This window comes from Lipophrys pholis (genome assembly GCF_963383615.2).
Source record: "Lipophrys pholis genome assembly, chromosome: 6".
In the NCBI taxonomy this organism is placed as follows: Eukaryota; Metazoa; Chordata; class Actinopteri; order Blenniiformes; family Blenniidae; genus Lipophrys; species Lipophrys pholis.
The window spans coordinates 26,204,400-26,323,809 of NC_137629.1; the positions used below are offsets into that span (position 1 = coordinate 26,204,400).

The 119,410-nt window shown below is 40.9% G+C and overlaps 3 protein-coding genes across 6 annotated transcripts; 2 read left to right on the forward strand and 1 right to left on the reverse strand.

Moving 5' to 3' along the window:
• Nucleotides 1-1,154: 1,154 nt before the first annotated feature.
• Nucleotides 1,155-102,165, reverse strand: dock2 (dedicator of cytokinesis 2). The gene is made up of 51 exons (XM_080465242.1): nt 101,961-102,165; nt 100,000-100,083; nt 99,664-99,704; nt 99,357-99,412; nt 99,171-99,267; nt 98,933-99,081; nt 98,654-98,789; nt 97,205-97,362; nt 95,740-95,821; nt 95,454-95,589; nt 94,181-94,256; nt 93,912-93,988; nt 92,403-92,653; nt 91,786-91,884; nt 91,558-91,630; nt 91,205-91,308; nt 89,810-90,014; nt 87,912-88,009; nt 87,739-87,828; nt 87,409-87,509; nt 84,745-84,879; nt 78,907-79,015; nt 78,477-78,547; nt 76,313-76,419; nt 60,800-60,942; nt 55,733-55,828; nt 21,326-21,424; nt 20,674-20,768; nt 19,797-19,875; nt 19,566-19,666; nt 19,190-19,248; nt 18,620-18,768; nt 18,237-18,322; nt 17,044-17,200; nt 15,069-15,109; nt 12,527-12,617; nt 11,037-11,147; nt 10,433-10,522; nt 9,349-9,453; nt 8,598-8,739; nt 7,671-7,752; nt 7,383-7,467; nt 6,912-6,998; nt 6,222-6,398; nt 5,081-5,164; nt 4,843-4,980; nt 4,275-4,402; nt 3,926-4,133; nt 3,709-3,814; nt 2,908-3,056; nt 1,155-2,256 (listed from the first exon to the last, which is right to left on the reverse strand). The coding sequence occupies exons 1-51, from the start codon at nt 102,001-102,003 to the stop codon at nt 2,194-2,196; spliced, it is 5,529 nt and encodes a 1,842-aa protein (XP_080321368.1). The 5' UTR covers nt 102,004-102,165; the 3' UTR covers nt 1,155-2,193.
• On the forward strand, nt 26,327-55,569 carry insyn2b (inhibitory synaptic factor family member 2B). 3 transcript variants are annotated; one of them, XM_080465244.1, is made up of 5 exons: nt 31,581-31,727; nt 37,553-37,630; nt 42,552-44,492; nt 47,016-47,090; nt 53,555-55,569. In XM_080465244.1, exons 3-5 carry the CDS (start codon nt 42,901-42,903, stop codon nt 53,751-53,753), a joined length of 1,866 nt encoding a protein of 621 aa, XP_080321370.1. In that variant the 5' UTR covers nt 31,581-31,727; nt 37,553-37,630; nt 42,552-42,900; the 3' UTR covers nt 53,754-55,569. The 3 variants fall into 3 exon arrangements, with proteins under 3 accessions (XP_080321371.1, XP_080321369.1, XP_080321370.1); XM_080465245.1 differs by lacking the exons at nt 31,581-31,727; nt 37,553-37,630 and adding an exon at nt 26,327-26,364; XM_080465243.1 differs by lacking the exon at nt 37,553-37,630 and having other exon boundaries at nt 31,550-31,727.
• A 2,552-nt stretch (nt 102,166-104,717) lies between the features above and the next one.
• Nucleotides 104,718-116,453, forward strand: hrh2a (histamine receptor H2a; the record flags this gene model as incomplete). Of its 2 annotated transcripts, XM_080466402.1 has the most annotated exons (5): nt 104,718-104,766; nt 111,690-113,228; nt 113,378-113,549; nt 114,557-114,717; nt 115,856-116,453. In XM_080466402.1, the coding sequence occupies 3 exons, from the start codon at nt 112,223-112,225 to the stop codon at nt 114,567-114,569; spliced, it is 1,191 nt and encodes a 396-aa protein (XP_080322528.1). In that variant the 3' UTR covers nt 114,570-114,717; nt 115,856-116,453. The 2 variants fall into 2 exon arrangements, with proteins under 2 accessions (XP_080322528.1, XP_080322529.1); XM_080466403.1 differs by lacking the exon at nt 104,718-104,766 and having other exon boundaries at nt 112,223-113,228; nt 113,382-113,549.
• Between the last annotated feature and the right edge of the window lie 2,957 nt (nt 116,454-119,410).

Sequence of the window (119,410 nt, forward strand, 5' to 3'; positions counted from 1 at the left end):
CCCATCACAATTCCTCAGGGCTGGGATGTTGTACAGACACCATCCTTGCAAACACGGTTTATCCTCGGCTGTTCTTTCATTATTTACGCTCCCCCTCACTCGGAGAACAAATTATTTTGGAGCAACTGTATCCAGCAACTGCGACGCGGAATACAAATGACACAGTGGTCTCCAATGTCGAAAATCACCTTACAGCAGGAGTTGCAATTTCTATAGTTGCAATTTCTACACTCTGGCATCACGCCACCTCTCAGGCAGCCTGTAAAGAGCTATTCTTCCCCCGTGGCTTTGTGGGATGGCCTCATGGAGCTGAAGCCGGGAGCCTATTAACTTAATTTAGCAGACAGACTCGAGGCGGAGGAGAAGCGGCCACCCTGCCTCTATCAACCATAGCTATTTTATGAGTTGCACTATATGTATGCAAAAGTGATGGACTGATGTTTTTTTGGGGGTTTTTTTATATGACATTTTATAGTACAGCCAGAGGCACAAGAACATTCGGATTGTGAATCCATTCAATTTGTTGTGCGAGCATCCTGACTTCATCAGGGAGCACTTCAGACCAACCATACCATGCCGTTTAATTGGTCAAACTAACACAATGAATTCAAGCTTTAGGTAAAACCAATATTAATCAAGCTCTACACATACTTCGACGCCGACACATTATCTTTGTTTTCCTTGACAAGGACATTGAATTGGTTTACATGCTTTGCTTGCAGACTTGTGGTCAGCTCAAATCGTGACTTTACTTTCATTGAGCAGGTCTGCAACCTTCAGAACCAAAAAAAGCTGCTTTTGCCAAACTTCCTGAAAAGCCACAAAACACATGGAGCTCTCAATCGGATGATAAAAGTCCATAAACTCATATAGTTTTGCGATATTTACCAAAACAGTAGCTTTTGCTGTATTTATAAAACGTGCAAACTTCTATGGAGAATCCTACCCACCTGAGGCATTTATTAGTTCGTTCATTTATTAGTCTTTTAACTGTTTTAGGTTTTAGTCATTTTTAACAGTTTTAAGCCATTTTAGCAGCTATTCTAGACATTTTAAGCATTTTTGCATATTTATCTATTCCAGCTGGTGCAGCCAATTTAACCTTTTCAGGCAGCTTTACCTTCTCAAGCAATCAGAATTATTATTTTTTTTTTCCATTTCTTGTTTTCAGGTTTTAAACCATTTTAGCTGGTTTACTCATTTCAAAAAGCTTTTAACCTTTTTTTTTTTTTTAGATAATTCAACTTACTGTTTCACCTCACCTTAAACTAATTTAAGTCACATTTTTCTCCATGAGCTGCAAAATAATGGTGGTTTTTGTTTTATTTTGGGTGCAACCATAATAAAGATAAATATGTTTATTTAAAGAATACCTCATGAAAGCTGCAGAGAGCCAGTGCAGAGAGGCTGGAGAATCACATGTTGCAAAGCATTGCAGGTGAAGGTCAAGAATAAAATAACAAAAAAACACACGTTTTCTTTTTTTAAACTAACCTCAAAAAACATGAATGAGGAGTGCTTTATGTTTGCTTTACCAGGGTGCTCACAGTTTTCAGGCACGACAAGGAGTGAAATACAAGAATGCACATGCACACACTTCAATGGGGAAAAAAAAAAAAAAAAAAAACCTCAAAACCCAGCGGGATGAAGTCTGTTTACACGCAGCTCTGATGCTGCATTTGTACAAACGGCTCCGCTGCTTGTCGACTCTTTGAATTTATTAGTATTTCTTGTTTGTTGTATCAAAGCCAAAGCTTTTTGGCAGTGGGTCTGAGTTTAAAGTCTTTTGGGAGGACACTGTAACCTTTGTGCTTAATCAAATTATTATTTTCCCATTAAATTCTCACAACAATGCTGAAAAGCGCACGATAATAAGCTTTTTAATCAAGCGGACCACTACAATGGTTTGTATTTGCTCGCTCTTGTAGAAGCAGAATTGATTGGAAAGCTGTAGGATGACATTTAGCTTCACTGGGAATCATTTGAATCACCGGGAAAAAAAGGTCACTCAACCAAAATAGCCTTTATTGATAGGTAAAATCAATTTGATCAAAGCAACAAGAGTACTGAGACTGTCAGGCCAACTCAGCGAGTGAGTCGGCGCATAATTTTGGTTTCAGGCAGCAGGTTTAGATCTTTCAGTAAAAACAAATGTAAAGCGCATTGAAAGGATGAGAAATCAAATGAAGGATCTCAGAAGTGGTTATGGCTGTCTTTGGCTGAATCTCCCGGTTTCGCGTCCTCAGATCTGGAGCTCTGTTAAAATAAAACATTAAATGATTGTTACTTGGAGTAAATCAAATTATAAAGGACATAGAAACCTAATATGGTACTTAATTCGTCCCACATGGGGGGAATCAATCAGCACAGCAGCTTTGGATTGCACAAAAGATAGGAAAACAAGAGAATTAAATAAAACAATATGAATTCGCCTGAACAAAAAAATAAACAAACTGCTGACTCTTTATCAGAATGCACATGTTCATATGTTCACTGTGCTCAGAGTGATCTAAATAATGGTAATCGGTATATATATGCAGTGATATCTCTGTTTATAAAAGCTTTGAAGTCTTTGCAAAGACTTTTTCGCATTCTCAGTAACTAGTGAAACATGCTGATACCTCTTAAATCTGTGAATACATTGATACTTTAGCTGAGTATAAAGTACATGCACCATGAAGATTACAGTATTAAGTGGTAATTAGAGAATCTCAGAGGTGCTTTCAGACGCCTTTATCTTTTGCTTTGGGACTAATCACATCCTGACTGTAGCTTCACACAGACATTATGAGTAAAACACGAGTATTAATGTCATCTTACTCGTTCGAAAATAAAACGGTGTGTTTTCCAAAGTGATAAAGTGCCTATTCAGGAGTGCGCGTGCATGGAACATGACTCTTTCTCTACCTTGGACTTGAATAGCAGGTTGATGACGCCTTTGGAGCGTCTGTCTGCCGTTCGGTCAGAGGTCAAACAGACAGACGCGCTCTTACTGTCTCTTCTGGCTCTGGATTGGTCCACTTCCTCTGCCCCTCCGACTACTGCGAAGGACAAACCTGCAGACGAGAACAAGTGAGGATTGAGTGTGGGTGTCACGCTGATTACAATAAACAGCATCGTCCTCCTCCTGCAGCCAGGCAAGTTTTGGTGACTAATTGCACCTTTGCAGCTGTTTTGCTGATGAGCTCTGGAAACACTGGCAGCGATGTGTGTACGCTCAGGAAGTGCAGCTTGTATTCAGCCGTGCTAATCAGACGTAGTGTATTAACGCCACAGCGAGTGCTGGCTCAGCTGGCCCAGTCGGGGCAGGGCGCCAGTGAAGCGTCGGTGAAATGTGGCCGGATGAACAACTTTGAACTTGAGGGTCACGTAGCCAAAAGTATGAAATATAAACTGGATGAAAATGCTGCTCGATTCAGGGGAAAATTACAACATTAGAACACTACTGATTCAATAATTAGGAGTTAAGGTTGAGTTATTATTGGAACAGCTGCTGCTGCTGCTTGCCAGACACGCACGCACGCACGCACACACACACACACACCAATACAAAAACATGACCGTACGTTTTTGTTGTTAGCTTTTTGGAATAGGGAAGAAAAAAACAAGCATCTTGTTCTTTTTCTGAGGTCATAATCTTTCATTTTGACTTTGTCAGCCCGTGCTTTGTCACTGAGATTAAAATGTGCATTTCGGTGTGTTTGTCACCTGTGATTGCAGGCAGAGATCTGGAGTTAGCATTAGTCAGTGGCACATTTCCTTCATTTGGCTCACACAAGTTGGTGTCACTGCGGAACTCCTGCTTCTTTGACAGCTAGAGGGAGGCAAAGATCACATAAAATTCTTCGTCCCTTAACCGACCCTTTGTGCATATTAACATCCAGCCTGCTTTCCTTTCCTCCTCTTATAATTGTGCAACATTCACCCGTTTGCAGTCCAGAGTGTTTGTCCGGTCTCTTTCTTCTGTGATGAAGATCATGCTGCTCCGCTTCTTCTTCTTTTTACTCTTCCTCAGTTTGACCTCTGCATCTCCCACTGTAACCACGCCCTCCTCCACTGCACTGACGCTGACACTGCCGCTGGAGCGCTGCAGAGTGGCGGTCCAGGAGTTTGGGGATTCTGGAAGTAGGTCCCTGGGAGGAAGCAGGAACAGTGAAACGCAACTTTTTGCATGTACCTTGAAGATATTTTCATTACAGTTTGCTGCGGAAGAAAAAAAGAAAACAGGCACATTGACACTTTCAGGTCAGCAGTTAAGGTCACGTGATTGATACCTGTCAGCATGGAGCTTTGTAGGAGTCCCGCATTCAGATCCCTGAAGGGAGGAGGTTGAGATGATGGACTGACGAAAGGAGCGCAGCATGGAACGAGGACGAGTGGACTTTCTTTCATCTATGTCTGGCTGGAGAGATAAACAGACATCCGAACAATATGTTGATGATAACGATTCATCACACTTCTTCACTTTAACTCGGTCACTTCTGTGTCTTGCTGCCTTGAGCGGCTGTAAAACTGTGAACGTTTCCTCGGTGGGACTAATGCAGAATATATTTCTCATGTGAAAAAATAGAGAAAACGACAATGGCACAGTGATGATGACAGTAAAAGAAAGTAAAAGTAAATAAGTTGAGGAATAAAAACGACTAAAGTCAGAAAGTCTTATTTCTTTGCACATGTTCACAAACAAATATAAATGAATGAATGAATGAGTAAATAAATAAATAAATAAATAAAGTGAAAATTTGTGAAAATTAATCACCATACATCTGTGCAGCAATGCAGAAAAAAAAGAAAAAAATAAGAATTACCACATCTACCCTTTCACCCTCTGCCATTTCTTACCAGCTCTCTCACTCCGTACTCTTTTTCCACTTTCTTCTTCAGCTGTTTGAAACACTCTTCCATGCGCTCATGGAAAGGACGCAGGTCATCCGTCACTCTCTTGCCATGGAGGAGAATCCCTCCACCTAGTAATGGGATCTATAAATACAAATGTTACGGTGTCAAAAGAACAGTTCACATAAAAGCAACACGACCGTATGAAGTGTGTACGCGTTAAATGAGAATGTGTGTCTGGTACCTGCCAAGCGATGAGGTCTTTGAGCCGCAGCAGTTTGTCTCTGTCCTCTGGGTGCTGTTGAGCGTACTCTTCAGTGAAGAAAGCCTGGAAACACAGACAAAACGCTCAACGCTCTTAAAGCAAAGAGCTACAGAGTTCAAGGGCGCAGGCACTTTGTAAATTATTAAGTGGTTTTTCCACACACATCTATATGCTATAACATACTGATATTACATTTCAAAACTGAGCATTGTTTGATAGGGAACATTAAATATATTTTAAAACAATGAATAGACCACACTCAAAATAAGTATAATTAATTTCAGGTCATCCGGAATACTGAAGCTCACTTTGTTCATTTTCATACCCACAGGAGATGATTTTAGATAAAAAAAAAGGATTAAAGTCAATTCATCACAAAGATGAGTCTTGCGGTGAGGCCATCGCTTACGCTCTGATAAGATTTTAAAGTTTGGCTCAAGGACAAAAATACCTATATTCTTTAGTTAACATGGAAGCCAGGAATGAAGAAATGAGCCTTAGCTGTGATGTTTATTTCGTGATAGGACTGAATGCTCATTATTCAAAGTTTAGTTTTGCCCTTAAAACAGAGATGCAGCTTTATTTTTCTCAACAAATAAAATTTCTTTTAATTAAGAATCCTCACAGTTAGAAGTTTTTTGTAATCTCCAAAAAATACTGAGAACTGTAGATACATACATGCTACATGCTTCACAATTATGAATACAATCATGCAAAGACTCATTAATGTTAGACTGAAAGTGAATTTCCCAAATCTACTACTGTTTCAACATTTGGAATTTGTTTTAGGAGGCGTAACACTTTTTTCCAGGGTCAGGGTCATGATGAGATGAAGCAGTGGATTGATTGATATGAGGAGTTATGTTGATGTAAAGCTGAGAATTAACATCGTCCCCTACTGAGATCATTTTACACCTTGTACTTTCCCTCATTTCCAAAAGAAACAGCAGAGATTGATTATTTGTGAATGAGGCTGAATTGACTATGTCCCTCTCCGGCCACCATACTACCAATCTGCAGACATCTGGCCCTGTTGTCGCTAATGTGTCGGACAATAAAGACAACTTAATGTGCGATCATTCAGATATTCAAAGGTTTATTTCTGCTTCTCAGAATTTACCTTTTCATACTTGGCAAAGCCTCCCATCACAGCTGGGTCCACGATGCCATTGAGCAGCATGGACAGGGGGTTGATGGGAAGACTCCAGTCGGCCTGGTATTGGTTGATCATGGTCAGGATCTTCTCATTGGTTGATTCCATTGTCTCTATGGCATTCTCCAAGGGGGACAAGGTGGTCTGGAGAGGTGGGGAGATTATTAGAAAGAGCAGGAGAGGCGGAGATAAATGAGAAATTATAGCAATCGTCAAAAAGCATTTGTAGACCTCAACGTTTTCTATGACAGCAGTAACAAATAGTGACTTTGAAACTTTGTCCTCATGCTATTCAAAACACTATTGACTAATGAGGAACCAAAATGACTGAGCTCAAATTTAAAGAGTTAAGGAGTAAACTTTAGACTGTATTAAATATGTTGATGATAATTTAAAGTACAATTGTTTGTTTTTATAGTTATTAAGCATCATCATGTCAGAGATAGAGAAAATGGAGTATGATAACAGTGGTAAACTTTTCCTCTCCGATTCTGTTACTGTTGTTTGAACTCCACAGTATGTAACAAAAAGAAAAAGAAAGGTGAGAATAGCGATGTAATCAGAGTTATTTGACACTGCCTCAAGCTCCAGCAGAGACAGTATCTTCCAGAAAACATGAAAGGTGAACATGCAGTAAAACAGGCCCAATGGACTTACATGTTTCATGTCAGTAGCCTCAAACCAGCGGAGGATCCCGGGCAGCTTGTACACAGTGGTGAAGGTTGTGCGCTCAATCCACATTGACTGAATCAAATGAGAGGTGGTACAGCTCTTGGATGAATCTCAGCCACTTGGGAATACCCAAACCCCCAAATCCCTTCTTGGATTAAAGTCTGAACTCTTACCCAACACTTGCCGCAAATGTGATTTAATCTAACCGAATCATTGGTCACTGCATCTACCTGCATCTGATGCTGAATTGCAAGTGCTCATTTCAAACTCTGAAAACATTTTATCATATATTTTTACTGGAGGTAGGACATGTAGAAATTTTATTGTTATTTTTTTTTAATCTGGCAGAGAAAGTGCATTTTTCAAACTCGTAACAATGAAAGTATCAAATAGCTTCTGCAAGGCTCTCATAGTCCCTGTGGTCATAAATCTTTCCATTTCAAAAAAGTAACTCACAACAAACTCATTGTTGGGGTCCACGGGTCCTTTTCTCACAGGTCTCGAGTAGTGGAATCGCTGCACATAGTTGGACTTGTAGAAACTTCATTGTGATGCGAGGTGGGCGCAGAGATGAAGCCGGAGAAAGAGAGGTGAAATAGAGAGAAGAGGAAGCCATTAACAGGGAGGATAAATGTTGACCATGTACATAGTCAGAAGTGCCAAAAGTTGTTCGCTGTTCATTTTGCAGACAAGCTCATTTTAGTTGATGAAGAAATTCTAACGTTGAAAAAAAAAAACACTTACTTGATGATCTGGTCGGGGACTGGCTTGCTCTTCAAGCGAGGCGGGATCTCGAGGACAGGCTGCACCGTGAAACACTGGATATCTGGTTTGAATCGCTCAGAAAACAACTGTCAGCACATGACGGACGGAGTTGTAATATCTTTGTGTCAGAGCGCACTGAGTGATCTGTGATGGATGTGTCTGACCTTCTCGGCTGAGATTTAATAAACAGGTGAAACAAACGAAAACCAATGTCCAACTTAGGTTTGGATGGAAGCGCACAGAATGAAACAGTGTGATGAGTTGAGTTTTATTGTGTTTCTTGAACTTAAAAAAAGAAAACAGTGGACTTTGTGTCTTTTACTTTCAGCGGCCTGAATACTTAACTGCCCTCCTATTACTATAAGGTATCGTATTACAGAAATCCTATGGGCCATTGTAATGTCAAATAAATCAATTAATCTAATGTCAGAACGTCGACATTCTGACACGGAAGAAAAAGGAGCAATTCCTTCATTTGCTAAATGTACTCATTAGTACAAAGGATTTATTGCCGACCTGTTGGTGGTCAACACTGTGTTTTCCCAGAGCAAGCTTAGATCAGCCGCATTGCCCTGCAACCTTGAGTTGTATAAAAGAGTTATAGTGGGTCAATGGATGGTCTCGAGGGCCCACAGTAGTTTGATAGGGCTGGGGGAAAGTGATGGTCTACGCTTTGCCTGCTGAAATCTACCGCTGGTCCAAACCAGAAACCTTCTGGTCGCAAGGTTGCTTGACTTTTTTGATACCTCGACGATTGGTACAGGTGCTGCGGTCATGAGAAGTCTGCAGCAACAGGATAGAAAAATCTTGATTAAATTAGATTAATAATACATTAATGTTCAGCTATGGTTGTGTATGTGTGTGTGTATGTGTGTGTATACGTGTATGTGTGTGTGATAAGGATACACTGAAGAGGGGAGTTTTTGATGTCATCTCCTGGCATGGTGGTTGTGTTGAGGCGCACAGAGCTGGGGAACTGGCTCATCAGCTGGTTCTGGAAGTCCTCTCTGCGCTCGTACTCTTTTCCCCGGTGGATAAACACCTTGTTCTGTAGTCAGGGGAAATTAACTGGCGTTAATAAAGCTAATGAAAAGTTTCAGAGCCAACGTTCGATCGTCCTAGGAATATTCTCTGGGTTTGCGCGGCCTCCCTTCAAGTCAGAGAGTCCATCCAGGAGCTGGAAGTGTATTACGATTTTCTTTTCTCAAAGGCAAATACATGCAGCTCTAGCCTGTCTGTTTTTACAGTTTCACCGGTTTTGTCATTCTCCTTACCACAGCAGAATAGTACATCTAATGATTACAGGAGGAATAAACATCGGAATATTTTATTTCTGCAGTTTGCTGAAGTCCACAGATCCACAGTGTTCCCGGAGGGCCTTTTATGCTCATTCTGTTAACTATCTTGTGGGTCCGTTTGAAAACGTGTCCACTGTTGCAACTTAGAAGAACAAAGTTTCAGAGGTAATCATGGGAAGGAAATGTTTTTTGACCAGAAAATGTGTGAGGTTCACTGTGCGTACCTCATGAAAAAGTGATATCAGCTTTGATAATGTTTAAAAAGAACAAAAAAAAAAAACCCCTTCATTTGTATGAAATCAGAAACATTTCATTACTGGCTATTTGCGCCATCAATGAAGAGTGACACTGATACTAACCCTGAGGAATGGCGGGTAGCCCTGTCCATAGTAGCCCACTGCAAAGTAGTCTGGCTTGGGCCTCAGGATCTTCATAATATTCTCGTAGAACTTGGCTTGTTTTTCCTGCAGAGAGATGCGGAGAGAGAAACGGGGCATGAGTGCAGGGCAGTTTTAGATGTGCAGCTGGGGCAGTTTTATCAGCGCACGCCAATGACAAAGCCACCCTCAGCAAAATACAGCCCCTGTTAGGGTGATAGATGTAGAAAAAAAAGAAAAGTGCAGAGCATCCAAGGGCATTGTCTGTCATTTATATAACCACATAAATTCAGTATTAGCTCGGAGAGCCATCGCTGCAGTCATATGAAAAAAGTGGGAGACATAGTGTGAGAGGGATTTTTCCATTGTTGGAAAAGAGTAACTCTCTTTGGGAAGGAGGAAAAATGAAGCCTTTAGTGAAGGGAGAAGCGAGGAGCTGATGGTGTTAAAACATGAGTTAGGGGATGGCTACGGGGGGCATTTACTTCTGCTGCTGAAGGGTTCGCCGGGGTTTGAAATGGTTGTAGACAGACAATAAGACGTCCCCCTTTTTGGGTCAAATAGTGATAATTACAAAAGCCAACAGCAAATTTCTGCAGAAAAATGATTTGAGCGTTTTGAAACTGTCAACTTGGAAGTAAACATATATGGAGGGATGTCCCATGACTCCATCAGAGGCAAGAAAGCTACCTATAGATAATGGTATTAGACTGAGAGGCAGTCCAATTTCATGAGATTTATTTACTTTGTTATAATACATTTATATAAGATTGATTAAAAAAACATTCTTTCTCTGAACTCAGGAGAAAATAAAAGTATTTATTGGTCGTTTTACAACTATTCAGAAAGAAAAACGGTGCTTACAGGTAACTGCATCACCTCTGGTATCAAAAACATGTCTAAATGGCTTTAACTCTCTTCTTGAAACATCCCCTTGAATCCAGGAGATATCTAAAACATCTCTGAGGGGAATTGAGCAGCGGAGGCTGAGAGAAGGAGAAAGAGCAACGTGTGATTGTGGTTGTTGTGCAGAATACAGGAAGATTGAAGAGTTGTTATATCTTACCAATCTTTTGCTGAGCAACTCGTAGTCAAAGATCTCATTTTCATATTGTTCAGCGAGTTCCTTACACAGCGTGATGGCCTCCTCCCACATCTAAACACACATACACACACACACAAAAAAGTAAAAAAAACAAAAAAAACAAAACAAGTGTCCTTCATTACACCATCTGCTAATAAACAAGAAGCATCTGTTGTGGTGGGATTTCATTTCATGAAGTCTACGGTCTCAGGTCTCAGTAGAGTAGAGAAAAGTCTCTGTATCCCTGCTTCAAAGAACACGAGGTACTCGTGGAGAATACAAAATGAATGTGACGCCAACGTGCTCCAGAGAGACTATGACTGCATGATTGCAACATGGCTTCATCTGTAAAAGATGCTGAAGGTATGACACCGGAAAGCGACTTTTCTTTTTTTTTTTTTTTTTTTTTAGAACATAAAAGTACTGCAGTTTCTTCAACTGCTGAAAAATAAAGTTCATATGGTTAGGAATACTAAACTGTGTCATAGTCTTGCAAGAGATCACACTTCGGGCTGAAAAGTCACAGTTAAGAGGTCAAGAGTTATTCATTTCTAAGTGACTCCTGAGAGCCTGAAACAATACAGACCTTGCCCTTGTCAAAGTAGTCAATGATGGTGTCGTAGAGGGTTTCCTTGAGCTGCCGCTGAGTTTGTGAGCCGTAGAGCTCAAACTGAGGGCTACACATCTCATCCGACCACTGAGACAAACGTCGGGAATGAACGGGGAGAAAAGGAGATATTTATGAAGGTATGTACAAAAGTATGCTCCTGAAATAAACTTTGCAGACAGCTCTGATTTCCGCTGTCCTATGCATCACCACTGTGGGGGGGAAAAAGAGGAGAGAACACATTTTAAGTTTAGAGTGGTTATGATAAATATTAGTCAAAGGGAGAGGATGTGAGAAAAACCGCAGCAATTTATTTTAAACACAAGCAGTGGTTCATCTTTCAGTGTACACTTCACACCGATACTAATTTAGAAATCCACCAATCTGCGTCAAAAACAATGTAATCCATTTAAAATACTCATCAAGAAGATTATGACATGTTGTGCAATACGGCGTATTCCTCACAATAATGTGAAACAGGAAAGGCAATACAGAGACCCGACAGACACATTGAAGGTAAAAAAACCCCCCAAAAAACATGCTGTCGAGTTCAACAGCTTATTGCAATGATACCAGACAGATAGAGGAGAAGATAAAGTGACAGAAAGGGAAACCTCTCCCCCATTCCCCAACCTTTGTATGCGTCTAAGTGTCCAATAAAATAAATGAAAAGATGAAAGAGGGTCACAAACCGTTCTCATGCATGTATGCGTGCCACTCAGTCACACACACACACACACACACACACACACACACACACACACACACACACACACACACACACACACACACACACACACACACACACACACACACACACACACACACACACACACACACACACACACACACACAGTGCAAGTGCCCAAAATCAATCACCATAGTGATCCAGCTGCGGTGGCCGACGACAAGCCATAAACTAACCTTGGGACTCCATCATTTGGAGGCCACAGACGTAGCAACCATTTATCAGCTAATAAAAAAACGATCTCATTGGTGGCGGGCAGACAAGTGATTAGGAAGAGCAAGACAGTGAGGCCAAGCATAAAACGGCAAAATATGTCTTTATATCTGAGTGCGTGCATGTCTATGTGTGTATGTGTGTGTGTGCGGTTTGTTTTGAGACGACAGTTAGTTTAGGCGAAAAGGTAAAGATCTCGAACTGATAAGAAGTCGCTGCAGTCTGCAGAAAATGAGTGGCGGTAATTTTAAGGGCGTTATCAGGTGAAAAGATTAAAGACACGCCAGTTTTGGGTCACGGTTAGGGTCATGTCAGTAATAGTTATAGCTGAAAAGTCTACAAAAAATTGTGTGAGTAAATGCATCATCCCGTCATCGGGGAGTGTGTGTGTGTGTGTGTGTGTGTGTGTGTGTGTGTGTGTGTGTGTGTGTGTGTGTGTGTGTGTGTGTGTGTGTGTGTGTGTGTGTGTGTGTGTGTGTGTGTGTGTGTGTGTGTGTGTGTGCTCTACCTTGAGCAGTCGGGAGTGGAGCAGCAGTGTGTATGCAGCCTCTGTGTAGTTTTCGCCCTCGAGGTGAAGGTCCCTCAGTTTGTACAGGTACCTGAACACACGCGGATGCAAACAGATCTGTCACAGTCCAACAAATCAAGTCGGCTTCAACAAGCAGCTGACACATTATTCCACTAGGTGCCACTGTTGGGCAGCCTGGATGAGGAATTAATCACAGTGATAGAGCGAGACAATGTGCATCACTCTGCCTCGCTCACACATGCATTGAAATATACAAAACGCAAGGTCATAGAGACATGCAGGCACACACACACACACACACACACACACACACACACACACACACACACACACACACACACACACACACACACACACACACACACACACACACACACACACACACACACGCACACAAACACTGTTCAGCATATGTCTGAATGGTCTGACAGATGTTTCTTGCACAGTAATGTAAGTTTTATTTTTATTCTTTTCAAAACCTGATGAGGAAAATGAGAACACTCACAACCAAATCCCTCCTTTACTGCCACTGCCTTCAGTGTTCATCTTTTCGTTGTATCCATCTCCTTCTGTCTAGAGAAAACATTTTGCCACATGGCCAGAGGCCTGACTTTGTTGCTGAGGCACTGATGACAAAGCAGGGGAGCAATGGCTTCTGGATGTTTTTAAATGAACAATCCTCTGTCTGCCTGTACGGTATAAACGCACTCCTGGGTCAACTGTTCCTTCTTCCTGTCAAAATGTTCACTGACTTTGTTATCGCTCGTCTGTTTGTTTGTTTGTTTGTTTTTTCTTTTTCTGTTAACTTGAATGAGCTTGTGGTTGAACACCGTTTGCCTGCTGGTTATGGCCAGTTGTTGTTTGTGGAAAAACACTCAGACTCTGTCTTATTGGATCAACAAACAGATTATATATATATATATATATATATATACTTATTTGACTTGTTTGTGTGACCGACCCCTCACAGTTGTTTATTCCTCTCATTCGTTCTGCTCGCTCTCCTTCCCACGTTCCTTTCCTCTCTCTTTTTCCACGGACTGGTAATGGCATAGCTTCTAGCACACAAACGTATAGCAAGATACTTTTCATTCTTTGGGTGCGTCAGAAACCTATTGTACATTTTCTTAAGGCCTGTGGATTTTTTCCCCCATGTTAAATCAATCCACTGTTGCCTTTGATGTGTTTGGCTGGTATGAGGTTCTTGACTGGCGAAAACTGCCAGTCCGTAACTTTTCTTTTTAAACGGACATGACATGTAGAATGACCCAGTTCCATAGTGAAATAAGCTTGTCCACACAAGACAGTGTGGACAAGGTGGTCAACAGCCACTTCACATCCTAAACCTGCTTTCAAAAGGTCTATTTGTGTGACGTCCCTGTTCAAGATTAACAAATAGAAAAGATAAGCAGAATTCATATGCTTCATTATTATCTTGCAAATATACATTTGAAGAAGAAAATCATAATGACTTTTAGAAAGGAATACAAATAAATCAATAATTTAAATGGCATTGCACCATCAAGTTGTATTAACTGCATAAAAAAAAAAAAGCATAATAACTATTTCACTGTATTTAATAGGATGGAAAAATTACACAGTCGCAGTTTTTCTTTGCTGTGCTGCCAACTTTCTGTATTTGAAAGAACAGAGCCAACAATGTATACCAAGAGATTTTAAACACTTCAATATAGACATTTCTCATATTCCACTTTTACTGGACTAATGATGCAGAATTCTGCATGACTAATCATCAACAACTGATTTTCTTCACGTAGCTAATACTTTTGTTCATATTGGAAACAGAGGCGCAAAGGGAATTTTAAATATATGTGCGACGATAGTATTTTATCAGTCATTATCAGGTTGCAAGATGAGACAACATTCTGTTGTAAAGTGAGCACTAACGGTTAATTATCAATTTTATTATTAGAATATGTGTTCAATCTGCAAATGAAATATCTAATAAATCACACACTGGGCTGTAACATAATTAGTTTTTGCACTTATTATCCACTGTTGGGGACTTATGTAACACGAGAATAAAGACATATAGAACCATCTTGGCTAAGGCTGGACGCATGCGAACCACTGTGGTCTCCAGAGGAGACAGAGGCAGCTGATCAACCCCTGACTTGTGCTTATATTCGTCCATATGGGCCACTAAGAAGTCTAAAAGCCATACATCCAACTCGGATCTGTATTCCCGGCTTTCCCCTGCTCTCTCTCTCTCTCACTAATGGCCTGTGGTTCTCTGTCTCTCCACCTCTCCCTCCCTTGTGCTCATCATCTGTCTCTCTCTCCTCTCTGTACAGCCTCCAGTCAGACCAAAGGCTGATCCCATGGATTTTGACATTAATTCAGTAGAACTCATATAATCCCTTGTCAGATTATGAAACCACACACACACACACACACACGCACACACTCACACATACACATACCCACACATACAGGCTTGCGCATGCGCACACACAGACACCATCTCAGCATATTTTAGTGCAACTCAATATTCAACTACCTGATGTACATCCCTTCGCGGTTGATGTCTTTGTAAAAGTTCTGGAAAACAAAAGCAGAAGTTGAGTTATCGTCGTTCTGAAGTGCTGCAAGTGACTGCAAGTTAGTGATTCTGCGTTTGTGGCTTAACGTTTGCATCTATATGCTGCATACTTTCAATTGCTCGTGCAAGTTAGTGTGTGGGGGTGGATGCATGTGCGTTTGTTAGTTGAACTGCACAATCTCCCAGTGTAATGAAGTTTAATGACATCTACAGAAAGTAGAGGAGTGAGGCAAACCTATGCAACCCCAAAACACACCTCACCAGTACAAGCAACACAATACAACAGGTTCAAATAAGGCGACACATTCGCAGACCTTCATGAGGTGTGAGATGTGACTGCTGCTACAACAAGAAGGATAATAAAACTTTAATTTAAAACAGACTGCTGGAACGCTTTACAGTGTGTCTGGACTAGGTGCATACTTAAATCCACGAGCTTGACATTACAAGGGTAACATTTGTCATTGATTGCGCGGATAATTTCAAGTTAATGAGCCAACGTCCCTGGTGTAGCATGTCCCTCATGTCGAGGTTCAGTCACTGTTACTCACAGCAGCCAACAAAACACACGCTAAATAATCTAACATACAAAGAGGCATCTGTAAAATAAAAAAAGAAATTGATAGAAATAATCTCCTAATATATAAATGTTAACATGTACATTAAATTGATTATTGGGTCACAAAGTTATACAGAAAAGTAGAGGTTACTGCTGGCTGAGTGTGTATTTCTCAATGTGTAAAGATATATTTGTGTCCCTTTCAAAGTGCATCTGCATGAAGGAGCATGACAAATATGTGTGTGATTGTGTGTGTAATTCCTCAGTGAACTTCGCCCAGAGCGGCATGGATAGGAGGGTGCAGTGGTGCCTGTTAGCCTGCAGAAAGGATTTTTCAGCTGGCCAAACAAATGAAATAGAATAGCTAATGGGCAGTTGCCAGAGGCTACAGGCTAAACACCTCTGCCACGTGCCAGTGGCTTTTACCTTCAGGAGAAAAAATAACACGTTAGAAGATTCAAGCACAAACCTCTAAATGTTTGTTTCTCTGAAGTACATTAAAAATGAAAATTAGAGAGAGAAAGAGAAAGAGACCGAGACATTTTGGAGGAAGAAATATTTCATCTGCTTAAAAGGTGAGCATATGGCACGTAGATGGGATCTATTACTAAACCTGAGAAAACCATGGGGGGGGGGAATCTGATAAGGAGAACATATGCAAGAAAGGCAAAGGAACAGACAGGAGCTGACGCAAGGTGCTGCAAACAGGCAGAGACCAGACCCAGAGATGAGTGCTCTTTAGTAGATCAATCAGCCCGAAAATGTTTTGTGGAAAAGGAATTGAATTATTTTCAATTGAAAGACAAAACCTGAAATCTGTGCCTCCCCGCAAAACAATTTAAATAAAAAGTTCAGCTAGGTTCGTTGGCATTGATGAGATTACTTACGGAAATTTGTGGGGAACAAACTCTCCACTGACAATAGTCTTTCAATTAATAATGGGTTTATTGATGTGAGAGTGAGTGTGTCTGGAAAAAGCCAAAGATGTGCTGATGTGAGGTCCAATGAGGCAGCTACAAAGTGCAGCACAAGAATCACAAGGTTAATGTCAATAAGTGCAAATCTGTGATGATGCATGGCAGACTCAAAGCGTGCAGGGAATCCTCTAAGATTTAGCAAGCGTCCAAAAAACACAAAGAAAACATCAACAAAAATAAAGGAATGGATAAAAGGCTCGTGCCACCATGGTAAAAAAAAACCAGAGGCTCAGCTTTCAAAAGGATCCTGAACCGTATTGCTCACCCTTCTTTCGGAGAGCTGGTTAACGCTGTTCTCACAGGAGATGACATGATACTCGAAAAAGCCTTTTTAAAAAAGCAGGGCAAAAGCCAGCCCAGCCAACTGATTCCCGATGTCAACGACGGTCAGACTTACCAAAAGGTTGACGGTGCAGCTCATGCGGTTGTTGCGGCTGTCATCGGTCATCACAGCGCGGTAGTCAAGGAGACGGATGAGGAGTCCCTTCACCAAGGAGACAAAGTGCTGCACCTGCGGCCTCAGCGTGGGTTTCTCCGCGGCGCAGTCAAGCAAGCTGGCAGACGAGCATAAATAAGTTAATCATCGGAGGCGTCTGAATGTGGCTCTGCTGATGATTTAACATATTACTGGGAGGCCTGTGACAGGTGTCAAAGGTTACAATCTGTGGTTATCTGGACCGACACCTCTAAATCTTTTCAATGAAATAGCAGAGTCATGGACACGTGATATTGTTTTCATTTACCTTGTTGTGTTATGTTGTAGTTTTGACTTGTGTGTGTTGGGTGAGAGACCCTTTGAAAGATCTGCTGTGTAACAAACTTCAATAGAAATAACAGTTTATTTGCATGGAATTACCAATTACCATATTTGTATATTTGAGTACAAAGCTCATAACTGGAAAAAGCTTTGCATTTACATGAAGAACATTTTTTTTCTCAACTTAAAATATCTTAAATGAACTTAAATAGTTGTTAGATAATACTGAGAATGCAAAGGACTTCATCCACATGTGCACTGCAGCGAGGAATGAGGAAACAACCTGTCAGATGTTTCCTTGTTACCTAAGTTTTATATAAAAGTCTACAGTCTTTGCTCTTTTTCTCAGGCCTGTGTGCTTTGTCATGCAGAACTCAACAATAATAGGACAACAACATTTATCAGACCTATTTCTACGGTGAAAAAAAAGCCTGCCTTGGCTCGAGACCAATACAATAAATTAAAGCTCAATGGAACCACTGCAGATAGGCTTGGAGCTGCATGTTGCACACCTTTGATTTAGGGTAATAGTTCTGGGATGCAGAGACTGTGGTCAAACCTACTTTAGGTGTTCAGGGCTAAAGTTGAGGAAAATTCAGTAACCAGTATTGTCTCATGTTCATTTGTCAACATCCAGGAGTTTTTGCAAACTGTAAGCTTGTTTGCACGGTTTTATATTACATCATGTTTGTTACTACTGGCTTGTATATGGTGCAGTGTGTGTGTTGTCATATTAATGTAACACCAGGAAAGCCATGCAGTCTTCTCTGTTGGTTGCATTTACAAGGCATACTGTGAGGTGTGTAAATCTACTTAAATCTGCTTAGGCCTACATGGTCTCCAGTAGCTGCATGTATCTTTCGTCTCCGCCTCCGCCTTCCACCTCGTGGTCCAACTTCAGAATAATCTCATTCTCAAACTGTGAAAGACACAAAAAGAAGGAGGGGGTGGAAGGAGACAAAAGAGAAAGGATGAAGCAAAGGGAGAGAGCGATAGTGGAAGAAATCAATTATGCAAGCATAATTAAGGTGTCTCTTTTACTTTTATGTGCAGTGTCACAGAAAACCAATAAAGGAAGGCAACAAGACTATGCCAGCATTTCTGTTTTAAGCTTGTGATGTTTTGCCTTGTGAACAAATATGAAGGTTGTCTCGTTATGTGTTTCTGTCTGTGCACTCTGGTGGCTTGTTCCCGTTTGTCTCCTTCATGTGTGTACCTTGTGGAAGTTGCCATAGTGTGCATGCTCGCAGGTGATCATGTCAAAGAAAATGGGAATTGTGGCCCTTCTCAACTCCTCTTCGGGAATTAACGTCATCTCCAAGATTGGTCCGACCATGCCAGGAATGAAAGCGATCTTATGGCTGCCTGAAAGACAGACACACGCATGTATTCAAAAAAGATATAGGCAAAATCTTATCTGCACCGGTACCCATTTCTCACCCGGCATCCTCTGACCCTCAGGCAGCTCTATGGGTCTCTATCTACTAAATTCAAGAAGCTGTTTCTCTCTGTGATAAGGACTTTGAACTTTGGTTCCTATCCGCAGAATATACCCTCACATTTCTGTACATGCAGCTTTCCTCAACCTACCAGGGAACTGTGAGAATTCTAATGAAACACTGACATGTTATATTGATGTCCATCCATGTGAAATAGTCCTGGCATAGTCGATCAATGCTACCCTCTCTGGAAACAACATTCGCAGACACTACAGTTTTGCCGGGGAGACCGACTCAAGAGTAGCAAGTCAATCACACTACAGGCACTTCAATCTACACCTTCTTACCTAGTTTGTACCAGATGTCACGTATGGCGAAGCCGATAAGCCTTCTCATATCTCCATACCTGCAATAAGGTGTGAGTGAGAAAGTAAGAAAGTGAAAGAAACAGAATGAGAAATTAGCCAATTAGTTTGGAACAACGTCTTAATCAATATTGCTATTTTCACCTGCAGAAATGGAACAACCCAGTGGGAGAGATAATGCTGCACTCCTCTACCCTAACATGAACCAAATTGAATATCCATTCACAGGTAATACAAGGGTTTAATGGGCAGTGGGAGTGTACATGCAGGCTCCAAAATAGATCGCAAATCACTGTGTTTCATTAGAGCAGGGAGAGTAGGTGAGGTAAATAAGGAAATTAAATGGCTTCTCTCTCACTTGGCCAGAATCTTGTTCCTCTTGGTTGGCGAGAAATGCTGAAGCTGCAAAGACTCCTGGGTAATAAACGCCACCGCCAAGTGGAAGTAGTTATTCCACAACTAGACAGGAAGGAAGATTAAGAGATGAGATGTAGCGGAAGACAGCGCAGAGCTTTGTTAAAGGGGGAACAATTACAAAGGCGGTTTTGCAGTCGAAATGAAACGATGCAGGAGAATATCACACGCTTACCTGCACCTCAAAGTCATCGTTAGTGAGGAACTTTTGGTTCATAGTGTCGGCGTAGGTATTGATGGCTCTCAGGAACACTCTAATTGATAGATGCACACACATACATATGTTAACTTTGGAGACTTTGGATTTTTATAGTTGATCATGAATTCAACTCATCCGTTTAAATAATTTCAAAACTCAGCATTGACAGCTGCCAAGGCAGAAAGCTTCAAACTGCTATCCTGTCTTGCAAATATTGCTTAAATTTCAAGCCTTCTGTCACAGTGATAGATCATGATAGCGACTTAACAGTGTGCAGGTGTTTCACTGAGATATGACTTTATGCATTCCTGAAGTTAAGTAGCAAAAGCAGCTCCTAGTTTCTGTTCATGCACCAACACTTTCGATCTATCATCATTATCCAGAGCCAAACACAGTTCTCCATCTCTCCACTGATTTGTTTTTCACAATTCAGTGAGACTGACTCTCTACATCTGCACATCTCCTGCCCCAGACTCCCTTATTACCCTGTCTTGTCCTCCACCTCACTTTCACTTTTATTTGCTTTTTGCTCTGACACAGCTTTAGCCTTCACTCTAGCTTACATGACAAAAATACACTGATAGCTTTGACTCCATCAGCTCACACTCATAGAATCATTTGACACATCAGCTGTTTTCATCACTGCAGCCTTGATCCAGCTTTACTGCCTCTACCTTATCCCACTGTGGGTTTGTGAGGATGAAAAAAGCCACTGTGGATGTTGAAAATCTTTCAAAATACACAACCAAGCTGCATGAGCCCAATAGCAGACTTGGGTAGTTCATCTAACAAGGAAAAAAAAAAGTGAAAGATATAAAATCATGTTAAGTAAACTGTTAAAATGTTAGTTTACCTGTTTTGAACCATGATCATCGCCATCCAGTCAGATGGGTACACGTGCTTCCAAATCAGGTCCCTGAAGAGTAGGAACGATTCCATCAGGAAGTCCTGCAACAAACAGACGAATGAATGCACTACTATAAAGCTAGTTTGTGCTGACAAAGCAGAATAGAGCAACCTGAGAGGTTTACAGTCCACATTCCTGGTCTCATCAATGCTAAGAGTGCTCACAACACTTAATGCATGTAAGTAAACTAAAACATTTTTTTTGTTTCTTTGTTTTTTTTCTTCCTGGGATGTGAGCCATACTCCTCCTGACTCAAGCACCTATACCTCCGGCATCTTGTTATGATGGCTTCTAGTCTAGACCTTCCACTGACTGGAGGCTCACTGTTCATGGCCAAGTTGGATGGATGGATGGATGGATGGATGGATGGATGGATGGATGGATGGATGGATGGATGGATGGATGGATGGATGGATGGATGGATGGATGGATGGATGGATGGATGGATGGAAACATGAAGCAAGATGGATGGATACTGCTTGGATGAATTGTAGCAGATGTCTTCAGTCAAAGTAATGCAGTTTGAGGGATTTAAGTGTTTTGGTATCTCACCTTCGCTGTGCAGTTAGCAGATATCCCCTGGCATGTGTGCACTTACCACGAGATCAGAGGCTCCAGCGAAGGTTTCTATGTATGTAGCATAGTGATGATCATCCATCTGACTGAGGATAGCTGTCATGCAGGCAACAACTCTTGACTACAAAAAGAAAGTGTGTATGTAGGAGGGAGAAGAGGAGGACAAAGAGAAAAAACATCATTACTTTTCTGCTCCATACAGGCGCTCTCAATCCTTTTACTTTCAACAAAAGTAAAATAAGGAAAAACATTATACATTTTATAAAAACTATGACCAAATCTTTCACTTGGTCATTTGTGCCATTACTGGAACAGCATCAACATCATCACGAACTGCCCACAGGGCCGGGAACAAAAGGGCAGCGCTCTGAGCAACAGAAACACTTTCTAAATGTTATTTTTTAAAATGCCATATGTGAGAAGAAGTCATTAGCACAATGCAATTCACAAATTAGCATAATTACTATTAGAAAAAAAAAGCACAGCTATTGCCAGGAAGAGCAGCAAGCTCTCCAGTTTCTAAATTGTGTTCCAGCATTTACATTATGTTGTTCTGCCAGAGGTTAAGATTTACAAAATATATTTTCAATCGTTCTACAGCTGCAATTACAAAAGCAATGAAACAAAAAATAATGGCAATTTGATTTATCTTTTCTAAAGAAAAAATGGAACAAAACAATACAGAACAGAAACAAGAAAAGGAACACGGGCAAAAGCAATTTTGCAATAACAACAGGATCCTTTGCAATTGTGTAATGACACAGAAAGCATGACGTGGTTAAATAATCTTAAACTGCTATTACTGTCTCAGGGATGTCCGACTGGATTTCACATCAGTGCACGTCAACACTCAAATAAAACATAGGTAGTGAAAAGTGATATTTATATACATTCTGGTCTTGGTATTTAGATTTTGTGCTTTGGTTTCATGTTCTCTCTCTACCCTCATCTCTCGTGACTCATTGCTCCACCCGTATCTCCTCATCTGCACCCCACCCCCACCCCCCGATTACCCTTGATTGTTGTCAGATGTCTTGTTGTCTCCCTATTCCCAGAGTATATGTGAAGCCCTTAGTCTTGTCAATTGTCAGTTCGTCTGCTGATCCTTGCTCGTGTTTCTCGTTGTCACTCACTACACTCACCAAAAAAAGTTGAATTATTGCACGAGTGAAACTGGATTGTAAAATAAAAATAAATAAAAAAAACACACCAAGATCGAGTAAATAAAAATCTAACTCTCACTGAGCAGTTGGACTGGAGCAGGATGAAATGTTCTGCATATTTGCAAGAGCTCTACATTGAATCCCGACCCGAAAGTCAAACAGAATGTACAATGGGAAACAGGAGCTCAAACACAACAAGCTGGCCGACTGCTAACTTTAAATAAACTGATGGAGTTTATTTTTGGCCTGATGCAGTGACATGGTTGCTCACTTGCCAGATGCCATAGGGCAGCTGAAAATGTCTTAGAACTGAAAAACTGCATATCACCAACCACCATTGTGAAGGTGACATGATTTCAGCAATAAACTGATTACTTTTGAACAAATCTTCTGTTTTACATATCATTGTTAAATATAATTCCTGATCCCACGTCTTAAACTTGTATCCCTCTCCTCAACTCCCCACTTTTAGAAAGCGTAGGCTTTCTTCAGAGAATACATTCGCATAAACTACATAAATATGAGGTCACAGCGACCTTGACATTCAACGACAAAAGCCTAATGAGTTTATTCTTCACAGAGAGTGAAGAAGTGTGACAAACTATTAAAATATGTCCTCAAGACAGTTTCACATACCACGCTGACAAGAAGGGAACAGATGGAAAGAGAACATGTAAACCTAATGTCCTCAACCAACGGCTCATCTTGGGCTTGAAGGCAGAGCAAATCATACAATAAAAATCATGACAGCCCACAAGATAAAATGCTCCCAATTCAAATGAAAATTTAAGTAGCAACTTTATTATTACCACCATGATGGCAAATTTACAGCCACCAGGTTTTTTTTTGTTGCCGTTTAGTTTTTAATGAGGTATTCACTCCTCATTACGCACACTTAACAATGAATATGGCCCAAGGTGGGAACACAAAAGCACATAGAGACACTAGTAATGAGGAGAAGATGAACAGAATAGAGGGTCAAGAGACCGAGCAGGCAAAAGTATTAGCGAGCGTCACTGTAAAAGCAATGTCCGGCATTTGTTTTGTTTTTGTTCGTTTTTATTCTTATTATTTGTAATGTGAAATCATTGTGCTGTGGAAAGACTGTCTGAGCTGGATTGAACAGAATTCATGTAAGATTTAGTGCAAATATTTCCACAACTGAAAGCCGAAAGAGGCAGCGGTCTAATAAGAAGAATAGAAAGCGAAGCGGGGAGAATCTGAGCTGCACCAATTTAACACGACATAAATAATCAATGTTTAAAAGAAAGAAAGAAAATAGTTTGCACTCGTCGCAAACCCATAGTCCATACAGAGTGTTGAATTATTATTTTTTTTTTCTTATAAGTGGGACCTATACTGATGTTGCAGTCTTAATCATTTTGCTTGGTGAACCCCACAGGCCTTTGTTTATCCGGTCGGAGACATAAGATCACCTACTGAAAACCTAAAATGAAAGATAGGTCAGTTTAAAGTGAAGTGTTCATTGGAAATGAAAAACTCTATTGATAATATTAATAATAAAAAAGAAACTGAAAAGCAAACAGGCTGAATAAAAAAAACAAAAAAAAAACAGCCCTGTTTTCTTTCCCTTTTCCATTTCCTCCTCTCTATCTGCCAGATAAAGTTTTATGTGTTGGCTCGACCGAGGCATGATCATCAAAGCAGTGAGCCTAAAAGGCTCGGGGGTCATCCTGTATGTCTCCAACAGACTGTGTGATCATAAACGTGCCCGTTAGACTGCACAACATGGAGCTCATAAACTTGGGAGTCAGACAAGTATTCAGTGAATCAAGGGGGACGGCCTTCACCAAGTGTGCCTGTACGCAAGAATGACGTCATCTCATACGCCGACAATGTACGTCGTCTCGTACGTCATCAGTGTTGCTGAGGAGGTAACGGAGAATGTGATCGCCGTCTTCCAGGGTAAACTGCAAAACCAGGTGTAGCACGAGTTTCTATCTGTATCTGCTGCGTTACTATTGGTTCGTGAGAAGCTGTAACCCTAAGCCTAATGCTACTACCACTATATGACATGAAACCATCATAATGAAAGATGTGACCATGTTTGGCCTTTAATCTTGGACAGCTTAGAGTCATACAGTTTGAATCAGCCTTTTACACGTCAAGATTAATCCAAGTACAGAACACAAGGTTAATGTAACTGAACGCCTGAAGTGATTTCACTTTCGTCTCATAGGGCTTTTCATTGACAAGCCAAGTCATATTCACCACTCAAACACATTCACACATCATTAATGACGGCTACAAGGTGGGAGTGATTTGTGAGTGAGTGTCTTGCCCGAGGACACTCCACCACAGGAAAAGGCAAAATGGAGGATCGGACTGCCAACATTTGGATGAGGAGAAAACCCAATCTACCAAACGAGCAACAGTCACCCCAACAATGCCCCCTGCCATGTCTCACATCTTGGCTTTAACTTATGCTTACTTCGTTCCTAATCTACAATAAGATTCTCTAATCCTCCCCTCTGCAGCACCTCATTGTTAAAGTCGACAGTAAGCAAAAAGATTAGTTCTGAATGTCGCAGCATGCGTCCAGGTATTCCTGCAGTTCCAATTTGGGTGAAGTTGCTCTCTGAGGTGGTGGCAGAAAAGTGAAAAATGAGACAAAGATGAAAGATGATGACTGACTAACGGGAGATGAAAGTTAAATGGCAGCTAATGCGGTGACAAGTTTTCATCTGATCACACTTTTGGAGTTTGTGTTTATGCATCTGCTGTGCTCAAATATAGAGATACACACTCTTTCTTTCATGTATGCAAATGAAAACATATTTTCCCTGACTACGATTTGAAGAAAATATAAAAGCGGACAGACACACATAAAAAGGGAAACAGAAAGGATGTCTGTGACATTCAAGATTAGTTGAATACATATTTGGATAGGGATGGGCACTGAATGTTTCGTTCTGTGGTGTAGTGACACCAGAGTCCTTGTCAACAATTTCTCTCACCACTTTAATCTCTGTCTTCACGCTCTCTCTCTTCTTTCGACCCACTCATGCTATCCCCTTAAAAGTAGGAGATAAGTTTAAAGTGACACTACAGTCAGTGCTGGAAAGATAATTGCTAACTGAAAAAAAAAAGAAAAAGGAAACAATGTTCAAAATGTTTTATTATTGACAGTTTTTCCCGATATGAAAGCAGCCATCTATGTATGTAAAACTGCTCCACGGCACAGGACAGGGCATTATAATTAACCCATTTCTTCCTCTCACCCTCCTCTGCCTCTTTAGAGAGCAATGCCTGATCAGTAATAGGATTAGGAACACACACACACACACACACACACACACACACACACACACACACACACACACACACACACACACACACACACACACACACACACACACACACACACACACACACACACACACACACACACACACACACACACACACACACACACACACACACGCCAAACTCACTGCTCCACAGCTCAGTAGTTTGATGATTGTGTGTGTTTGTGTTTTGAAGTGCTGGTCACGTGCCTTATTGCCCTACTTCACTGTAATTGGTGTTCTCTGAGGGCCTACACTCTCAATCTCTGCTAACACCATCTCAACGCAATGCAAATGCTCCGGGGGCCAAATATCCAATCATCAACCGCTTGTGTCGCCACGCACGGATGTGTTTCATCAACACGTCCCACGGCATTAAAAGACATATGGAGAGCCTGTTTGTCTTGAGTATAAAAATAAGACCACAGACAACCTTTAGTGACACACAGGGAGACAGACAGGGAGAGAGAGAGAGAGGGAGAGAGAGAGAGAGCGAGAGAGAGAGAGAGAGAGCCCAGGGCTCATTGAGGTAAAGGCCTTACACAACAGTGAAGAGATTACTGACAAAACGGGACACTGCTGTTGGCCAGGTATGGGACCTCTCTCTCTCTCTGTCATCCACCCTCTTCGCATTTATCCACCCACTCGCTCACTCTGGCCACTCTTGTTAATAATGCATTAACAGCTGTAATTTCTGACTTGCTTTAAAGCGACAGTTACCTGAAACAGCACCTGCATAATATGAAATAAATCTAATCCAAGCCTCCCAACAGCCGGAACCCACAGGAGCCACTCATTAAAGAGGTTAGTGCTCCCTTACTCATGTTTCCTGAGCCGTGAGCTGAGTCATACCTCTGTGCTGCAATGAAATACAAGAGCGCTGCTGTTAGTATTGTCACTGGCACAGAGATGAATAAAAATCAACATTACGTGGACTGAAAATAGTTCAACATCTGCGAAATCAAATCGAACATTTCTTGGCTGGGTCAATCCTTTCAAGCAGGAGTGTCAAACTCACTTAATCTTAATCGGGCCACCTTGGAAAAATGATAACATCATCACCTCTAAAAACAACTCCAAAGTTTGCCAAATGTTTGACTGCAAAGCAAGTTTTTTTTCTTGTTTTTTTTTCTGAAATATAACCTGTCAGTAATACAATAGCTAGGTTTCTGTTGCGTCAGACAGGCTATAAGTATTACTGCCATTTGCTGTTCAGTGGTGTTGCGTAATCACCTCTACTCTTACTGAAATAGTGAAACCTGCAGTGGACAAATTAAGAAGAGCACAACTTTGATTGAAAATTTGTCAATCTTATTCACTTCAGAAGATCAATCCCATGAGCAAAGTTTGACTATTTTAATCACATGGACTACATGTTTGAAGGCCCTGATTCTGAGCATACCTATGCAATAAAATGTATGACATCTCGATCTACATAAATACAGACGACTATCACTGCATCTCATGTGATGATGTCACGTGTCATTACTGTTGGAAAGCATACATATTCAGGAGTTTAGACTCTCTTATAAATGATATTGGCACATTTTAATATTTGGAAGCACCTCATTCTCAAACAATTTGTTTCAATCTGCAATTAAACATAATTAATTTCATGTGGCACGTTGAAAAAAAAAAACATTCACGTTAAGAATTTGACCGTTGCAAATAAAAAAGCGAATATTTCATACAGCACAACACATTTAGAGAGTGTGACGCTCAGCTTGCAGGAGCAGAGTGGCACAACATACGTAAGTATGAAGCTTAATAGACAGTAAATAAGACGGCCGTCTTTAGCAGCTCCTGGCTGCTGCTTTAAAAGCATGCCGTTTGAAAACTAAGTGTCGACTCTCACAAAGGTTTATGAGGGAAAATTAATTTAATGTGGAAGTGGCTTCTGGATTCACCTTAGCTGGCAACGGCACAATCTGTTTCAGTGAAATATGCATTTCAGAGACAAAAAGTAGTAGAAGCGCTGGTATTTTTATGCGTTGCATAGTGTTGGAACTAAAGCTGCAGTAACGCCAACTTGTTTCTTCCATCCTCAACTCCATGTTTATATGGAGCGATCCGAGTGTCTGTAGCACCCCAAGATATTATTTCACGGATTGCCACAGGGTGAGTGTGAAAAAAACCAAAAGCAATGATAGGGTCAGCAAAGTCAATGAACTTAGCTGTGGGACTGAGGCTGTGGTTGTAACGTGACGCCCAGTTGCACAGAGAAAAGTTGATCTCAAATGCTTCGTTTCGCTTTAATTTTCAGTTTGAGATTATATCATACAATATCTGAGTTGAAATGTTTTGCTTAACCGCCGCTTACATGCTTTAACATGCCTACATGTCAGAATCACAACTCCTCGATGGTATATTATACGTAGAAACATCAAAAAGTACGAAGAGCAAAAATAGAGGGTTTCCTCAGTATGGTGTGTCACACATTTGTAACATGAGCTTTTCAGTGTGATTAAAAAACCCACAGGAAATTTGAAAAACTGCCAGATACTGAAAGTTTTCTTGGAGAAAAAAGCAAAATAACTCAATCATTGCACATGCTACAGCCATAAAATCAAATAAATCCAGTGCATCTTGCAGTAAAAGAGGATTAAGTTCCTTATTCTCATGAGATGCCTGGCAGGATAAACACTTATGTTGATGTAATATTGATGCAATTAAATATAATTAACATATAATTAATTTTAAATTAGGTCCGAGCATTAAAGCATTTAACTGTGACAGTCCCAATTTAAATACTTAAAGAGTGAGGTTTTAATCTGTTAAATTAACAGAGAAATGTTTCTGACAAGGACAAACCTGCCAGTCAAATGTGTGAAACATGCAGCCCATCGATTATTTTGGCATCTCTTTGTGAAATCTCATCAAGTAAATAGCAAATAGCCTTGAGATCGACCTTATTGTGAGCATTAGTAGCTAAACAGACATTAAACAGCAAAATAAAACTAAATTCATGGAAAAAGGAATTTCATATTTAAGCCAAAGGGCAAACAAAATTGCAATTTTGTTTGCCAATAATTCCACATCAGGTCCACTGATGTCCTTCACAGCACTTTGTTCAGGTCCATACCCTGCCCTTGCTATCGTTGCTACCTTTTCACCTCTCTTTCCCCTCTCTCCTGCTCCTGCTCCTCTTCCTCCTCCTCCTCCTCCTCCTCCTCCTCCGTCGTTCCCTTTGTGGCATCCCCCCAGGTGGGAAGTCATTACGCTGCTCTCAGCTGTGATTTTTCATCGTTTTTTTAAAATGGAACATCCAACAAACACAGTTTCACGGGAAGCCTGCAGCGTTTCTCACTGTACCACCACACACATGCACTGACCCATCCCTGACCCATCCCACCGTCACAACACACACACACATGCACACGATATGGACAGAAGAATCTCAATGACACGTACACATTTTTTCACCTGTGAGCCGAAGTGAAAAGAAAAAAAGGGGGTGGGGGTTGAAAGCGGGAGCCGGATTGTGCAGAAGTGTAATTAGAGTTGTGCATGTCACAGTGATGAGTGAGAGCAGGAGGAAGAGATAGCATGGATGTCTATCTTTGTGCATGAGTGTTTGCTGCGATCCGGTGAGAACGTAAACATGTACGACATGTCTGCCTCTCAGAAAAACAGATCAATGTGTCCTCAGCTTCACATTCCTGAGTCAAGTGCAAAGAGACGCAATCAGTTCACACAAATAGGGAAGACAGAGTGAAAGATGAAGGGGTCAAGGAGAAAGGGAAGAAGAGAGGGAAAATTAGACTTCACGGGCATGAAGAATGGGAAGACTTCTCGCCTTCATTATCCAGGACATGCACTGCACTTTCACCACCACTAACTCCTTCTTGAATAAACTAGGCCTCTATTCCCATCTTCCGTCAGAACACTAGAACGACTGTCTCAGGCTTTACGAACCTCGTATGGACCTGTGCAGATGTGTATGCGTTCTGAAAAGCCTCATGTGTTGCACTGCAGCTTGGCAGCTTATGTAACGCACACAATCACATTTACACCGTCACACGCTGCACACACACACGCTGCACGCACACACGCTGCACGCACACACGCTTTCTCTCACGCGCGCGCGTGCGCGCACACACACACACACACACACACACACACACACACACACACACACACACACACACACACACACACACACACACACACACACACACACACACACACACACACACACACACACACACACTGTTTTCCCCGTCCTATCAAAGGTCAACTGAAACACAACACAAGAGTCCACCACTTTGCAGTGGCACATATATCACCAGGTATTTTCAGTAAGAGGAGGAGTCAGGGGGGACATTCACAGGGATGCTGCATTAAAAACCATCCCCTGAGCACATACAACTATTGTTTTTCTTTCCCCTGACACTTAACACATTAAGGTCTGAAGCAGCATTTGTTCGCACGCCGTTAAGACGCCATGCATTGTTTCCAAAAATAGAATGTTGAAGCTGAGGTCCATATGATTTCACATTTCCAATTCTGATTCAGTACATCTAAATACATTTGATTGATTGCGTATTCATAATTTCCTGAAAGTGATGGCTTCATCTAAAACATACCTGAGCATTAATACACTTTGTGGCTCAAGATAATCTTTGGTTTAATAACAAAAAAATGCTTTAATTCATAGCCATAATTTAAATTCTTTACACTTTACAGGAGCTACATATGTGTTATATTTGTAAATCCTCTTGTGTTGCTTTTTTTTGCATAACAGCTAACATTATTAACCTAAGACCTGTGTCTCAACTTAATTCTATTGTCTAAACTTGCCCACAAAGGAAGCAAACACCATTGTTGGAGGAAATTAATTTGCAGAAACACAATTTTTGCCATGCTTGAAAGACAAAGCATCCATCATTTAGCACAATTAAAACCTGCTGCCATACAGTGTTTAATCTTATTTTCTTTTTAATATATCTAATTGTGTAGCTCTCCTTAGGAAAGAAAGCAGAGTCATGCTCAGCTGGGAAGAAAAGGGAACAGAAAGAAAGACAAGTGTGAACAAAAGAGGATGGGCGGTGGGACAGCCAAATAAAACCACACGAGGTGAGGTGAGTGTGAGAAATAAAGATATTAAAAAAAGGGAAAAGAGGTGCAGGGAGGAGTGGTGCAAGGATAAAATGGGGAGAGGAAGGAGGGCAGGGACAAAATAGCTCAAAGGAGAGAGGGGAGAGAGAGAGAGAGAGAGAGAGAGAGAGAGAGAGAGAGAGAGAGAGGAGTAAAGAAAAAACAAGACAGGGATGAATAGAAAAAAGGGAGAGAGATAGCAAAGCAATACACAAACGCTCTCAAAGAAAAGCAGAGATATAAATAAAATGAGTGAAAGAAGCCAGGGTGCATGTGTGTGTCCTGGCTTGACTCCCGGGAGCAGACACTCCAATGCTGCCAAAGTTTCTCTGGGTCTGCCGTTTTGCCAGGGTCAATGTAGGCACATCCCCAAACAACCAGGCGGAAAAACAGGGGCATTATACCGATAATAAACGACCAGCAAAGAGACAGAGATGTGGCAAAACAGAAAGAGAAATAGAGTGAAGGACTTAACATGAGAGCGACAGTATTTGGGAAATACTTGAGAGAAAATTGCAGCAGGTAGGAATAGAGACAGAGATCGATCAATCGGGGAAAGGTAGAATGAGCGGGAGGGAGAGAGAGAGAAGGAGAGAGGGAGAGAGAGAGAGAGAGAGAGAGAGAGAGAGGGAGAGAGAGAGAGAGAGAGAGAGAGAGAGAGAGAGAGGGAGGTTCACTGGGCTCCACGAGCGTGTGAGGATCAGCAGCCACAGAGTGAGACGGAGAGAGAGATAGAGAGCACTGAGGAATCGAAGGGGAGCGCTACTGAGGACTGAAGGACTATCAGACAGACGAGAGACACAACGAAACCCAGAGAAATGAGAAACATGTGGACCAAAGAGAAGAAGAAAATCAGGTAAGCAATTGAAAGAGAAAACAAGAGACAGCTGTTAGAAAACAATATTGAGTGTGTGGTGGGGTGGGACGTTCTAAAAGCTAACAATGTTTTCTACTTGCTCTATTATCATCCTCTGAGGAATGTTTCCAGTTCGATAGCCCAGGGCTTGCACTTTCTTTTTTTCTTTTTTTAACCCCTAAAGAAGCTCATTCAAGATTTAGGACACACTGGCCGGGGTTTTCTATGGAGCTCACTGTGATTGTATAGAAGCAGGCACTGGCTGAACTACCAGGAAAAATCCATAAATTGCCACAGACTGAACCTCTGGACTAAAGAAACACAAAAATAGCTCACGGCATCTCGTACACATCTGGGGTGGATGTCCTGTGTTCCTACATACTTAGCAAAAAGTGTGTACATGTCTACTTTAGGCTGTTGACTGTGAAACAACTGTGCAGGGACGCCTTGATGATAAAGGAGTGCAATCACTGCATCAAAGCCAAGCACATAGACGTTCCATGCTGTGTGTGTGCGTGTGTGTGTGTGTGTGTGTGTGTGTGTGTGTGTGTGTGTGTGTGTGTGTGTGTGTGTGTGTGTGTGTGTGTGTGTGTGTGTGTGTGTGTGTGTGTGTGGCAAGTAAATAATCCTATCCATCTGTCACAATGAGATTTGATGCATATGAATGTGCTTCGGTCTATGTACAGTATGTACTGTACATGTGTGTTGGGTGAGCGCGTGATTTTATTACATGAAATTGCAACCTTTGCTTTTACCAAGGGTAATAAGTGAGTGTGTGTGTGTGTGTGTGTGTGTGTGTGTGTGTGTGTGTGTGTGTGTGTGTGTGTGTGTGTGTGTGTGTGTGTGTGTGTGTGTGTGTGTGTGTGTGTGTGTGTGTGGCAAGGTTGTTATTAAAAGCATCTGTATCAATGGTCAGGAAAAGCGAGTGTCGCTCTAATGTGGGATTATAAAGCAACAACTCATCTCCTGTGCACTAATTCTGTATGTGTCTGTATGTGAACACACGTCTAACGTGTGCATTTGCAACTACTGTTATCATTTAATATTTACATAACCTTGGTCAGTTAGGAATACAATTTGAAGCCTCAGACTCTGCATGTGCATGAGTGTGTGCTGCTTTATGCACATCAGACAGCACAGGCTTTCTCTGGGATAAATCAACAAGTTGAATAACGGAGCCAACTGAGCAGTTTGTCACATTTCATAGTCGATTCTGCCGTATCGCTTGGCTGGTTTTCCATCTGAAGTTTTTTTTTGTTTTTTGGGTTCCCACAGACACATTTCTAATAGCACAAAAAAGCTCTGATAAATTGTGGGCGCTCTTGTCACAGAAGCACACTTGTTGAATAAATTCTTAAAATCGCCAGCGTACTTGCATGTGGTGTTGTTTGCAAATATAATGTGTGGATAATTTGAGTTATATGCACAAATTATGCTCAAATCTGGGGACTGGAAAGACCATCCCAAAGGCTGCCAGACGTCTAAATCCAGGATTTGCAACTATTTAGTGGAATACATTCTCTACTCCGTCAGTGCACGGTTTCATGTGGCGCTTGCTCTTGCACAATCCCAAAACTCAATTCCCACCGCCGTCTTTAACATTTGGCAAGATGCTCATCTCGTTTAGTGCTGCTTTTTCTTTTTCCATACCACATGACTTTGGTGATTGAGGCCAAACAGCTGATTTTGAACTTCATCTCTGCATCCTTGCTTCCAAATTAGTCAGACTTATTCATATGTTGGTTTGCATATTTGAGATGATTAAAACTCCTTTTGGTGCTTTTCTATGTAGATATTGTTTGTGCACTGCTGCAAAGTGGAGAGTTGCGCCACTGCTTCTGTGCCGGCTTCCTGCACATCTTTTTCCAGCATATGTGGGTTTTGCTTTTCCGTTCTGCCCCGCAGACATGCAGTTTCATCTAAAAGTTGTCTTGATCGCCCAGGTTCTGTCTTTTCATTTGTTAATGATATGTTGGACAGTGGAAATTGCAGGCTGACAGTGCTTTGATATCGTCTTAAAGCTTTTTGTACTTTGAGGGAATCAATTAGCTCAATTTGACGGCTGTCCAGAGGACATTTGTTAACTCAAAATATTCAGTATGAAAAGTGAAAATAATTATCGAGTCTGCAATTTTCCATTTGACAGTAATAATTGTTTTTTTAGTTAAAAGTTTGTTTTTTTCTACAGAAAAACACTGGGGTTGAATTTCTCAAGACATCACAGGACAAACGGAACCCCAGTTACTTGCACTGCTAAAGGGGCAATTTAGGGTCAACAATTTACCTCACATGTTTTTAAACTGTGGGAGGAAACTGGAATATTAGGAGGAAACGCAGGCACCTACAGGGAGAACATGCAAACTTCACACAGAAAGGCACGGCCAGTATTTGAACCAATAGCCTTCTCGCTGCGACGCAAGCGCCCTAACCAATTAATTTGTCATCGCACGCATGATTTCAACTTGTTTGAAGTCTGTAAGTAGCTTTTTCTCTCAAATTCTTAGACCACAAAAGCACCTCAGTAAGGTAAAATTAACCTGTTTAACAATTGTCTAACTTACAGTTTTTGTTCATATAACATGTAATACGTTTGTCAATTTCAAAGCCAGAATCTCCTCAGCCAGAATCAAGTCAGGGAACTTCTCATTGTGACCCAAGAGTGCTAACTGTTGAACCATGCAACAGCAGGAACTCTAATCAGAAATCAAAGCATGAAGTTTTCATTACACATTAAAACCTTGTGTAAGAAGTCATTTCAAGCTGCCCATGTCTGTTAAAAAGAATATTGGTTTTGGGAAACAAACGCAGCGCAAATCCAGACCACTCAAATGGAGTGTAACGCAAATCACAGAGCAGACAAGCCTAATCAATAGGTTAAGACTTTACAGTGCTCTGAATTTCATTCCAATCCTTCCCTCAAGAATATGACAGATGACAGGAACAAGAGGTAAAGGTTAAAGAAGAGTGACAAAAATAGAGCAAGAAGAAGAATCAAAAGAAGGCATGCCTGTGTGTGTGTGTGTGTGTGTGTGTGTGTGTGTGTGTGTGTGTGTGTGTGTGTGTGTGTGTGTGTGTGTGTGTGTGTGTGTGTGTGTGTGTGTGTGTGTGTGTGTGTGTGTGTGTGTGTGTGTGTGTGTGTGTCACTGACACCTTAGCTGGTCTGCTAAGCAGCCTGTGAACGAGTGATGAGACAGAGATGAGATGCAGTGAAAGACAAAAAGACTTGAGAGTCAGGAGGGCAGGAAGATGGATGACGGAGCAGGAGAGAGGGCAGTGGGGGCAAACGGATGGAGAGATGAGCAAAGGAGGAATAGATTGGGGGTTAATGATGGAGAGATTGGATGGGATGTGCAGACAGGATGAGCGATACAGTGGAGAAGATAAAGATGAGATGATAGAAGAGTATAGAGAGAGGAGAGAGTAACCAGGATCGGGACAGGTGAAAGGATAAAAAGATTAAGTGACATAGAGAGAATGCTAAAAGAGATAGAGTGCACAGAGAAAAAAAAAAAATGCAAACCCCCCCCCCCCACAAAACCAAACACTATTACCTACACAGGCACCATATTTGTGTGGTCATGCATCGGTGGCGCCCCCCCAGAATTCAGAGGCTTTGTTTTTTCTTTGTTAGCTCACTGGATCTAGTTTTCCACTTAATCATGTTTATCTTCCATTATCTGGTGGCAAATGTCTCATAAATATTCAGTCTTACGTTGGTTTCTCTGCTTTGCTGCTCAACCGACAAACATTTCTCCAGCCAACAACAAAACAAATGAATTAGACCGACCGCTGGTTTTTGTCAATATCCACCTTTCGTCAATATTTCACCGTGTTCGTTGTTACAGGTACCTAAATGGCTGGAAATTAACCCACAGTGTAATATCAAACACATTGTTTATTTTTAGTTTCCCATGGCCTGCTGACTGGAATAGTGCATCACTTAGAAACAGTGCTCTATTTATCACCTGATAAAGAAGGAAACAGGGCTTGAAAGTCTGTTTATACATTGTTCACCTCTTTAGCATACAACATTCTTAATAATTAAATACTATAGTTTTTTTTTGACAACCGTAAAATGATTTGAATTGTTGGATTTCATTTCCAACAAACAACTAAAATCCCTTGTTCAGAATCAATGTCAACTTGTGTTTTTGTTTGAATCCTGTATTTTTTGTTTTGTTAAACCTTTTCTTCTGATCTTCCACTGATGGGATTTGGCATGCATACACTTCATAACCATAACACCTAAGCCAGTTATTTATACAAAAATAAACAAATAAATACTTCAAGAGAACAGTACGAACGTCAGAAATCTGTCATGCAAAAACACAGGGTTTTTTTTGTAATACCTGACATGTATTGGAAGATATCTTGAACACAAGCACGGACTCATGATGCGTTTTTCTTTTAAATCTGTGGCCATACAATCCAAACAGACGTGCCCTGTCATTGAAGGGTTAAAGTCTGCCATTTTGTCTCGTGATTTGTGGTCAGAGAATTAGTCAGGTCTAAACAAGCCCTTTATCAATTAATTAGGTGTGGAGGTGAAAATTAATGTTACTTCATATCCAGAAATGACTCTTTCCGTCCTGTTCCCCACCGGAAGGTCTGTGCAGGGCTGCAGCGATTTAGAAGGAGACGGGCTCAGACTTGTGTCCAGGTTGGGCTTTGGGGGGAGGTTTCAGAGTGGAGTTTGCATGTTCTCCTTTTTTTTTTTTAAATAAAGAACAAATTCAAGAGTTTACATTCCAGATTAATCGGTGTCCTTGCAAGCATTTCCAGAATTTCTTTTGACAAAAGTCTAAACTAATCAACTGTAGTCTAATTTTGTTCATAAATGTTCTGTACAGTTGTATTTATTCATCACTGATGACAAACAAACAAACTGATGTAAATGCAATACACTAAATGGAAGCACATAGTCATTTTATTTTCAAATATTCTAATAAAAAAAAATGTCCATGAACCCAAATGCAGGTCATTTGTTGCATGTTTCTTGTGATTCTCGAAATGCAAGAGGTTCTAATGTGTTGAAGAGAACACTCGGATGTCACAGCCGCACAGCCGGCCCCAAAACTCGTGACTCAGCAAGATGCAAACTTGAATGAATATATTTGACTTCAGCGATAACAACATTAACCTCTGTGGCCTCTGGCTTTTCAGATAAAACGTTGATAAATGTGCATTGTTGAAAAAAAACAGAAAACTGTTTTGGTAATTTAAATTCAAGGCAAATTATGCTGTGAAAAACATCCATCCATTTACTTGGTTGTTTGAAAAATGATTACAAGACGTAAGTATGATATCCAAGTATAAAAAATGAAGTACGACAATATAAATGAGATACAAATAATGGAAACTAAACCAAAAGGAGATGCAAAGATAAAACACATTTTTAGCAAGATTTACCCAAATTATATTTAGTATTATAGTGTGTGTGTGTGTGTGTGTGTGTGTGTGTGTGTGTGTGTGTGTGTGTGTGTGTGTGTGTGTGTGTGTGTGTGTGTGTGTGTGTGTGTGTGTGTGTGTGTGTGTGTGTGTGTGTGTTACACTCATACTGAGAAGAAAAGTGCTGGCAGACTCATAGAGAACTATTGTCAGTGATCAGCAGAACAAGTCCTGCACAGATGGCAAGTTATCAAAGATGCTTGGAACCTCTCACCTGCCAAGAGGCAATAAAAGATGAACCACTTCGACCTTGCGCAGTTTTAAAGGCAAAGGGCACACAAATAATGGGATTGAATTGGAGTGTGTGTGACAGTTTCTCTGTGTCCGCACTATGATTGACTAGTGACCTGTCTAGTGAACTCTGCCTTCGCCCACAGTCAGCTGAGATGGACTCCAGCGCTCCATGACCCTGACATGGGAATAAGTGGAATAACATACGGATGGATGGATGCATGGTATTATTTTTGCTTTTGCATTTTATATCAAGTTACCGGATAAAATGTCTCGGTGGCATTATGTTGAGAGTACTATGTGAATTAATTTCCTGTTGTAAATTGGCCTTTATCAAAGAACTGGAAGATTGATTTGTCTTAGTAATTCTTGGATTGTACCTGTCATGAGATGATCACTCCTCTGACAGAAGATCTTCTGATTGATGACTGAAAAGACTCTGCTGACGCAATCACCGCAAAAAAATAATGAAAGGGAATGTTTGAAAAATCTCCCCACCCATAGTCATACCATGAAGATAATTGTAGCCAACTGTGCTGATGTCGCCCTCCGGATTTGTCTTATGATTACTTCCTGACAAACGTCACAAATGAGATGAGTTCTGTTGGCAATTCATGGAAATGAAAATATGTGTTGTTTATTAGGGTTTTTGAGTTGCTGTGTGACATTTTCATTCAAATGTTGGCTGAAATGTACTGAAGGAAAATCTTAATCTTAATCAATAAAAAAACAAGATGTTGTGAATGGTTCATAAAAACGCACGACTAAAATTGGATTGGCCTACCTGCATCGTAGCATGTGCCCCGTCTCAGAGGGCCAATAAAGCGCTGGGTTTGTTCTGTTCTGGCAGTGGGTGGGTGAGGGATGGTAACCAAGAGGAGCATTGTGATTACAGAGCAGTAAAGCAGGTCTCAGTCTTCCTAATGCGCACACGCACACAGAGACCCCGTCAATCGCTAGTTGAAAAACGAGACTCACCTTGAAACGACAGGGGACTCGATTCGCTGGAGCCTTCAGTTTCTCTGTTACCACTGCAGAGGCGCGGGTGCACTTGATTGTGCGTACGAGCGAGCGCACACACTGGCACGCAGTTTTTGCCGAGACCACCCGCGTTTAAGACAATTCTTCAACGGCGCAAACTCACAAACGGGTAAATTAAAGTCGTTTCATGTTCAATCAGATTTCATAAAAAAAGAAACACCCTGTCAAGAAGCTCCCTGTGGTGTCTGACGGTCGTGTACGTTTGTGCGTATAAATTTTGTGTGCACGGTGACAGATGCTCAAGCACGCTTGCAGTGCGTATTGATTACTCCGGAGCAGCTTTTCAGACTGTTTTTTTTTTTTGCACTTCTATTCACTTAATATCTATCTCTTCACGCATCCTACCCCATAGGCCGTCTATCTTTATTCTCTAATAAACTCACACTTTGGGATTTAAAATGACTGCAGACAAATAGTCCTTTGCGTCTCTTCATCTGGTGTCCACAGACACTCATGCTCCATGCTGCACTTTCATCTCGTCTGTGACTTTTCTCCTTCATATTTTCTCTCTCCTTCATCCCTCCACAACCTTTCAGCGCCTCCCGGTGCTTCCGTCACTCCTTTTCTCACCGTCAGTCCCCCCCCGCTTGACAGCGTCCCCTCCCCGTCTCCTCCTCGTTCATTTTGCACAGCCAGAGGTGCAATGTGGGCGAGGGACCGAGATTAAATATAGAGACAGAGGGAGGGGAGGCAGAAACAGAGCAAATCAAAGACAGCATGACAGAGATTGAGAAGGTGTGGTGAGCAGGAACGTGTGACAGCAAACACGGTTTAGGAGCAACTGGAGGATACCGCTATCCAATCGAATTGAAAAGAAATGAAAAAACCAGAGAGTGAGTGTTCATGTGTGGGTGAGAGAGGGATAGAACGATTGAGAGTGACGCAAGGGCTAAGCTGATTTGACAGGATGTGATGTCAACTCCTACTTGGTGCCATGCAGGTCAAAGGTGAAGACTGAAGGCTTGAGAAAGACACAATCCAACACACAGGCAGTCAAACAAGAGCTGCCATCCTCATCAAAACACTGCAGTGACTCATTTATCGTGGTTCTCATGGCACAACCTAAAATCCTCACCTCATTCCCATCCAGTTCATGAACAACTGCAAACTCAACATTGTTCTAACCTTATTCAAACTTGACCTTTGACACTGGGACCTTTGAAATGACATCCTGCCTCATTAGGACTGAGCTTTGCTCCGCATCAGAGCCAACTGTCGCAGTGAGATTGGTGTTTAAACCAGATTAGTCCCATAAAGTTAAAAACAATGCAAAGAGAGGAATGATTGCTAGAAGTGAGAGAGGCAAGGGGAAGCTCTGCTTGGAAATGGGCTGCAGCGAAATTACCTTCAATTGACTTAGTCTGAATCCCAAGGCGAGCTGGCAGACAACTTAGAGACACAATCAAACACACCTGCAGTTCTCACTTTCTTCATAGCATGCACAAACACACCCTCTCTATCCTTTTCCTTTTCTCCCCTGTCTGTTTATCTCCAGAAAAACATCATAATGATCATCTGCAATTTGTCTTATTTCTTTTTTTGCAAACAACACATTTGTGTTGTTTTCTCATCCTTCCATGTGGTAGCCTGCTTTGTGAGTAGCAGATAAACAGCACAGACATCTGAGGAGATGTGTGAACTCTGGGTCAAGTCCTCTGTGGTCACCTGCTGGACATTGATTACCTCAGTTGTCACGGTAACCAATCACAAACCCTCCAGGCTGTCACTTAGACGTGACCCCTTGCTCGCTCCAAGGCAACATAGGAGCCCTAAAACCAAATAGGCTGTCAAGATATTTATATAAATAGGAGCAACGTGCCACTGATGCGCAAATCTCAAGAGCTGTAGCATCTTATGTAAAATTCGTACATTTCAAATCACTGCTGTCAATGAAAGTCTCACAAACTACTGTGCGCTCAGTGTGGAGCAGTGCGTGACAGCGATTGTTCTCTCAAATATGTGCAGGATGCAGAAAATGTAGTGACCATAGTCTAACTTTAAACTATTTAAAGTTTTGCCGTGCGACTCCAAAGACAGGCCGAAAAGGGACATAACAAATATTAATAAAGTTTGAATAATTTAAGGTCTTGAGTGAAAACTGAAATTCCAAATAGTCTTAATCGTATCAGCTGTCAGGGAAAATAAAATAAAAGTGTAAAAAAAAAAAAATGCACAATTTGATTCTGCTCATGCTGTCAAACAGCCTGGGACATCAGGCTTCAGAATTAGTCACTGGAGGTCAGAACAGACCACTGGCACAATTGACTATGTGCATGACTGATTCTGAAAACATCTGAATTATCAGACAAGCAGTCGGGCACATAACAGTCAGGTTGAGTTACCTGTCCACTGATTTATTTTCAGGACTACAGTGCCACTGTTACCAAGCAGACCCTTAAATCATCTGAAAACATAAAGCTTAAGATTAAAGCTTGAAATACAATTTTACTTAAAAAAAAAAAAAAAGAAAAAACGACTTTTTGTCCTTTTTCGGTTTGTTCTCAGAGGATCTTACACGAAAAGCCAAACATATCAATACTTTATTCATTCTGGGGAAAATACTGCTTTGTTACACTCTTGACTGTATACAGGCAAGCATCTGTGCTGTGAAGCTGCACCAGCTGGCACACAATAAGCTTTGCTTTTTCTCCGTGTGTGTGTGTGTGTGTGTGCGTGCGTGCGTGCGTGCGTGCGTGCGTGCGTGCGTGCGTGCGTGCGTGTGTGTGTGTGCAGTTGTCAGCCAGCTGGTTTAACGCTGGCGATAACGTAATAATGTATGAACAAAAAAGAACAATCAAATAATTCATGATGAGCATAAAGAAGATATTATTCAACATCAACCTTGGACTATTAGGGCCCTACTGGCTTCTTGTGTGGCACTGAGTGATCATTGTCACGCCGGGGTGGATTTAGCTGGTGCTAAAACCAAGTTTGCTCAAATATGTGACCTGAATCTGCAAGTGTCTGAACCATTTTAGACGAATCATCTGCAGAGTCACACAAACAAATGACCTGCACTTCAAATGACCCTCAAGAGACCAACATGTGTGTTTGCGTGATTCGATTAGCCTGAATGAAAGCTACATTTTAATCCGACAAATGTGGCTTCAGCCACTTTTCCATGCTCTTAAATTCAGTACAAATTGCACATGTATATTTAAATAACCCCATTTGCTTTTTTTTTTTTCTATGGCCTTTTTTCTTTGATGTTCTCTGCCAACATTGGCTGCTGCAATGGCCCCATTTCCTGATAGGGGAAAAAGCAAATATAATAATATCTCGCCCCAATTTATCATGGAATCAGAGTGTCACAAAGTACTCCGAGTGAGTTCTCACTGATATGACTTAATTAAAATCAAATAGCAAATTTTTCTTCATACTCAAACAATCCACAACTTTTCACTTGGATTTATGACACAAGCTTAAACATAATTAAAGCGTGGATAAAAATTAAATGTGCTGCCTCCGAAATGATTAGGCAAAAAGTTAAAGAGCCATTAGCAATTACTTTAAGGCAAACATGCTTTAAAAAAAACACAAGAAGACAGACAGCAACGGTATTCATCGTACAGAGCTCGTCATGCTGCCAGCTCATTAGACAGATGTCCAAACTGCTTCCATGACAAATGTCCAAACATAAGGCATCATCAGTTTACATACTGCTGTGGGAGGTAAACAAAACGCCATTTTGAATGTGTCACTGCGTAATAAAAGACTGTAACAACATCTGCAGCCCCAATATTCTGCCATTTCATGTTTGACACAGCTTCTGAGCCGTGCGGTTAAGTTGCAACTCCATAAAGACGTTTACAAACACCATTCAATGTCACAAAATTCTCTGTTACTTCAGCTTGTGGGGATTGAAAGTTTTATCATAGTGACTCTCACCTCCTTGCCATTGCAGTAAGACCGTGATAGACTGCTATTGATCCGGTCAATATGTGCATTCAGTCGAGGTCAAGGCTTTTATACGCTGCTTTACGTGCCTAATGTCTGTGTCTTCTTGCCAGTATGATCATTTATTACCAGTCGTTCCATTTTCTTCTGGGGTTTCTCTTGTTCATTGCTGCTCTCCCCCCCCCCCCCCCCCCCCTCTCTCTCCAGAACAAGCCAGCAATGCCCAGAGAAGTTGTCCAACTCATCGTCTGTGGGCCATCGGTCAGAAACCGAGGGGAGCTTTGCCAGTGATGTCCAATCGGAAGTAGCTAAACTAGTAAGGAGGCCATCAGGAGAAGAACTCTGAGAGTTCACAACCTGATTGAATATTGAATTCCTGTCCTCAGATCCTACGTCCTAACTCTTTCACCCAGCCCCTCAAATTAATTTGGATAAACAAAACCCTGGAAACCCTTCGCTTTTTTCTTGGATATAATCCCACTAAAGTTGGCTGATGTCGTCACTTGCTTCGGTCCCGTTCAGCTCCCCGGGGGGCTGAGCCACCCTGCAGAGGAGTATGGGCAGGAGGGTGGCTGACCCAACCAATCCAGTGCCTGCACTGGGGATTCCTCTGGCAGGGGGGCGATGGGGCCCGCTCTGCAGTGTCGGGGTGCAGACATCTCCCAGACTGCGGACTCTTCCTTCCATCAAACAACACAGCAGCCAGCCAACCAACGCTCATCAGCCACTCGCAATGGCAACGGAAAAAACACAGACCGCAGAGACAGGGGAAGTGATCAGAAGTGACAGCAAGAGTCTGCCGGTGTCCAAAGAGACATCTCAGAACGAGATCAACAGCCTGACACAGGACGACATGGGGTCACAGGGGTCTGGGAGTGGAGTTTACTGCCAAATCAAGACAGTAAGGACAAACACCCAGGACACCAAAGGTAAAAGGACAGCCCGATACACCAATGGCAGTGTGGTGGCCTCGGATGTTGTGGGAGGGGTTTGCAGTGAAGCCACAGAGAGCAAGGAGCCACCTCAGGAGAGGCGGAGGGTGCAGTCCCTACGAGGAGAGGGCCATCGCTCTGTTTTAAAGACAGGGAGTGTTTGTACAACTGTACATGCCACCCCCCCTCGGCCCTGCAAAATGATGAATTCCTCCCCGACTCGCCTCTGTGGTACATGTGGGAGGAGACGATCGCAAATCACTCCATGCACAGGTGCATGTCGCAGACGGGCGGTCAATCAAATAACAGAGAGCCAGACTTTACCTAATCCACCGCGAAAGCCGTCTGTGACCGCAAACCAGTCGAGAAAAAACTCTGCCGCTCTGAACTCCCAGTCCCAAGCCAAAAACACAGATACAGCCAACACACAGCAAGCATCTGTAAAAACTGCTCAAATACAACAGCAGTCACACACGATACCCAAAGCCCACAGCTCACATTCAAACCACACTCAGACACACACTCAGAACAAAGCAAAAAATGCAAAGCAGCAGGCAAGGCCACGTTCTGCAGAATTTGCTCATTACAAGGACTCAGCAACACAAACATCAGATGCACACGTGCACAGTGACCCAGACAGGACCGCAGCTCACCCACACGAACAACAAACGCAAACGCCAACAGCAGAGGTGACTGAATCACATTCAGCACATTCAACTGACAAACACAGTTATAGTTTGGCTCAAATCCAGAAAGCAGATGAACGTGCCCACCAACACACACCACTCCACAGGACGCCTAAGCCTCGAACTCCTTCCTTCCACAGCGAAACAAAATCTAGCAGCACCCCACCTCTTCCACCTAAGAATTCCCCCAAACCCTCGCTTTCCAAGCCAGCCACACCTGTAGCGCAAACCAAAAACCAGGAAACCACAAACACATCCGAGCAATCGTCAGATCGGATCAGACTTAAGGACTTCACAAAGCTGAAGAGCAAATCATTTGACGACCACACTCTGCCTTGTAAAACTCATCTGAAAGCACAATGTAATGGGGCTCCGGGGGGACTGCTGGAGGGACGCACGGTGAAGGCGCCACACGGCCTGGAGAAGCAGCTACAAAACGTTGAGGAGAACCTTCTGTCCAATCAGGAGAAGATCAAGGTGCTTCTCAATGTGATCCAAGATCTGGAGAAGAGCAAAGCCTTCACTGAAGGGTAAGAAAAGTGACTGCATGGGGAGGACAAAAGCTGCAATAAAGAACGGCAGATAGAGGAGGTGGAAATGGAGGAGAAACAGAATTAGGTGTGAAATCAAGACATTTAGACCCCAAGAAAGAGAGGCGCAGCTGAAGGTAGCAATAAAAACAAAAATAATGAAAGCAGAAAGATAGGATAATTGAGAAGGAAGGCTATTCATTGCCAGACAAAGTGCTTAAGCAAGAGAGGGATATAGTGGCAATGAAAGGGAGAGGGAATAGAGTTTAGTGCAAAATAGACAGACAATGTTGAAGATTTTTACCTGTTAGACCTGTGTTGAGAGTGGACAGGTGTGCGATCTACTCTGAGAGTAGATATAGGAATAGAGAGGCTATAGGAAAGCTGTTGGCCTGTGGCTGGTGTTAAAATCCTCACATCTCGGTTGGGCTTTTCCTTTGATTCAGAGCATGTGGTGCAACGGACACACGGTGCTGCCCAGCGAAGAAAACTAACAGTGCTAATCAGCTACTCCTCTCCACTGTTAATTATTTCATTCCTAATTCCTCCTTTCACTGCCACACATGTTTGATTTGTCTTTTCTTCTTCCATCCCAACTGGATCGTCATACTCATGTCATTTCATTGAAATCCCCCACCACCCCCACCCCCGCCCATCTCCCCCCGTTGCTCTTTAGCCGCTTTGAGCAATTCATCCTGGTCTCCACCTCCACTCCTCCTTTTCATTGCTCCACTCTCAATTAATGCTTTTTTATTTTTCACTATTGTTCTCTCTGCACCTCACATATGAATCACCTCAGCAGCAAACCTCAGTGAATCACTCCTTTCCCCTTTCAACACTTTTTTATATTCCTTTTCTCCACACAGACAGCCTGTCCATCTTACATCTCCGCTGTCACATGTTTTTTGTCAGTCTGTTTTGTTTTACCCTCCTATTACTTTACATCCTCCTCCTCTTCACCAATTCACCTTTCCAGTCGGTACATCTTCACCTTGGGTTCATGCTGTATTTCTTCCCCCCCACGCACTAAATTTCCACCTCTTCCGCTAATGCCCATCACCTCCCAAGCACCCTTGAACTGATGAAGAGTTTACATCACCTCTTCATCTCCATCTCTGCATGATTTACTTCTTCCCATCCCTCCTTTCTGGCCAATGTTAACAGATGTCTCTACTGCCAGACTAATCCCTATCAGATTACCTAGCAATTAATGTTTAAGCTGCACAATGAAACGCCTAAACTCAGCATTAAAGCCATCTTGACCTATTTATGTGCCTGTATTATATGCTGTAATGCTGCTGGGCTGCCTGCATTTACTTGTTGTGAGGATGTCTATGTTTCAGGCTCAGTGTATGGGGAAAAACAAGCCAACTGAGAGGTAGACACAGGGTAAGACAGCGAGAGAGTCATTGAACAATACAGAGAGAAAGTCATAAAACGAGCGAGCAGTTAAGAGAACCAGCCAGTAAGAGAGATTGCATGTATCAGATGCTGTGCCAGAAATGAAAGTGCTTTAAGTGGGCTGCTGTGCTAAAAGTGTCGGCTGAGCTAAAAGGTTGTCACTGTGCTCGGCTCCTTGTTTTCTTTTCTCTCTTGGAGCAAAACACTCGTTTCTGCTCGCTGTTGTTGACTTTGATAATGACGGCAGAAAAAAACAAATGCTGTAATTAAAACGGCTATTTTACGAACATGAATCATTTAATCTTACCTATACATACAGTTCAGTCAGAGGCTGAAGATCTTCCCAAAATAAAGGGTTTTAATTACATTACACTCAACATGAGTTTAACAGATTTTGTTCTTTTACAAACAACTTTGTGTTTTACTCTGTTGCCTTATTAACTCAGCTGTCTTTTGTATTAAATTGTATATATGATTAGCATTCATTCCATATTTTCAACATATTTCTAGAAAATAAAAAATATGATCACGTTCACTGAACCTGATGCTGATATTTGTGTCATGAATGGTTTGGGTTGAAAAATAGATCTGCCAAGACAGTTGCTGCAAACAATGTGTTTACCAACCTGGAATAGTAAGCAGGCAGAGTTTTACCCACTGGGATAATTCAGGCTTTTGTCCTGGTTAGTTCTGCAGTGGTACATAGTATGTATGCACTAAACATCAGAAATGACTCTGTGTCCTTTGACCACCGCCACCGGGCACGCCTGATGTTGCTGTATGTGTTGGAGGAGGGAGCAATAACAAACGTGACATCAGCAGTCCAGGGAGCGAGGCTCTTTCCACTTATGAAAGGCCCGGCATGTTGTCGGACCAAGCATATCTACCCTTTTTGATTTCATGCATATTAATATGGCAAGATTTTGAAGTATTTGATATAAAACTTAAGAAATAAAACAATGTTATGAAGGCTAATCTGTAAACATGCAAATCTATGACACAATCTCAGCGGGAGCCAATACTATATTTGCATTAAACACGTAGCTACTGTCTGTAGCTACAGTGTCAAATCTCAGTCCATCAATGATTTATTTATTTTTTTACGTCTGTTGTTTTCTGCAGTCGCAGCTCATACAGAACTGGCCAGGACATAAACAACTGCCCCACCTGCCAAAAGACAGCCTGCATCATCTACAGGTAACCTGATTAACGTAATGAGCTTACTGTATTATATAATCCACTAGTGAAACACATTCTCACCCAAGGCGACATAAATAACCCTCAAAGTTCCCCAGGAGAACTGTGCCTCTTGTGTCCTTTTCCCATTGCTCTTTATATTCCAGCTTTGCCCATTTCTTTCTCTTGTCCAGCAAATTCTTTTTCTTTATTTTTTAATCAGTCTTTTTTTTTTTTTTTTTTCTTAAAATCTGCTGTTACTGACCACTTCAATAATCTCATTCAATGTGTCTCTATACGATCACTTGTCTTAAAAACATGGGCCCTTTTCTACAGATCAGATACTAATATTTATCCCAGGGAAGTGATTACACAGAGTGGAATCTCCTCCGCCCAACAAGAAAATTCATTCACAGCCTAAATGGTGCGTCTTTCCCTGCTGCAATCGTCTATTGTGTGACCTAAATAAGTAATTGCATTCTAAGATCCTCTGCATCTAACAAAATTGCGGCATCAGAATCTGCCACAACATACTGTGATCTAATCCTCCTCCCACACCCTTCACCTCCATCCACATATTTTCATTATGTAAATAAATCCATCTTTCCATCCTGTGTCTGCACAATCTCTGACTTTCAATCAAACTGGCTTGGTGTGGACATCCATGCCTGGTTCTGTCTGTCATTTCCCAGAACTATAATCATCTGCGCTCCACCACCGACCGTCGTCCAAGGCCCTGCTCTTTCTCTTCCAGAAATGCAGTCATAAGCCAGAAATGTTTGGGTTGTTTTTTTTCCATGAAGCTTAATGGATAGGAAAAAAAAAGAACTATAGATTCAAACCAGGCTACAAATGTATACAAATTTGCTTTGCAGGCATCAGAGAACAAAAACAAATATTTTGAGGGTTTTTTTTGTTGCCTTCTTTGGTTCCTCTTTATCCTTAAAACCCACTTGCGTCAAAGAAGACCCATCTCTGCATCGCTCCTTTAACTTCCCATCCCTCCAGTCCATTCTTTCCTCTCCTTGGTCTTAATTAACACAGCAGGATCCCTATTCCAGGAAATGATAATGAGCACCAGGGGGACATAAGTGTCACATGACAACACATTCGTCCATCTATATATGCCCATATAGACTCCCTCACTGTGGTGATTTAGAGGCAGATATGTACAAAAATATGTTCTCATATTGACTGTTTCAGGAGAATGCATCACGGTAACAAATATTAAATTAATGATATGATGAACAATATATCATTTGGCAAAGATTTTGAAAGGTATTAAAGGTTTTTTTCTTGCAAAAATATTAGAAATGTGCAGGTTCTTGCTCATTTAAGATGTTTTTGGTATATTAACAAAGATAACATTTGAGGTTACTCCTCAACGTAAAACAGTATTCATGACTGCAACACAACTTGCATTACCGGAACATTGAACAGGTCAATCTAATCAGCTATTTCAGAGGGTTCAATAAGTTAATTTGTTTAGACAGGGAAAAAATTAAACACATTTGAATGGTCTGAGCCCACAGCTTGGCTATCTTGGGAAAATATAAAAGACATGAGAATTATATTAATAAAAGAAATACATTAAAGCTTTCTGGGACTCTAGTCAAAGCAGAAGACAGACGTCTCTGCTTCTATTCCTTCGTAGGGGTACAAGGATAATAAAACCCCAATATTAATACTTGGAATACATTTTTTTCCCGTTACATACAAAGAGTAAAACGGCCGAATTCTATCGTTAGGTATAAAGAGCAAAAGCGTGAATTTAACCTTTCGTTTAAGTACAAAGGGTAAAACTGCCTAAATTCTCTCGTTTGGTACAAAGAGCAAAACCTGTCTATTAATTACATGAAACCCAAGTATTAATCTATTACTCTGACATGTTTACAATTAAAATATAATTGTCACAGAAGTGAATATTTAAATTTGGAATTCGCTCTCTTGCCATAGTCAGTGGTTGTGGTCAGTTCAAGGGATATAAAAACAGCATTTAAAGATTTAAAAACAGCATAAAAAACAGAATAAATAAAGTAAGATTTATTAAGATGAATGCAACAAAGTAAGTAAAATCTATTTTTTATTTGAAAATAAGAATGTTTTAAGTCCTGATTTATAAGAAGTGAGTGTGTCAGCTGTCTTCAGGTGTTCAGGAAGTTTGTTCCACAGGTGAGCGCAGGAACTTAAAGCTGCTTCTGACTCTAGGAACACTGAGTAAACCTCTTCCTGAGGACCTCAGAGGTCTGGATGTATTTAGGCCCGAGACCATTCAAAGCTTTATAAACCAGATGTAAGATTTTGAAGTCAATCCTTTGACACACAGGCAGCCAGTGCAGATAAATTAATGTTTAAAGATCTTTTATTTTACACAAAGGGCCAAACAACACGTGCAAACTAGCAAATCCATGGAAAAAATAGCATGCACTATCTATTTAATATGTTTGCCTCAATGAACAAAGAATATCAGGCATTTCGACTTTAGACTTTATCTATCCACCAGAATACATAAAATACTGGGTGGAATTAGTAGAAATAACTGACAGGTTGGTTTATTTGTGATTCGCAATGCCAGCACCATTCTGTTCATGCTTGTCTGGATAGGTCCAGGATGTCAATCATATGGCTACTGGGTCAAAACCAGTGTAAAAAATGGCTTTCAATAAAAGCATGTCCTGTTTGTAATTAATTATCTAGGTTTCACACTGTTTCAGTAGAAGTAGTGAACATAAAACAGACCTCAGCTAGTGTTGTCCAGTCCAAAATGTTTGGAAACAGGAAAAATTAAATTTGTTGTGTTGTTTGTTTTTGCAAATTTCATTGTACTTTGCACCAGGAAGTATGTAAAAAAAAAAAAAAAAGTACTATCTATTAAATGTACACACTCTTTACAGAGAAGAGAAACATTTGGAGTTGTCTTTCTTTTAAGGTTAGAATGTTATTATTTCACTAGTTCAACTCACTTGAGATTAAATTGAATTATTGTAGCCCGTGAACTGAAATTCATCCATCCATTCATCGTATACTGCTTAATCCCGTGCAGGGTCGTGGGTGAACTGTAATTAAATTTCTCAATTCTTTCTGTTGTTTTTCCCACAGGCTTTGACTCCTGCAATGCTTTTTTATTTTGATTCTTTTTTTTCCACCCAAACCATCATTTTGTGTTCTACTTCAACAACTCTTCCAACTCCATGTGGTAAAACTTAATCTTGTGCTTGCAGGCACTCGGCTCTCCATCCAGTGTTAAAGTTAGACAGTAAACCTGCGGTTTAAAACTCTTTTATGCATTCGTCAATTGTCAATGACCACCTACAAAAAGTCAAATATAGTGCAACATCATGTTTGCATTAAATTGCACATTAGCTCTTTATCTAGGATCCCAACCAATCAGGCCCATAGTATGTCCACTGACCACCTTAACAAAGATGAATTTCTTCAATATTGGATATTAGAAAATAGGATCTAGTCGCCACTGAGTAAAATAAAAAGCTTTGCATGTTCAGGAGGATTTTTTAAAAGGCCCAGGTTTGCCTCCATTTCAAATGTATCTTGCTTATTCTCACGTGACACGTTTTTTTTTTTTTTTTCCTTTAAGACTTTCAAGTGTAATCTCCTTTTAATCTTTCTTTCTCCGTCCATCCATCTTCTATACCGTTTAATCCTGTGCGGGGTCACGGGGGCGCTGCATCCCCCCCAGCTAACTATGGGCAAATGCAGGGTGCACCTTGGACAGGTCGCCAGTCCTTTTTCTTTTTCCATCTTCTGATCTTTATGTTTTTCCTTGCTCACTTTCAAATATCATAATGCTTATACAAGTATGCTAATTACACCACCTTGTTTAGACGCATCTGTGAATACATTTAATATGCATACATCCATGCATACTTTCATACATAAAACAAACAAGGAGATGAATACATTTTACGCTGTGGGGAAGATGCTAATGAACAGAAGTGCATAATCTGCCTCATAATCATATTTTCACACGTTTTTTTTTATTCAAATAGAAAAATGCATTTTCAGCACTTTAATTCAGACAAACATATAAATTAGTGAGAGGTACAAAAGTTTTTTTTGTTTTTTTTTTAATTGGAGACTAAAAGCCTTATCAAAACCCGAGAGGATTCTGGGTAAAAGAAAAGGGGCGAAAGGAAAAAAGACTGGAGGAGGGGGTGTGTTAAGCGTGGGGCGTAAACATCTATCCTGATGATTTGTGGCGAGAAGAAGAGAGTTTGACGTGGGCTGGCTGGCTGAAGATGTTTTTGCCATCGCCAGTTCTAATTAATCTTTATGATGAGACAAGGGGAAGAAGAATTTTTGACAGGCCCAGTGTTCTGTTCTGTTTTTTCCCTCAAAGCTGAACCACACCTACTGTACGCACGTATCCACTCCTCACAGCTCGATGCATCCTGTCACTTCCTGCTCCTCATACAAACTGCTTTCAGGTCAAAGGTTATTAAATAACCCTCCCATACATACAAGGCAAAAAATTCTATCTTTGTCCACTGCATGTTTACCCCTCACTTTAACCAAAGTATAAATGTTTAAAAGTGGAACCGTTTCTTACGAGCATAAAAGCAACCGGGGCAGTCATGCATACGCTACAGGGACAAATTAGGAGCGTGGGCTTTTCCCACTGTGCTATAATCTCATGAACAACAGGGGGGGAGAAAGTTGGATATGGGTAAAGAATGGTAAAGAGGTAGCTACAGAAGAAGTTGCAGACTGTTAGTAGAGAAAGGCCTGACGAAGAAGTGGTGTAAAACGGGATATTTGATAATGGACTGAATCTGGGACGGCTGAGGCACTTTATCTTCTCTTATATGCACGTTGTGTGAGTTTGTTTGTGAACAATATCCGCGTATGTACACGTAGTCTGAGCACATCTCCTTCATAATTTATTAATGGGAGCTATCGCCCTTCCTCTGAGCCCACCAGTTTTTAACTTCCTCCTGTATTCACTCTTTCCCTCACTGCCTGCGTCGCCATGCTCCCTCTCTCAAGACACCACAACTTTTCTGCTCTGCTCTCCCTCTGGTGGGATTTATCCTGTTTTTTTGTATTGCCGTTTTCGTGATTTTTTTGTTGTTAATCTGAACTGAACTCTGTGACTTCTTTGCATTTCCACGGTTTATTCATATTTGCATCTCCCTGGAGACTCAGTTTCCATCCCTCCACAATTCTCTGGACATTCCCTGTTTTCCCCCCGTCCACTTTCCTGTGGGCTCATTGTAGCTGTACACATCAGATGTCAGGTGTGTGTGTTTGTTTGTAATACGTGTGTGTGTGTGTGTGTGTGTGTGTGTGTGTGTGTGTGTGTGTGTGTGTGTGTGTGTGTGTGTGTGTGTGTGTGTGTGTGTGTGTGTGTGTGTGTGTGTGTGTGTGTGTGTGTGTGTGTGTGGCTGTCTCTTCTCTGTTTGCCTCATCATGTGTCTCATTAACTCCAGATGCCAGGCCCTATACAGCTCCGCCCCTGTAATCCAGCTCAACCCCCCCCCCCCCCAAAACACACACACACACACACACACACACACAACATGCATGTCCATAAGAAGAGAAAATCTCCAAGTGTAGTACACTGTGACCTGCAGCCTTGGACACTTCAGAGAGGTGGGGAGAAAACGCGGCAGAGAGAGAGAGATGAGAGCGGGGGTGGAGTGGGGGTGGGGGGTGGGGGGTGGGCGGTGGTCGGGGGGGGGGGGGGGGGGGGGGGGGTTGAGAGTATAGAAAAGGAAAATGAAGAGGGTCCGCTTTGAAGAGCAAAAAAGTTCCTCCCTCTCTCCTTCCTTTAGCTCCTCCATTGTGCAAATGCCTCTCTCCTCTCCGTCCTGCTCTCTCTCTCATTCTCCTCCTACTCCTCTCATCTCACCAGCCTGTGATCTACTGGTGCATGAAACGCAGAATACTATGGACGTGAAATGAGTGCTGAGTTAAGACCTGCGTGTGTGTGCGTGTGTGTGCGTGTGTGTGCGTGTGTATGCGCGCGCGCGCGTGTGTGTGTGTGTGTGTGTGTGTGTGTGTGTGTGTGTGTGTGTGTGTGTGTGTGTGTGTGTGTGTGTGTGTGTGTGTGTGTGTGTGTGTGTGCACTGATGCTCATGGTGCATGCATCAAAACTGAAAACATAACACGAATCTTCAGATAAAAAAAAAAAAAATCTATAATATGTCAGTAAACTTTTTTTTTTTTTATGGTGTTGTTAGCATTCTATGACATCACTGTAGTAATGAAGACTCTCCTTCCCTAACTGCTTCTTATTCTCAGTCCTCTTCCGTAATCTCTTTTTCTGCTCACCGGGCTTCCGCTTGTCCTCACATCAGTCTTCTCATCCTTCGTTTTACCCCAGCATTTAATCTTTTTCGTTGAAAAATGACCTACAAAAATAAATATGACTTAATCTGACAACATCTTGACCTCTAAATCATCCCCCCCCCCTAATCTTTTTCTGCCTCCTTTTCAACTGCTCTGTCTTTTCCTCCCCTCTCCAGTGTGGAGCATGACTTTCGACAGCAGGAGGGACGATTCCAGGGAGTTATAGAAGCCCTTGAAGGGGAATATGATGTGCCTGCACAAACTCTGACCAAGCCTGTGACAGTCCCTTCTTCTTCTTCGTCTACTTCTTCCAGTCGCCCCAGTACCAAGGCGCGCGTCAAGAAACTGCGGAAAAAATGTTTCTGGTGGCTCTGAAATAAAAGACACTCTCCTGGGCGGCAGGTGTGGATTACATTTCTGGGGACCCGTCTGAGTTTGATCTGGACTTAATAACATCAGAAGGGAGTTTTTTTTTTTTTTCCAAGCACCATTCCTGTAAATCGCACATTATCAACAGCAACCTATTGTAAGTCCGGAGAAAACACACCGGTGACCAGATAGAAAGAAGAGAAACCCAGAGGATCTGCTTATCGTTCTCATCAAGTCTGCCTGGGAGGAAAGTTCCTTCTCTTTATCTGCTGGAGCCGATGTTTAGAAGCTACATAACTCACGATCCAACTCCTAGGAGTGAGGACACGCTGCCTCCATAAGAAGTATCGACACTGGATATCGGAGTGGTGTACTGCGGGTGACTGTCAACACAGACGGCGAGTTAATGGATAGTTTCAGCTAACTCCGAGCAATAACCTGGTTAAACCTAAAGGTGTAGAAAGCAACAAATTTGAACACTGTGTCTCTATTTTGGCAGCCAAAGGTTTTTATGTAGCAGCAATTGAGGGACATCGATGGGGAAGCAAGCTGAACTGTGGAAAGAAGAGATCCTAGTGGATCATGAAGATTTTAGGAAAACAAACGGATGGTCGACTTAGGAATACATTTAGAGAACGCGTGATCGGCAGTTGACGAAAGACTGACAGTCTGTGTCAGAAAATTAAAATATTCTGTCAACGCTGACTGACAGAGTGATTGATTCTCTCCTTTATTACCATCAAAGATTGAAGTGTTTTGGTGTAAGTTCAGTTTTTGTTTTTCAGGGTTTTCACCGTCATGTGCATACAAATGCACAGAGATGCACTTGGAAGCTTGAATTTACACATAGTGAAACAACTCACACATGCACACACGCATACAGTGCACTTTCAGTACATTTGTGAATTAGAGCAAACTAGGGGCAGACCGTTTATCAGTTCACTGTTAATAATTGGCTTGTATTAATGTTGTATGAGTGTATAAATATTTACATGTTACAGTCAACAGCTAAATGAACTGGTGATGACTGGAGCTGTTTTTATGGGGAATTCAACATCATGCAAATTATGCATAACAATACCCTGTTGACATGCTGCGGGTGCAGAGAGCGTCGCGGAGAGAACAAACAAAGAGTTACGCGATTGAACGTAACAGAAAATCGAAAAAATGTCCAGTTGCTTTTTCATTCCCGACAATAAACAAAACTTAGCTCACATAAACAGCAATTATCTTTGTGTCGATTCAGGCATTCAGGCCATTCTGCTGCCGCTAACTGGTCCGTTAAACTACAACCGAGAAACATCTGGACTACACCCATTAAGTCAACACATTTCTATTTCCTTTTTTCAGGTCAAAGTTTGGCAATCAAGTAAAAGTGAAAAAAAAAAAAAAAAGTTGGCGTAAAATGACATCACAGTTTTTAGATTATCATAACCAAGTCAGGCAAATTTACCATCTGTCAGTTATAAAAACTCTCTGTGGGTCTATCCCTATTGCCAACACACACACGTACACAGACACACACACACACCGTCATTATGTACACAGACACATTGTTCTGCACAGTGCTTCATTCATGGCAGTTTAGAGCATAGCCAATAATCTCTGGAGGAGCTACTTCAAATGCTGTTGGCAGACAAGTTGTCGCCAATTAGAAAGCCGGATGACACAACATTTCCGAATCAACCAATCGATATCAAACATGTCATGTCCCTGCATTTTATAAGCTGTCCCACAACGGTGTGTGAGCTTCCACAATGCCCTTCTTATCCTGATTTTCCTCTTGTATGTGCAATAAAAATGTGTATTTTAAACAAAAGGCATTGTTGTCAAGGTTTTTTTTTTTTTTTTTAATTCTTAGTGGCAAACAAGAACAGACAGGGAGGCTGACCAGACAGAAAAGACAGAATGAAAACATAAGATCGAGAATCCTAAAGACCTTGAGATTTTTACTGGGGCCTCGATGTGAAGCTGTGTGTACTTACAATCAGGGCGTGCTCCCGACCCATGGTGATGACTGTCTGGTTAATAATCCTCAGCAGAGACACCACGATGTCATGAACATGTTGGAATGTTTCCCCCTGACAGAAAAAGAGAACATAAGTATGGTGGAAAAGCAAAAAAATAGAACAACAGAAAAAGAAAAAAAGCAACTGTTGAAAAACCACTTGTTACTTTTGCAGATGAAAACACAAATAAACAAGAGCAATCAGAGATTTCTTTCGTCCGCCAAAGGTTGACCTGGGATTGAGATCCGGATCACCTCCAAAATTTTATGGACTCTTACATGGCCTAATGTTTATCTGTAGTGAACATTTTGGCAAAATCAGTGCAGTAGTTTTGACATTATCTTGTTAACAGACATACAAACATATATGCCAATGATTTTATTATGTTCTTGACGGATGTAAAAAAAAGAGCATCTGCTTGGCGGTGATGCTTCCTGTTACTTCTTAAAACTGGTGTTTGACACAATGGGAGACTATTTGTGTCACCATTAATCACACAAACAAACTCAACTCCAGTCCAAAACTTGAGTCCAATTCTGAATGGATCAAACATTTTTTGTTGTCATTTTCTTTTTTATTTATTTTCGATTGAATATACAGAAATAACAGACAACTTCAGAGGATGCTTTCATTACATTTGTCTCGTTTCTCATGAAATCATAACATGCAATTTTAACTAACAACTACACATCACTCTCTGTCCATGAATGCACCCGCCCTTTCCCTCTTACCTACAATAAATAAACAGATTCACCTACGTGCCTATATCCACACAAATGGCATCCTTCCCATCTTCTTTCAATCTTTTTTTCTTGATTACAGATTGCAGATTCTGCAAACATATTGGTATTTTGTTGTACATGGACAAGTCTTTTAAAATGTAATAAATACAGACAATAAAATAACTTCTAAATTATAATAATAAGAGGTGACTAGAGCTGAGCTATTACCCACATGACCGGGAATCATTTTACAACAAATCTATTAATTTTCATCTGCAATCTGACTGTGATATTTATCATGATGTAAACGTTGTTCAATCTCCACTGAGTTATGTTTGGGGGGGGGCTGCAATTTCAACCAGGATGCTGTTATTGTTTTCTTTGCTATTCGCAGCAGGAAAGAAAATCAAATACCTGCCCATGTTGGTATGAGAAGCGATACCTACAACTTACAGTTTTTATTAATCCTATATATTTAGGTCAGATGGGATTGGCTCCACCTCTCTGCAAAGAGGCTTTAAAAGGTGATAGGACTGATGAAAATACTTTCAAGTGTTCTTTATGCTTGAACTAATCAACTGCTCTGTCTAAGGTGATTTGCCGTTGTCACATCACTACTACGACTTAGTGTCACTAAGATTTAGTGTCAGTGTTTGCCTGCATTTCTATTGTAGTTCATTCAGAAACGATGCTGCTTTATGCACCTTGTCTGGCATATAGCTTGTTTACAAAACAGTGTTGGACAATTATATACACTATGTGTTGACATTAATGTTGAAAAGCTAAATAACATATCACTTACACTAGACGCTCAGTTGATTTTCACTTTATTTTGAGCACCTAATTATGTGGAGAAAATATTATCTCACTCAAGAATTGTCCAAGGCCGCAAAAAGAAGGTTGTTGCATAGACCAAATCATAATCAAATCTATTCTTATGCTATTAATATAAATGCACCCAACATATATCCTAAAATTACTGTATGCTCTTTAAAAAAAGGGATTTTTGTATCATTTCCAAAAATATTTGTGCTTGTTGACCTGAGGAGACAGCAGGTAAAGAGAAATGTTCTCTAAAAAAATAATACATATAAGAATTGGTCTTCAAAAAGCAAGTGTGCATAGAGAAAATACACAAATATACACCATTAGAAATGCATTACGTGGGCAAAGGAAAAGATAGAGACATGCAAACACACTGTGATCAATGGAGCTGACTCAGATATGTCTCAGGGTAGTAACTCACAACCGAAGCATCTGTTTACACAATCACATTGCAGTACCTTCCTGTCCTTGTGGGCAGTAAAAGCAAGCCACCACAAGCAGAACTGCACATCGTTTGACATCTTTTGAGGTTGTGCCACACCGAGTTTGGTCGGCGTGGTTTGAGACGTGTAAGCAGTAGATTGAGGTTAAAGAAAATCGGGTGTAATCGATATAAGTCAAAGCAGTAACCCGGGGACAGCTATGAATACACAATCCATGTGAGGGGTGAGTCAAAAATACTGCAAGCACATATTTCTCATAAAATAGCAACATTTCTCATTTTCAGTATTTGGTGCATTGCTTGTGCTCTATTGTCAATGCAACTCTGATGTGTGTTTGCTCACATGCAAAGATGTGTGTTTGTGTCCTTGTGTGAACTCGTCAGGAATGCACAAAAAAAAAAAAAAAAAAAAAAGAACAGTGAAAAGGTCCGAATATAACAAAAGCCAAAGAGAGAGTAGGTCTTGGTGTTCGTGTGAACAGTTGTTAGCCTGGCAGCAGATGACTTCAGGGACATGATCAGAATCAAGTAGAAGTCATTAAACCACATTAAAGGCACTGATTCTCAGTCGCAAGTCACACACAGGATAATCAAGAGCATAAGGCTCGCACCCACACTGCCAGAGTTAGGTTGATACACAACTGTTAATTGTAGGGGAACTTAAATCTGTATAGATATTTTGGTTTCCTGGAAAGAGTTCCTCAGACAGCCGCCTCTGAACAAAAACATAAAAAAAAAAAACTATCTATCCTGTAGTCTGTACCCCACTCATTCATTCCAAAAGACAGCCAGGCTGCGCTATCTTCTCCTCACAATGAAGACAACAAAAAACAGTTACATAAAAGGAATATAAAAGAATAAAAAGTCAGAAATCTCTAGTGAGCAATGCCTTTCTCTTTTTTTTGTTGCACATTCACGCAAGTGTTACAAGGTCACTAACAGGCAGACAGAATGTGCATCAGCCCATCACACCATCTTGTTTTCTGTTTCTCTCTCCAGATTCCTCTCACTCACTCTGTGTTTGGTACCTAGGCGGTGTGACAATTTAATCAAGTACTGGTCGAGAAAATAATATTTCTCACCTTTGTTTTACTGCTCTTTCTAGGTCCTGTATCCTCTCTGCAGAGCCGCGAGCAGTGTTCTTTTCTCTTGCATCGTCTTTCTTTATGCTTTAAAATTCATAATAAAAAATGTCTCCTACAGAGATTTCCTCTCTAATCTGTACATGTAGATTTGAAGCTGTTCAACTAAAAGTGCTGTAATGATATCTAGTCACAGTTTTGATAGAAATGCTCAATGCAGCACCGATTGTTTTGGTCTGTGCATATTTGTGTCATGTCCTATTGACACCACCTGCTTTGTGGTTGTGCCCCAGTCAATGCAAATTCCTCTCATCAAACGCACTCCACTCCTTCAATCATCACTTTGCTCTCTTCCCACACTGAATAGCTTCTCTTGGCTCACGCTTCATTAAAGCATCCAAATAAAACCAACCAAGAAAAAAGAAGGTCATACCTGCACTTCAAAAGCCTCTACAGGCTGTCAACAGCTTGCAGAAGCAATTAAAAAGCCCACAGCTGGATACCGCTGATGTATTTGTTTAGCATGTGTGTTTAAGGCATTTGAGAGTCGACTGGATTTTTGTTTCAATCAAGGAGCACGCATCAACACGTGTGAAACAAAATCAATGAAACTGTAATTGGTGGAGGACGACTGGAGAAAAATAGCTTAAGGCTATGTGCTTGCCAGGAGACAAATTCCACTGCGTTCGCAGGGAGCAGGGTGCTTGTCCACATTCATGCACTGGTGAGGAAGATGAAACGAAGAGGATATACTAGGCGGTGCCTCCTGCAAGGTCTGAGCCATTTTTACACTTTTGCACTATAGGATGGAGTCATTTTAAGAACAAGAGAGGGTCTTCAGATGAATGATTCAGCAGTGTCTTACCTGCGACGAGTTACTCTGAAAGCCACATCATTCATAAGATTGGTGAGCCAGAAGCTTTTATAAACCTGTCAAATCTTTATAAATGCAGACCACAGCCACATAAACTCTGATGTTGTTGCTCAGTACCGGGATAAGGTTAAGTCACTTGAATTAGGTCTCACGTGACCGCGGAGCATCCGTTTTTGTTTACCTCTGACATTTTAAACCATCTTTGAGAGACTGGGAGTATTGTGTGGGGAAAAAAATACACATTTCAGATGTACAGCTGCAGCTTTTTGAATCGTGGCTCTAAAACGATGCAAAATGAAACGAGGCTGAGTGACATATGAGATTTAAGCATGAATTACACTTTCCTATCCACATCATGTAGAGGTAAGTTAAGTTTGAGCATGTTTTTTTTTATTTATTAATTATCCTAGCTAGTTTCAGTTCAATTCCTATAAGATGATGTCACAACCTTTAACAAAATAAATGTCTGAAACATGTCCGGTATACCAAATTCTTGACAATTAACATGATACTCAGATAGTTTTAAACGTACTTATATACATGTTGTACTGCATATATTTGCAGTAGCTGAACATAGTTTTCACTGGTATTTATTATTTCTTTGTAAAGTCATTTTACTCATGTGCATTCAACTCCTGTGCATCTTTTTAATTTGCAGATATAGTTCTATTTTGTTATCCTTTTCTGCTATAACTCAGGAATTTTCCAACTGGACATCAATAAAGCACATCTATCCATCTATCCATCTATCTATCTATCTATCTATCTATCTATCATTATCCGTGAATTATTGTTACCTGTTATGTTATGGTTCTATGTTGGCTAAGGTTATTTATTATTTTTAATAATAATGCATTGATATTTTAATAAAAGAAAAAAGTAGAATGACACTGGACAGAAGGGAAAGAAGAACTTTGTTCTGGCACCAGGGAAACCCTCTGCTGTGTGGTCGAAGATGTGCTGCATAAATATTAACCTTGCATCATAAATTAATTCCACCGTTGATAATGTGCGCAAAGTGGCCTGATGAATCACACCTCAGCATGCCTTCAGTGCTTAGTGGATGTGTCCACACTGTGTTTTGGATTGAAGTCTCACCACGTTGTCCCTGCTGAGGACCTCCAGAATGTTGTTGAGAAGCTCCAAACTGTTTCTCCTCTCATCATGAGGCCCATCAGCCATGCTGGCCAGTGCCCCACTCAACTCTCGCAGCATCATGGGTAACAACACGTCACGGCATTCTGTGGAAACAAAAACACACCGTAAAGAAAGAAGAAATCACCTTAAGACAAGAGATGTCTGAAAAGGATACAGAACAAACTTTTTCATGCTTTCATTTTCAGCAGGCTGGACTACTGTCATGCTCTCTTCACAGGTCTCAGTACAAAATCTATTACACAGCTGCAGCCAGGGTCCTGACCGACACCGAGAGAGTGCAGCACATTACACCGGTACTTAAGTCATTGAACTGGCTTTCAGTGTGTCCAAGGATTGACTTTAAAATCTTGTTTCTTGTCTATAAAGCACTAAATGGTCTCTGGCCTGAATACAACTTATTTACTACCTTATAAAGCAGCAAGACTCCTCGGATCATCTGGAACAGGTTTTCTCTAAGGTCCCAGGATCGAAATCAAAGCAAGCTGAAGCAGCATTTTGTTTCTTTACTGCCAACCTGTGGAATATACTTTCTAAGAAACTAAAGTCTGATAAATCTGAAAACTTGTAATTGGCAAAATGGACAGTGTACAGTGTTCGTCACATTCACCCATCAATGGCAATGGCAAGGCACTCAGTCCATCAGTTGGGAGCAGTTTGGCGTTCAGTGTCTTGCTCAAGGACACTTCTACATATGGACAGGTGGGAAGTGACCCTGCAACCTACTGACTGAGGGAGAGCGTGCTCTACCACCTGAGCTACAACCGCCAGAACTTGTTTAAATCAGGGCAGAACATGCAACATGTTATGCAGCTGACCAGTGAAGTACATATTTAACATATTGGTAGGATCATCTAAAGCTGATGATTTACATTTAATGTATTTAACGCCCATCTTAATACAGCTCTCCAGCTTTCAAGGATAACCATAAATCTAGGCCAATTGGTTAACTGTGCTTTGTTCACTCGTTGTTTTGGCGTTTGGTTTACAGGTGTGCAGCAGCGCAAACACAACTCAGATCTTAATGCAACACTAACTTTCCCTGTTTATAACCTGGCATGTTATCCTGCTTAACTCCCACTCAGGGTGCTCGTGTGTCAGGGTGTCAATTAACTGCTGTTGTCATGTGGAAGGGAGCGAGTCAGGTGCCCTGGAGGATGGAAATAGAAAGTGCAATAGAAACACAAGAGGATATACAACATGAGGAGCTCTGCACATACTGAGTTTAAGTTGGACTGAATCATTGGTGATCTATGTACATGAACTTGCCTTACAAAACAAAGCCGATGAGAAAAATGTACACTGTAAGAAAACAGGGGCTTTTTTTTTTTTTTCAATTTACTGCTTTTGGTCTACAAGAAACAAATGTTTAATATCTCTCTGGATGGAAAACTCTTTAAAAACTAATATCAATCCTTCACGTCAGTTGATACAGCACCTACAGTATGGAGACGGTTTCACCTACAGAGCTGTGAGTAATGAGGCCACTGGAACCTGAAGTAGAAATTCAAACCTCACCTCAGACTGCACAAAGGAGCAATATCAATCAAGTGTCTATTTACAGTTCAGTACATGTCGGCTGCTCTGTCAAAAAGACAGTCAACACATCAATCACCAACACCCAACATATTTCCTTTCCCGTCTCTCTGATTGAGACTAATCTGTATTTAATTCACAAGTTAATTTGGTCACACATGCAATACATCAGAAGAAATGACATGAATTAAAAATATGTCAATGGGAAGAGCCCTTGTAAAAACAATTACATCATTGAACCAACATAATCTGCTCTGAAGGAAGTTGATACACTTTTATACTATTTACATCTGTGTTTAACAGCTTCTTAAATCTGTTATGGATTTTTACAGCTCCTCTCTGGGGGATGTTTCAAGCCATGAAGGCATTATTAGGAAGCCACAAAAAGAAACAAATGAACTGCAGTGGAAATCAATCAAATGATAAGGGAGTAAATTACGGATTTATGTGAGCATTTGGCACCTTTCACAAAGCAGTGGATATCAAAGTGTTGCTAAAATCTATGAGGTTACAAAATTCAATGCTTGACTTTATTGTCCATTTAATGGGGATGTGTCTTACCAGAAAACACACGTCACATTGCCGTCCTCTGATGTTTAATGAATACGATTAGTTATTTTGCAAGCCAAGCAGCCACAATGCTTCTGTCCTCCACAAGTGGATACTGTTTCCCAAAACATGCTGCAATAATTCAGTAACATTGGTCACTCCCTTGAGGCGTCATCTTCACCTGCTTTAATATACATCCCGTAGTAATCATAATTTTTCCTTGTATGCAGACGGACTCTACATTAATTAACCCGTGAGGACACAAGTTTCACTTCAACAGAGCATCCTTGCTATTTGGCACCTGAAAGTATCCTTCCCTCTGAGGTCAAGTGACTAGACTCTACACATTGCTGGATACAATCAATCAATCAAAATTATGGGAAATTATGTGTGACAACTACTACCCCTCAGCTTTGTATTCCCTTCCGACCTCCTCAACTCATTGATATATATCACTAAATGGAGAAACCCTGCTGTCAGACCTTTACTTCACCACCTGAATTTCCCACCAGGGAGATCAAACCACAATTTAATCTCTATTAAATTGAAATTAAGGGACTTCCACAAAAGCTATTGCAGACACCAGTTTTATGATGACACATTGAGCTATTTTGAAGAAATTCCAAATCTTCAAGTTGATCCTGATGGCCCACTGAAATGAATAAAAAGCAATGATCCCCAGGGCAGGAAGAAGGATGACATTGCTGCTTTTATTAATTGTGAAATGGCTCTCTGTGAGCTAATCTGAAAGTACAAAGGAGAACACTAGAAACCACTGAAAAGTGCCATTAAGGTGTCCATCCAACTATAAGTCACCTTGTTAAGAAGTCCTTAAAACTTATCGAACACAGTCCGAAAACTATCAAAGTGCCAACAATAAAAGGTGAACAATGCAGTTTGATGTGTGCGTCATACAAGAAAACTGTGATGACAGTGGAGCTCATTATCAGCAGATGGCTCCTATTGTTCATCTCGACTATCACAACCTCTTTTGCTTCCCGGCTTCCTGTTACTCCATCTTTCTGCCCCCCTACACCACCACCCACCAACACCCCGTTCTTTGTAGCTGCAGGTAGACAGAGCCCATTAAAAGCTCGTTTGGGCTGACGCTCGTTAGTTCCATTATTAACTGAGCCAAGCCTTTACGCCTGCTGAGTGGACCCTCATCGCAACAGTCACTCCATCACGCAAACACGGAGAGAGGAAGGGGGCATCAGACGGAGAGGGGGGAACTCATGAGTCACTGAACGAACTTAATGACTCAGAAGTGGAGGAGGGGGCGGAGGAGGGGCACAGACAGGTAGAACAACTCCAAAGAGGCCCAAGAGAGACACTGGAAGAGACTGAGTGATGGATGGCAAAGCAGGGCGGTATTTACCATGCAAATTACAGACAATAATATATGGAGTGAAATTTCAAATAAAAATGTTTATCCGTCACAGTGCAGGACAGAGTAGAGAGAGACTCTCCCGCTGTTGCCTTTCCGGAAGGTAGAGGATGGTGTTTTGGATGCTGCCAGCATTGTGTTTAAGCAGGAACCTTGATAAATCTGTTTAATCTATCAAAGCAGAAACTCATCATCTTTTGTCCTCTCAGATAGAGAAAACAATGGCTCGTGTTTTATAGCCGTACTGTTGTGTGCGCAGGCTTGAAAATTAATCCATCTGCTCCGGCTGGATTTACCATTAAACCTGCGAACCTGTGAACTCCATTCCTCTTCTGAAATAACCACAAAGCCACCTGTTTCCTTTAGTTATATTGATCTGACAAATAAATCAAGCTGATATTTTTGGGCACAACTGTTCAGAAGAGAGAAAGTGGAGCGGAGGACAAGGTCTGCTGGAAACCGACCCTGGAGCACATTCAACACTTTTGTTGTGTTGGCTATAGAGCAAAGGAAATTAAGTGGACACATGTCTTGTTTGAAGGTTAATACCTATATAAACTAATGCCTATTCTTAGGGAGGAAAATCCATACCTATCCGATCAGTTAGGGGAGAGAAAGACAAAAAGGCAGAGAGCAACAAGCGAACACAGATTTCCAAGAAAGAAAAAGACATCCTCTGAAAAATACTCTTGTTGTTTTCACGCTGCGTTTATTTTAAAGTATGATTCAAACCTGTTCATTGCAACTGTAACTGGAGTCATTCGGATAATATGTCTCTCTTTTTTCAACAAGCAGGCAGCATAAATCCTCAGATATTATGTACAGCTGCAATTTTCCAATCCACAGTGACACAATCTGCACAACTAGAATTGACCTTTCCGCAGTGCCTGCTGACACTGGAAAAATGTATATTTTGCCCAATTTCAATAGTGATGAAAAAACAACCAAAGTGTCAGATCCAGGCGCCCTCTGAACACCTTGTGCCGATGGTTGTAAATGCAGCACAAAATACCTTTAGTTTAGTCAGCAGCTGCCTTTCATCTTAAAATTTATAGAACCAATAAACTCCGAGCACCCTAATAGCTTACTCAACTCTGGCATCTTCCGGCTGATCTGTCAGAGTGCGCTTTGTCCGTTTTCATTTTACTTAAATCCATCTTTCCTTTCGAAGCACGTCTAGCCAACTCCTGAATATGTGCATCAGAAATGAACACAGTCCTCCAGACTCCGGCTGATCGTCTTCAATCACTGATGCAGAACACTGCCTCTAAACTTGCAGGTATTCCTTATTACCCTGACTGGCCTGAAATAACATAAGGGATGTTAATATGTGCTACTGGAGTGTGAATGGTGGCTCTCTTAGGAACTTCTTAGAACTGCAGTGTGGTCCTCTGGGATTTAGTCTTGTAAAAACATCAACAATACAGCTCCCAGGTGTGAGTCCTTCCCCAAGAAGACATTAGAAATCACTGCTTATTAAAGAAAAAAAACACTTGCTTTGGGCCATTATTGTAGCCACTGGGAAAGAATGTGTGCTCTTTTTTGGATATAAGACTATACATAAAAACTGTCTTTTTATACTAACGAGCACCTGTGATAAAATACCATATCGTGAATGGTACTAGTATTTATCCGTAAAACTATTTTGACATGTTTTGACAGAGAAAGTTTTTTCCTGGGAAAGTAGAATCACACTTGGTGAAAAGTCTTAATATTGATCAACCCTCAATGGAGTACTGAAACAGTCATTGGTGTTTCTGATCATTTTGCCGTCACATACTGTATGCCTCACCTTCCCTAATCTGTTATTCATGTGCTTGCTTCGTGTGTGTGTGTGTGTGTGTGTGTGTGTGTGTGTGTGTGTGTGTGTGTGTGTGTGTGTGTGTGTGTGTGTGTGTGTGTGTGTGTGTGTGTGTGTGTGTGCGCTATAAAAACAATATCACATGAGAGGTTTCAGTTGTAAGCTGAGCCGGGAGCCAAAGATAATCACACCTGTGTGGATATTCAGTACAACACGAGCTCTGATGTGACAGTTCTTCCCATGGTGGTTACATAAATGAAATTGGTTTTCAATAATAAAACAGAGCAAAGTGAATTATTCTTTCTATTTATTCTTTGTCTCTCGCTCCGCAAACAGTCCCTTTTTCTAACAACTTAATGATTCGCTACACAAAGTCGTTTCTATGCATTACAGTGGATCATCGCTTCTTTGACTCATGTTTCCATTCCACATTCAACCAGATCTTTAAAAGGACATCTCTATAAACCCATCTTTTCAATGAAAGAGTCAAAATGTCTCAGATTTGGTGTTGTACATGTCATGCAACACCATTTCATTCAGATTTTTTATTCTTTATTTACTTTATATTCCACAAGCTTTATTTGCTTATGATCCTTTTCGAATTACTTGGAGAGGCAAAAACTAATTTTTGGCAACATGCAGGCAGTGTGATATGGCTGTTTACACTTTCTCGAGCGGTCTAACTGTCGCAAGACATGATTTGAGTCTAATCGGTGACTATAAAAGGAATGTGTTTGTTACCGTCTGTCTTTTATATTTGTCCTGTGGTGGACTGAGAACCTGTACCGTGCCTCGACCCATTGTCATGTGGGATCGACTACACGATCCAGTAACCCTGAACTGGATAGAGCTAAATAAAAGATGTATGGATGGAGTAACATACATGCAAGTTCTATTGGTGCTATTGTTGCTGAAAGTCTCATTCATTATCCAATACCGTTAAGAAATGTCTCACTGGCCCTGACTTCGTTTCACAGCATGGCAGCAAGCTCAAACGTACAACCAGAGATAAAAAGAATGAGTGGCTTCAGAAAGTAGAGGAACGAGGAGTCCTGTACCATATGGCATTGCTTCTAACGTGGCCCAATCTCCACATCAATGGCTCGAGTGTTACACAGAAAAGAAACGAGCAGAGTGTCCCAAATCCTCAGAACAACTATGGAAATTTCTATGAGGTGTTTGAACCAAAAAGAAAAGAACATTCACAAACAGGACGGAAATATCACTTCTCATAAAAGTGCAAAAATTATTAAAGCTCAGATTTAAATAACAAACGAAACATCTTATTGAATGCATTCAGTTTTCTTCTTCTTTTTTTTTTAAATACATGCTTTATAACAGACGCTACGTGCTCTGGATCTGCTCTGCCATGAGCTTCCGAAACAGAACCTCTTCACAGGCTATTCCACATCCATCGCTGGGATTGGCAGAGCCTAACTCCTAATCCTATAACCTGAAACCATTTCTGCAGATGCCTGCTAGCAGCTGCTTTGCAACGAAGCTGCCTAAAAAAAAAGAGAGAGAGAGCTGCTGCCTCAGGGGCTCAACTAGGGGCGAGAGAGATGGGAGCAGGGGAGAGTTGCGAGTGAAGAAACTAGAAGAGACACCGGTGAAAGGGAGAGGAAGAAGGAATTCTAACGGATGCTGCAAATCACATACACAGTCTGAAGCAGTCTGATATCGCATGGAAAATTAAACAAATATAAAATTCCAAGCCACATAACAATTGAAAATGCAGCACAACGCATATATCTCTGTGCCTCAAGTGAACATTGGTGAAAGCACTAAAGGTTTCCCACAAACCGGCGTTTCCATGTGACTCTTGCCTGTATGATGTTGTTGCATGCGGTAGGTTGTAGCCAGCGGTGCAACAATACCATTAATCGATTCAGCCATGTCATGGAAGCAATCTTGGCTAACAAGCACTCACAAACAAATGGAAATCAGGGTCTTGTCGCAAAGATTGGGGTGCATTTGACTATTTTCCAGCTTTCAGTCGGGCAGTGTGTGTTCACAGGCACACACGGTAGTCGTGTGCATGGAATGTGCACGCCGCGGCACACCTAACAACATATTCAGAGCACCTTCAAGTAGTCATCTATATTCAATTTAAAATGTGTATTTATTCTATCCATAATCTCAGACTTTGATTATTAATACCAGTGCGTGTCTGCGTGCCCAAGTGTGATTTGTCTTTCTGGTGTGTGATTCGGCGCCTTGCTGCTATTTGATGTGTAAGCATTTGAATCTCTTTGTGCCCGTATGAAAGTGTGGTTATGTGTTTGGGTTACCAAGTTTGTGAGAGCAGAGAGCTGCCGTCGCTGGCGTGCCACCACACAGGGAGCAGCTTTGATGGCTCAGCAGCCAGCTCATCTCTTCTCCCTTCCATTTATTCATTTGACAGCCAAACACAATAAACTATAGCACATGATAATGAGATGCAATCTCAGTTTCCATGGGGCATGTAAATCACAGTTTTCCATCGCTTCCTCTTCAGTTTTTTTTTTCCTCCTTCGGTTGTCATTCTTAAGATCGAACGATAGAAAAAAAAATGATAATGCGTGGGTTTTAAGGCACAGCAAAGAGTAAATCTTCCAAGTTGAGAGCGGCCTGGGTCCAGGCCAAGTGTCTTCTCGCTTGGTGATGACTAAATGTCTCTCTCATGTCACTGTGGGTGTTTCCTCGCATCTACTCTACCTCCATCATACTCCTTCCTCACATTTATCCTGGCCTCATCTTTATTAAATCCCGCACAGATTTACTGCTGTGCAAGTCCTCTCTTCATATTTAGGATGTGCCCATCCATCCACACTTATTTCAAACACTGGCTCGCTGCGGTGCGGTGGTAAAATATATCTGACACGTAATTTGTGAGAGCAAAAACAACGCGGTCCCTCAACAGTTTAGTCGGGTGCAATTTTTTCCCCCAAAGAAATGCATGAAAATGTCTTCTGTGTGTCACAGAGTGCTCTATTAAAACTATATGCCAATAAATTACCATTGATGGAGTGCACTCGTGAATGGTAGTGATAAACAGTACAGGAGCAGCGATGCCTAAAAGTGCATTTTTCACTGGGAGTTTTGCTATCGCGCCGATAAAACGTGGCATAAAGCAAATGCTGTCATCAAAAACAAAGTCAACATTATGTGAAGGTGTATCACAGTGAAGTACACACATACACATGACTCCATACGCTGCTCATTCATGCGTAGAAAGAGACAATGCATTGATTTACATTCATTTCCTGTCGACTTACTTCAACATTAATCCTAAGAAAGGAGAACAAACAACTAAATTAGACATGAAAACCGGGGGAAAATTAAAGCGATGTACAAAAGATATATTACAGCGCCATTGTGCTGATTTTGCTCATTACTCCAAACACAATTGGGCCACTTTGTCATGTTTACCACAAAAACAAACACTTTGTGTGAAGATAATGAGCACAAGATACTATTGATAATCTTCAGTTAATCCCTTGAGTCTCGTTTTCGCATGTTGCTTGTATTTGTTTTACCTCGTATCTTTAACAAGATGTGAATGTTCCTCTTTCGTTCCACCTGTCTCAGTCAGCCACTAATTGCCACCCCTCATCTCTGCCTTGCCTCTCGGCTCCAGCCTCTACATGACTATCAAATTGACTCACCAATTACTGTGTTGGTGGCATTAGTTGCGGCAACAATTTGATCAATTCAAGCTCAGCAAATCAATGACAGATGGATGAATTGCAGTGAACCACCTGACTGATTTACGTATACCCGGTATCATATAATCATACAGGAATATATCGCAAAGCCGCTGGCTCTCTCTAAGCCTATATCTGATCTCAATTTTTAAATCCTGCCTTGTATTTGGGTTGGATTGAATATCTGCATGCACTAAGGCGGCGATTTTATATGTTACGGTATCTCTAATTTCCTTCTACTTTGCTACAATTTGTTGAAATGTCCTTAATGCCGTTCAGTTATTACTGCTGCTACACAATATCACAGCATCCCAATAGGGATCGTTAAACCGTAGGCAATATCAGAAATTACATTTTGTCGTATAACCTGTCCCTGTTTAGCAGTAAAGAGGAACTCCATTTATCAACAACACCACACTCTCCTGTCAGGCTGCATGTGTAGCATTAATATATGCTCACATCACAGCAACATGAGTTATAGGTAAGTATGTTCAAACATTGTCTTCCTATGCGGTACTTTTGTGAATTGAGTTTCCACTGAGATTACTTCCCAGACATAAGAATCAGAATATAAATCAGAGTGAGAGACAAATGATTAAATGCCTTTCACTTTGCTCTATTAGGTCTCATCCATCCCTCTTTCCTTCCTCTGCTTCGTTCACAACCCCACAAACTGCATATTCCGCAAAGGTTGAATGACAACAATGAGCCATCTCACCCTCATTAACCTTCTCATACCATCCACACAAAAGTTTGTAAGAAGACGAATTTGAGATTAAAAACAACAAAACAAAGTCACTTAGATGCCAAACGCCCACACAGATGTGCTGATGCAAAAAAAAAAGAAGAAAAAAAGATGCTGCTCATTGCCCGGTTTACTCTGATAATTACGTTAGAGGTTTGGGTGTCAATTGTAGGATTTTTATGAGCATCAGCCCACCAGAGTTACTGTAAAAGATGACACAAGCCCCAATGCAATGCTGTAATGTGAAAGATTAAGTTAAAAAAAATTACAATAATCAATCAGAGCGAAGCACAGAGAGGCAATCGAGAAGAGAAGAGAAGAGAAGAGAAGAGAAGAGAAGAGAAGAGAAGAGAAGCAAAGAGACGAGAAGCGAAGAGACGAGAAGAGAAGAGAAGAGAAGAGAAGAGAAGAGAAGAGAAGAGAAGAGAAGAGAAGAGAAGAGAAGAGAAGAGGCAGTAAACAATCAGACTTTGAGTCCATAAGGAGCAGAGTAAAGCAGTATGGAGTACTTTGTACTTTGAGACAGCCTGAGGGGACAGCCATTACATTTTTAATGATTCAAACGCCTGTCTAAGATCCCTATATAACTAAGGAGGTAGGATATGGGCAGATGGGGGCTTATTGGACCACCTAGAAACCTGTTACACACACATGCATGCTCACAAACTATGAGCTGCTGCAAAGCTGACTGCTTTGATCGCTCAGACAGCCGCTTTGCAAATGGCAGAGAGAAGGACGTACCATGAAATACGTATCTCTTGTGATGCATGCAAACACTCATTAAACTTTTTATACCGATGAAAAGTTGTTTTTTCACATATCTTTTTAAAAGGGAGTTTTGTTACAGCACAGTATTAATACAGCCTGCATCCTAATCTTCATCCAAACTGAGTAAAGAAGTTACGATATGAAGACAGATTCTTCTGTTTTTGAAATAACGTTGAGATTGAACTCCTCATTGAAACCAGGTGTAAAAAAAAATAACATTCAGTATTATTGTGGCCCATAGCCGAGAGTGACCTGTCACTAATGGTTATTGGTAGAGAACGTGGGGACGGCTGAGATCACTCAGCACTGATTAAATCCTGACGATAATAACAGTACAGTACATCATATTACTCCATCCATATTCATCAAGCATTGACATGCATCTGTTAAGTAATCACAGCGGGGGAATATATACACGGGTGTGAAGTGTCAACAATACTGCTTAATGTGCTGCAGAAAAATGCAAGCAATTTGGTTAATGAGATAGCTGCTGTTTATACTGATTGTTATGATATAATTTAAAACTTCATACTTTTGCACTGGAGAAACAAGAGGCAGCTTTTCCAACCTGATTCATTGTTTTATATTTTTCCACCTACCAATTAATCTTTCAAGGAAATAATATTAAAATGTTTGAGGGTTTCCTTTAATCTGTTGTTAGTACAAACCATTGGACATAACTGCAGTCTATTCCTGAATTGTACATTGATTGTGCATTACAATGCAAATTTAGAGGGTTAGTGGATTGAATCAGCAACTTTGGCCAACTTTGGGAAACATTTGGACAAACAAAATGACAGACTCACTCCTCTGTCCCTCAGCTCTCTGCTTGCCCTGATCTCTCGATCTATTTTGCCCCCTTTATGAGTGTTGATGCTCTCAATCTGTCACAGTGATTGCCTGACGGCATAATAATTTGCCTAAATTGAGCCATAATGCGCCTTGTAAATTTAATTTGGTCTCAAAACCAGATTAACCCATATGAAGGGATGCACATGTCTCGTCATGCATGCGTGCAGGCCTGTGCGCGCGAAGCGTGTTTGTGTGTGGATACACTATGTGCTTGCCAAGACTCTTAATCCCAGGAGCGTATGCTGAATAAATCAGAGGAGTATTTCAGAGTGGGAGAAAAAAAAAAATCCCAATCCCCTCAAACATTACCCATCGAAGCAATCGGTCATGAGAAAGTAAAACAAACTAAATCGCAAGCACAAACATATATGCCCTAATTTATTTATTTTTTAACCAGAGCAGTATAATTATATATACATGCAAACATGTGACTTTACTTCATTCAAGATACAGCAACAGCTGAATGACAGGAGAAACATTGTATATAAATCTGGATTTTCCATGGTTTTAGTATATTCAAATGTGATTCAGTAAGGACCAGACTAATTTATACCAATTCTCATCCAGGTTTTATTCCCTTAAGTTATGTATTTTTGCAGAAAGCTGCTCAGAGCTGGCAGTAAACAATGTCCTCCTGCAATGAGCACAGCTCAAGAATCATTCAGCGAAAGGACGTGAAGGGAGAAAATGATGGCGCGAATATGCTGCCCATTATGCACCTCAGGATTTATGTAAGCATGAATAAAAACACAAGGATTGATTCCATGACACAGAGATTAGTTCCTCCTTTATGACTAATTTGTCACCTTGATTTTTGTGTGATTGGTTCTTCTGTTCGACTCAAAGTCAATGAATTTCTACATCGTTGAAAACAAACTCATTGACGTAAATAATGATGATCTCAAATCCCATTCACTGTCAAACATGAACATAAAACTGAATTCCTGTCTCTCTCTCTCTCACACACACACACACACACACACACACACACACACACACACACACACACACACACACACACACACACACACACACACACACACACACACACACACACACACACACACACACACACACACACACACACACACACACACACACACACACACACACACACACACACACACACACTTCCCGTTCCATCATCTAACCGCTCAGACACTGAAGCGATGTCAGTGGCTTGACATTTTTCCCCCTGAGAATGAGCTTGGCAGGTCTGCTCAGATAGACCGTCAGACAGACAGGTAGGTTTATTAAATATGGATTGCAGTGTAGCGATAGGACACCGTGGGCCATTAGCCATTATAAATATATAATTTAGACCAGCTGCATATCTCAGCCTTCTGTACCAACGGTATCCTAACACACAAGTCAGCTGATTAGCATCCCAATGCTAAAATGCATCTCAATTAGAGCGGCGTGTCAGACCTCATTTGGTGAGGCAGGACTCGAGATGGAATAGGCCAATGAATGGATGAATAAAAGTGGTGAGTCGGAGGATGGAGGAGTCAGGTGTCACTGCCCGACATCTTGCAGATTTGCTGATGGATTGACCGTGTGCAGGCTTTAAACTTTAATCGCTTCAGGATGGTTTAATAGCAAAACAAGTCAAGTGACTTCCATACAAGCCCTTTAATTTCACACCAATCCGAGGCTATTTCTTCCCTCTTGACACCACCGTTCACCCACGCTCTCTCCTCATTTATTAACTCTGTCCAATCCAGCATTCAGTCTTTCTAAACCCGTCTTTGTCTTGGCCCCAATTCTCAGCTATCCTTCTTTGCTGACCCTTATCTATCCATGCTCCCCGGCACATCCTTTACCATCATCAGCTCAACTTCCTTTCTATTCTTCCCTGTCACACTCGCTTTCTTTTCCTAGGGAATTCTTTTATCCTCCTTTTCTTTTTCATTCTCATTTTTCATTGTTGCCTTCTAAATGCATCTGAGCTGGCATATTGAAAATCAAACACATTCACACTTTTAACAAAAGTTAATATTGGAAGCCAAAAATTAGATGTTGCACTTTGGTATGACGCTCCAAATTCCTTTCCTCTTCATCCTGCCCTCTTTTTTTAGTCGCTCATCCTCGACACTTAACTCCCTATTCTATGACTTTCATCACTTTCTCATCTCCGCCCTCTCCTTCTTGTGACAGAGTGTGACTCTGAGCATGTTGACAGTGAGCCACAGGGCCAAACGTGTCAGTGAACCCCTGGGGAATCAATCATCTGAGTCAGGATCAATACTAAAGAAGCCGTATTCTGGATCGGTTACTGAGTTGGTTGGCAGCTACTGACTGGGCAAAAACATTATTGAGGACTTTACACGTCCCCCCTGATCATACACCACTGTGCAGACACTGACTGCCATGCACTCACTCCCAGACATAGCGTCATCAGCTACTGGAACACAATTTTTTGCAGGTTATGTATGAGAGAGCATTCGTGTTTACATTCAGCATTGCCTGTGATGTAATTCAGTCTGACTTGTGCAGCCAAGACTGGCTATCTCCCAGCTTCACTCAGGCCAATTTCTGTTTAAAACCAAATGTAATCCACCATAATCACTCATTCTACCCCTGGTTTCTTCAGTTTGTACTGCAGATGTCAGATTATGGGCTCCTTTATTGAGTCTGCATTATACAGCAGGACAACATTAGATCGCTCTATCCATCACTGCACGAACCTCTGCAGGGGAAAACCACCACTTATCAGCCCACTACAAGCAAATTAGACAGACATAATAGGGCTGAACAGAGGCAGGGGGTGAATTCAGATTGGTGCAATGTGTGTGAGCACTGATGTGTAGTGCACTTTAAAGCTATGGTACAGACAACATTACGTGTCCCGGGCAATTATGCCAAATACGGTGAAAATCATTCAAAAGTAGAGCAGGCATGCAGAGAAAAGTGACACATTAATGACAGTGGGAAAAAAAGAACTTTCGCTCTGCCAGCAACATTTATGATATTACTTCTCCTTTAATGGATAGCAGGTATTGGCATTAATAGGGCTACCATTCATCTTTCTCTTCAGTCCCCATTAACACCTACTGAGGTGTAAGCTGTTAGTTCAACCTTGCAATAAGTTCTATCCACATTTTCAGACTTGGTGCAGGGAGAACCATCCACCTAACAAGGACAAAGGAGCAAAAAATACCAAATACAAATGAATGACTTGCAAATATATGTTTAGGCTGCTGTTATTTTAACCTAATCTTTCTTGGCAGGAGTTATTTCGAAGTCACCTTTTCCATCAGTGAGAAGTAGGCGCCACTCATACTGATTATAATGAGGCAGTAGCTCGAGCTGGGGTCCATTGTATTGATTGTAATGTGGGTGGAATTTAAAGCAAAGCAGACCTAAAACTAACTTATAATGTGAATATCTGTATATGGCTTTATTTGTCTAAGAAATAAAAAAAAAATGAAGAAAGACTGACAATGTTGAGTTGGAAAAAAAATAACAATACAGGTAGAAACGATAAATGTTTTCACTTCCACACATATGTAATCTTTCAAAGTGTTCTGCATTTACTCTACGTTCAATTCATGTCTTCACTTCAAAATTAATTGATTTCCCGAACAAAGTTGAAAAGTTTTGTCCCCACACGTTTAGGCTTCGGTCCCTACCAGCACAGAAATACAAAGTGCATGCAGGCACTCACTCACTGAGTTGACTTCTCTAAATACCAACATATATTTATTGCAGTAAACCAGATAAAGCCTAAAAGCATAAACACCACTTGGTAATTTTACCATTCAGCTTTTATCTGAAGTGTTTTACTGGATTGTCCTCATGGGAAATGGGGCATTACCCACGGTGTATTACCAAGATAAAATCTTGACGGCAAAGAGCAGCATACTGGTCATAAAATGCAGTAGAAGTGATGTTGCTGAGTGGGAATTACTCACTGTATAGTAGACCTTTTAATGTGATCTTTGCCTTTAAGTGGGAAGCAGATAATGCGCTGAAGGATTTTACTGGATTTCACACAGAACAAGGTGACAGTTGTAGGATAATGTGCATGTCTGTGATTGGTTCTTTGAACAGCGATATGTCTTCTGCCGTCTCGCGGCCCACTGCTGTAGCCTTTAACTGAAGAAAATAAATAAATAAAAATCACACACACCTTGTCGCTGGAAGAGTTGGCTGCTGACAATTTCAGTCATGGAAGCCACTTTCTGTTTCTGAAGCTTCTCTGGGGGGATGCAGGAATAAAAGTCATGCAGCAGCTGACTAGAGAGAGAAAGCAACAGGAGGGGAATTAATAATCAGCAAGCTGATTATATGAGAAGAGCAACAGTGCTGTTTTCTTGAGAAATAGCACAATAAATAACCGTTTTTACTGTACATGTCCTGAATATTAACGAAAAAGCGCTTCAAGCTTTGGTAATTTTCACAGTGTAATAAATCCTTACATTTAAAATGAAAAAAAAAAATTATAAAACATCGAAGATCCTCATAGAAGGTTTTGCTATCATTTGCAACCGCTACAAGCAGCAGTTTTATCACCCTGAAAACATGAGCAGTGCAGCGTGGGCTGCAGAAGAAGAAAAAACAAATGAGCCAAAGCTTAAACACACTTTAATGAAGACACAGGTTTGACTTTTACTCTGCCTCCAAATTCAATTTCAGAATAATTAAACTACCTGCTTGCAAGCCCTGATGCCACTTACAAAGATTGAATGCTCGGAGCATGTCTACATTTTTTTGTCTGTATCTCACTTTGTCTCTGTCTCCTTGAATTATGCCACACGGGTTGCGCTAGCACTTTCAATAATGGTACGCAAAATTAAATGCAGAACCTCGGCTTCGAACCAAAACAAAATGACAAGGGTTTTTTTTTTTTGTATGTTTGTTTGTTATCTCCCTGAGCTGGCACAGGGGCAGGCCAGGCCATGGGGTGGCCCACTGCAGCCATATCGGGACCACTAATCATCTTAACTGAATCTAATTAAACCCTACAATTTCAACCTATACCCTGTGGACATTCCGAGGACAAAAAGAGTCAAGTAAAAGCAAGCATGGCCGACAATGACTTTGCGAGTACTGATCGTACTCCAGGTGAGTTTACAATGGAGCAGAAACGTAACCAGACGGGGCTTTGATGTCCACTTCAAGTGCAGCGATTGTAATTCACACAGCTTGCCTGTGGAAATGCTGCTTGAGGCGATTTTGATCAAGAATGCAATGGGACATCACTTTTAACTTTAGATGGCCGGGATATGTTTGTGCGTGTTTGAGTAAAGTGGTGCCAGACACAGAAAACAAAGGGGCGACTGAAGGAGATTTAAAGAGAAAATGAAGGACAGGGGAGAAGAATATATGCCCTGACTTTTAAATGGCCCACAACACCTTTCTATCAGTATATGTGTGGATTTGCTTGTGCGCATCTGCAAGGCAGGCGCTAAAGGTAGCACGTCTGTGACACGGTGTTGACATCGAGCCACGAGAGGGACTGCACTGCCAGATTGTAGATTGTTTGCACACAAACACAAATGCACAAAAGCACACAGAGGTCAGGCGAAAGATGAAAAAATAATGAGGAGAGCGTTCAAAAGAGAACAAAACAGAGACAAGAAAGAGACAAGAAATCCTCATTGGATACTGTGATGAAGTCATCCAAACTCAATAAGAACATGTTTAACAGTAGGAAGTAAAGTACATCAATTGATGAACTATGATGTACACTGGCGTTATTTCCTGGGGAGAAAAAAAAAGGTATATTGTAGTTTTGTTTTTGGGTCAGAGAAGGTTAAGCGAGCTATTCCAACTCGTTTTGTTCTTCTGGACTCCAAGAATGAGGAAGAGCAGGTTAAAATGGCTTTTGTTTGATGGTTTTTGCAGAAATTGTCATTTGACTCGGGGGCACATGGAGGAAGGAGCTCCTGAGTGTGGTTTGTCCTTGTGTCTATGTCAGTTTGATGAGATTTTTATCACTTGATAAAGAAGGTAAGGCTCGACTTAGATGAAGTGTGTGGGAGACAGAAGAATAAGGGTCAAGTGGGAAAAAAAAAAACTTGAGCTGAGCTGAAAGCTGCCATACATCCTCTCTGTCAGCGTGTGCCTGAATGTGGCCAAAGATAAGATGCTTGTGTGTGTGTGTGTGTGTGTGTGTGTGTGTGTGTGTGTGTGTGTGTGTGTGTGTGTGTGTGTGTGTGTGTGTGTGTGTGTGTGTGTGTGTGTGTGTGTGTGTGTGTGTGTGTGTGTGTGTGTGTGTGTGTGTGTGTGTGTGTGTGTGTGTGTGCGCGTGCGTGCGCTGCCCGGGTTTGTGTGTTGAAGCAAAAGCTTACCTGAGGAGTGTGGCATCAAATACTTTCTCAACATCATGCAGAACTGTTGGCAGGTACTTCAGAGCTGCAACCTGATGGCATAGACACAATAAATACGCACTGTTAAAAAACTGCGTGGACATCTTGTGGGAAGGTGACATTGTTTTTCGCAGAGCTTCTCGCCTTCCTACCAAACCTTTTGTGACTTGATCTGTTAGTGCGTTTCTTTTCGTGTGAGGAGTGAGAACACAAAGGAAGACATTTCACGTGGAATACAGATGTATTTGGACATCAGATTGAGAGCCGATCGAGAAGCAGGAATACAAAGAGAAGATGAGACGGCATTCAGACAAGAGATGCCGAATAGTAGAAGTGACAGGGAAAAAAAGGTCAGAATAGAGACAAAAAGAATGTGAAGAGAATATAAAACAATGTACGAGTGCGCGATTACCCTGAGCAAGAGTGTGGTGGTGTAGTCTGTTTTCATCAGGTTGTTGATGGACTCAAAAAGTCTCCTGAGAGAGTCCTCGAACTCTGCCTGCTCCTTCCCTTCGTACAGCCTGAAAATGGCAGGAGAAAATTATTAGAAGTTTAAAAAAGGGCACACGAGGTGAAGACATGATGGCGTAACATGGTAAGCAAGGTGACGGATGAAAGGCACAAAACAGACGACACTAAACATCAAATAATCACATGTGAGCAGACATAAACCAGGTTGAGATCATTTATTCATGTATAGTGGGTTGCAAAAGTGGGTTCACCCCCTGAGCCATTACGTCTATTGTTTTACCTCAAAACAACCTGGAATTCAATTTGGTTCTTGATTTAATTTTATGTCACCGTCGTCCACAAAATATTCCCAACTTGTGAAGTTAAATGAAAGAGAAGTCATTTCAAACACGACATTTTTAAATCAATAAATTTGATTGAAATACTCCAGGACATTTAAGTACTACTAGTACTACTGCTTTGGATCATTGTATTGAACAAAAAAACTGACAAATCTCCTTCAAAAAAAATCTCTGTATTCAGCGCTATACAGTTTTCCTTTCCAAGTTCCTGCTGGTGAAAAACATGATGCTGTCACCACCATGCTTCACCATGGAGATGTTGTCTTTAGTGTGTGGAGTCATCTTGAGTTCTTTGTTTATCTCATTTGACCACAACACTATCTTCTATTTCTTTAGAGTCTCTGATTTTTTTATCGAGAGAAATGCAAATGAGCCACCATATTTCTCACTTCGTATTTCTCGTAATCAAAGCTCCGCTATCTGGATGTATATGCCGACACCACTTCTGTGGATGTCTATTAAGTCAAATTAAAATAAGACCTTAAATTTCTAGGTTGTGCGATAACAAAATAAAAATAATAACCATCCAAAGAGTGGATGTGAATGGTAGGGAAAAGAGGTAGAGCATAGAAGTGAAGCAGGAAGTGAAGATGAGGAAGTTTTCAGTAGTTAATCAACTGGCACCACTACTTTTTAAATAGGGAACTGCATAATAATCTTTTATGGCTCACACTACTGATAACGTTCTAAAATGCTTTGATGGCTCTTGCCTTATCGAGAATATATCTCTGGTTTTAGTTCAGCTTGGGAGACTTTTAAAGCAGAGTTTGCATGTTCTCCTTGTGCTGTGTGGCTTTTCTTCAGATACTCCTGTTTCCTCCCACAGTCCATTTTATATTCAAACTTCAAGGCAAATGTGTGCCAATTTTATGCCCCAGACTGATTTTTATTTTTTTCTTGGCTTTGAAACATGCAGTTATTTTTAAAAACATCTACTGACTTCATACGATTATAAATCATGCTGAAGGACTTGGTTTTTTTTTCACAGCTTAAATTGGTTTCAGTTTAGTAATGATGTTTTTCGAGTTATTTTTATCAAGCCAGAGCTGCCTTTCTCTTAAATTTAGAGTCCTCAATAGCAACAAGTAAAATTACAAGTAAGTTTATTTTTTTCTGGTAAAGGGGGTGTCGTCAAAATTGGCATCCATTCCTCACATGTTCTCTCCATAATAAGGTGAAAAATACACTTAGTATGTGGGTGATACATCACACTTCTACCCTTCGGTCAATAATTCAATTTAAATAAGAAGCAGTTAGAGTCAGTACTTATACAGTGGAGCCATGAAGTACACACTTGTAATTCATTGCACTACATTCAATTACAATGCTGCATATAAACAGTGCAGAATTATGTTGACAAGAGATAATGCGGCCAAGGTAAAACCAAATGAAGATGAGCAAAGACGATTGCAACACAGTCCAATCTAAAGAAGTGGGTTAGATCTGCCGCTATTATTCAAACTGTAGTCATCCCTCTGTCGTGCCTTTGGTCACACTTCCTCAGCCCTAAGTTATCCATCCCTCCATCTCTCTCCTTCTCCCCACTGTGTGTGATTCTGTTGCGCCGCGCAGTCATTAATTACAATGGAAGCTATGAGTGCTGGAGGGAAGGATTAGCATGTGGCACACAGTGAATTTAGCATGTGGAGGGAGGGATTAGGCAGTAACACACAGAGGTATTATCACTGGGCTCTTTGCAGAGTACAGTTCTGATTACAGAAGCATTGTCCTGCTTAATCCACCAGCATAAGTGAATATGCTGGTGCACGTGTGTGTGTCTGATCTAGAAAACTCAAGATGTTTCTGGGTAGGTGTCCCTGTGATGACACTGGGTTGTGCACATCTCATCACTGAGCTAAAAGAGGAGATTTCTATATTTTAGTACGACACATGATCACTTTAATCCAGTTCAAAGGATGCATATAGAGATATAAAATTACAGCTTCTCTAACCTTTCTACATGCTCTCAAGCAAATATGTCACACTTGCTCAGCAGACCAGGACACGAGACAGATGATCAAACAGAGACGTTCTGAGAACATAATCTTTCTTTGTGTTTGCAGAGTCCAAACCCCACACCACCTATCCATGATATTCAATGCTGAAGTGTTGATATATTGCATGGGTACTTAAGATGCTAAAATTCTAAACTTTCTTTTCCCCTCACACTTGCAAGGACAGCGCAGTGAGACGCAGGCTACCTCAAATATTGGTAAATCTTATTTGTGTACATCTTTTGCACAATGTTAAAAATAAATAAAAAATAAAAAAAAGCTTCTTAGAACAACAAACAGTGGAAAAGCTGGAATTCATGAAAAGATAACTGGTTGTGTAATGCCAAGTATTTTTCTATCTCATGAATACAAATGATAACATTACTGTGCAACAAGAAGGTCTTTAGGTGATAAATAATATGAACTACTTTATTCAGTATAAGATAAAAAATATATATATATTATTTAAACATTTTGGTAAGGATAAAATTATGGTGCCAAGCTATTGTAAGAATCAATAAAGAAACAATAAAAAAAAAGTATACAAAATTAAAATACAAGACACGAGAATGGATATGTGATGACCTTTAACACAGCAATTATTGTTTTATACCATCATTAGACTCTTCGCATAATTTCCTCAGTCATATTTTTGGCCAAATCGTGATATCTGCCTCGCTCTTTTATGGGTTTTTTTGTTTGTTTTTTCCAGAAAACATTGAACATTAATTTGGCAATTACGTGATGGGGATAACGCTAAATTTCATTAGAAAACCTCTTTGTTCTTTATGTGGCAAAGTTGACTCACCCTGCAATAGATGTACAAGAAATGTAATGTTGATACGTGAAAAGGAGGAGGATGAGGGCAGGATGGCGTGATGAATATAGAACATAGCAGGCGCTCAGGGAAAAGAAAAAAGAAACAGATACAACTGTTAAACGAGACAAGAGAGAAGCTTCAGAGCATGAAGGAGAGAAAGAAGGTGAAGGAAAGTGCAAAAGCTGCTATTACGTGCCTTCCATAATTTGGGAGTAAACGTCACATATTCTTAACCGACTTTGCATGTATACAGACACTGGTTTGACAAGCTAATAAATCTTCAATGCTGCCTATTTAACCATTAATGACTGCGAGTCTGGGTGGCGATAATGATGCAGATTCACAGATGCACCTACAGCGCCGCTGGCTCCTCTGAATGCCTGATTTTCTGTTGGCACAAGGCTTTACAAGAGGACAAAATTCATTAGGAAACTTTAGTTGCGGGGGAAGTCAAAACTCTCGGCAACAGGGACACAAAAGAGAAAAGTAGAAAGGCTAAAGACTTTAGATACTCATGGGAAGTTGAGTGACGCACAGTCAACGCGAGTGTTACACGGAAGGACGACGGGATTCACAAACATTCATGTAAACGTCGAACTGTGGTGACAGAAATACCTGCACGGAAAACCCAACTCATGCAAATAATCCAGTCATCATCGAGTGTTTGACACCAAAATTTACGCTTCAAGGTTTTCTCCTGTCATTACGCATATGCACATGAATCAACATCTTCACTCAGAAGATGTTATGTACTTGATGAAAGATCTATAGATAATCTTAATTTATCTGCTATGCTCATACTAAGACACTTGCTCTGCCAATCGTTATGTAACTCTAATATTCAGAAAGTCAAATTGAACGAGTGAGAAATAACACGTTAGTTAATGTACACGTTTTAATTCATTTTTAATTAAGTTGACAATCATAGTAAAATATGCTCCAAGTAAAAGCGTTCACCATGGTTCTACTCTATCTCCAGTGTTATTCAGTTTATTTTTCAGCCATGCTTCTAATATAGTCAAAAGTGTTCTTTACTTTCTGATCCACTTATACATAATTCAATTTTTGTCTTTTCACATCTGTCACACACAGAATGTGCTGAGGTATGCACACAAGACGTTTAATGAGTAAGTTCAACACGAAAGGTCTGCACAAGCACATTCTGTCTTGGCAGTCCTTAAGAGGTTTTGCATTTTTTTGCAGCTCCTTCCTCACAGTCACTCCAACATACCCATCCAGTCAAAAATCAGCTGAAGGTCAATTTTGTTGTCACATACACCCACCCCCCCAATCCAATGATCTTCCTGCCCGCTTATTCAGAGGCAATGAGGTCCGCTACACCTCCTTTAAAATTCAGAGGGTTTCTATTATGCCCTCGAAAAGGAGCACCACCACAACAGCCGAGCCAGCCAAAGACTTAGTTAAGTCCTTCTCCACCATCTCCCACTACACTCCATCAACATCACATGTCTGACTCCGTGGGTCCTACTTATGAGACTAGAACAATAAACGTCTCATGCATAAGCAAAATGGGGCATCATTTTGTCAACCTTAATATTTCACAGGAACTCGCCAACAAACAAAACTTTTAATCTGAATTGACTCACCTTGAAACTAATGGGCAAAAAAATAAAAAATTTAATAAAAAATATTATCATAAGTCATTATTGTTCTACAATTTCCAATATCATTTAACAAAAAGATCATAAAAGACAAAATCCATTATTGTCTTAAAAGGACAAATAGACCTAAATTCATTAACCAGCTAAATTTAAAATTGAAAACACTGACATGTAGAGTTGTGCTGCTCTCTTGGTGGAGCTTTCACCACATTTCCACAGCCCTCCAGTCTAGTCTTTGCATCTGAGTGTCTTTCCCTAATCTTGCCATAACCCTAACTTAAACCCAATTTTAGCATTAAGGGGTCAGTCATCGACAGACAGATAGTCTGCACCCCTCTTTTGAAAGAATTTTTCAAACTCTGGCTTTTCTCTTTTAAGATATCACATATATTTATACACGCGACCGTGTGCAATTTGTATACCTAAACACAAACACGCAACACGTGGCTCAGACCATTTCCAGACAAAACAGTTTCTGATCTGTCAGCAGCAACGTCCACTCGTCTATTATAAATAAAGTTTGCGCCTATTTGCTGCATGACAGAACTCGCAGCAGAGAGAGCACACTTCCTGTTGGAAACTTTGTTTGACCGTGTCGACTGCCCATTCAGCAGTCCTGTCCTGACAATAGCTCTCATTTGGTTGCTGCACTTCATCATCAATGCTTATTAGCAACGTTAGTGCTGTAATCAGCAGACCTTTTACGCAGGGCTGTCAAAAACCATTACTTTGGTAATGCAGAGATGCTGGCGTGTGTGTGTGTGTGTGTGTGTGTGTGTGTGTGTGTGTGTGTGTGTGTGTGTGTGTGTGTGTGTGTGTGTGTGTGTGTGTGTGTGTGTGTGTGTGTGTGTGTGTGTGTGTGTGTGTGTGTGTGTGGGTTTGTGTGTGTGTGTGAGAGAGTGTATGCGTCTTGAAGAATCTCTCCTTGCATCTTTGTGGCTCTAAAAAATAATTTGAAGCCATTACTATAATGGTCAATGTGCAAAAAAATGGCGTACTTACTGCGAGTAGAGCATCCGTGAACGAACGATGAACTTGAAGATGTATTCGAGGGCTTTGAGGGTTCGGAGGATGGGCTCGCACTGTTCTCCACGGCTGGACACGTCCAGATATCTCTTCAACACCGACATCAGCTTTCTGTGAGCAAATGATAAAGGGGAAAAGATAACAAAAAAGGGGAGAAAAGATTGAGAGGAGGAGAAAGGAGGAAATCAGAATCGTTCAGACAGAAATGTCATTCTTTTTCTCGTGGTGCACCGGTCGGAAGAGTTGATCACCAACTTCATTTTTCACCTCTCTAGAGCAGAAAGAGTGCAACAGAGTGACAGAGAAAGAGCAGGAGGGAGAGAAAGACTGGCAGGACGGTGGCGGTGGAAATGTAGCAAAATACTATTTCACACCTCGACAGATGTACCTTTCGCATAGTTCACAGACATTTTTATTTGCCCTCACATAAATGGTGAAAAGAAAAAATCATTCTCCAACACATGCACACCCCAAAGGCGTCTTTAGACACACACACATAAACATGTCGGTGTGCCAAAGCTGCTGGAGCTACGAGGTGGGAGGCACAGAGTTCAGCCTAAGTTTATGACGATACACATTTTCATGCACAGTCTTACTTCACAGTGTGTTAGTAGTATTTAAAACGGGTGTAATTAAAACACTTATTGTAACAGGCACACGTGGGGTCAAGACTTTGAGCCTTATGATGGGTCCATTTCCCTGAAATAACAGAAAAGGATCACCCACGAACTGGTTAAAAAAAAGAAAAGAAAAAAACTGCTAATCCTCTTGAATAATGAAGAAGAGCCCTTAAAAACTTAACTCTAATCTGGCCTCGGCTCCATCAGGGTGGCCTCATTATATACTGTATTACCAAAGTCATTACCATTTAGTCTCTCCTGGTTTTGTTTTTGGTGAATGGATAAAGTCAAACACACAAGGATTTATTCTTTTAAAGTGCAGTTTAAAGTGTAGTGAGCGGCAGTTAGACAGTTTTACATAACGGCCTCTGGGTTGACAGGCGATAAGCTGCAGTGACCCTCTTAAAGAGGGTGAAAACCAACACGCTGGCGGGGGGCAGGGATGGAGTGATAATGGGGACACATAAATAGTAGGAGAAGAGGAAAGAAAAAAGCCGACAGGACGAAGAGATTGGTGGGGTAATTGGGAAAGGCTGGTAAGAGGAGGCGGAGCAAAGCAGCGGGAGGGAAAAGGAAAACATGTATTGGCAACAGGAGTCAGACCTATCTTTAGAGATGCTTTTAATTTCCTAACTGAGAGCTTGGCAAGGCACATAAATGTTTTTTTTTTCCTACTGTCCAACTGAATTAAGTAAAGTGAATTAACAGAGTGGGAGAAGCAGCCAGCGGTGTTATAACATTGGCCAGCCGGGAGCAGAGTAAAGAAGTGCCGTCTAATCTTGTTCAGACACTTACTGCAAAGGCCAACACACACACACTGACCTCCAGTGGCAACTAGGGTGTGTGCAGTCACTTCACATCAGCTGTTAAATGACTGATGCTGTGCATTAAGCAACTTCTCTTTGTCGTAAAAATTAGTCCGCACTTTGAATGCTTCGAAAAGCAATGTGTCATGAAGCGATACGACGACTATTCAGCTGTTTGAAACAAGAACATCACAAGACCTGGTGGTGTTTTCAGACTGAACAATCCTGCCTTTTGTGGGTTAACTACGACTAAAACGGATAAAACTTCAGTCTGCAATTACTTTCATCAATAAGAGTAAATCTGAAGTTTCACAACATGATCAAATAACGTTTGAAACTCAAATGAAACTTTGTTTGAGCTTTTTACTACACGACTGACTGGCCCACTTGAAGACCACTTCAACTTTGAATATCTGGCTCATGATTACAAAGGTGTGAATCTTGTCAGTGACTGAATGGTGGTACTGGAGACGAGAAGCTTTTGAATTTTCTACATATCTTAACTGGTCTGGGAGTTATGCCTACGAGAAAAACCAAAACAAACCCAAGTACAACACAGTCCAGTCATAAAATAGAATGTAAATGCTGATGCGAGATCTCAAACTACATTATATTCTAGAGCTAGATGCCATTATCACCCTTACAAATAGCAAAAGCGTCTTCTCATATTTCAAAATGGAAAATGCATGACTTTACAAATGCTGCCTGCCCAATGATACGACCATATACTGTAACATGATCATATAAATGGCTTTCATCCACATCTTTTTATTCACTTCAATCACAGCGCATGTCAAATAAAGCCGATGCAACCGTCCTCTGACGGCACATCGGAGGTGTTTTATGCTTATGTAATGCCGCACTGCACCATTGAAGCAGTACCATAAATTTCACAGAGAAGCCTGTTTGCATTTGTTGAGCCGTCGTTGTCATGTGTCACCATGATTAGCACAGTCGCTTCAGAGAGAGAGTATGATGTGACTTTTCAAAAGTGAAACATTAATCAGCAATCCCTGCGGTTTATTTTTAGTTTCAACAAATCCCTTTGCATGTGACAAAAATAGCAGGTGAGCTTGAAGAAGCGCACTCAGTCCACACAGCCAAGACCAACTGTTGAGACTGAGCTGCTAAAATCACGCTTTTAAAAAATGTGTCCTTTCATTTGTTCAGGAAGAAAAAACAGACATGGGATCAAAAAGGAATTTAGAGCCTACTTGTAGGCCAGCGTCGCGCTGAAATGCTGCTTGATGTAGGCCTCGAGCACCGTGTTGAAGTGCTGGAACTTTCTGTCAGCAATCAGACCGATGATGTATATCTGCCGGAGAAAATAAAAAAAGACAGACGGAGACGGTTACATGTTTACACGGCGTGACAGATGTGTTTATTTCGAAAGTGAAGGAGAGGGAGACACAGCGATGTCGCGTCACACAGAGACAACCTGTCAGGAAGTCACCCGCATCTGTTGGCAAGGCGTGGACACACACACACACACACACACACACACACACACACAGACGCACAGATACATACACAACCACACTCACCAAGGCGTCAAACACCAGGATGTCATAGTCGTCCGTCTGTGAATGCTCCATCATTATGTTGAACAAAGCATCCAGGGTGTCCTGCAGGAACTACACACATGCACACAGACAACAGAGGAGGTCAACGAGAGCACACTTTGGCGCAGATGCACTCTTATATTGACTAAACTGACCTTGACCACCTCCTCTCCGTCGATGATTTTAAGTTTCTCCAGGTTTTCTCGGAGGAGTTCAGGTCGAGTCCTCCACTTGAGGAGTCCCAACAGCCCAACTGAAGAGAGGAGATACACAAGCGTATTTTCTGTTAAGGGACTTGCATCCAGGGTGTTTTTGTTTTTTTTCTCCACTCAGGAGTGGAGAAAAAAACAAGATGGTTGGTCAATAACGTGTGTGTACATTATGTAACAAAAAAAAAAAAAACATGACTGTTCTTCTCAATGTTCTTGTTCTTCTTGGTATGCCATTATGAACCCCTTATGTGATGCTCTCATAGTTGCTATAAATAAGTCTCTATTCATGACACTCCATTTCAGCATAAAAGCACCTAAATATATTAGAGTTTGAAGAAAATAAAAAGAGAGGGAGGTGGGGAGGGCACCCCATTAAGGTTCCCAGCATCATGATAAGAACTAGCTAGAGTCTGTTTTCCATTTTCTTTACAATGAGTTTTAAGATTTACAGCAATATTTCTGCTTCTTTTCAGCCTATTGAATAGTGAGAGCAACAAAATTATATCATTAGATTATGCATATTGTTAATGAAGCACAAACTACTAACAGAGCAGCATTTATATTTTGAATGACAATGCTTTGTTTTCTCCGTCTGAATTAATAAATCATCTTGAATTAAATGCATATTCAAATAAATACTTCCATACCATAATTCCCTCCGTAAACAGGATTGAGCAGTTAAATGTGTACTTTCCAAATCCTCTCAATTCAAAATTAAACAAAGCAATCTGTCAAATGATGGTTGGGAGAATTTTTAACTCGACATTTTAAAGCATTGTTTCTGTCACTAATTCGGCTTTAGTTTGACATGGTGCAGATTTCCACGTCTCTGCAGGGCCGCCAGCTTAAAGCGCACTGCCATCCCCGTCCAATCATTTCTGACTCACCAGGCCAGGCTACACATCTGCTGGGTGGCCCTTAACAACAATGCGTGAATGCCTGCCTGACAGAGACAGAGAGGGACTGAAGGGGACAGAGACAGAGACATACACCCACACAGTGTGTGTGTGTGTGTGTGTGTGTGTGTGTGTGTTACAGGTGATTAATATGGCAGGATAATGTTCATTATAGTGATGGACTGTCTTCCTCAGTAGCAGCTGTTGCGCTGCACCTGTGTCTGATGCACCTCAGTGTCTGGAGTGTACGTGCATTTAGGCATCGCTACATGTTGATGTGCACCACTGTGTGTGCACCTCTTGCTCGTGCAGCTGACTGCATGAGTGTACAGGACAAAGTGATGACACTCCTCGGCAATAGAACCCATGCATAGTATATAAACAGCCCATCCTCCATCCTCTGCATACTTTCCTACAACTGTAACACCCAAACGTGTCCTTCAGGTAAAATTAATGTAATGAACAAATTCTTGGCATAACAGTAGTTGGCTTTCATACACGGGTCGTAATAGGAAGATTCTTATTTTTTTTTTCCCAAGCATTTAAGTCAAAGACTATATGCCACATTGGACCAGTAGATTTTCAGACATAAATATGCTTTCTGAGCAGTGGATTTGCCCTCTACCAATTTCACAGCCAACCGATGATTCATTGTCTTTGCCTGGCCTTATTATTCTGCTCAAAGAACATGTTAATTAATGTTTTCGATGTGTCAGGTTTAATTTGTACAACCCACCTCTTCATAACGTTTGCCCTGACCTTTCCTCTTCTGTGTGTGTGTGTATATATATATATGTGTGTGTGTGTGTGTGTGTGTGTGTATGTGTGTTCCTAAGTGAAAATGTTTTGCTCTGCCAAGTTTTGAGAGCAGCAGTGTCAGCATAACGACGTCTCAAAGACGTCCATGAAGAGTGAGGCGCCCGCTCTGCGCACACTTGCACCTACCGTTCTGAGTGAGTTTGGTGGAGCAGACCAGAGTGGAGATGCTGAAGCTGTCTCTGGAGCTGACTGACAGACCTCCACTCCCGGACACGCTGCTGGAGCTGCGACTCAGCGCTGCCATCTTGTGGGGGTCATGGCCATGGTGGTGGCGGCGGGTGGAGGGCAAAGATAAGTAGCAGTTTACGTCCTCCATGCGTTTGCTGTCTCCCTGAGAGGACAAAAGGACTGCTTATTGCAATTAAACTGTGTTACCAGTATTGCTACAACTCTGTTAATGACGGTGCAGATGTTCAGTCCCAGCTGCTCTACGACAAGAGTTATATTTCTTGTGTTTGCCCAAAATGTCTTGCTGTAAATATGGGTGCAGAAAACAAAGAGACACAGAGTTAAATTGATGTATCAGGCCAGACATCAAGGACAGATGACAAACAATGACTGACGTCACCTGTTCCACAGCTGTAAACCTTTGTGAAGGCGGGGGCCCATCTACTCTTGCCTCACTCAACTTTATGAAGCCATTTTTTAAAGCAGGGTCAGACCAGTTACAAAAACACTTGCCAAGACAACAAAAATTCTTTCCTACCATAATGTCCAAACCTTAACGCTTATCTTGAAGCTATAAATTATTTTAACAAATCAGAACTGAATACCCATGAATGCCACACAAATAAGCGGTGAGTGATTGGGAGCAAGAGATTGAAGTTAGGAGTGCCCGGAGATGGAGAGGAATGCAGGGATAACGAGAGATAATCGAGAACGAGGGCATAGGGGAACCATCCATTTGGTCTTTGAGTGAATCAAGAGTAATTAATCTTCATTGCATTTGGCATTTAATCAATAAGGGGATTCAATCTTAGCTCTGCCTCATTTAGCAGCAAATCTATTTGGCTTCATTCAACTTGTCCCTGCGACCATAATCTCCTGTCCAGACAGTCTAGGTTTCGGTCCCCTTTTATGATTGTTGCAAATAAACACTCTTCCTCTGGTCCTATATGTTTTATTGGCAGTCAATATTTGTAAAGACTATATGATATGCTGTCACTTTTAATCGACACACTATAAAACAAATTCAAAACCTGTAGTTCATCAATTCAAATTCAAATTGTTGATCTAATATGATGAAACTCTAATAAACTACTTGTCTATTTCTTAAAGCTTTAAGGGCTCATGTGGTATTCATTTACATCATAGTATTATTCTGTGAACCGCGGGATGAGAAAGATGGGACTTGGATGGCAATGAATAATTTACATATCTGTATTTAAATAAAACTGGTGTTCAGAGACATTGTTCCCCACTCATTCTCTGTTTGGTTTCCTTGTTCTTTGAAAGACACACTGGAGCGTGTCACAAGTCCATCTCTTTTCATTCTGCAAGCGAGTGTTTACTGGTCCTGACCTTGAAGACCACCAGATCATGGAGTCCGTCCTGTAGAACCGTGCCATCATCCTTCATCAGTCGCACAAAGGCCATAGCGAAGTTCTTTTCACTCTTGTCCTTGGCTGGAGATGAAATAGAAGAACGTGTACGACGAAGTCAGGAGAAGGAGGAGAGACACAGAGGAGGGAGGGCGAGGATTCAGAAATGAAAGGAAGAAAGCCACTCGTTTGTATAATCAAGGGTATGCAGTAATGACTTGGGTCGTTTTCCAAATTGGCTACAATCATTTGGTTCTTTCAGTGTCACATCGGGCTCCGGCACCACGAGGAGTGGAGTTAAAGAGTGTTATGAGGAAAGCGGATCATACTCACATTCCTGGGAAGAGCGGTGTCGGAACATAAATCTCAAGTGAATTTTGTGCATTTCTTCCAGAGGGACTGCCACCTGGAGGAGAGCTTATGTTAACAATGGAATGCAATAGTACAGATATTTCAAACGTACACAATACCTGTGAATCGATTTGTTTTTTTAGGGGAATACCGCAACAGAATGCAAATGGAATTTAACAAATAGAATTTTTAACAAACATGCACACACACCTTGAATGTCTCCATCCAGCGGGGCTGCTTGATTTGGTAATAGATGACAGACCTGTACTCATTGACCGCCTTATCCCCGGCTCCCTGACAGATGGAGTTCTGGGGAAAAGAAATATCCCAGAGAAAAAAATATATATGTCTGAGTGACTTTTGTGTGCATGATAAAATTCTAAATCTGTCTCCGTACTGATAACTTGGGTACCTGTCATCTTCCTGGGGCCAAGAAGCTGATCTCCATTCAAAAATTAAATTTCAATTTAATTACTGTACATATTTTAGGGATAATACTGTACAATGCAGAGTAAGCTGTTGCAATGTCACTGATAGTGTGTGTGTGTGCGTGCACACGCGTACGTGTCTTTGTGTGTGTGTCTAAGATGGATTTTCATTCAGGCCTGAAGCTGGCTCTCTCTATGAGAAGGTGAGTAAGTGCTTGACCAGTGCTGTGTTTGTTCACTGGCCCATCCCAAATTAATCTTCGAAAACACCACGCCTGCTTTTTACACCTGCACCGTCCACCTCGACCCTCACAAACCAGTCCCTGTTTATACACACCCCTGCCTAGTTTAAATACACACACCGGCCTCTTTTACGTCCTCTTTCCTCAGTCTGCTCACCTGTATGACCTTCCCCTCCTCATCACAGACCCACATGATGACCTCCACGTTTTTCTGTGTTGTCTTGTTGTATTTGTCGAAGTCGCCCCCTTGTAAGGTGAGGTAGATGTCATTGCGGACATCTCCCGGCATAATGATCTCTGGGAAGCCCAGTTTTCGGGCAACCACGGTGCTGCGGTCCACTAGGTGTGGGTATTCTTTTCGAATCTGAACGATGTCCCCTATCAGAGCCTTCATGGTGACCCACAGACCTGCAGGACGGGGTCACAGGAGAAGATATATTGATTAGAATTGCTTTGCAATAAAATAATTTCCGACAAAGCCTGAAGTGTGACTCTAACTCTGACATACAGCAACAAACGGGCAGGAGGGAGTTAATGTGAGAGCCTTACAGAACGTTGTGGGGCCAAATATGAATAATTTAAGAACATTTGTGTTCACAAATAGTGCCACTCCATTACTTAGTTTTTAGTCACCTTCCAGAGAAAACAGTTTTCATTTCTCTTGCAGGTAAGTAAATGCATATGAAAGTCAAATGACTGGGAAAAGGTTTTTCAAGGTCCCAACGCGCAAACTGAATTTAAAACATTTTAAGATGTTTTCAAACGCTGAAACATGACGCCTGAGGGTTGGACTTAATGCATGCGCCACTTTGTGTAAAAATGTTATGGGGAGGGGAAACATAATCCTAAAGTGAAGTAGAGCTGTGGAAATGTCTGCCAAGTGCTACAAACTCGACTGAAATCAATACAAAACTTATGTTGCCGATTTCAGAAAAAGATGTCAAACAGCGAATCAGAGAGGAAAGTGAAAAGATGGTGTTATTATTAAAACAGACAGATATTGGAACCTGAACAAATTGTCACAGCTTTTAGAGGAATTATGTTAAAAACACAAATCGTGGAAATACAATGGAAAATAAATTGGTGAACGTGAGTTGGAAAGTAAGGGACAGAGAGAAGCGAGGCAGGAAGAGAAATCCACAAAACATCTTGAAGTAAGAGATTAGAGGTGAGTAATGTGAAGAACAGGCAACTGATGGCCTCAGGTGTTCCTTCCATATCTGCTCGTCCGGGCGCTCCGTCCATATCTGGGTCACGCTCTCGGCTCTCAGGAGTGAGAGGAAGATAAAAACCTGAACGATATGACAGTGCAGTCCTACATGTATGTGACTCCATGTGGAACAAGACAGTGTCTCCCATACAGCTTGGCCAAGTCAGTCACAAACACAGAGTAGTGGGCAGTGAGGGGGGAAAAAAAATAAAAGGGCGAGCATAATGAAAACATTAGAGCAAAAGCAATCCATCAGTATAATGATCTTCATTCTGGCCTGCTGTGCAGAGGAAAAAGAGACAAGGACACACTGAGAAATGGAAATGTTTCAAAATGTGATTGCAGCATGCAAAGACCAGTGGGAGCCTTCAGCCCATACAGGACCTCTGACTTTTGCATGAGCTGTCACATGGAGGGGAAACATGAGCACAAAGCCTGGGAGTGTGAAAGCAGTACCTTGGCCGCCACTGTCTCCTCGAGATGCTGTCACTTTGTTCAGTAAGGTGTGGAGAAAGTCATTCTCAGCCACGACCCTGGAGTCAAACACACAAGCTCAAGTTGGAAAAAAAAAAATGCTAAAATGGTGTTAATGCTGAATTTTTCTTGCAAACAAAATTGCAGTTTGCTTCATTGATGAATGAATGTGGGAACAAAGTGTGTAGAGAATTAAAAGTGTGAGAAGTGTGGATGTGGTGGTGTCACGGGAGGAAAAAAATGGGACTTACGGGAAGAAAGGGATGAAATACTGCTTTTCCTCATCGCATTCGACCTTCCCTTTGATTAAATCACTGATGTCCATCACTGTCAAAGACAAAAAGCAAATGTGTCAAAAATAGTCCAATACAGTGATTTGAAATGTGGATTTTAATCAGGAAAACAAACAGCAGCTCCTAAAATAGGCCCCAAAACATTATCTGGTAGCTTCTTTTTGAGGTTACACGAGGATATGGACAACATTTTCTGAGCCAGTGGGAACAACTTTAGCGAAAAAGGGCAGAAATAAAGTATTGGATGGTCATCATCAATATTTTAGTTTTGTGCAAAGAATTGCAGTTGAACCGGGCACTTTCTTGGTGTAAATATGAGTTTTAATACTTCCAGGGGCAGACGGATCAGACCAAAATTAGCCTGACCTTTACAGAAAAAAAAGTTTAAAAAAAACAACTGACGAGGCCATTAAAAGTCATTGCTGCGAGCCAAACCGGTGAATTTTAGTAAAATGGAGAAAGACACAATAGCCTTCTCTGTCAAAACTTATATCAAGGCTTTCAGAAACAAGGTAAAGGCGCTCTGGGAGTTTTCTTACACACATACAAAGTCCCTGTTTACATATTCTAAGGACACACGCCGTGTGTCCTTGAGGGCTAATGATGACGCTGAATGCATTTTCTCCCTCATGAAGCATTAACACAGCCAGCATTTCATCAAAGTAACGAATCCGCATTATTCGATTCTCAAGCTTGCCATCTTCTTCACCCTCACTGGAGCATTTGTTAGTTTCCTAACGTGTGGATCAGTGGAGCGTGAAGCCATCTGGTGGAACATGTGTGGCGCCACAAAAAATAAATAAATGCTTACTTGCATTTGTGTACATGTGGGCACACATCCAACTCCTAAAAATACAGCTTAGAGTAATGAGTAATCAAAAACTCAGAAAGGAACCTTTAGTAATGATATAATAGGAAAACAAAATGTTTTTTAAATGGGTTTTTTTTTTCTTTTTTTTTGGACTTGCACAGTACACTTGGTTAGTATTTAAACTCCATGCCTTTCCTGCTGGGATTCAAACCAGGAGGCCTCCATGCAACATGCCATCACGGAGTAGTTCATCAATACTATATTACTTATCTGTAATCAAGGTGGACAATGTTGGAAATGAGGACAGGACATTTAGTTCGTACTCTTATGTCTGTATGTGACGTACTCAATACTCTGCATCACTCGACCACCAGAATGTTAATAAGAAAAGAACAAAGCGACGGGCTCCTCCTGGTGTACCTGCCACTCCAAAAGGTCTCCTCAGGCCCTGAGTGAACTTCTTGTTGTTTGCCTCTTTCAAGTCCATCCTGCCCAATCTCACGATCTGACAGATCAGATAAATCTTCTCTCTGTTCAAGTCCTTGTTCCCCAGGTCCTGGTAGATACAGACGGGGGTCACAGTGAGAGAGAGAAGCACAGGGAGTGTGACTCAAACAAGTTGGGGAAGAAGTGAAGTGTGAGCCTTTCCAGAGCAGTTCTGGGAGTTATAAAAACAGCGCACCAGTGCCCTCCTGTGGTCACTTACTGTAAAGACAACCTTCAGGTTGTTCAGCATGTCGATCTCCTTGGGGAAACCTTTGCTGCCCCAACGAACCAAGTAGTTCTCACTGTATTAAAGTAAGTCATCAAAACACATGTGTTATACATTTAATATAACTATATAATCCAAAACCAATAATCATTGCAATATCGTCACATACAAACACAAACTGCAGCCACTATCAACTAATGACTATTCTATGCCAATACGTTCCTTTTTGCCAAAATAAAATACTGCAGCAACATTGTACACTGCAGCAAGAAAAAAAAAGAAAAAAAAACCCTGGCTGATATACAAGAACCCAGTTTGTGCAGTGTAAGGAAGTGACTTTAAATAATTTCATGGAGGCTCTGTTGTTTGATGCCATGTCCTGACAAGCACAGTGAACGACTAATGTCACCCTGTAGAGTTACAAAATTAAGTTGATTGAAGTGGTAAAAATGCAACCCCACTATTCCCACAGGCATTTTCCTGGCACACGAGTATGAGCGAGGCACTGACATAAGGATGAATAGAAAGATAGACAGAAAGGCAGACAAAGCAAATCTGTCGGTGGGTACAGTGGGCTGAATGAAAGCTGTAGACAAACTTCATACTTTCCTAAAAGCTGCTGCCACACAAGAAAAACCCTATAATCTGCTGGTTATTCCAGCATAGAGACAAACAGTCTGAAATGGATAGTACAAAAAATTTAAATAAAAGGCTAAAGATTTAAGAAATCAAATTGACGTGACATGAAGGTCAAAACAAAAGTCAAAAGAAGCTAATACATTATTATTATCATAATTATAATTATTGTTATTATTAAAAAAAATTAACACAAGATGATTGATTCAGGTCAATCGCAATGCTTCCAGTTGTACTGGCTGAGACATGGATACAGCCAGTATTACATTGAGTGGCAGGGCTTAACATCAACACTGTCAGGCCCCACATAGTGCTGCCAGTCAGTATCTGCTGCCCTATAATTTGTATTTTCTGTATAATTATTTTTGTCATACCATTGTTCTAACTTAGCGAGGCTCAACAAAGGAGGAGAGGAGAAAGAGAGGCATATAGACATGTAGAAATATTGTCTGTGTACGCTGCAGTACGTGTGCATACATGTTCAGGGACAGAGAAGTACGGAGGTCAGATTGTGATTTCAAGGTGATTTAGTGTTGTTTCAGAGAGATTATAAGTTCTATTCTCCTTTTCATAGTTGTTTTTCTGCCTATCAGTCCCTGGAGAGTCGACATAGTCACAAAATAAAGTGTAGAAAAGAGGAGATAATCAAAAGCTTGGACAAAAACGGAAGTTAAATCAGACACATTTCATATCTGACATGAAACTAGAGAGTTGGAAATCTCCCCATCCACCTGACATAACTAAACCTCCAATCTATTTGCAATCCCCACCATCTAAAACGTGTTCAGGGACTGAATCCAAAGAGAAGAGGAATGCATGACACCTGATGATGGTCTGTTTGATGGGATCGTAGAGGGACATGAAGAGCTCAGAGTCCTCCCCGATGCGACACACAAAGTTCCTGACGAAGACGTAGAGGCTGTGGGTGGGAGACGACTGGATACGAGCCGAGATCCCACTGTGGTCTGTCTGGATGTCAGACTGCAAGAGAGGATATTATTTCTTGCTGGATGACAATGGGCGAGGATTAACCGAGTACAATACCAACCAAAAGCGTTAATTTTTGGCAAAGATCAAATTAATCTGGTTGGCTGGTTTTGAAAGTTCATAACAAGTGGTAATTTATTCTGAAATGTGCCAGCTCCAGCCTGCAAGAAGAAAACTACAGTGGAGTAGTGTCGTATTACATTTATTCTCTTCCTACTGGTAAAGCAATGCTGAATAGTAATGCAAAAAGGCTCACAATGATATTGAAGTGCAGTTAAACATATTTTTATGAAAGTACATTTTTATCTGGGCCAGCTTTGAGACATAAGTGGTGAATTTTATGCGGCTCAAGTATTATTTAAACCATCCTTTTTAATTTGAGTAAAAATGTAGGTTACTTATTCTCAACATCGCCTCGCCACCTTGAGTTGAAAAGCCCAACATATAAATGGAGACAACATATAAATATTGTTGTGTCTTAGTTAACTGATTAAAAAAAAAAGATATTTTTCAGGTGAAAACCTAAAAAGTAAGTAAGTAAGTGTGCTTATTCCCTTAACAGTGCTCAAAAATGGACTTTATACCATTGGAAAACCGGTTTATTCCTTTTTATAATTGTAAGCAAAGTGCATTTGTGGGATGAGCAGCAGAGCCGAGTCATTACTATTCTTATATTCTATATAAAACGTCAGGTTCCTTATCGTCATCTGATTCAAGCCCTCCGAACACTTGTGGAATCGACTCGAAATTGTTATATTTGCAAATATATCTTGTCGTTTCAGACCTCAGTCATCCAATCCATCAGACACCACCAAACAATAGTCAACAGAAAAATAAAGATTTGGCAATTTTTTTTTATGTGCACATCCCACAAATTCAAATCTGCTGCTCATCCCACAAATGCATGTTTCTTACAAATGTTGCCCTATTTAAAAATGTAGTATTAATTCTTTCCAATATGTTTCTTTGTAAAGAAGCATTTTTTTACAAAAAAAAAAAAATCTATTAAATGAATTGTTTTCTATGTGTTGTGTGTAGTTTATATGAGCGCAGGCATTTCTCCATGAAGGTAATATAGATTCCCAAATGATCAGCTCCAAGCGGCATGTCGATATCAACTGACTGAAGCTGCTTCTGAGTAAAAGTTCTTAGTAAAGCGCTGAGAGACCAAAGCAGTGTCCAACGAGCCGATAAAACATGTCGGGGAAACAAATGGCACCACATCAATGTTTCATTAGAAACTTTTTCTGTCGGCCGCTCTCCATCCTTCCCTTCTCTCTTGTACCTGCTCCTCTTTGATGCGCTCATTGATCTTGGCAGTGGCTTCCTCATGAGCCCTGAAGAGACTGATGACACTGGCTCGCTCCGGGTCCAAGATATTTCCATTCTCGTCTCGAACCACCTGGTCCAGCTCCAGGATCCTGGAGGAAGAAGTGGCAGCATTGATCATTGGGAGGATTAATCGATACATACTGTAGTTAATGATATTGTTTGACAAAAGTCTGACTGGCAGACAGGATATAAACAATGAGCACGTGTCAGTACCGATTATATGCAGACTTACTTGTTGCCATAATCAATCTTGGAAGTAACTTTCTGCTTGAGCTCCTTGAATTCGTCACTCGGCAGGGTGCCAGACAGGAGCTGGGAGCGCCACTCCATCAGTTCCCACATCAACCTCTGGATCTGCTTCACACGCACCTCTTTATTGACCTGAGCAGGAAATTGTAGGTTGTTAAATAAACTGAAGAACCGCACATACAGCAACACAAACAGAGCATGGTGAGGTGGTTTATAAATACCACAAACAGCTGCTTCCATATGCTCCCCCACTCCCTCAACGTGGTGGTCACCTCCTTCACCAGAGGCATCTCTGCAGACATCACCACCTCGTCATTTCTGCAGTTCACAAAAATACACAAGCATGAGAAGGAAACTCATTCAAACACCTTATAAAAGCACTCTTCTTTTTTTTTTTTTTAACTCACCCTCGTTTCTCAATGAGGACCTCTTTCAGATGGATGAAGCTGACCGGGAAGACTCCCTGGTGATAAAGAAATGTAGAGGAAAAGTTTTCTCAATGTTCCACAAAACTAGAACAGACGTTCTACAGACTGACTGAAGTCAGCTGACTGCTATACAAAAGCATTGATTCCCCTTGAACTCTTTCACATTTTGTCTAAATACAACCACAAATGTAAACGTATTTTATTGGGATTACATTTGATAGACCAACACAATGTGCTGCATAATTATGAAAGGGAAGAAAAATGATAAATGATGCATGAAACTTGCCCGTTGAGCTTTGTTCCGAGTCAAAAAACCTCGGTACCACCCTGAAAGACAAACCAATCCAAACCCGGGTCAACTCACTATCGAGCAATAATCAAGGCAGGAAATAGGATTGCATGGTTTAGTGATAGCTATGTAGTATTTGTACACTTGAATATACCACATACTAATATTTACAATATACTTCTGTGAAATTTCTTTTAGAAAACACACACACACACACACACACACACACACACACACACACACACACACACACACACACACACACACACACACACACACACACACACACACAATGTAATGTGATTCCAATATTTAATGCCATAATGTTCTTACCATCGCAGACCTCCTGGATGTGGACTGTATCTCCCACTTCCAGGGAAAGTTGCTTTTCTCCTTGTCCAGCAAAGTTCCACTTCACTAAAGCAATATATAGTTAGTTATGCCATAATGAGGCATCATATCATAAGCACACAAAAAAGGTTATAAAATAGTAACACTTTGTATGAAGGCCTATTGTGTTATGCTTTAAGAGTGAATTCATGTGGCCTTATAATGTTCTATGCAACATGTTATAAATGTATATTAATAAATAACATATACAAAATCTAACCGAAGTTTATTATACTTTACTCAGGAAGTGCTGCCACTTATATATATACATATACACACATACATACTCTTTTTACTAAACTGATAACTAATTATATTTGCATTATGGATGGATGGATGGATGGATGGATGGATGGATGGATGGATGGATGGATGGATGGATGGATGGAAGGATTATTCTTATGTCTTATGGTAATATATTTTTCGTGATATGACCAACTAAAGGTAAAATAAGGAACAAATTGAGGATTTCAGCAAATTCTGAAAAAAGTTTTAAATTCACTGCCATTTCAAGTTTGTTTTTTTCTTGTAAACTCTAATAATTTAATCAAAATAATCATCAGTAGCAGTTTTGATAGCAGCACGTATTGCAGAAATAACAGTAATTGCACGGCAGAGAGAGAGAGAGAGAGAGAGAGAGTGGGCAGGACACTCATGGCAGTTCCTATAAACTCTATTTCTGCTACATTCCCTTTTTGTCTGCTGTTGCATGCAGATTTGGTCCATTTAATTTGTGTAAGAAATGTTTTAAACATTAGATATTTATAGCAGCTATAAAATGACAGCGAGAAAAGAAAGGGACTTTTATCACTGTGAGAAAAGCGGCAAATCATTTGTGGATTATTTTGTACATAACATTAATCTGACACTGCTCTGGAAACTAAACTAGAGTGACATGAGGTACAGAATCACTTTATTACATTGTCTGTATTATTTGACTTTTTTTAAACAAGCACTTTTTACACTACTGAACTAAACGGCTTTAAACGTGTGCCCTTCCTCCTCCCTTTACTTCCTGTGTTGTAGTCTGACACGGACCAGGAAGATATTTGCCCTAAATAAAATACATATTAAATGTGAGTATTGTTCCGAGATGAGGTCTGGTGTTGACCTTTTGTCAGTGTTAAGGTGTAAACAGTGTAAACACTGTAACTACAAAGGATAAGTACCATCTTCCATTGTCACCATTTATACTCTGCCACTTATATGCCACGAGTTGTTGAATGTAACTGAGGGAATCAGTGACAGCCGCAGATTTCAGGGTCTGTTTTGGGTTTTGTTTGGGGTTTTTTGCAGTCCATATGTATCACATGTGTCTCGTCACCAAATTTGTGATAGCACTGCATCTCCAGAGGCAACACTCGCCATTGTAAACCCCCGTCCACTCCAGAGTTCAATGAGAGGTTGTGATTGCATGGTTGATAATTTGCTTCCTGACCAAAATCAAACTTCAATTGAAAAAAAAAAAATATATATATATATATAAATTTCAAGGAACTTCGGGAGTAACTTATCTTGAAGCTTCAATATCCATTTACTGCATAATGTTTAATGCATAGAAACCAGCTGACAGGTTCTCTTTTTTCATCAGATGACAATTTCATCTCCCATTCAGTGGTAGCGATCATGAGTTTCAAAGCACTGAAGTTAAATGATGGATGTGATTATAAGCTTTGTTTCTCCGCGGGGATTAAAACTGATGTTTCGATCTTAACGTTGTTGGAGGCCTGTAGCACCTGCTCACATCCTGTTAGGCAGGAAGTGATGAGCTGCTGTGTGTTTGTTTTTTTCTTCTCATTTTGATTCATGGCACAGGCAGTTTGCAATGACACTGAAACAGCAAAGCAACATGCAGTCATGCACACAGACTCAAAGAAAAAATGCAAACAGCATGTTTGACGTACCAACTCCGTATCGCTCTGAGGACGTCCTCGTCCAAGGAGCCATGCCGGCATGTAGTTTTGAAGCCCACTTTTCCAGTGGCAGAATCTCGCTTTCTGACCTTAAATCTATTCTCTCTCCTCCCAACGTCTTACTTCTGTATTTTGACTCTAAATGAAAACTGTAAACCCACCCCCTTTGCCTCTCTTCCTCTTCTGTCTCTTCTCTCTTCCTGCCTTCAAGCGGTTAAGAGGAAGTGGGTGAGTATAGCAAGGTGGACTCCCACAGAGCCTGCAGACCTGTGCACAGTGTAAAACCTTCACTTTGTTCATATAAAACCAGTGTATATCTTTACTGGCTGTGCTAATAATGTAGAGACTAATAGTTGCGGTTCATTTTCTGAAGAGGATAAAAAGTGGCTTGATTGCTGAAGTGTTGTTGCTCCTGTACACATGCTGTAAAATAACATAGAAAGAAAAGGTACATGTGGTTTCTACTAAAAAAAAACAAAAGGGCCCAGTTTCACACAGATTTGATGCATCTTTATGAAATCAGTCAAACGTGAAAGATTTAAATCGATAGTCTGGCTGCTCACACTGGCATTCCTCACCGCTCACTGTAATCGTTTCCCTTTGAGCAGCACCACTGAAGCCTGCGACATCAAAAGTAATCAAAAGAGGATGAACCGTCAAAGGAAAGACTTGATGTTTGGTTCATTTATAGTTGATCTCAACTCACCTCTGTAACAGTTCACACACACACACACACACACACACACACACACACACACACACACACACACACACACACACACACACACACACACACACACACACACACACACACACACACACACACACACACACACACACACACACACACACACACACACACACACACACCATGGCATCCCCCTGAACCCTCTACAAACATTTAGTGACACATTTGATGTAGACTAGCAATTACTGTATGTGACAGTTGATGCTTTTGTTTCCATACCCGAGTTTAAACCTGTCCTAAAGAATGCAAATATCTCCTTTTACCTTTAAGCAGTTCTATTTCTTCTCTCCTCCAACATCATTAGCATTCTCCATCAATATATTCTCGCTTCAATTAGCCTTGAATGTGTTTAATTGTGGCCAAAGTATGAAAAGCAAAAAAAAAAAAATGCAGGGTTTTCTTTAATATAAATAATGTGTTCCTCTTGAAAATCCAGAAGGGGGTGCTACAGTTTTCACTTTTATCTCCTTTGCTTTCTAATTTACTGGCAATGGCCAGTGAAACTTATCAAGTCTTAATCTTATCAGGATACATCATATTCTAAAGTGATTACTGATCTTGATATGGCACTGTGGTCTACATCAAATGATTATTTTCATATTACAATGCTAATGGATTTCAACTTACCACTGCACACTGCCTGAACTAATGAATTTCATTCATTGATTGATTGATTGATTCATTTTTGTCAAACTAACGCTAGATTGGACAGGAACACAGGATATGAGGTGTCAAAGCGCCAACCAACTCTGTCTCCATTTAAAATAGGTCCCACATGGTGAACAAACAGTCAAGAGGCGCCGTCCGGCTCGCAGGTCTGACCATGTGCTCTTCGCCATGTTGAAATTATCAGAATATAGTCTGGAATCTGTGTCGTTATGGAAACACACCAGGAGACAGAGCTCATCAACATGCAGTAGATTTAACTCTGAGAGAAACCTAATCATTATGTATTGTCACATCGACATGGGAAAGGGAGTTTGAGTGTGGGAGCAGGAGAGGGTGAGAAAAGCAAAGCATATAACTGAGGAAAGAAAGGGAGAACAGCAGAACAATGAATCAGGGGAAAAGAACGATGAGCTACTACACATGGTGAGGGAAAAAAAAGAAATAGAAAAACTGGAGCCTTGTTACTAGAACACACAAGAAGAAATGACTAGGGACTAAAAGTGTCTGAGGAAAACAAAAGAAAGTGACAAATTTGAAGAAATAAAAAAAAAAAAAACATGCTCTTAAGACAGAAAGTACATTTATTTAAAAAGATCAAATAAAGATACGATGAACAAATTCTGCACCACAAAATATATGAATGAAAGACATTGAGAACCAAAGGCAAGCACGTGAAATATAAATAAAAAAGCCCAAGTAAAAGAAAAATGCATTAGAAATAGAAAGATAGATTTAGAAATCGTTCTCACCTGTGGGGTCATCGGCATCATTTCAGCCCGACTGTTGCCAATTCTCAAGGATTTATCCGGCCATCCGCCCTTAAAGCTCACTTAAAGGCTTGTCTATATATTATGAAAGAGAATGAAGCATTGTCAGCATGATATGTGAAAAGGAAAAGAGCAATAAAGAGCCCTTCAGAGCAATAAACAATGCATACCTGTCTCCTGATGTTTCACTAAAGACAAACCGGAAATGTTTGTCTGAATTTCATTGTTAGGCCTGAATGCAGCAGGTTGATTGAATCATTCAAGTAAATGCAGCCACCATCAGGGATCAATTTGTTGGAGAGTGTGCTTTGTAGCGGCAGCTGCCACATGCATGTTAGAAGACAAGAGATTTTTTAGGGCAATTAAAAAAAAGAAAAAATTTCTAATCAAATTTCCCTGGAGTAATGAGTACCAAGTAATAACAATAATAACAATGGCGAAATGGAGGGAAAAAATGTACATGAATGAGGACAGAGAGAGAGAGGGAGAGAGAGAGAGAGAGAGAGAGGGAGAGAGAGAGAGAGAGAGGGAGAGGGAGAGAGAGAGTGAGAGCAGGAACAGCACAGTCGCAGGCAGACACACTTGCCACAGAGATCGAAGCAGCAGCACTGAGGTGAGTTAATAATTGAATTGTATTTTTATACATGCAGTCTAATATGATACGAACTTTAAATTTACTGTTTGGAGACACAGATCAAACAATAGTTTCTTTTTGAGCGACAGCATATTCTTTGATAAGATAATAGATGGGCCTGCATTGCAAGAGTTAAGCAGGAAAAGCGATCACTTAACTAAAAACGTGAGAAACTCCCAATTTTGTCAATGTCAATAATCCTGCGTTTGATTAACGGTACAGTCAATGCAGTTTGATTTAATTTCTTTTTGATTCCCGCTTCATGAGTCTTCCTCTATTTGAACTTTAAAAGGTCGTCACTGATAAAGAAGCAGGTTGTGTGTAGATGTTCATCATGTCAGCTTGTTGATATTTTGCTTCAGAAGACCCAGCAGTTTGTCAACTCAGTTGTTGAGAAACTATTTCTTTCCTTAGTTGCAAATGTGACAGCTTGAACTCATTTTCACAGCTGTGGGATTTGGGAGAGTTCAACTGAGAGCTTGTTCTGGTGAGAGCTTGTGAACTATTCACAATGATAAAATAAAATAAAAAAAAGGAGAGAAAGAGAGGGGGGGGGGGGGTCCCCCGGGTTGGGCTTCGGTTCCTTTCATCTCTAAAGTGACTATAGGTGTGAATGTGAGTGTGACTGTCAGACTGGTGTCCTGTTCAGGCTGTACCCTTCTTTAACGCAAAGTCAGCTCTCGCACCCTGTAACCTCAAGTTGGACAGATAAAGAATGAATGAATGGAGATGATTCTGTCCATGTGCAAATGTTGGGAAACAAAAGCGATAATTTATGCTGCACCAGTTCGGTGAACTTTCACTTTCCTTCGCTCTTCACTACTCTTGAAAAAATAGGAACAGACATGTGATGAACAGAGAGAGAGAGAGAGAGAGAGAGAGAGAGAGAGAGAGCGAGAGAGAAAATGAAAGAACATCCTCAAATCTTAACAAAAGGGGAGACTTCCTTGCTGAGGCCATCACACGATGTAACACACAATGGAAATAATAGATTTGCAAATAGGCCAAGAAGAACTTGTCATTAAAATAGAAATAGCAATATTATTATGGGGAGTCCATTTGCCTAATAAAGACGCTTTGCTAAGTAATATCCCTCATTTCTGATTTTCTGCTTCCAAAACTCTGATCATAACCATCTCGCTCAGAAATTGCTTGATATGAACAGTCAACCCGGCTTTCAACTGTGCCATCCGTTTTCCAGCGAGAGTCTTTAATGGACTCTTACGGCCTACAGGAGAACGAACGGACATTATCTTACACCAAAAAAATTATTTCATGGCATTTTTCATCTTCCTCCTGACAACAGCCCACAGATTCTCTACAATGCGGATGTCAGGCTAATTACCTGTTTATCAGAGCTCAACATGATGGTCAACAAAGCAGCTCGAAGAAGATTAGACACTGTAGACGGACGGAAAGTCACGCAGCTAAAGGAAATCCCTGTCTTCATAAAGCTTTTCAGCAGACGGGAGCGTGGCGTTCTGTAAAATCTGGCCGACTGCTGCAGTAACTCTGAACTTAATGGAACATGGTGAACCAACAGGTGCAGGCGATAGCTCCACTCTTGACTGACAGCAGACTCTTCGCACAGGAGTTGAAGCAGCTTGGATTCTTTTCCTCTTCAGTCCCCCCCCCCCCCCCCCCCCGTCCCTTGAACAAATCCAATGGGACCTTATAAATGAATGAGGCGCGTGTTCTCCAATTTCCTCAGCCTGTCTGTGTCATGACTTGACGCCTGGACCAAAGAGTAAAACCTGCAAGTTCCTTGCTTGACAATATCTGCCGTCTGTGCACATTTCTCCCCCAAAAGTCTGCTCGTTCAATCCAGTTTCTAAGAATCTGTTTGAGACGCTGCTTGAGATACTGTGGATTTTTTTTTATTTATTCATTTTTTTCGTGGAAATGGCAATAGTGTAAAGAGCTTGTCTGCCTGGAAAACTACGCAGCACCAAACAGGTGATAATCATATCTAAAGGCATTTGGGCCTTTTTTTTTTAAATACCAAATATATATTGAATATTTTACAAAGTTTCATAAAAACACCCTGAATAATACACCCATTTTTAATTATAATAAATTCAACACAAGCTAAGTGATGGTGGCCCTGTGGACAATTACAAATATACCATATCTAAAAAAAAGGTGACAATCAGTATCTGAGATGGTTTCCATCAAGTTACTATAATCTTTCTAGCAGCTGTCAGACTTATTTCTTCACGGGTTTATTTTAACTTATTGTTCTTGTCTTTCCTCGTTTTAATCCACCTTTCTCAGCCAACTGTGACTTTACATCGACACAGACACCTCGTGGAGCTCAGACTGGAGAGTTAACCCGTGTGTGGATACATGCAAAGAAGTGAAAGCAACAAGCCACTAATAATGTAAAGAGGCTGTGGTTTGTTTGTCAGAGAATGGACAGGAAACAGACTTGCAGTGCGAAGAAGTTGAGAACAAAGTCGCCCGTCTGAGGAGTTGCTGGTGGTGCAAGTGTGAGGCGTGACAGTACATTTGTTGACTCTGCCTGTGAGCAAGTTCTTTCTTTACAAATTACACAGACATTCCGTTCGGTGACGCACGCTTTGTGGGTTGCAACGTAAACGTAACAAAAGTGCAACTGAGGTCAAAGCTGACATTCAGAGCTAATCAATGATCCCCATGTGGCCAGAGCCTCTTTATGCATGCATGTTTCTGCAATGCACGCTGTCAGTGCCTATACATATTTCATGTGCCTGACCCTGCTGTCTGTCTGCAGACTCGTCTGTCACACGGTGTGTTTCGTTTTCACACTTTCACAGCCTCCTTCTAGTGGTCAGATCATACAACTGTTACCAAGCAACCCCTCTGTCTCAGACCACGTACCTCGCTCTGTTGTCTCTCTCCCTCTGGGTTTCAAGGACAAAAGCCAAGGCCGACAGGAAGACAGATGTGCACATTCAACCTCACTCGTTTTGAAATCTGCGAATCTTTCGAAGAAGCAGAAGGAGTTAGAAAGCTAAGTAGTTGACACTCAGATAGAATATATTATGATCCGATTGCATTACGTTGGAGGATGTCACTTAAGTTTTTTCTTTTGTTTCGAAATGTGTAATAAAAAAAAAAATGCACACGGAGACTCTGCAGACTTTGAAATCAATCTACCCCTTGCCAAGTAGAAATTGTAAAATAGAGCTCCCAGCTGCTGTTGACAAATCACTACTAAACTTGTCAGTCAGATAGATTATCGGCCAAACTCACAACGACACATGATGGTTGATTTCGAGAAAAGAAATTACAGTTTGCAGTGTAAATATAGTCAAGCAAGACACACTGCTTTAGAAAGTTGCATGTGTCAATGTACCGACAGGATGTTCATGTGGTTGTGAATTCTAATTCAATACTACAATGTGAGGTGTCATCTATTACTACTGCTGCTTTTGAATACCATAAATATGCCTTTGAGGCACATGCACCACTAACGGATATGAAACAATGTACGGTGTCAGAAAGGTCTTTTAACTTGAACCACAGGGAGGAGAAAAGAAAACATTCAGAGTTGCAACCAGACTTAATTTAACTCTATTCAATAAAAGAAAAAATGGAATCGTGGTTGAATTTTGACGAGATAGAGGAGCGGACACAGATAACATTTATTTGGCTTCAAAAGATGTGAACTACATTTTAAGGTGAAAACAATCTCACACTAAAGTAAGTTTTTATATCTTTAAATGTCACGACCAAAGTTATTTTAAAGTTATCCACTTTACATAGTAGCTGTAGTAGCTCCTCGTTCATTTCCCCCCTTTTATTTTGACGATGCCTGTATTTATTTAGATTTTATGGCTGTAGAATTGTGAGAAAATGTGCAATGAATTAATTATTCTGCCTCTTTTTCCAAGATAGCTTCAACTTAGATTGTTTTCAATAGAACTGTTTCTGAAGGGACTGGAGAAACCTGATTGGAAGGTGACACAGAAGTCATGGGGGCGTCTCTGATGCCTCCATGGACGGGAAGCTCTATATAGGCATTAAAAGATGGATGGATGGATGGATGGATGGATGGATGGATGGATGGATGGATGGATGGATGGAGTTGTGAGATATACGAGTGCAACATTTTTGTTGCCTCATTCAGAATCTGCTGAGGCTTCTTTCATTAGTCCTTCATTTCCTCTCTTGAGTTCAGCAGCAAACACAAAACAAGAGCTGTGTCATGTGACGAAATAGTCACAGCTCCTGAAAATAACATGAAACAAGTGCCTCAATGAAAGGGCTCCTTCCTGGATCACTGACTAATCTGTGATTGCCTGATAGAAAAGTTAATTTTAAACCCTGTTGACATTTCAGGAGGGTAAAGAAATTCTAATATGCTACTTGGAATTGGTGACGATAGATGCGATTACATTGATTGCTCTTTGGGAGTCACAAAAACAGATATTGCTCATCCTTTCATTTCTAATAAGACACATCTGGTGCTGGTGTAAAAAAAAGATCACTGGGTATATGGAGAAACTCACAATTTAGTCAGCAAGTCCCCTCTGAGATGTAAATAACTCCATTACTCATCTGCGAGATGAGCCCTTGTCTGGCGAAAAGCCACTGCTCCAAATGCGATACTGTCTGACTTTCATCTTAAGATCCAAATTGGTCTCTTTTTACTGGACCACTTAGTGATTGTGGAACATGAGGCATGATGGCGTTCCAGCTCATCTGCATCTTCCTCATGCTGGAAGAAAGACCAGTGCAAGAGACGAACCGTTCTGTTTGCTCAGTGTCACCTCAGATGAACACAAAAACAACACCCCTATGATGAGCCCTTCAAGCACAGTCATCGAAATCACAAATCCACGCAACGCTTTGCTCTTTTTTTGTAAACGAGAACCAAAGTTCTTCAGTGGAAAACTTCTCAAAGGACTGCAGCCTTCACATCCTGCAGAAAAAGAAGAGCACTCAGCAGTCATTCGAATCCATTACAGTCCTCAAAATCCATTACTAAGACATAGTTTCATCACTTTAGTGTGTCCATGGAAGGCTACAAGTGCACTTGTTCAATCATATATACAGAGACCGTTGTCCATGAGGGAAAACTCTTGAGAAGTTTAAAATAAGGAAAATAAGTAGCACAATATTCATAGAAGAAGAAATTATTGTATTATCTTGAATACAGGACATTTCATCCTTCTCAATATTGATTTATGCTATATGATATATTGATGTGTGACTTTCCAATGACTCTATGGTTTACACAATGTCATGGCACTGGTAAATAAAAACAAAATTAAAAAGTAAGTCATTTGAATGATGTATGAGAGAGCGAGAGAGAGAGAGAGAGAGAGAGATATTTTGATGATAAACTGCTGAAATACGTGGCGCGTGTGTGAGTCAGGTAGTGCTCAGATGTCATGAACGTTTGTTAACGGCACTTCAAATGTTAGTGGCAGCGTTATCAGCGCACCAGATGGAGTTCAAAGCAGCGAGTGGGCGACAGTTGAGAAGTGAAAGTTGGAAAAGTTAAAAAAATAGGGACTGAAGTGATTTCTCTGAAACCAGAGTGAAATAATAAATAAATAAATAAATAAAAACTGAGCTTATGTAGTTTTTCTTGTTTCTATGTGAAGCACAGTGTCCATCTGTGATCGCCTCACTCCCTCTTTCTATCTTGTTATCTAAATGTTCAACCCTGAACCGAGTCGAGCAAAGCCACAATCTCCTTTACAGCAGGAAGATTTAAAATTATGTAATCTTCACTATTCAAAGGCCTGATATTACCAAGCATTTCCACCACAAGGACATGTCACAAGTTTTTCTATTAATTCAACAACAACCAAAAAAAACGGTATTTTCCCATTTTATTCAATGACATGCCTGAATTTAAAGTCGGTCACTGATTTAGTTTAGAAATGCACTAATTGCAGAGTAATTCATACTATCTGGTTAAACTTTCCAAATGCCATCACCTGTAAAACTAAATCTATAAAACACAAACAACGGCTGCATGATGTGTGAACGTGCACATGTGCATGCACGCACGCACATGTGCACAAACACAAAAGTTATGTTTCAAAACTGTAACATGGATTCACAAGATTAATGCTCGACAATTAGCAATGACATTCAGATCGTAACTGAACATCCATTGCAATTTTTAGTCAAAAGATAAAGATGAAACTATTTTCGACTTCAAATAAAACCAACAGCTTTGAACACGGTTGAATGCTGGGAGTTTTATAATGTAATGAATATAATGAGATCGCCTTAAAAGCTAAGCACACTTTAGAATTAACTGCAAATGTAATATTTACCACAATTTCAAGCAATAAATACAGACTGTAATTTATCCATGTTGAGTTTCACTCTCTGTGTTGTCTTACATACAGTAGACACATCATCTGCTGGCAAAAACATACAATGAGGCAGTTTTGAGAATATAAGAATGAGAAAGTAGATATTTATATGAAGAGAGTGCAAGTAAAGGCAGTCAGAAGACATGGTAAGAAAAAGAGTGAGGTACAGATAGCTTACATATTTAGTAATTAAGTATATGTGCAATAATGTGCAGCCAGGTTGCAAACACTCATAAACCCAATAAGAAAGTGATGATAAGAACACATCAGTGAAAAATACTGGCATTTTGCTTACAAGCTTGATATTAGCCAATTCGTTGTGTTTGTTCCATATTCATTTTTTGCCCGAAACATAATTAGCAGCCACCCATATTAAAAAAGAGAAGAAAAAAAAAGAAGAAAGAAACGTTCTTATGAGAGCAGTAATATTTAACTGACTACACACACAAGGATATGTTATAAATGACAACTCATTATTTAATGGACGATCCGACAGTGTGAGCATGAGTATGTAAAGCTAAAACTGCAGAACTTTGTTACTACACTTTGTTACTAACTGTATAATGCTTGTTTGTCCACTAGGTGGCAGTGCAGCCTCGGGAAATGATGATAAGATCACGATGCCATGACTCCCTGAGATGGATGTTTAAAAGCACACTGCTGAGATGCAACTTTCAATACGAGCTTTCCTGAAGAAAAAAAAAAGAAGAAGAAGAAATACTGTTGGTATGTTACATCATCACTGACATAAGAAGAACTGCTGTGAATCATAGCTTGTATATTGTAGTCAAGAGAGTTGAAAGATTTCCCGTCTTCAGGACTACAATACGAACAGTGATACTACTGGAACTATTAATGATGAAGGATTCAACCGCGCATTTGACCATGGAGATACGAAATGTGATAGTATTCTATATAGGAGACGGTGCACCCTTCAGAAATAGGAAGCAACAGACATTTTATGTGAGAAGTGGAAGGTCATTGTCTGAATGTATACATTTTTAAGATCAAGTAACGTTCACCTAATTAAAAGATTTTAAGAAAAATATAAAATTGGTTCACTTGAAGCTTTGGACCCGATCTCTTCAAGCTGTTTTCAATGAACAGCCGTAATAATGTTGGGGAAAGTAATGCTTGGTGTCACTCTGTCCCTCATCATCCTCCTGACTGTTGGAGGTAATGTGCTGGTGTGCCTGGCAGTCTGCGCCTCCCGACGCCTCCGCTGCCTCACTAACTGCTTCATCGTGTCGCTGGCGGTGACAGACTTGCTGCTCGGCCTCCTGGTCCTCCCCTTCTCGGCCCTCCTGCAGTTCAGCGAGGAGTGGCCGCTGGGCCCCATCTTCTGCAACTTCTACATCTCCATGGATGTTATGCTGTGCACTGCCTCCATCCTCACCCTACTGACTATCAGCCTTGACCGCTACCTGGCGGTCACCATGCCTCTCAGGTACGCCTCACTGGTGTTGCCATGGAGAGTTGCTGTAGCACTGGCGAGTGTCTGGACTGTATCCGTCGCCGTGTCCTTCTTGCCCATCCACATGGGCTGGAACACCGTGAATGGGACCGTGCAGAACTACGGGCCTGTGGCCTCAGAGAAGAGATGCCGGTTTGAACTGAACATACCGTACGTACTGACCGACTCTGTCCTCACCTTCTACTTGCCCCTGGTGACGATGTGCTGGACCTACCTCAGGATACTACGCATTGCACGGGCACAAGCCAAGCGCATGATTAGTGCGCGGCCGACTTGCGTCACCAGCTACAACTGCAGGAGCAATCCCTCCACCACGACCACGGTGGTGTCCAGCATCACAGCAGTGGCTCTGAGAGAACACAAAGCCACCGTGACACTGGCAGCAGTGATTGGAGCTTTTGTTGTGTGTTGGTTACCTTACTTTATCCTATTCACCGTGCTGGGCCTAAAGGAGCATCCGGACCCATGCAAACTACCAGAATTCTCCATCGTGTTGTGGCTGGGTTATGCAAACTCAGCCATCAACCCGATCCTCTACGGCGCTCTCAACAGGGACTTCAGGTCGGCCTACACACATCTGCTGCGATGCCGATGGCATTCTTACAATAGCTGGAGGAGCCAACAACCCACTCCCAATATAAATGCAGGTAAAAGTGCAAGCCGCACTTTTAATTCAGGAATCCATTGCATTTAAGAAATGAAATGTATTTATGCACAACAAAAGTTTGTAAAAGTTGTTTGTTGTTATCAGCAGTACAATATTTTTATTTATTTTTTTTATCTCTGAACATCACAGGCAGGAATCAGGTCACAGAGATGACCTTGCTGTGTGGCCACACCCCCGTCACCTGCAGGGCTGGACAAACAGATCAAAACCCCATCCTTCAGGAAGTGAATTGCAGGAAAGCCACTGCTATCCAGTTTGCAAATGGCACATCTGCTGCCACAGATGTCAACGGCAATGGAAGGTAAATTGATGCTCAGGCTGAAATTGATGATAAACTTTTCACAAATGTGTCTTGCTCCTGTTTTGTTTTTGTTTTTTATAAAAGGTGATAACAAGGTGGTTAACATTTTTCATAAAACATAGTTTCTAATGTGACCTGTGTTGAGCAGGTAACAAAAATGCAATAGGAAAACAATTGCTTGTTTATTGCAGAAGCAATAATTTTGTCACTTTAAACTGTCTCCATGACTTAGGCTCATCTGAATGTGGCATAAATAGTGTTACTGAAGTATTGCCGTGACTTATCTGAGCTGTCAGCACTGTGCCAGTCAGTCTAATTAGCAATTCACTCATTAAGCTCAACTGAAGTTACATCAGTTAGTTGGGGGAAGCCGCTTTACACATTCACAATATTTAGTATAAAAGCCATCAGTGTCTATGAACAAATGACACAAAATGATCAGCGGAAAAACAGCTACTAACAAGTAGTAGCAGACAGGTATTGTGTATTATGTGGGCTGTGCGAGTGCAGCTTTGTGTTAAAATGACAGACGTTACGGTCGGATGAGGGTTAGTTCAAGATTGAACACTGTCAAACGCAGAACTGAGAACTAAAGAGAGCCGGACTTACGCATCTAATGATAAAAAGCATCTCTTTACACTATTTCAACCCCACTTTGTAAACCACATTTTACATTTTCCACACCAGTTGTTCAGTGTGTTGAAATTTTGTGTAAAAAATATATATGATTTATAACTGTCAGTCGGAAAACTTGTGTGTTACTTCTGTGGTTAATTAAGACAGAAACTAATGTATAGAAGTGGATACCACTGCTGTCAGATTTGTTTTCCTTCACAAAGGGGCAACATAGACACAAAATGCAATGTCATGATAGACATTCTTTGTAAGTGGGTCTTCTGCTTTCATGTCATATATTTTTGGATAACATATAATAACTCAGAAGACTGTACAATCACACTGATTTGTTTTGTCTTTTACTGTTTTCAATGATCCCTGGTCATGTTGAGCCTGTGCCTATGAGGAGGAAACTGTGCTCACTACACAAGCCAGAACCAGAATACATCAGCCAGAGGAACATGAGCAGCAGACAGGAAAACGATGGACAGAAACCTATTGCCCCCATTTGGATGTCCTTAGTGCCACAACAGAAAGACCTATAAAACACCAAGTAAGTGGATTTACATGCTAACCTCCCTATAGCCCACACACATCATGTCTGGCTCAAAACAAATGAACTGTGACATGCAGATCCTAGCTGTGTCATCCACGGTGCATCAGGCCATATGGCAATATGCTTATTAGGCCAAGAAATCTGCTTTCAGCACAGCAGAGATACATTATCCAGTTCACATCCTGATTTCATTTCTTTGTTTGCATTCTGTGCACAGTACCGGCCAATCAGCTGTGTGTGTGTGTGTGTGTGTGTGTGTGTGTGTGTGTGTGTGTGTGTGTGTGTGTGTGTGTGTGTGTGTGTGTGTGTGTGTGTGTGTGTGTGTGTGTGTGTGTGTGTGTGTGCGTGCGTGTGTATACTAATTTTCTAAATAAATAACCGTTATGTATTCCTTTATATGAATCTATGGATTGTGCAGGATGTCCATTAAAACAGCACTGCAGCACACTAACGCCCACTCACAGTCAGTGTTGAGACTTGAGATTTTTAAGTTTGTTTTTAATACATAGTATGATTAATATGATTAATTACCCAGGATGGGATTTAATTTTTTGTTTTTTGCCGTCTTGTAATGGTTAGAAATTAAAAACAAGTTTACCATCAAACAACACGACGTATGATGTCGGCCAGCATTAAAACCAACAGCAAGCAGCCAAAAGGAAACTAAACGGAGAAAAATCATCCCCCACACAGGTATACATGCATGCACACACATAATACGTCCATCCCTATTTTAAGTTAAATTATTTTACCAGATGAAGTAGGTAAAATAAACATTCTCTCACTGTTTATTAAACAATCCTAATAAATTCTAAAAAAAATAATATTCTGACGAACATATATATATATATATATATATACACACACACACAGAGACACACACACTTGCTGGTGTGTTTCTCCATACAGTAATTAAGATACAATACTGTGTTGTGTAAATACAATGGTTTCCTTCCCAGCACCACTACTGCTGAAAAGTCATTGGTTAACCGTGCACCCTGTGATTGGTGCTGCAATAAACTGAAGACTATCTGGTGAAGTTGTTTAAATGAATGATTATTTTTGCTACTGCAAATATAAGACATGTGAATAGAGCAAAACCCTTATGATACCTTTTAATTTGTGTGCTACTCAGAAATCCCTCGCCACAGTCAACCAACAGAAATCAGAGAAAGTAGGATCACAGCAACCCTGCCGTTCCTCATCCTCGAGAATCAACTGCACGGCCAGCCGCTCGCCACCCTCCAAGAGAGATGATGCTTTTCTCTGAATGCAGGATAAACTCAGTGTTGTCTAACTCAATCAGAACACTGCAACCAAGCAGCACATTGGGTAACATATGGTGCTGAAATGCTTTGGCGCTGACTGATGCTCTGCAGGACTGAATGATACCGGCCACTTTGCTGGTTTCCCCATCAAGATCATAAACTAATGGCCATTTTTCATGACTCAAGAGCGCGCTCCAGTGGAATCACAAAGTACCACATTTTGAATCTCTACAAAGTAAATTGACCTTTATTTTAAATATAAGCAGAGACTATAAGCCAGGATACGTTTTTATTTTTACAAGGATCCTTGTGTTGTGACATGTGTGACCTCCAAATGTTTAGCATGCTTATGAAGAATGTAAGGTCGCTTCTGATGTTTTACGTTTGATCATTTGCAAATGCTATAAGGTGCATGGTGTAAGACTGTAATGTATTTAAATATCCCATGTATGTACCTGAAAACTTAAAAAAAAAAAAAAAAGGATATTATTCACCATTCTTTTTCAAATGAAAAAAAAAACAAGTACAGCAGCTTCAATAAATAATGTAAAACTTTCCACTTTCGTTCGGGGCTCGACAGACTGTTGAGCAGAGGCTTTATCATGTGGTGTGTCGAAAGAAATGTGTGTGTGGTGAGCACTTTTAAACCCTTCCTATTATTATTATTACTATTATTACTATTATTCTTATTATTGTTACCATTTTTGTTGTTGTTTTTCCCAGTTCAGAAAACCTTGTGTGTGCGAGGTTTTCAGTGTACGCATGCATTTTCTCTGGGTACGGTCAAAGTCCAAAAACATGCATTTAAGGTTAATTGGTGCATCAGAAATTACCTGTGGGAGTGTAATGGTCTCTTCCTCTACATTAGCCTTGTGATAGCCTGCCCCACGCCTTGCATTGGATAAAGCAGTAAAGAAGATGGATAGACAATTATAGCTGAATACAGAGGAGTCATATAGGCAGCAAAACCAAAAATCTGACTTTAATCAGCTTTCGCTGGATGTGAAAAACAAAGCTCCCGTTCAAAACTAAAAAATGTTTATGTTCAAGTCTGGTGTGCAATACTGAGTTAAACGGTCCCTGGTTAGTCAGACAATTAGTCGAGCTATAAAGTATGTGATGAGCAGTAATACAAAAGTTAAGTTACAAGGTGGGTCAAAATGATGAGGAAAAGTTCTGCTCTGCTTTCAAGGTATCTGAACGGGAACAGTTCAGCAGAGAGAATTACTACTAAAAACAGAATGAAAGAGATTCAATAAACATTAGCGTCTCAGTAAACAACCAATTATATCAGGAGAGGGAAGAAGAGCTGGAGAGAGCTGCGAGTGTGGATCATATAAACTGGACCTTCAACTTGACTCTGGAGACATAGACTGTTAAAAACAGTAAACCTCTGGTGGACATCTGATTTGATCAGATTTTCTCTGTCGTCACTTACGCTGAAGGAGTGTGGGAACAGAAGTAGATATCGCTATCTCGCAGGTCTATACAGCAGAGCAGCTGTATTGTTCCAAAAATGACAACTTCACTTAACACTTCCGTGCACAGAAAATGATTTTTATCCAAACCTGTGTTACTGTTCATGAGATAAACAGATGCAGTAAAAAGAAAATGAAAAAAATCTGGCGTGAGCTGGTTTGCATGAGCGCTTGTTTAAGCTGTAGGTTTTCCTGTCTGCCACAAATCTATGCAGCTTTCCTCCTCGAGAGCCCCTCATTCCTACAGAAAAACTCAAGGTATCCCTTGATAACTCTGGTCACTTGCTGCCTTTCTCCATCTTTCTCCTCTCGCTCTGTATTTTTTTCTGAGTGACCAGTGACAGCTCAAACTACATGAAAACCATTCATCATTGTTTCTTTAACATCAAATTAATGTGGGGCGAGCAGAACACATAAACTCCCTTTCTCTCTTTCTGTCACTTTAATGCACGTTCACACATAGACACAAACACACACACCTCCGACTGGGCCTGAATAAGCTATCAATCATAGATATTGTCATTATTCAACGGTGTCATTGACAAGCCCCTCTCTTTCTCTCTTTCTAGCCTGTCTTTCTGGTTCTCTTTCCTTTCTCGCTGTTCTCTGGCATGAACACACACACACACACACGCACAAACACACACACACACACACACACAGAGGAAGACAGGAAGAATCATGAATCATAAATCATATGAATGCCATCTAAAGACTGCTCAGCGCTATGAGAAAGAGCGATGATTGATAGACGTGAGTGACGGTGGCGAAAGCAAAGAAGATGGTCAGAAGGTTGCAACCGCCAACGCCGAGGTTAAAAACTACAGTTCGGGGGTCAAACACATCAGAGCTGTTGCAATATGGCCGAGGAGGAAGGGGGAAATAGAGGGGTAGGGAGAAGGAGAAGGAGAAGGAGGGAAGAGAGTGAATGGTTGAAAGGGAAGGGAGGAAGGAGGAGGAGGAAGAGAAGGAGGAGGGGTGGGGGATGCTGCCACAGTGAGGCTAAAGCCATAACTCATCTTTTATTAAAAATAATGAAAAAAACTTAATGAGTTAATAATATCTGGAGAAAGAGATAGGGAGTGAGACAGAGATGGAGGAAGGGACAGGAGGACAGAGGAAAGGAAGAAAAAGAGAGAAAGGAAATGGGGAAAGAGAAAAGGGCACAGATAGGGAGGCGAACAGGGTCAGCGTGGCGTCTGCTTTTGATCTCTGGTCATTTGTTCCACTTTTCAAAGTTCACTCAAGATTCATTAGGCAGACAGGGACGATCGTGGTGATCCCTCTCTTTCTGCCGACCGAACTCCCAAAGCCTGCTTGGTAATTAAAGGCACTTAACAACCAATTAACAGTGATGAGCTAAATTAGCAGGATATTGTCTCCTTTGACTATGCTAGCGCATTCTCGATGTATTGAAACGGCGATGAACAAACCTCAGTGGCCCGTGTTTGCATGTAGGCAAATGACGGATTAATTACTATTAAAACATCAGCACCTTAATGAGCTTGGAAACAATTAGAGAGGTCGTTAGCATGTGGAGAGCTGCTGAGAACAGGAAGAAGGGAGGGCGCGCGCAAAAACAAGAGAGAAATCTTCATTGGGAGGCAATACTGATTAAATGGACGTACAGTCGCACTCATCGCCCAATATCCATGGACTTATTAAATACATGACATCACCATTTGTCTTTTCTACCATCAAGCTACTTTTCTCTTGCCATTATCTCTCAGCTTTCTTCTCAGGCTTCCCCAACTCTGCCTTCATTTCATCTCTCATAAAAAGCCTTTTTCTTGCTCTTCTATTCCTCTCTCCACTTTCTGCTTTTTAACTCCCATTTCTTCCTTCCCTCCTTCATGCTTGGGGGGCACAGTCCTGTGAAGGAATTTAATATGCAACTTTTATATGAGAAACCAATCGCATACGTCTGGGTCTATTGGGCTCGCA

Bases quoted from the DNA above. Each gene is read 5' to 3' on its own strand.
- insyn2b (XM_080465245.1), top strand. From the start codon at position 42,901: ATGGGCAGGAGGGTGGCTGACCCAACCAATCCAGTGCCTGCACTGGGG. The intron at 44,493-47,015 runs GTAAGAAAAGTG...TGTTTTCTGCAG, and splicing joins AGCAAAGCCTTCACTGAAGG to TCGCAGCTCATACAGAACTG. The intron at 47,091-53,554 runs GTAACCTGATTA...TCCCCTCTCCAG, and splicing joins ACAGCCTGCATCATCTACAG to TGTGGAGCATGACTTTCGAC.
- dock2 (XM_080465242.1), bottom strand. From the start codon at position 102,003: ATGGCTCCTTGGACGAGGACGTCCTCAGAGCGATACGGAGTTG. The intron at 10,523-11,036 runs GTCTGTATTGTT...ATGTGTGTTTAG, and splicing joins ACTACTTTGACAAGGGCAAG to ATGTGGGAGGAGGCCATCAC. The intron at 7,468-7,670 runs GTAAGTGTTTTT...ATCACAATGAAG, and splicing joins GTCCCCGACCAGATCATCAA to TTTCTACAAGTCCAACTATG.